The following is a 144,179-nucleotide window of genomic DNA, read 5'->3' on the forward strand; positions in this document are numbered from 1 at the left end:
AAAATAAGAGGGTAGGGGAAGACTGAACTAGGAATACCTGTTCCTGGCCCCTTCCTTGCCAAGTTTCCATGGCTCCCTCTACTGAAGGCACGGATCTTGTTTAGAGTCCAGCTCCATTCACTTCCCTCTCTAGATACCGGTAATGCTCCTTCCCCTTGCTCCTTCAGACCTAGAAGTCCCATCCCAAAGCTATCCTTCGGGTACTGCACCATGTTCCGGTGTCTCCCTAAACTTTGCCCATGTCTTGTAAATAATTCCCTTACTAAACTCTCCTTGAATTACCCAGTTTAATATGCTGTCCATTTTTTTAATTGAAGTATAGTTGCTGTACAATATAAGTTACAGGTGTACAATATAGTAATTTACAATTTTTAAAGGTTATACTCCATTTATAGTTATTATAAAATATTGTCTATATTCCTCGTGTTGTACAGTATATCCTTGTAGCTTATTTTATACCTCTATATCTGTGAATCTGCTTCTTTCTTGTTATGTTCACTAGTTTGTTGTATTTTTAAAATTCCACATATACCTAATATCATACAGTATCTGTCTTTCTGACTTATTTCACTTAGCATTATGCCCTCCAAGTCCATCCATGTTGCTTCAAATGGCAAAATTTCATTCATTTTGTGGCTGAGTAGTATTCCATTGTACATGTATACCATATCTTCTATATCCACTCATCTGTTAATAGACACTTAAGTTGCTTCCATTTCTCAGCAACTGTAAATAATGCTGCTATGAACATTGGGGTGCATGTATATTTTCAAATTAGTGTTTCTATATTTTCGGAAATATACCCAGGAGTGGAATTACTGGGTCATATGTTAGTTCTATTTTTAGTTTTTTGAAAAACCTCCATACTGTTTTCCACAGTGGATACACCAATTTACATTCCCACCAACAGTGTACAAGAGTCCCCTTTTCTCCACATCCTTGGCAACATTTGTTATTTGTGGGGTGTTTTTTTGTTTTGTTTTGTTTTTTGATGATAGCCATTCTGACCAGTGTGAGGTGATATCTCATTGTGGTTTTGATTTGCATTTCCCTAACGATTAGTGATGTTTAGTATGTTTTCATGTGCCTTTTGGCCATTTTTTCATGTCCTCTTTGGAAAAATATCTGTTCAGTTCTTCTGCACATTATATAATCAGGTTGTTTGTTTTTTTGATGTTGAGTTTATGAGCTGTTTATATACGTTGGATATTAATCACTTATCAGTCATATCATTTTCAAATATTTTCTCCCATTCAGTAGGTTGTCTTTTCATTTTGTTGATGGTTTCCTTTGCTCCGCACAAACTTTTAAGTGTAATTAGATTGCATTTATTTTTGCTTTAGGAGATGGATCCACAAAAATATTGCTGCAATTTATGTCAAGGAGTGTTCTGCCTATGTTTTCCTCTAGGAGTTTTATAGTATCCAGTCTTACAATTAGGTCTTTAATCCATTTTAAGTTTATTTTTGTATATGGTATTAGAGAAATGTTCTAATTTCATTCTTTTCCATTAGCTGTCCAGTTTGCCCAGCACCACTTATTAAAGAGAGTATCTTTTCTCCATTGTATATTCTTGTCTCCTTTGTCATAGATTAATTGAGCATAAAGGTGTGGGTTTATTTCTGGGCTCTCTATCCAGTTTCACTGACCTATATTTCTGTTTTTGTGCCTGTACCATACTGTTTACTATAGCTTTGTACTACAGTCTGAAGTCAGGGAACGTGATTCCTCCAGCTCTGTTCTTCTTTCTCAAGATTGTATTGGCTATCTGGAGTCTTCTGTATTTCCATACAAATTTTAAAATTATTTTTTCTAGTTCTGTAAAAAATGCTATTGGTATTTTGATAAGGATTGCATTGAACCTGTAGATCGCCTTGAGTAGTATGGTCATTCTAACAATATTGATTCTTCCAACCCAAGAACATGGTATATCTTTCCTGGGTTGTCTTCAGTTTCTTTCACCAGTATCTTATAGTTTTCTAAGTACACATCTTTTGCCTACTTAGGTAGGTTTATTTTAAACCTATATAAACCTAAATATAGGTTTATATTTAGATATTTTATTCTTTTTGATGCAGTGGTACATGGCACTGTTTCCTTAATTTGTCTTTCTGACAGTTCGTTTTTAGTGTATAGAAATGCAATAGATTTCTGTATATTAATTTTGTATCCTGCAACTTTACCAAATTCATTGATGAGCTCTACTAGTTTTCTGGTGGTGTCTTTAGGATTTTCTGTTTATAGTATTGTATCTGCAAACAGGAACAGTTATACTTCCTTTCCAAATTAGATTCCTTTTATTTCTTTTTCTTCTGTGATTACTATGTCTGGGATTTTCAAAACTATGTTGAGTAAAAGTGTATGCCACACATTCATAAAAGAAAAAGTGTATGCCATCCATTTTTTGCTGTTACCTTGATACTGTATCTATGATTAAGGAATCAATAAATGTCTTCACATTTTAATAATTGTGAAATCATGATATATCTTATCCATGATGTATAAGGTCCACCATGCCCCTTGGACTCATACCTAAAAGCTGTTATTACATCAATGATGTATCATAATCAATGGTATCTTAGAATGGAAGAACTGTAGTACATAGTGAAAGATATTCTCAGGAAAGGCTAAAAAGACCCACTTCAGATTCTTGTGGAAATAAGAAAATTTGAATTTTATTTTATAGGCAACTGAGAGTAATTCTTGGGCTTCTAAATAGAGTGCCATAATTAGGCTTGTGATATAAGAATAATCTTTCAACAGTGTGGAGGGTAGACTGAATATAGAGGTCTGAATACAGGAAGATCAGTTGGGCTGTTATTACAATAATTTAGGGGAGAAAAGTGATATGGTCCAAAGTAAGGCAATTAGAGTAGAAACAAAGAAAATGGGACCGATGTAACAGCCTGATAAGGCTGTTATAGTTGTAAGAAAAAGCAGTTAAATCAGAATAGCACAAGTATTTAAGACTTTCAGAAAATCTAAATAGATAGGTACAGACCCACGGATCCTCCTTTTCCTAAGTGCTAAAACAATATTCTCATTTGTGTAGAAACCAGGGAAAGGTTCATACCAAGAACTTTGAAAGCCATAAATTGATAACAGTTAAAGTTGGGTTATGGGTAAATGAGATTTGTTATTATTCTTACTACTTTTGTGTATGTTTGGAATTTTCCACATTAAAAAATTAAAATGCAAAACAATTAAAATACAGTCATCCCTCAGTATGCACAGGGGTTGGTTCCAGGACCCCACACAGATACCAAAATCCAGAGATGCTCAAGTCCTTCATATAAAAGGCATAGAATTTGTATATTCTGTATCTATGCACATCCTCTTGTATACTTTAAATCATCTCTAGATTACTTATATCTAATACAATGTAAATGTGATGTAAATAGTTTCAGGCATGCAGCAAATTCAAGTTTTGACTTCTGGAACTTTCTGGAATTTTTTCCCCAATATTTTCAATCAGTGATTGGTTGAATCTGCACGTGCAGAACCCATGAATATGAAAGGCTGACTATAATGCTTTTTTTTTAATATGAAAAATGTCTTTCAAATGCAGAAGGATTTGCACCAAATGGAAGAAAAATTAGAGAGAGGCATAAAAATTAGCGGTTAAGAACACAATCTCTGAAAAGGGATTCCTGCACTGTTGATAGGAATGTAAATTGGTACAGCAACTATGGAAAATTGTTTGAGGTTCTTCAAAAAATTAAAAATAGAGCTACCATAAGTTCCAACAATTCCATTTCTGGGTACTTTTCCTAAGGAAACAAAAACACTAATTCAAAAATATGTGTGCACCCCTGTATTCATAGCAATATTGTTTACAGTAGCCAAGATAGGAAAGCAACCTAAATATCCATCAACAGATGAATGGATAGAAAAGACGTGATATACGTAACTACAATGGAATATTACTCAGTCGTAAAAATAATGAAATCTTGGGACTTCCCTGGTGGTCCAGTGGCTAAGACTCTGCACTCCCAACACAGGGGGCCCAGGTTCGATCCCTGATCAAGGAACTACGTCTCACATGCTGCAACTAAGAGCCCACATGCTGTAACTAAAGATCCCTCATGCGGCAACAAAGATCCCACATGCCACAACTAAGACCTGGCGCAGCCAAATAAATAAATATTTTTAAAAAATGAAATATTGCCATTTGCAGCAACATGGACAGACCTAGACAGTATTATGCTAAGTGAAACAGAAAAAGACAGATACTGTATGATTTCACTTACATGTGGAATCTAAAAAATAAAACAAATGAACCAACATAAAACAGAAACAGAGTTATAGATACAGAGAAAAAACAGGTGGTTGCCAAAGGGGAGAGGGTGGGGGAATGAGTGAAATAGGTGAGAGAGAGTAAGAGGTACAAACTTTCAATTACAAAATAAATGAGTCATGGGGATAATATATACAGCATGGGGAATATAGTCAGTAATATTGTAATAACTTTGTATGGTGACAGATGGTAACTAGACTTGTGGTGGTGATCATTTTGTGTTGTATAGAAGTATTGAACCACTATGTTGTACACCTGGAACTAACGTAGTGTTTTAAGTCAATTATACTTCAACAAAAACAAAAAGAAACAAACAAACAAAAAACACAATCTCTGAACAAGACTGAGTTCACTTATGAATCAGAAGTCTAAGATCCACAAAGTCTTCAAGCTGCCCATGACTCAGTTCTCTTCCTCTTTCTCCTAAATCACAGAAGTATAATAATTACAACAGCGAACACTTACAGAGCCTTGACTATGCACCAGAAACCATTTTTTAAAATTAATTTTTATTGGAGTATAGTTGCTTTATGATGTTGTGTTAGTTTCTACTGTAGAGAAAAATGAATCAGCTCTACATAAACATATATCCCCTCTTTTTTGGATTTCCTTCCCATTTAGGTCACCACAGTGCATTAAACCACTTGGTTTTAAGTTTCTTGGTTAAAATCACAATCCCATTGTGCTTCTCTATAATTATACCTAAGTCATCTTTATTGATTTTGGTAATTTCTACTCAGTATTGTGGGGATAGGCTTTGTTTTGGCATTTCCCTCTGACTTATTAAAAAGCCTAGAAACTTACTGAGTCCAAGAAGGCCTGTTCTTTATTTTTTATTGAAGTATAGTTGATTTACAATGTTATGTTAGTTTCAGGTGTACATCACAGTGATTCCGATTTTTACATATATATATGTATATTCATATATATTCTTTTTCAGATTTTTTTCCCTTATAAGTTATTACAAAACATTGAGTACAGTTCCCTGTGCTATACAGTAGGTCCTTGTTGGTTATATGTTTTACACACTTGTTTTTGGCTGCACCATGAAGCATGCGGAACTTCCCTGACCAGGGATTGAATCCGTTCCCTATGCAGTGGAAGCTCGGAGTCTTAACCACTGGACCACCAGGGAAGTGCTGTTTATCTATTTTATATATAGTAGTGTGTATATGTTCATCCCAAACTACTAATTTATCCCTTCCCCACCCCCCTACCCTCCCAACCCCACCTCCGTCCCAAGGAGGCCTGTTCTAATTCCAAACTGCTTAGCTGCTGAAGAATTAAAGAATTGGCCTAGTTCACTAACAGCTGTAGTTCAGGGGTATGATTTTGTCTACTAACGTAACAATGGTACTCTTGCTGGTCCAAATTGGGGCCAAGTACCCTCAGTGTAGGCCCCAAAGTTATAACATTTTAACTTATATTTGGGAACACACATTCCAAGACAAGTAGGAGGTGAGGTGGTGAGGGGGAAAGCTTCCTGCTGATCCACATGCTATGCCCTATAGGGCTTGGTCCCTATCCCCAGATGTCCCCTTTCTTCGTGGCTAATTCTTGGTGTCTTTGGTGTCCTTCACTACCAGGGCATCAGTTGGGACTGGCTCAATCTATTAAATAGATTGTAATAAATTGGAATATCAAAAGAGAAGAGGTCAAGGTCTTGGTTCCTTTCTACCCAGGAGGCTCCTTGTTTTCTATGAAAATTTTCATATGAAGAGGCATTAGGAAGGGCAGGCTTTGTCAAGCCACAAAATAAAGGGTAAGGAGTGCCTGTGTTCTTACATTTACATAACTAAGAGCAGCCATTCCAGTGGCTTTTCTCAGAAAAAAGACATGCTCTAAAGGGAAATTCTGTCTCCACGTAGAGTAGCAGCTGGCCAATTTTTAAATTTGTTTTTAAAAAATGTCAAGTTCTACCTAACGAGGCAACACATTATTCTTCCTCATTCCATTCTCACTGGGGAAGCGTACACATCACGTTGTATCGTTCCTGGCCTTTAGCTCCTTGAACCACCTGAATTAACCCCCTACCCCATTTTGTTACTACATTTTAAATTATTGGTTACAGATCTATCTCAACTACCTAGGGCTTAGAAATATTTGAATTAGGCCTAAGGAACTTTCTCTTGCCTCATATTCCTCTAATTATTTATTTTTCTTTCTTACCTATCTAGACTCCAAAGCAGTTTGTGACCTCCTATTAGTATTTTATCAATTTCATCAGCTTGAATTTTATTTCTCTTGCAGTCATTCTTCTCCCAGAGAGTAAGCAGCTATTCTTTCTTCATTTCAAATCTACAGAATCAGTTTCTGTTACATTCTATAGAATCAGGTTTTATTTTTTTAATTAATTAATTTTTGGCTGCGTTGTGTCTTCATTGCTGCATGCAGAATTTCTCTGTTTGCAGCGAGCGGGCGCTACTCTTCGTTACAGTGCGCGGGCTTCTCATTGCGGTGGCTTCTCTTTCTTGCGGAGCATGGACTCTAGGTGCGCAGGCGTTAGTAGTTGTGGCATGCGGGCTCAGTAGTTGTGGCTCGTGGGCTCTAGATCACAGGCTCAGTAGTTGTGGTGCACAGGCTTAGTTGCTCTGTGTCATGTGGGATCTTCCTGGACCAGAGATCAAACCCGTGTCCCCTGCATAGGCAGGCAGATTCTTAAACACTGTTTCACCAAGGAAGTCCTGGTTTGTTTTGTTTTGGTTTTTGTGGTACATGGGCCTGTCACTGTTGTGGCCTCTCCCGTTGCGGAGCACAGGCTCCGTGGCCATGGCTCACAGGTCTAGCCGCACCGCACCATGTGGGATCTTCCCGGACCGGGACACGAACCCATGTTCCCTGCATTGGCAGGCGGGCTCTCAACAAGTGCGCCACCAGGGAAGCCCCCTGGTTTATTTTTTTAATCACACACAATACCTCTGTTATTTTCCAAGTATGTAACGTTCCCCTATTTCTGTTGCTTAAAAGACTTTAAAGGTATCTTGGGTCTTCTATCTTTGTTATTTCTTCACAAACTTTGGTACACTACACATGTAGGCATATAAAACATTTCAAACACTGTAGACATGTAGAAAGTGAAAGTCTCCCCCATTATCCCTTCCCCCTTCACATTACTCAGAGATAACCATTCTTAATATATTGATATGTGTCCCTCTGAGTATTTCCAAATCATCATTCTTTCAAAATATGCTTTAGTTTTTACCCTATTTTTAGAGATTATGCATTTTATAACATCTAGGTTGGTCAATCTGGGTAATTATTCATCTTTGTATGATATTAAGCTCTTTTCTTCATTTTTCTTCTATACTAAACACTCCCTTCTTGGTAGCACATCACTCCTTCCCCTTTGCTGTAACCTGCTCTTCCCTCTCCTCCAATTCTCTGGCTCACATGAGTCATTACATTATTACAAATGCTACCCCTTCCCCCAGGCAGAGTTGACTAGTCGAAGAGTGAATTTATAACACAAATTAGGCCAATCATAACACCCCACCATTGCTGAACTTCGTTGATTTGTCCAGGTGTGGGCACCTGACTTAGAACTCATCCTTCCCTGGGATTACATAAACATAGGATCATGGGAGTCATTACCATTACGGTGGCAAAGCCTGTATTATGTCAGTGAGGGTTAGAGTTTTTGAAAGTCATGTTTCCTAGACTCTTCAGAAAGCAAGTGTTGACAGAAAATTAATCAGTTCATCTAAGAAAAAGAATGGAAAATTTCATCCAAGCCAATTTGAGGGTTGTAACCTGGGAAGAGCATATCAGAAAGCTCTGAGAACTGTTCCACACACTGGAAGCCAAAATACAGTTATACAAGGTTTTTGAGACAAAAAAAGCTGTACATTAGATGATGTATGATTGACAGTTTACACAACCTGGATCTGCAAGTACAAAGTGATGGTCATCGTGACCCCTTACAAGATGAAGAAGAAATTTCACTTGCATTTTCTCTATTCTATTTCCAATAGAGAAAATGCAAGAAACATTAAACAAGGACCTAGAAGAACTAAAGAGGAAACAAGCAATGATGAACAACACAATGAATGAAAATAAAAATACTCTAGAAGGGATCAATAGCAGAATAACTGAGGCAGAAGAACGGATAAGTGACCTGGAAGATAAAATAGTGGAAATAACTACTGCAGAGCAGAATAAAGAAAAAACAATGAAAAGAACTGAGGACAGTCTCAGAGACCTCTGGGACAACATTAAACGCACCAACATTCGAATTATAGGGGTCCCAGAAGAAGAAGAGAAAAAGGAAAGGACTGAGAAAATATTTCAAGAGATTATAGTTGAAAACTTCCCTAATATGGAAAATGAAATAGTTAATCAAGTCCAGGAAGCACAGAGAGTCCCATACGGATAAATAAAAAGGAGAAACACGCCAAGACACATATTAATCAAATTATCAAAAATTAAATACAAAGAAAACATATTAAAAGCAGCAAGGGAAAGACAACAAATAACACACAAGGGAATCCCCATAAGGTTAACAGCTGATCTTTCAGCAGAAACTCTGCAAGCCAGAAGGGACTGGCAGGACATATTTCAAGTGATGAAGGAGAAAAACCTACAACCAAGATTACTCTACCCAGCAATGATCTCATTCAGATTTGATGGAGAAATTAAAACCTTTACAGACAAGCAAAAGCTGAGAGAGTTCAGCACCACCAAACCAGCTTTACAACAAACACTAAAGGAACTTCTCTAGGCAAGAAACACAAAAGAAGGAAAAGACCTACAATAACAAACCCAAACAATTAAGAAAATGGGAATAGGAACATACATATCGATACTTACCTTAAATGTAAATGGATTACATGCTCCAACCAAAAGACATAGACTGGCTGAATGAATACAAAAACAAGACCCGTATATATGCTGTCTACAAGAGACCCACCTCAGACCTAGGGACACATACAAACTTAAAGTGATGGAATAGAAAGAGATATTCCATGCAAATGGAAATCAAAAGAAAGTTGCAGTAGCAATTCTCATATCAGACAACATAGACTTTAAAATAAAGAAAATTACAAGAGACAAAGAAGGACACTACATAATGATCAAGGGATCAATCCAAGAAGAAGATATAACAATTGTAAATATCTATGCACACAACATAGGAGCACCTCAATACATAAGGCAAATACTAACAGCCATAAAAGGGGAAATCAACAGTAACACAATCATATTAGGAGACATTAACACCCCACTTTCACCAATGGACAGATCATCCAAAATAAAAATAAATAAGGAAACACAAGCTTTAAATGATACATTAAACAAGATGGACTTAATTGATATTTATAGGACATTCCATCCAAAAACAACAGAATACACATTTTTCTCAAGTGCTCATGGAACAGTCTCCAGGATAGATCATATCTTGGGTCACATATCTAACCTTGGTAAATTTAAGAAAATTGAAATCGTATCAAGTATCTTTTCCGACCACAACACTATAAGACTAGATATCAATTACAGGAAAAAAATCTGTAAAAAATACAAAAACGTGGAGGCTAAACAATACACCACTTAATTGCGAAGTGATCACTGAAGAAATCAAAGAGGAAATCAAAAAATACCTAGAAACAAATGACAATGGAGACACAACGACCCAAAACCTATGGGATGCAGCAAAAGCAGTTCTAAGAGGGAAGTTTATAGCAATACAATCCTACCTTAAGAAACAGGAAACAATTCAAATAAACAACCTAACCTTGCACCTAAAGCAATTAGAGAAAGAAGAACCAAAAAACCCCAAAGTTAGCAGAAGGAAAGAAATCATAAAGATTAGATCAGAAATAAATAAAAAAGTAATGAAGGAAACTATAGCAAAGATCAATAAAAGTAAAAGCTGGTTCTTTGAGAAGATAAACAAAATAGATAAACCACTAGCCAGACTCATCAAGAAAAAAAGGGAGAAGACTCAAATCAATAGAATTAGAAATGAAAAAGGAGAGGTAACAACTGACACTGCAGAAATAAAAGAGATCATGAGAGATTACTACAAGCAACTCTATGCCAATAAAATGGACAATCTGGAAGAAATGGACAAATTCTTAGAAATGCACAACCTGCCAAGACTGAATCAGGAAGAAATAGAAAATATGAACAGAGCAATCACAAGCACTGAAATTGAAACTGTGATTAAAAATCTTCCAACAAAGAAAAGCCCAGGACCAGATGGCTTCACAGGTGAATTCTATCAAACATTTAGAGAAGAGCTAACACCTTTCCTTCTCAAACTCTTCCAAAATATAGCAGAGGGAGGAACACTCCCAAACTCCTTCTACGAGGCCACCATCACCTTGATACCAAAACCAGACAAGGATGTCACAAAGAAAGAAAACTACAGGGCAATATCACTGATGAACAAAGATGCAAAAATCCTCAACAAAATACTAGCAAACAGAATCCAACAGCACATTAAAAGGATCATACACCATGATCAAGTGGGGTTTATTCCAGGAATGCAAGGATTCTTCAATATATGCAAATCTATCAATGTGATAAACCATATTAACAAATTGAAGGAGAAAAACCATATGATCATCTCAATAGATGCAGAGAAAGCTTTTGACAAAATTCAACACCCATTTATGATAAAAACCCTGCAGAAAGTAGGCATAGAGGGAACTTTCCTCAACATAATAAAGGTCATATATGACAAGCTCACAGCAAACATCATCCTCAATGGTGAAAAACTGAAAGCATTTCCACTAAGATCAGGAACAAGACAAGGTTGCCCACTCTCACCACTCTTATTCAACATAGTTTTGGAAGTTTTAGCCACAGCAATCAGAGAAGAAAAGGAAATAAAAGGAATCCAAATCGGAAAAGAAGAAGTAAAGCTGTCACTGTTTGCAGATGACATGATCCTATACATAGAGAATCCTAAAGATGCTACTAGAAAACTACTAGAGCTAATCAATGAATTTGGTAAAGTGGCAGGATACAAAATTAATGCACAGAAATCTCTGGCATTCCTATATACTAATGATGAAAAATCTGAAAGTGAAATCAAGAAAACACTCCCATTTACCATTGCAACAAAAAGAATAAAATATATAGGAATAAACCTACCTAAGGAGACAAAAGACCTGTATGCAGAAAATTATAAGACACTGAAATTATAAGACACTGAAATTATAAGACACTGAAATTATAAGACAATGAAATTATAAGACACTGATGAAAGAAATTAAAGATGATACAAATAGATGGAGAGATATACCATGTTCTTGGATTGGAAGAATCAACATTGTGAAAATGACTCTACTACCCAAAGCAATCTATAGATTCAATGCAATCCCTATCAAACTACCACTGGCATTTTTCACAGAACTAGAACAAAAAATTTTGCAATTTGTATGGAAACACAAAAGACCCCGAATAGCCAAAGCAATCTTGAGAACGAAAAAAGGAACTGGAGGAATCAGGCTCCCTGACTTCAGACTATACTACAAAGCTACAGTTATCAAGACGGTATGGTACTGGCACAAAAACAGAAAGATAGATCAGTGGAACAGGATAGAAAGCCCAGAGATAAACCCATGCACATATGGACACCTTATCTTTGATAAAGGTGGCAGGAATGTACAGTGGAGAAAGGACAGCCTCTTCAATAAGTGGTGCTGGGAAAACTGGACAGGTACATGTAAAAGTATGAGATTAGATCACTCTCTAACACCATACACAAAAATAAGCTCAAAATGGATTAAAGACCTAAATGTAAGGCCAGAAACTATCAAACTCTTAGAGGAAAACATAGGCAGAACACTCTATGACACAAATCACAGCAAGATCCTTTCTGACCCACCTCCTAGAGTAATGGAAATAAAAACAAAAATAAACAAATGGGACCTAATGAAACTTCAAAGCTTTTGCACAGCAAAGGAAACCATAAACAAGACCAAAAGACAACCCTCAGAATGGGAGAAAATATTTGCAAATGAAGCAACCGACAAAGGATTAATCTCCAAAATTTACAAGCAGCTCATGCAGCTCAATAACAAGAAAACAAACAACCCAATCCAAAAATGGGCAGAAGACGTAAATAGACATTTCTCCAAAGAAGTTATACAGACTGCCAACAAACACATGAAAGAATGCTCAACATCATTAATCATTAGAGAAATGCAAATCAAAACTACAATGAGATATCATCTCACACCAGTCAGAATGGCCATCATCAAAAAATCTAGAAACAATAAATGCTGGAGAGGGTGTGGAGAAAAGGGAACACTCTTGCACTGCTGGTGGGAATGTGAATTGGTTCAGCCACTATGGAGAACAGCATGGAGGTTCCTTAAAAAACTACAAATAGAACTACCATATGACCCAGCAATCCCACTACTGGGCATATACCCTGAGAAAACCAAAATTCAAAAAGAGTCATGTACCAAAATGTTCATTGCAGCTCTATTTACAATAGCCAGGAGATGGAAACAACCTAAGTGCCCATCATCAGATGAATGGGTAAAGAAGATGTGGCACATATATACAATGGAATATTACTCAGCCATAAAAAGAAACAAAATTGAGCTATTTGTAATGAGGTGGATAGACCTAGAGTCTGTCATACAGAGTGAAGTAAGTCAGAAAGAAAAAGACAAATACCGTATGCTAACACATATATATGGAATTTAAGAAAAAAAAATGTCATGAAGAACCTAGGGGTAAGGCAGAAATAAAGACGCAGACCTCCTAGAGAATGGACTTGAGGTTATGGGGAGGGGGAAGGGTGAGCTGTGACAGGGCGAGAGAGTCATGGACATGTACACACTAACAAACGTAGTAAGGTAGATAGCTAGTGGGAAGCAGCCGCATGGCACAGGGATATTGGCTCGGTGCTTTGTGACAGCCTGGAGGGGTGGGATAGGGAGGGTGGGAGGGAGGGAGACGCAAGAGGGAAGACATATGGGAACATATGTTTATGTATGACTGATTCACTTTGTTATAAAGCAGAAACTAACACACCATTGTAAAGCAATTATACCCCAATAAAGATGTTAAAAAAAATAATAATAAATAAATAAATTTTAATTCCTTTAAGGCCAAATGCTGATGCTTGTTGTAACCTGTTAGGTTGATACAACATTTTTGGAGAGCAATATGAATTCCAATATGTATAAAAAGTGAAAGTTGTGTTGTATTCTATAAACCATTTAATTCCATTGCTGAAAATTTATCCTGAAGTAATTATCTAAAATATGAAAATAAATTTCTCTTGAATGTATGCATTAGAGCATTATTCATAATAGGAGAAAACTGGAAATAACCTGAATATGTAGCCATGGAGAATTAGGTATTGTAATATATCTACTTAGTGAAATATTCTGAGGCCGCTAATGCTACCAATGTTGATGTGATGCTCTAGGAAGGACACAATATTACATAGAATTTCTGCCAAAAATGTACAAGTTTAAAAGTGTTGTATCAACATAACAAGTCCACAATAATCCTAACAGCATCGTAGGAAACAATCAGATAAACCAAATTAAGGGATATTCTTCAAAACAACTGTCCTTTACTTTTGAGTGTCAGTGTCTCAAAAGACAAGCTGAGGAACTGTTTCAGATTAAGCTGAAGAGACATGACAACTAATGCAATGCATGATCCTAGATTGGAAAAAAAAATTTATTAAACTAATTATTCGAACAATTGGCAAAATTTGAATATTGATTCGATGATTAAATTTTATATAAAAGTGTTGAATATTACATTTCCTGACTTAATTGTGTTATGGCTCTGTAAGAAAATATTTTCATACTTAGGAGGAACATGTTGAAGTATTTAGAGCTCATTATGTCTGCAACTTGCTCTCAAATGGCTCAGAAATAATGAAAGATTGAGAGACAAGGCAACATGTTAACGATTGTTTAGTTTAGAAGGGTTTGTGGAAGTTACTATTGCAACTATTCTGTAAGTTTGATAATTTTTCAAAATAAAATGTTTAAAAAGTATTATCTAGTCTACAAACAGTGTCCAAAATATTCTCAATAAGAGATCACGTGAAAAATACAGTTCAAAACTGTATGTGACCTATAATTGTAAGAGCATAAAATGTTGGCATATTGATGTATTAGGGTAGTAGGGAAGATTTTCCTTTTTTTAAAAAAAATTTCTTTAATGATGTTTGTTATATTGTGTTTAAAATGAAACCATTATATAAGATTAAATGCATTTAAAAAATCACCAAGGGGCTAAAAAAAAAAAAAAAAAAAAAAAAGAAGAAGAAAAGAAAAAAATCACCAAGGGGAAGAACAGTATAAAAACAATAAGAATAATAGAATAATTTTTAAATTCCAATTCTACTCCAGGGTTCCTTAAACATGTTTTGTTTGTTTGTTTGTTTGTTCTTTTTTTTTTTTTTTTTTTTTTTTGGCCACACGGCTTGCAGGATCTTAGTTCCCCAACCAGGGATCCAACCCGGGCCCCTGGCAGTGAAAGTGTGGAGTCCTAACCACTGGAACGCCAGGGAATTCCCTCCTTACATTTTGAAAAACGAAAGTTTAATTTATAGATCCAAACCAGTTTAAGCTGTTGTCCCATCCCCTAACATGAAAGGTTTTGCTAAAGTCCAGCTCCAAGTTAAAGAGCAAATAAATAACAAATTCCTCTCTTGGTATGGGTGTGATTTCTTTTTTTTTTTTTCTTTTGATGGAGCTGAACACAAGGCTTTTAAGTAATATTATCTTCTATCAGATATCTGGTTTAATCTCCCAAAATAAGAACATAGTTCCAAGTTTCTTTATGAGTACTTTAAATACTTTTACCCCCTAGGCAGTTTCAGAAAATAGCATGAATTTCCTATATTTAACATTACCTTTTTTCGGCTCTTTGAAAAAAAAGTTTTATTGTGGTACAGTTGACATGCAATGTAACATTCCTTTTTTTTTTTGGCTGTGTTGGGTCTTTGTTGCTGCACGCGGGCTTTCTCTAGTTGCAGTGAGCGGGGGCTACTTCCTTGCGTTGCGCAGTCTTTTCATTGCGGTGGCTTCTCTAGTTGCGGAGCACGGGCTCTAGGCGCACAGGCTTCTGTAGTTGTGGCTCGCGGGCTCTAGAGCGCAGGCTCAGTAGTTGTGGCGCACGGGCTTAGTTGCTCCTCAGCATGTGGGATCTTCCCGGACCAGGGCTCGAACCCGTGTCCCCTGCATTGGCAGGTGGATTCTCAACCCCTGCGCCACCAGGGAAGCCCAACATTCCTTTTTAAGACAAAAAAATAAACAAAAGTTAATAAGTTAAAATATTTAAATATTTTCACTTAAATATTTTCAGTCAAGTATCGCTCTGCTCTTCAAGTATTAATTACATTTAGCTAATCCTTTTTGTAACTAACAAAACAATAATTTCCCTTTTCTTCAAGTATTAATTACATTTAGCTAATCCTTTTTGTAACTAACAAAACAATAATTTCCCCTTAGTTTTAAAATTTCAACAATGACTGCTGACATTTTCCTATATATTGCCCAAATCTCTTTCAGAATGTAAAAATTAAGCTCTAATAAAGGGATAGGATCGTGTTTACTTATCTTGCCATCTTATTTTACTGTAAAATAAAATAGGTATTTAACTCTCATGTGAACCTATTCTCTTACCTTTCAGGGAGGAAAAGCATATAAGCCTATATGGAAAAACTTTTAAGCAAGGTCAGATTTTTTTTTTTAAGGTTCTGTTTCCATAAATTGCCTGGCAATTAAACTAACAGTTTGTTTCATAAATCTGCCCAGCATAGTAATTTTTTTTCATTTTCCAGAAGTCACTTTTTATAAGCTAAGTACATCCAGTCTGCTAATACGCATATCTAGATCAAACCCTTTTCCCCTTCTTAAAACCTGATAATCTCAGGCACTGATATGATAAAAGTATAGACCCATTTCTTAACTTTCCATTTCAGAGCTGTGAATGCTGTTGGTCAGTTTGTACTAAATGCATCCACAGACCTGACAAAAGCTCTCCCCAAATAGTAAGTCTTTAATAGTGATTTGTCATTTTTTAAAAAGATATAAATGGCTCTCTTGTGAGTATTATTATTTTATTATTTATTTTTAACAAAACAATAATCACGGTTTTCCATTAGCTACTTGAAACACATAAGGTGATATCTGAGAATTTTTAGTACATCCCATGTTTCTGAGCAATGTCCTGAATGAGGATTGGTATCTCTCAAACTCTGAACTTAAAATAAGAGTTTAAAGGCAGGTGAATCAAAAATTTCTAATTCACAGGTCTCCAACGATGCTGTTGGAGTAGAAAGGCACATGGCAAGTCCTGGGGAAGGTAGCCAACCAGACCATTCCTGTAGATTGGTGTTTCCTCCGAGAATCATCACAGTCTGAGGACACAGAGAAAATCCAGTCCACAGAGGTAGTTTTCTTTTAGCCAAGCTCATAGAGCGTAAGTAAAACAAACTAAAAATTTAGTGCCAGTTAAGATGGACTCTGAGCAATATAACTAGTCTAGACATTCATGTATCCATATCAGCCCTACATATATACAAATCAATACCAGAAGATATGTTCATCATATGGTCGCTTGGTAAACCTGGAACCAGACAAGGAGAATTAGTTCTGGTGTCCTCAAGAAACCGTTCCCAGTGAGGGCCCAATGGACCAGAGATCCATATTTTTGCACCAGGGCACTCTGTCCCCAGAACAAAACTAGGTGGTCAAATATTGTCATTCTGGATTCCTCTTTTATAGATGGTAAGCAGACCAGCTCCCACCCATTAACATATTTCTTTAGACAAGTTCAATATAAGCACTTACTCATGTATGTAACAATGAAAATCCAATCATGCTTCCCTGAAGTTCCACCCAAATCTCTGAATTTTGGGTGTTTACAATCTTGTGAGTTATTTCTAAAAGCTACTGGTCTCATCCCACTACATTTAAATTTTTTTCTAATTTCAATTTTAAAAGGTAAATTACATTTCTTTATACTATCTTATTGTTGACCCAGCATACTCCTTATATGAATTTTTCACATACTCTTTGCAGATTATTTCTCAGTATTTCAGACAATTATCTTTCTTATTAGGCAGTCCAATTACAATCTAGTCAATATTATATAGTGTTAAGAGCCCTGAAGACAGAACTGTGTTCTTGGGAAAGTTATTTAACCTCAGTTTCCTTATCTATCTCAGAATATTGTTTTGAAGATAAAATGAGGTATTATCAATGCACATAAACTGCTTAACATGATACCTGGTATATAGTAATTTTCCTATTACATTGTTAGTCCTAAGGCTAGAATTCTGTGAAGTTTTAAAAATTTTGGTTTTTCCCAAATATTTGTTGGCATTCTACCTACAAATCATCAAGGACCTAACATTTTGCTAGTGGAGGCAACCAGTGATTAATTAAATAATATTTAATATAATACTGGGTTTAGAGCTAGAGTTATAAAGTGGCCTGAAGAAAAATAAAGCAGGGTAAGGAGATAAAGAGTAATGAGCATGGTAATTTAGATAGGGTGGTCAAGGAAGCCTTCCCTCAGGAGATGGCATTGGAACAGAGATCTGAATGAAACAAGGGAAGAAACGAAGTGACCATCTCAATCGTCAGGTGAATGAGTGCTTGTTTCGGCTTGTTAGCTGCACCCTTTCTGTTCTTAGTCACACTTCTTTATATGGGTAGTGAACTATTTATATATCTATGACTTAGGATGCCAAACAGAACAGTCCAGAAAGGAAGTGCCTGGGCTTCCCATGTCCTTTAAATATCCTTCAAATATTACACATTTCCCATTACTAACTTAGTACTTCTTGAATTGTCAGTTTTGTAAATGAACTTAGTATTAGAAGTCCTTCAAAGAGATACAGGCATTTTGGAAGACCCTATCAGAGGAAAGCAGCTCTGGTATGGAAGAAAGAATCTTGGAGTCAAGAGAACTGGGTTTGAATTCCAGCTTGCCTGTGTCCCCTACTTTACTGAGTCTGTTTCTTTATCTATAAGATGGGGGTGATAATTTTTAATTCACATATTTGTTATAAAGGTCAAATGAATTAATTGATGTGAAAAATATGTGGTATGTTATAAGAAATCAATAGTTGACTCTGAAAGCTTGGAATATCCTTAAAGATAATGGGCGGGGGTCGGTTCTCTGCATAGAAGAATTCTTAAGCATATTACACTATACAAAAAGTAGAAATAATAAATTTATGTTAATATAATATTACATCATGGTAATTATAGTTACATTGAGTGCTTACTATATTCTAAGAACTATTCTAAATAAGTTACATGGATTAACTCATTTCTCACACTAACCATGCAAGATATGTACTGTTATTGTGCCTATCTAACTGATGACAAAATGAAGCACAAAGAGACTAAATAATCTGCATGTGGTCACAGTAAAGGGGAGAATTGGGATTATGAACCAAGAAAATTTGACATTGGAGCTCATGCTCTCACATACTAAACTATATAATTGTAATTTAAAGGATTATTTATCCTGTTTGAAGCCATCATTTTAGGTCTTTCCTAAAGTAACGTCACTGTAGAAAGTGACAATAACAATTTAAAAAATAGAGTATAAAGTATAACCAAGTTTAAAGAGAGTGAAAAAGGTTTTAAAAAAAGTGTTAACTAGAGGTTGGTTTAGATTATATCTAAAGTTAATACCCAAAATGAAAATATTAAGGATCATCTACTTTATTATGCGATTTCATATCTTCAGTCTCAAAACCTATTCATTTTAAGAAAAAACGATTGCTTAGTACTAATCCAAGTCTAAGAAAGGCAACTAATTTAAACAGAATGTCTAAAATTCCAAGGCCTGTTTTTTTTTTAAAACCTAGACAGTGTAGTAGTAATATTTTTATAGCAGATGTGATCAGTTTGAACCACAGTTGAACAATGCCCAGCAAAACAATGATTTTGATTATCTAGAAAACCTAAATAAAATTCCAATGACAAAATACATGATAGGGCTTCCCTGGTGGCGCAGTGGTTGAGAGTCCGCCTGCCGATGCAGGGGACACAGGTTCGTGCCCCGGTCCGGGAAGATCCCACATGTCATGGAGCGTCTAAGCCCGTGAGCCATGGCCGCTGAGCCTGCGCGTCTGGAGCCTGTGCTCCGCAACGGGAGAGGCCACAACAGTGAGAGGCCCGTGTACCGCAAAATAAATAAATAAATAAATAAATTTAAAAAAAAATACATGATAAAAATGATGTGCTGTTTTTATTATGATGTGTTCTATTAAATTATTTAAAGTCTCTTTACCATGAGTTAGATCTATAAAGACTAGTGATATACCAGCTTCAGGATTATATTAGGTAGAGAAAAGATCATGACTATTTACAGATGCTAAATGATAACCAATCATTCCAGGCATTTATTTATTTATTTATTTTCCAGGATTTTAAATAATAGTTACCATGATACTATGCTGGGCCATTAATTATGTATTAACTAGATAACTCCAACAAGTAGAATAGTGTTTCAATACCATATCCCATTTCAAATATCTTTTTTATTACTCTTTCCTTTAAGTACAAGCACAAATATGGTAGTAATGTAACAAATGTACTTTTTTGTGCATTAATAGATTAATAAAGAATAAAATATTTCGCCCATGAGCCATGGCCGCTGAGCCTGTGCGTCCAGAGCCTGTGCTCCACTACGGGAGAGGCCACAGCAGTCAGAGGCCCGCGTACCGCAAAAAAAAAAAAAAAAAAAAAGAATAAAATATTTCAGATTGGCAAAAGCAAAACAACCATATACACACATAGATAAAAACCTAATCACCAAGTCTTTGACATGGTAGAGTCTAATGGTAATATTAGGAAAAGACACATGAATGTGTCATAAAACACATGCAACAAAGCTCATAGAAAATGGAGAGTAATTAAGCTCCAAAGAGGAGTATATATATATACTTCTACTATACATGTATAGTAGAAGTACTAGGATGATTGACAAAAGTGAGGTGTGTTTTGATCAAGAGAAAAGTTAAAATAATGGAAGCTATTATTAAAAGGAAGTTTTAAGAACATCACTAGTATTCAGTCCCACTGAAATCTCTTTAAATCTCTTTTGTTCTATTATCTAGCAGCATTGGGAAAATAATACATATATACTATCTCTTCAAAGAAGATAACAGGATACTACTTTTAAACAACAGAAAGTATCACTGAGGTCGACTATAATTACTTTGGATAGGTTAACTAAGAGTAGATAGTCTAAATAGAAATTCATTTATCCATTTATTTTATGTTTTCAGAATTCTTTCTACTTTAAACCTACTAGAGCTAAGTTGGTCAAAAGCTTTTATTAATCGTGTCTGACATCCAGGTAAACCAAAGCCTATGATCAGGCAATGGTTTTGAGTTATTACAGCCTCAATTATGTGTTAGCCAACTCAAGCGACCATTATGTAGTCAGTAATAGGTATGACACAGCTCTGGACATCAGCAACACTGTAAGCAGGCAGGCACAGGCAACTTGCTTATACTGATTTTTCTGGTGTTAACATTCTTAAACAGCATGGAAAACAGTAATCGTATGTCTTCCTCATTAAAACCTTACAGTAGCACTCTACTAGATTTCTTTACCTCTGTTTTTTGTATTAATAACCATGCAGAATAACACTGTCTTGAGAAATGACAGCACAGCATCTTACAGGGAAAGGAAATATAGGATGCCACTGTAGGGATAAATTTCTAATTACCAGTGATTATTGTGAATATAACACTATTTTCCTGAACATTAAAGTCTCCATGGAGGGTAGGTACAGTTCAAAAAAAAAAATTGTCTTGAAACTTTAAAATTGCATTGGTGTACATGATAATGTAAGAAAGTGCACAAAAGAAAAAAATTAAACATTGTTTAAAAAAAAAAACAGGGAAAGCCGCTGATCCTTAGGAAGGCACGAGGTTGACTATTCTGAAGCATTTAGGGAGTCCGATTCATTTTCAAAGCTGGTTACAATCATTAGCATAGCACACCCTTGTGAGGGAAGTGTATTATCATCTGTGGTTCATAAATGAAAAAGCTAGGGCACTGAATGATTAAGTCACTCGCCCAAGGAGAATGAGTCAACGTCGAGTCATAGTTGACCCGGCCTAACGACTCCTGACGGTCAATCCAGGGCTTAGTCAGCGGGGGCCGGAGTGGCTTCCCTGGCTGGCACCCGGACTTGGGCTAGTTCCGATCACGTTAAAGCAGAACAGTGGAAGCGAGAGGACCCAACTTGCAAATGATTTTTACTTCCACGCAAGCCTTAGCCTTGAGGTCTTAATCTCAGGAGTTGGAACAGGAAACGCTGTCGGGTGCACTCCCCCTCCCCCAACCTGTGGCAAGTGGGTACTGTGGGCAGCCCCGCCACCCCTTTTGGCAGTGATGGCCATGAGTGACCACCAGCGTTAGCGGAGCCGGGGGACCGGGGAGGGTTGCCTGCTTAAACGATTCTCCATCGCCGCCTCTTTTTGAAACTAAGAGAAAATGGTGTGCAGTCAAAAGAAAATTAAATGAACACACAGGCAACTTGTTCTAGGACCTCAACTAAGCAAACGAAGCCTTATTGTGCGTGCTGAACCTACGCTTCCCAACCTTTCGGGAAAGATGGGAGGACAGGGCGACAAAGGGTACAGCAGGCATGCCTGGCAGTAAGTGCGACAGCAGCTAACCAGGCGGAAGAGCAGAGGACTGAAAACCACCCTCCAGCACGCGTGTGTCCGCCGCGCCGAGAACCGCGCACGGTACCCATCGACCACGTGACCAGTCCTTTTTTTTTAAACTTCTTTGCCTAAAAGAAAAAAAAAAACGAAAACGAGAGAGAAAGACAGGAGAAAGACTCCACTTCCCAGAAGCCTCTCGTTAAACACGCCGCCGCAGTCTTGCGCAGGCGCCGCCAGGGCCAAACGGACACGTCCGTCACGTGAACAGAAGCCGGCCAATGCGGTTTGAATCTCATTTTTTTCCTCTCACCCCCCCTTCAGGAGCGGTTGTGCGATCAGATCGATCTAAGATGGCGACTGTGGAACCGGTGAGTATTGCTTTTGGCCCCCACCCCCACAGGCCCGCACGCTCCATCTCCCTTCGGACTCGGGGACCCCGCGGGACCGCGTTCCCGGTGCGCACGCTACCCCTTGCCGCCCCCTCCCCCTCTTCGTGGGCCTGACCTCCCCGCGGACAACTGGGGGCGCCCCGGAGGTTGGCCGCGACGGCGTGTAGAGCCCACGTTCTGGTGGGGGCCCGAGAGCTCGCGGAGAGGTGTGGGGGAGGGGCGGCGCCTCAGGCGGAGCCGCGAGGGGGTTCGAGGGTGGAGGGCGACCTGGGCCCTGGGCTAGGTGTGTGGGAATTGTGTCTTCGGGATAGGAGGGCGCTGGGTCGTCTCCGAGCTGGCGCCCGGATCCGCAGGGAGGGTGGGCGGCGAACCGGCCTGGAATGAGATGGAGGGAGCCTTGGGGCAGCCTTTCCGTGTCTCCCTCCCTCGCTCTAGCCCAGGGGCTCGGGTGCGGGGCGCGCGCCGGAACTGCTTAGACTGGTGGGCCAGGGAGCCGGTGGGCGCGCGTTGCCCTAGGGTGAGTTGGGCGGGAGTGGTGCCGCGGCGTGCGCGGAGAAGCTTCGACCTCGCCTAGGGGAGCCGAGAGCGGCCAGCGCATGTTACGCCGGCGCGTCCGAGAGTCGCCGGGGTGGGCTGCAGGGGAGGCGAGAAGGGTTTGGAGTGGGAAGGAGAACCCCATGTCACAGGGTAAAGCTCTGCGAGTAGGATGAAGGGTGGTGGTGGTGGTTAGCCGGGGGATCACATTGTCCTCGCCCCTCCATGCTGGAGGCTGGGCTGTCATGGAGGAGGGAAGGGGGAGGAGCGAGGCCTACGGATAGCTGCTGCTGGTCTGGTTGCCGGCCGGACCTGCTGCATTTCACACGCGCCCGTCTCCCATTCATTCATCGTTTCCGCGCAGTGCTCACGCCTCAGAGAATGCGAGTGGGTGTAGATCCGTCTGTTCTTCCGAGTCTGTCTTTTTCGTCTGGAAGGTTCCTCAGGCACAGATTATTGGAAATAGGAACTTAACTTTTAAAGTTACTTTTCCATTTGATTTTCTCTTTATCCGTTCTACTGGTTTCTCTCCCAGTTGGGGCACCATCTTAAACTTCTTTCAAGCAAGCTGATCCCAGAGCACCAAGTTGATTGATAACCGTCCAAAGGAGGGAGTATCTTTGTCATAGTTTGGGTTTGCCGGCAGTGGCTCACTGAAACTTCTAGGTCTGTGTTGCCGTTTCAGGAATGTTGCATCTAAGTGATATTTTAGAGGCATAATACATTAACCAGAAAACCTTTGATACCCTGGAACCAGTTCTGGACCTTGGTTGCCGGATATTTTCATATATCTTTAATGGTAGTTTGTGATTTTGATCATGGCTTCCCAATTTGCTTTGACTTTTTAAAGACTTTTATAACTATTAAAAAATTAGTTATGAAAAGGTCTGTAGAATACAAAAATGCTTATTTTTTATTACATTGACTTAAACACTATCCTTACCTTGTTGCCAGAACTTAAGGCACATTTCCTGCTTGGTTACTTATTCTTTTATTGGTACCAGTGTTTATTTACATTCCTGGAAATTAGGTTGACTACAGAACTTTATTAAGTTGCTGATACAGTTAAATGATTTTTAGAACATTAATGTTAAATAGATAAAAGATAAATATGTAAAACTTGAACTTAAAACCCTTTTATGGGCTCTGATACTACTTCTGACTGGATCGACTCTCCTACCGACTGTACCAGCGTCAGTAAAAGCATTACAGCTGGTAATAAGGGCAAGGCTAAAACCTCTAAACAATAAAACAATGTAGTCTGTGAAGTTTCAGTAACATTTAGGGCCTTTGGGTTTTGCAGGCTATGCTGTTTTGTTTCAACAACATGGAACAAAACTAAAAAGTGTTGAAGGACTGTTTTGAGTCAGTAAATATTTATAGCCCCTGATACGTTTAGGACCTTGTACCAAGTGTTCTTTAGGATACAGAGTTATACAAAATGTGATTCTATACCTTGTTCAGTGTAAATTTTAGGAACTTAATTTCCAGTGATCTGGTCAATGATGCAGTATAGCATTCCTTCTAGTGCTGACCCCAGGGAGATTTCAATGCTGCATTTAAATTTGGGGAGTAGGGAACCTAAAAACTTAGTGTGTGAAAGTCAAAAGCCAGATTGAAGCTATAATAGAGTGAGGATGCATGTAAAATAATCTTGTGTTTATTTTTAGTGAAAAATGCAACTTTAAAGTACTTTTAATGCACCTTTGTCCACAGGTTAGTCATTTAGAATTCTTTTTGACAATTTTAAATAGTGGTATATATATATTTTTTAAGCAGCTGATTAGTATTTGCTGCAATTGAGGTATCCATGTAAAAGCCTACAAAAAGCATATTTGTTCATTGCTATTTCAGCTAGCTTGTGAGTTTCCTTATTTTTTGCTGAGCATAATCAGAAGCACCTAGAGTCATGGGTTTTTTCTGCTTGTCCCACCTTTGAAGGCATTCAGGGAATTTTTATTTATGGAAATTAAGTAAAATATCAGTCATTTTCAGTTTGATATTGTGAGCTTCTCAAGTGTGTGTGTATAAGATCATTTAGATTAAGAAGTGGCTTACATGGAATCTAAAAAAATTATACAAGTGAACTTATTTACAAAACAGGAATAGATTCACATAGAAAACAAATTTATGGTTACCAAAGGGGAAAGGAAGGAAGAAGGGATAAATTAGGAGTTTGGGATTAACAGATACACACTGTATAAAATAGATAAACAACAGGGACCTACTATAGAGCACAGGGAACTATATTAAGTATCTTATAATAACCTATAATGGAAAAGAATCTGAAAAAATATATATGTACATATATACACACGTGTGTGTGTGTGTGTGTATATATATAACTGAATTACTTTGCTAAGACACCTGAAACTAACACAACATTGTAAATCAACTATACTTCCAAAAAAAAACAAAAAACCCCACAACAAAATACACACAGACACATAAAAGAAGTGGCTTACAAATATTAAACTTGTTGACAAGCTTGATAGGTATATTAAAGGCAGCATTTTACCTCTTAACAGGTAATATGGCAAAGTTTTGAACATTGGGATAAACAATACTCTCCTATTCTGTTGGCATTTAAATTGTGGTTAGGTCAAAATTAGACTTTGTGGGTAGATCAAAGTTAGACTTAATACCAGTTGGCAAAGGTGGCAGGCCATCTTACCTCCAGTGGGTCGTGGGTTTTGGCAGCTTTTATCTTCATTCTTCATTCTTCATTATTGGGGTTTTTTTGACTTGTAGTTCTTTTAAAGGTAAGAGATTTTGGTTTCTTTAGTTAAACTGAAGGTATATAATTTTACTTGTTTTTACATTGTATCTCTTGAATTTTTTAAATTGTACATTAGTTTCATAAATGGAATCAACTTGGACAGTCAGCTGATCTAATGTTTCCTTTTTTTATCCTTTAGAAACACGTTTTGTATTGCAAAGAGTTTATTAAAAGTAAATAAGTCTTAAATACGTGTTGACACATATGTTATTATATAATGCCATGTATTTTTGCTAACCAAAGACTATTGATTAACAAGCAGACCTTGCAAATTAATATGCATATTTTTGCTTTAAGAAAGAACCCAGGGGCTTCCCCGGTGGCGCAGTGGTGGAGAGTCCGCCTGCCGATGCAGGGGACGCAGGTTCGTGCCCTGGTCTGGGAGGATCCCACATGCCGCGGAGCGGCTGGGCCCGTGAGCTTCCAGAGCCTGTGCTCCGCAGCGGGAGAAGCCACAAAAGTGAGAGGCCCACGTACTGCAAAAAAAAAAAAAAAAGAAAGAACCCAGTATATCAAAGTTCATTCATAAACCAAACAAATTTAGTTCCGGTGTTTATATTTTACATTTCACTTTGTTTTTTACTCTGAATTAAAATTATGCCTAATTATTTGACTTAGAGAAGTCCAGAGAATAAAATGTTTAATGAATTATGTAACCTTAATCCAATTTGGACAGAAAATTCTATGCAAAATTTTTTTTTAAGTATTCTATTTAATTTATATAAGGTTAAGAATATAGGAGAAGTACCAGCAGTCCTGGATGTCACAAGCAACCTGTGAAGTACTTGTTCTAGCAATGGTAATTTCTTCTATTACTTCTCTGCTACTATTAGAAACTTCCTTGCTCCTCTGGTACCTCTCAGTTGCTCCATTTTTGTCATAGAGAGTTTTTTGAGAAGTGGAAACGAGCCTGAATTATAGTCTAATTTTAATATCTGTGTGACCTTGAAGATGGAAATTTCTAAGTCTGGCTGAAAAATGGGAATAAGATATAGTGGTTTTGATTTTCAAATGCACTATGCACTATTCAGGGATGAAAATTTATCAGTTATGAAGAACTAGATAGGGGACTTCCCTGGTGGCGCAGTGGTTAAGAATCCGTCTGCCAATGCAGGGGACATGGGTTCGAGCCCTGGTCTGGGAAGATTCCACATGCCGCGGAGGAACTAAGCCTGTGCGCCACAATTGCTGAGCCTGCACTCTAGAGCCTGTGAGCCACAACTACTGAAGCCCACATGCCACGACTACAGAAGCCCGCGTGCCACGACTACTGAAGGCCGTGCGCCTAGAGACCATGCTCTGCAACAAGAGAAGCCGCCTCAATGAGAAGCCAGTGCACCACAATGAAGAGTAGCCCTGCTCACAGCAGTGAAGACCCAACACAGCCAAAAATAAATAAATTTATTTTTAAAAAAAGAACTAGATAAAGTTAATATTCCATAGGTGTGCTGCATGTAGGTGTATCCATGCAAAGTTGTACTCACTTTTTCCTCTCTTTGCTAGGAGATTTACATAGCCGACTTTATCATTTCTTTGCCATTATTAAGAAATACAAGGCTTATGACCCATAACCCACAGATAGTCTTCCTGCTCCTTACTGTAAAAATCACTAATATTTCTTTAAAAGTTCCTGTACATGCCTAGAGAAAAAAGAAAGGATGGCTTTTGTCTCTTAAGTACTAAGTAGTCCCTTCTAGAACCTGAGAATGTGGTCAGAAAAATAAGATTGTTTTTCCCAGTTGGAACTTTTGATACATCTTCCATAGAAACAATAGGAAGCTGTAGTTTTGGCTTACTGTGTTCAGTAAGTTTCTATGGAATTATGACAAATTATGACCCAGCATTGAATTTCCAGGGCTATAGATTTAGAGTTCTAAGCAACTGAATAAAAATGATATTTTAAACACAGTCTGTAACAGTGATTTTTAATGTAGGTGCTCTTTAAATCTTAATAATAGCTAACACAAAGCACTTACTGTATGTCAGGCACCTTACTAAGTGCTTTACATATATTTATTCATTTAATTTTTAACAGCAAATCGATGAGGTAGGTATTATTCTTATTTCACAGTTGAGGAAACCAAGGCACGGAGAGATTAAGTAACTTTGTGTGACTAACTTGCCCAAGATCACAGAGCTAATAAGTGGTGGGGTGGAGTTCAAACTAAAGCAACCATGTTCCAGAGTGTGTGTTCTTAACCATGACACTGTCTTTCCCATAGGCATTTAACGTGTGTTCCTTGTGTGACTTGGAAAGATTAATTTGATAAACTTAATAGATATTTTGCTACAGCTCTAAAAGTATGTGGACATTTATTTTTAGTTTCTGTTGTACTACAGTGTTGGCTAACTGATATCCAAAGTATAGAATCTTAAGAAAATATCACCAAGAAGAAAATATCACCTTGGTGTCTAAATTTGAGGACTAAACAAGTAGTTATACTGGCCATACTGGTCCAGAACTTTGTGTGTTGATTTCTAAAGAAAGTGAATGGTCACTCCTCTTCTCCCCCTTTTCATTTGGTTTCTGGACCTGTCAATTCATATGTTTTGCCAGTTAAAATATTTTGCTAGTGAAAACAGTGTAGTGAAATTGAAAACAAATTTGCAAACGTGGAATTTACTCTCATCTACCTTTGTACTTTTAGTAATTTTGGTGAAAGGTCTGGCAAAGAGTCAAGCAGTTTTGAAAAAGTTTCAGTTGTATGTTACTAGTCTTAAAAGCTAAATTATTTGGGGAATGTAGAAGTAATAAGACCATAAGATTTCTCTGAAACTCATGTCTTTGCAGTAATCTTTACTTTTATTTATTTTTATAAATTTATTTATTTTTGGCTGCGTTGGGTCTTTGTTGCTGCGCGCAGTTTTTCTCTAGTTGCAGCGAGTGGGGCTACTCTTCCTTGTGGTGTGCAGACTTCTTATTGCGGTGGCTTCTCTTGCAGAGCACAGGCTCTAGGTGCGCAGGCTCAGTAGTTGTGGCTCGCGGGCTCTAGAACGCAGGTTCAGTAGTTGTGGCGCATAAGCTAACTTGCTCTGCGTGTGGGATCTTCCAGGACCAGGGCTTGAACCTGTGTCCCCTGCATTGGCAGGTGGATTCTTAACCACTGCACCACCAGGGAAGCCCTGCAGTAATCTTTAAAGCTAAAATGTCTTTAGTTACATATTTTAAATGTGTTCATACAAAATGCTATACAGAAATTAGAAATTACAGAAATTTTTCTGTGCTCTGCTTATTACAGTGACAGTCAATAAGTTTTAGTATTTATGTGAACTGATATTAGTATTGCTATAAAAAATTTGGGGTTTTACATGGGTCATCTTAGGGCAACAGCTTATGTAACCACAGTCTAATAACATAAAGTATTAACTAAGGTCAATATTTTAATAGAAAGATAAAATATCGTAATTTTTTGTAAATCTTAATGTTGTGGGATAAATACTTTTTATAGGTGAGAAATTCATATTTCAAGTGATTTTTTTTAATTTTAAAGCTTTTTAAAATTAAATTAAAAAGTTTCTACCAAGGTCACATAGTTCCTAAGTGAGAGAGGTAGAACTCCAACCCAGGTCCTATCTTCAAGCTTTATTACTATACTTAAAAAAAAAACTAAAATTCAACCAAAACTAAAATGTCCAACTCTTTGCCTTCAGCAAAACTCTTACCTTATGGGTAAAATTGATGCATAGGTCATCATTATACACAAATAAACATAAAATCATATCTGAAAGGATGTATCAGATGGTTTATGGGTGGTGGCATGATGAGATTAGGAGCGATACATTTTATTTTTTCTTTTAAACTGGTGTGACGTATTTTAAAATAATATTTAGTAAAATCTCTTTTGGGTTTTGGTTTATAGATAATGGTATTTTAGCTTTTTTAAATAGCTTTTTTCTTGAAGATGAGTAATAAATGCTCATGTTCCAAAATTCACATGGATCCTTTTAGCTGTAAACAGCTGGAGCCTGTGACCTCATTTTCAGAATAATGTTTTTAAATTAAATAAAATACATAGGATTACAAAGGAAACTAATTATATTGAAGTTGAAGTACAGTAAGGATTAAGTGAGTTAACATGAAACATTAAGGGTGCTGCCTGGCACAGGCAAAGTCCTGTCTTACTGGTGTGAAAAACCTATCTCCTGTCTATTTTCTCCAGTCACCTAGTTCTCCTCTCCAGAGCATCCAGTATTAACCAGTTTTTTTGAGGATTCTTCTTAAAAAAGGCTGTCCAAGAGAACTTTCTGTGATGATGGAAGTGTTCTATATTTGTGCTGACCAATACGGTAGCCACTAGCGGCACTATTGAGCACTTGAAATAAGACTAATCCAACCCAGGAGATGAATTTTAAACTTGTATTAATTGTATTTTTTAATTAATTGAAATTTAATTCCATATGTAGCTAGGGGATACCAAATTGGACAATGTGGCTGTAGAATCTAGACATATCCTGCTGTATACAAACACGTTGTATTATAACTTTGTAAGGTACAACTGAATATGACAAAGACCAGTTTGGTTGGGCAAGTTATTTTTTAATTTTATTCTAGAAAATGTCTCTCTGTATTTTAGTTTTTAATTTTTTTCTCTCTGTATTTTAAACTTCCAAAGATAATTATTTGGTCTTGTATGGACAATTAAAATTGTCCTAAAATTACAATTGTCCTATGACCTTGTTTTGCTGTTTAAGAAAATGTGTGGGTGAGTAGCCCATTGTATACATTGTCCACAACTCAAATTTTGTACAAAAGAGTATACAGTGAAGTCTTCTCAAGCTGATCCCATCCAGGTGGATCACTTCTAGGGGCAACCACCATGGTCAGTTCATATCTTTCTGTAGAGATTTGTATTCATTTGGCCCCCCATCCATGGATTTCCGTCTGAGGATTCAACCAGCTGTGGATCAAATTTTGGAGAGCTGTCTGTACTATACCATGTTATATAAGGGACTTGAACATCTATAGATTTTGGTATCTGAGAGGATCCTAGAATCAGTCCCCCACAGATGTCGAGGGACAACTATATATACAAGCAAATATGATTTGCAGTTGACTCTTGAACAACATGGGTTTGAACTGCATAGCTCCACTTATACATACACGGATTTTTTTCACTTAATACGTACTAAAGTACTACGTGATCTGCGGTTGTTTGAATCTGCAAATGTGGGACCTTGGATGAGGAGGGCTGGCTGTAAAGTTATGTGTGGATTTAAGACTGTGTAGAGGGTCAGTGCTCCTAACCCCTACGTTGTTCATGGGTCAGCTGTATATTCTTTCAAAAAAATAAATGGTAGCCAACTCTGTACACTATTCTGGCACATTGTGTTTTTCAGTTAGTAATATATTTTTTAGAGCATTACATGTAAACACAAAGCTTTCACTTTTTTTCTGATGGTATGTATTACATGGTTTGGTCTTAGAACATTTTTATTTCTATACTGATGAACATTTGCTAGGGTTCAATTAAGGCATATAAGTATATTCGAGTTTATAATCCTGTATAGATTGTAAAAGGGAATGTGATCGTTAATTTGGGGATAAATTATAGTACCGTTTGTGTTTATTGGTGTGGCTATGTGATCCATACCAGGTGAGCCAAGGACTAGGTGATAAATTGAACAATTAGAAAGATTGGTAACTACTATTATATTTTGAGAAAGGCAATAGAAAATTTACAGGTATGGAAGATTGTTAGCTATGCCCCCTAAAGAATCATACTTCCCTGTATCCATAACTTTGAGTAGTCTACAGCCCCCCCATCCCCACTGGGCTTAGCCATGTAACTTGCTTTGGAACCATTTGCTATTCCAGTACTGTGATGAATAACCCTTTACCTTTGTCATTCTAAACATGGGGTAGTATATCTGTAAGGTGAATGTTTTGGCAACAAATTGAAAATTAAAAAACTACTGGTCAAATAAAACACTTCTGTGACTCTTGTTGTCCATCATGCTACAATTGTTTTTTGTTGTTGTTGTTAGAGATCCTCTCTTTTCTAATAGCGAGATGCTTATATGTAGAAAAAATGTGAAATACATTTGTACGTAAGTTTTTTTTTTTTTTTTTTTTTTTTGCGGTACGCGGGCCTCTCACTGTTGTGGCCTCTCCCGTTGCGGAGCACAGGCTCCGGACGCGCAGGCTCAGCGGCCATGGCTCACGGGCCCAACCGCTCCGCGGCATGTGGGATCTTCCTGGACCGGGGCACGAACCCATGTCCCCTGCATCAGCAGGCGGACTCTCAACCACTGCGCCACCAGGGAAGCCCTGTACGTAAGTTTTAGAGTAATAACCTGAAGACCCATGTACCCATCACATAAGACAACATCAGTACCTCAATTTTTTTTTCTTAATTTTTATTTATTTTTGGCTGTGTTGGGTCTTTGTTGCTGTGCACGGGCTTTCTCTAGTTGCGGGGAGCAGGGGCTACTCTTTGTTGCGGTGCATGGGCTTCTCATTGCGGTGGCTTCTCTTGTTGCGGAGCATGGGCTCTAGAGTGCAGGCTCAGTAGTTGTGGCGCGCAGGCTCAGTAGTTGTGGCTCACGGGCTTAGTTGCTCTGCGGCATGTGGGATCTTCCCGGACCAGGGCTCGAACCCGTATCCCCTGCATTGGCAGGCAGATTCTTAACCACTGCGCCACCAGGGAAGCCCCAGGACCTCAATCTTACACTCTGATCACATTTTCATTTCTTTGCCTCCTTCCCTACTCACTGTTCTGACTTTCATGTTAGTCATTCCCTTGAATTTTTTTTTTTACAGTATAATTATCTTTAGAGTTTAATCTCCAGTGTGTATATCTTTCAACTAAGTATTTTAGTTTTGAAAAACTAAAAACTTAGATGATGTGTAGGGAAAGCACGGTATTGCTACTGTTACAGGTAGGTTCCTAAGATAAGCTAAACACCATTTCTGGGTTATAGTTTGGCTTCAGCTTCCTGGAATTTTTACTAGAGCCCATCTTGGGAAAACGAGTGGGCAAGATCATGAACATGTTCTGGGAAACAAAGGACTCTACAGTTATCTGCTGGGGCTGTGGTATGGGCCAGGCAGAGCCTTCAGTTAGGAGAGTGGTCTCTTCGAGTGAGCTGCTCTGTATCTTGTTTAAGAATAGGTTAATTCTGGTGTGAAATTCTGAGCTGTTCCAGGGAGCAGGGCACAGAAGAGGAAAAAGGAGCTTTGTTAACATATATATATATATATATATATATATTTTTTTTTTTTTTTTTTTTGCGGTACTTGGGCCTCTCACTGTTGTGGCCTCTCCCGTTGCGGAGCACAGGCTCCGGACGCGCAGGCTCAGCGGCCATGGCTCACGGGCCCAGCCGCTCCGCGGCATGTGGGATCTTCCCGGACCGGGGCACGAACCCACGTCCCCTGCATCGGCAGGCGGACTCTCAACCACTGCGCCACCAGGGAAGTCCATGTTAACATATTTTTAAGCTGAGTTACGGGTACATAAATATTCAGGCCAGGGACTTCCCTGGTAGTGCAGTAGTTAAGAATCCGCCTGCCAGTGCAGGGGACACAGGTTTGAGCCCTGGTCTGGGAAGATCCCATATGCTGTGGAGCAACTAAGCCTGTGCGCCACAACTACTGAACCTGTGCTCTAGAGCCCCGCGAGCCACAGCTACTGAGGCCCGTGTGCCTAGAGCCCATGCTCCGCAACAAGAGAAGCACCGCAATGAGGAGCCCGTGCACCACAACGAAGACTCAATGCAACCATAGGTAAATAAATTTTTAAAAATAATAAATTTACAATTTAAAAAATACCAAAAAAAAAAATGTCCAGGCCAGACACATGGCAGTCATTTTTTAATAAAAGGTACAATAGTAAGCCTCTTGGTCATAACAGCACATGAATGTAGCCTGAATCACATTGCTCCAGTCTAGACCGTTGGCTCTCTATATCTGGTGCACACCTGTCTTTTTTGGATCTCTTTTGACTATGTTCCTTATTTGCTCTCATATGACTTCTGTGTTGTACTCCTCTGTTTGCTGTATCTCTTGTTTTCCTCTTATTTGGTTACTTGTTTCACTTTGGTGGATCACATCTTCCAGAACTTTTTTGAGAAAAGGTACATGAGGGTTATTAAAGATTTTTGAGACTATGCCTATTGAACAATATCATATCTGTAGTTTGACTGGGTGTAGAAATCTTTTCTTCAGAATTTTGAAGTTCCATGGTCATCTTCTCTTGTAACTGTTGATAACTCAGGAATTATTCTGATGACTCTTATTTTTTTTTTTTTAATGTGACCAGTTCCCTTCTACTCACCAGAAATTTATAGAGTCTTTCCTTGTCCCCATTTCACAATGACATGCTCTAGTATGAGTGTTGTCATCTGTTGTGCTGGGTACTTAGTGGACTTTAATATAGCAACTCCTATCCATCACTTCTGAGAGATTCATTGGTGATTTTCCTCTCCCGTTTCTCTTTGAAACAGTTATTCAGATATTGAATCTACTGCAGTGGTTCGTTAGTGTCTGCGAGCTCTGATGCACTCTCACTCTCATTTAAATTTTGCTCTCATTTTCCATCTCTTTTTGTTTGGTTTTCTGGGAAATTTATTTTCCAACCTTTTCTGCCTCATAATTTTAATTTCCAGATGTTCTCTCTCTCTGGTCTTCTGAATGTTCATTTTTATAGCTTCCTGTAATTGTGTGCATGCAAAATCTTAACATCCTTTTGAGGATATATATAGGTACATATTTTTAAAGGCATTTTCTATTCCCTGCCTGTTTGTTACCTCCAAATTGCTTCTTTTCTTTTTATTTTTGAACTCATGGCAGCAAGCCTAGGGACTTGGAGTAGGGGGAGGGGATGGAGGGATCTAGTTATTTCCTGAACAACTTTCCCTGGATTCTTTTTAATTTACTCCCTTCCTTCACTCCCAGTTCTGAAAGGTGCTGCCAGGAGACTTTAAGGTGTATATTGATTACGTAGCCCTTTCCATCTACATTCCAGTTCTTTTTTCTCTGCTCCTCCCATGGTTGTGGGCTTTTTTTTTTTTTTTTTTTTTTGGTAAATTACTATAGTTTTAGTGGGGTTTTGAGAGGGAACAGAATTAGAACCATTTATTTATTGAAACATTTGAGTGTCTATCATGTGCCATGCACTCTTGAGTGCTTAACCCACCTCTCTCTTAACCTAAGAGTTACTGGATTACTGAATATAAAAGAAATAAAGAACTAACACTTATTACCACATTTTAAAAGTAACTTTTTGTTGCATTCTAGTGGTAGTTTTTTTAGTTTTTCTTTAGGCAAAAAACGCCAGGAATAGTAAACCTAGCAAGTTCTTTGCAGCATTCATATACCCAAATGCCAGAGCCTTCAAGTGCCCAGGAATTATAAACCCTAACAGTTAGTTTGCAGGATTCATAAATAAAAGCAGTACAGCTCTGAGAACTACAGTGGAGGACTTTAATAAGTGAAGAATCACTTAATCACATAATTTGCTTTTGAAAGAGTTAATGTTGGAAAGATGTTAATTTTTCCTGAATTTTATGTGTAAATTCAGTATAAACTGAGTCAAAATGCCAAAATCTTTGCCAGTGGGGTGGGAAGCTACACTTTATTTTTATTCTTTTGAATTTTTAAATTTAATTTATTTTTTTATACAGCAGGTTCTTATTGGGAAGCTACACTTTATGCTGGGGTTCTCAAGCTGGCCTTAGGGCTGCTTTTGTGTTGCCTGCTAGCTAAGATTTTTTTTTTTTTAATTTATTTTGGTTGCACTGGGTCATGGGCTTCCTCTAGTTGCGCCAGGTGGGGGCTACTCTGCGTTGCGGTGCGCACACTTCTCATTGTGGTGGCTTCTCTTGTTTCGGAGCACAGGCTCTAGGCGCGTGGGCTTCAGTTATTGTGGCACGCGGGTTCAGTAGTTGTGGTTCGCGGGCTCTAGAGCGCAGTCTTAGTAGTTGTGGTGCACAGGCTTAGTTGCACCACGGCATTTGGGATCTTCCCGGACCAGGGATTGAACCAGTGTCCCTGCATTGGCAGGTGGATTCTTAACCACTGTGCCACCAGGGATGTCCCAAGAATGGTTTTTATTTCAAAAAGTAAAACAAAACAATGAATAAGTGATAGAAGTTTACCAGCCTAAAATATTTACTCTCTGGCCCTTTAGAGAAAAAGTTTGCAAGTTTATTTGAAAGAATAAACAAATGAGAATTAGCAGTAAATTTTTGAAAAGGAGGAGAAAAGGGGAATGGAGAATTTGCCCTACATGGAGAAAAAAACATTATTCAACAAAGGTAACTTATAAAAATGTGATATTGGTGCAAGTGGGGACTGACATCTTTGGAACAGACTGAACAGTCCAGGAGTAGAGTCTCTGTGTATTTGGGCTTCAGTATAATTTTGTTACAATAAATTTGGAACATTTAGCTCTGTATGAAGAAAAATAATCTGCAATCCCAACAACATGTTCTCTGGTTTATGTTTTGCTTTACTTGTTTGTGGATTCTTTTTTCTCACCATGTCTCTCTTTGTGTCTATTTCTTTTCCTTTGACTTTTTTAGAGCCATTTTAGGTTCACTACAAAATAGAAAGGAGGGTACATACCTCCTGCCCCAACATCCACAGTGTCCCCCACAATCAACATTCCACACCAGAGGGGTACATTTGTTACACTGGATGAACCTACATTGACATGTCATTATCACCCGAAGTCTGTACATTACATCACGACTCACTCTTGGTGTTGTATATTCTGTAGGTTTGGACACATGTGGAATAACACAGCGTTATAGGTTTCATACAGAGTACTTTCACTGCCTAAAAATCTTCTGTCTGTTCATCCCTCTTCCTCCCTAACCCCCAGCAAGCACTAATCTTTTTGCTGTCCCTGTAGTTTTGTCTTTTCCAGAAATATAGTTCTTATACAGTTATCATACAGTCTATAGTTTTTTTTAATATTTTATTTTTTATATATTTATTTTATTTTTCTATATATTTCTTTGGCTGTGTTGGGTCTTCGTTGCTGCCTGCGGGCTTTCTCTAGTTGTGGCAAGCGGGGGCTACTCTTCGTTGTGGTGCGTGGGCCTCTCATTGTGTTGGCTTCCCTTGTTGCAGAGCACGGGCTCTAGGCACGCGGGCTTCAGTAGTTGTGGCACGTGGACTCAGTAGTTGTGGTTCACAGGCTCTAGAGCGCAGGCTCAGTAGTTGTGGTGCACAGGCTTAGTTGCTCTGTGGCATGTGGGATCTTCCCGGAGCAAGGCTTAAACCTGTGTCCCCTGCATTAGCAGGTGGATTCTTAACCACTGCGCCACCAGGGAAACCCAGTAGATAGTCTCTTAAGCCTCCTTTCATTTAGTAATATGCATTTAAGATTCCTCCATGTCTTTTCACAGCTTGTTAGCTTATTTCTTAGTGCAGAATAATATTGCATTGTCTGGATGTACCACGTTTATTTGGGACTGGTTAAATTAAAAATAAAGTGCCCTCCCCCACAAAAGTAAAGTTCTCATTATTCAGTCCTGACATCTTTTTTCTACTTTTATGTTAACATTTTAAAATGATTTTCCAAACATCACTTCTAGTGCCTATATTATAAACACCATGATTTATCTGTTACCTTTTGGTCGTATTTTTTAATATATATATTGCCTCTAGTTTTCCTTCCTGATATAAAATATATAAAGCTTTTATTGTCCTGACAGTTCCTTTGAAGAAATCTCTTAAAAGTATAACTGGGTTAAAGAATATAGAAGTTTTTATATTTGGAAGTTTGGATGGTTCATTAACTTAAGTGAAAGGATATAGTCATACTCTATAAACCTGGGGACATTTGAAACAGTGACTGTAGTACCTGGTTTTCTAATTTTTAAAGAAATATTGGTGGATTTCTTTTTTTTTTTTTTTTTTTTGCGGTACGCGGGCCTCTCACTGTTGTGGTCTCTCCCATTGCGGAGCACAGGCTCCAGACGCGCGGGCTTAGCGGCCATGGCTTACGGGCCCAGCCGCTCTGCGGCATGTGGGATCTTCCCGGACCGGGGCACGAAGCCGTGTCCCCAGCATCGGCAGGCGGACTCTCAACCACTGCGCCACCAGGAAAGCCCGGTTGATTTCTTTTGAAAAATGGTTTAAATACTTGGAGAATAAAAGGATAAATCTAATTTTCTTATTAAACCATAGTTTACATTGAAATTTTAACTTTTAACATTACAGAACTTTAAAAAAACTAACACATGGAATTTAAAAAGAATTAAACTGCTTATTTGTTTAGCTGACATGTTAAAATTGACTTTAAAAAATATTTATTTTTTTAATTGATTGCTCCGGGTCTTAGTTGTGGCAGGCGGGCTCCTTAGTTGTGGCATGCGAACTCTTAGTTGCGGCATGCATGTGGGATCTAGTTCCCTGACCAGGGATTGAACCTGGGCCCCCTGCATTGGGAGCGTGGAGTCTTAACCACTTTGCCACCAGGGAAGTCCCTAAAATTGATTTTTTTAAACAAATATGTAACCAGCATCATTAAATTTTAGTTATGCTTTTCAAAGTTTTAAAAGGAATAAACTTTAAAAGAAGCAGCAGTTAAATTCTTTAAAATGTTTGCCTTTCAAATTGTAATTATAAATCTTTAAAGAATGAATGAAATAGAAATCATCATGTTACGGGAACCAATATAATTTTGTGCAATGTAAATGTTTGTCCTAACATCATTTTAATGTTATTTTGAAGCACTAATTTTTACTTTTGTATAATGTTCAACTTATATAAATTTCTCCTTAGTTATTTAAAAAATGTGAATCTCCTGGTAGCCTTTGGTTTAAGTAGTATTGACATTTAAATTTTATTGTTAATCTCATCATTCTTGATCATACATGTTTGTTATTTCTTATGTCTCTGTCACACTTCCTGAATTTGTAGTCTTGCCCTAAGCTACATTAAGATGTGCAGAGTAATTTGGTTGACAGATATTAGTGTTCCTTTAGGAATTAGTTTATTTTAAATGTAACAAGATGCCTACACGTCTTTCTAGTTTTAAAATTATATTCTAGAAGATAAGAAATTCAAATGTGACCTATAGGAATTTTTTTATTAGTAGAATGTGGTTAAGTGTAATTTGCTGACTATCCAGAAATACAAACTTTTAGCTGTAGCATAGCAAATTTAACTCTGTTCACTTAAAAGTCTAGGGCTAGTCATCAGTTTTAGTCAGATAATTACATTATTATTACTTAAATAAGTAATTGAACAGCTATTAAATTTTGTCATAATTTTTAGACACAACACAATTTGTGCAGATGGTCAAAGCTCTTCCCTCTGTACCTCAGCTTTCAATATTATTGTTTAGGTGTCATATTATATTAGTAAAAAGGAATGTTAAAAAGTACTGTCTTGAATCAGAATTGATATATGGGATCTCACAGTCCTTTACATGAAAAATAAATTCTCCATTTGAGCAGTGTTCTAAACTTAAAAGGTTTGTATTTTGCTGAATCTACATATGTTGTTTATCTACTTCGACGTTTTAGTTTATGGCACAAAGGTCACCAATTTGATCCTTTATTACAGACAAGGAAGAAGACCTGCAAAATCCACAGCTGCACTTTTCCTGATGAGTGATGCCAGATTAGCTGGTATTCCTTTACTATAGGTATATTTGAAAACTGACACTGAAAACAGTTGGTTTAATTATTTGTGATAATTTTCACTGTTTACACCAGATTTTTTTTCATTCCTTACAAGGCAGGTGGTGAGGCTTTATTTGTTTTTGTGTACTAGTTAATTAATTATACTAATTTACATATGGGAGAGTGCTGGGGGAAATGTATCTTTACTAAAAAGAGACCTGGGAACTGAATGTTTGGATACTAAAAGGAAGAGTAAAGTATCCTGAAGTCTATTTACATATGTTGTATTAAAAAATAATCTTCTTAGAGTTAATTATTTGTATCCATAAAAGGTAGCTTTTATATATGCTTACCTGTATTTCTAAGATATTTTGATCACATAGGCATTTAGTACACTGTCTTGCATAATATAAAATCAGTATAATCAATCATTGGTGTTTACTTGCTTTTTCCCCTAGTAGTGGGATTGTGTGTGTGTGTGTGTGTTTGTGTGTGTGTGTTTGAAGAGTGAAGTGTACCATTCATGCCTTTCTTCTAATTTATTGGCAGTGGCATGCACTTGGAAGATAGTGAAAGTGTTGAGCCTGAGGCTGTGGTACAAAGCATAGTACATACTGTAGGGTTATGCTGCCTGGAAAGAGTACCTTGGTAACAATATACAATTTATTATCCAATTTTGGGCACTTGTGAGAGTGAACCAGGGTTTTAGTAATAATAATTATGCTGAAACGACAAACAGGTAAAATTTGGACACATAGTATCCCTAGCTATGAATCTTGACAGTCCTGCAATAAAATGTAGAATATAGATAAGACTTGTTAACTTCCCAGGGCTTAAATTTGAAGAGTGGAGAGAGTAGTAGTTTCACAGTATTGTGAAGATTGAATATACTGAATAACGTATATAAAAATATGCAGCCCGTTGCTTGTTAGTAACTGCTTAGTAAATGTTACCTATCAAGTAAAAACTCATAGTTTGGTAGAAGTGTGAGGATTGTTGTTAACCACTTTAAAAATCATAAAACACTACCATCTTTTCCTGTTCTTACTTTGCTCACCCTTCTGTTCATTATTTCATATCTTTATTTAATGCCTTCAGTTTACTGAAATGTTGGGTTAGTAACTGGTAGAGATAATTGTAGCTGCCTTGGCCATAATAGCATTTACATTTTTATTAAAGCCACAAATGGTCTTTGCCATTCAGCTAAAAAATAGTGAAGCAAGGAAGGGGAAATATAAGGAAGTGCTACTGGAGATGGGTTACCAATAATATTGTTATCTGTTATTTGGTACTATGGTGTTTTGCCCCACCAAACCATATATCTGTGAATGGCAGAGTTGGGATTACAACCTGGGTAACATGGCTCCAGAGTGTGTAATCTAAACCAGTGTCTCTCATACTTTGGTAGAAAACTAGTTTGTTTTGTTTTTAAACAATTTCCAATCTAATGTTTTGTAAAATGATAACAATAGGATAAAGAGATGAAAAAAGGCATACAAAATGTAAGCCTGAATTTTATATTATTAGTTTGAACAGACATAAATATACTGTCAATAACCATAAAATTTCTAAATGTTTACTTTCCATTTCTATACTTAACTTGGTTGTAGACTAGAACCTGCAGAAGGTCTGATTTTGAGTGCTTTAAACCATTTTTAGTGCCAGGGAACTATTGATATTTGTGTACTTTTTTTTTTGGCTGTGCCGTGCAGCTTGCCAGATCTCAGTTCCCCAACCAGGGACTGAACCCGGGTCAAGGAAGTGAAAGCCCAGAATCTTAACCACTAGGCCACCAGGGAGCTCCCAGTATTTGTGCATTTCAAATGAAGCCTTAGGTGATTGGTTGTCATGAGGGGAAGGCTCCTTATAGTTCTACAAGAGATAGTTTGTGTGTTAGGGCCAAGGGTTGCTAAGAAATGTTGAATGTTCATAGCCATGGAAAAAGTGCACCTTGGTTTTGGATTTTAAGCAGTGTAGATTTGAACATGGCTAGAAGGAATCTAAATTTTGTAGTCAGATTAGAGAAAACCCCACAGAACTGATGCTAGGTCCGGGAAATATCTAGCTTTATACTCTTAAGATTGTACCACATGGTTAATAATTGTGACTGATACATTTGCTGATTTTTGCAGAATGCAGTAAAACTGCTTGAAATTTTTTGCAGCTAATTGTTAGACTTGTCCCACCCTTGCTCGACTTTATTTCTTCCCCTTCAACTTTACTTTCTTCTATTGGTGTGACAGCTACTTAGCCCTGGGACCACGAAATTATACTGTACATTAAAAATTTTTTTTAAATTGAGATTCAGTTTATTTACAGCATTGTGTTAGATTCTGGTGTACAGCACAGTGATTCAGTTTAATATATGTATGTATGTACTTCTCCATACTCTTTTCCATTATAGATTATTATAAGATATTAAATATAGTTCCCTGTGCTATACAGTAGGACCTTGTTGTTTATCTGTTTTATGTCTAGTAGTGTGTATTTGCTAATCGCAAGCTCTTAATTTATTCTCCCCCTCCATACAATTTTATTTGAATCTCATAAACTCAGCAAATCCAAAACCAGGTTTAATAACTTGTACTTAAACTGGTTGTCTCTTCTATTCCCTTACTTGTTATTTGTATTTAATCACTTTGACCTGTTAATTAGTGGCTTCCATTGCTTACATGTGGAAAGGTACAGTTTTAGCCTGACCTTTGAGGCCTTTTACAGTCTTGCTCCAGCCTACCATTCTAGCTCTATCTTTGGTTTCATTGACCCTCACTTTTAGACTCCCTGGTTCATTACTGTCTTCTAGGTAAACACTGTACCATTTCATGGCTTTACTCGCCATTCTACCCCCTTGAAAAACAGTGGTTTTTCACTTGCAGATTGTTTCTTAGGTTAAAATTGTATTTGATTACTTTGAAAGTAGTCATAGTCTTTTTTTTTCAATTAATCTTTTTCTCAATTCACTTCTTCAAAAAATATATTTATTTGTTTATTTTTGGCTGCGTTGGGTCTTCATTGCTGTGCGCAGGCTTTCTCTAGTTGTGGCAAGCGGGGGCCTATTCTTTGTTGCAGTGTGCGGGCTTCTCCTTGTGGTGGCTTGAGAGTAGCCATAGTCTTTTAAAGTAGCATTTCCTGGTTTGGGTAATTTTCAAACCTAGAAGTATTGATAAAACATGGATATTTAAAAAGTAATTTCCAAAGAAAATTGCTTATGGGGGAGACCACCAAGCTGAGAGAGTAGGTAGAGGGATGTTGTGGGACTTTCCAGTAGAGAATTTTGTTTTTAAACTGGATGTAGGGAATTCCCTGGCTGTCCAGTGGTTAGGACTCTGCGATTTCACTGTGGAGGGCAGTGGTTCAATCCCTGGTCGGGGACTGAAATCCCGCAAGTCGCCTGGTGTGGCCAAAAGAAAAAACAAAAAACTGAGTGTAAATTTAAAACTCTTTTACTGTCTGCTCTGTAGGAAGCAACCATAAAAATGACAAGTTTGTAAAAAGTTCCCATGTAATGTGATAACCTTGTTTATTGCTTCTTTGATGATCTCATATAATTAAAAAATATCTAATTAAATCCATTTTAAACATATCCCGTGAAAACACCTGTTACGGGTTTTTAGGGAGAATTTTGTGAAGTTGGTGCTACAAGTATCCCATAGTACTCCTCTTCCGACCTGTTTTTTGGTGATCCTAAGTCTTAGATACCTAACTAGTTAATAGCCTTACAAAGAATTTTAAGAGGAGATATAATTTCAAAATACTTTAATTTTATTTTTAAAGTCAATTTATATTAAAAGTACTTAGCAGGGCTTCCCTCGTGACACAGTGGTTAAGAATCCTGTCAGTGCAGGGGACACTGGTTCGAGCCTGGTCTGGGAAGATCCCACGTGCTGCGGAGCAACTAAGCCCATGTGTCACAACTGCTGAGCCTGTGCTCTAGAGCCCACAAGCCACAACTACTGAGCCTGTTTGCTACAACTACTGAAGCCCGCACACCTAGAGCCCGTGTTCCGCAACAAGAGAAGCCCACTTGCGGCAACAAAGAGTAGCCACCGCTTGCCGCAACTAGAGAAAGCCTGCGTGCAGCAACGAAGACTCGATGCAGCCAAAAATAAATATTTAGCAAATTAAGACAAATAATGAATAATTTGAACATCTATTATAGTTAAGTGATGTTTATGCTTAACTCGGGATTGACCTGAAAGTTTTGTTTTTTTGCCACACCGAGCGGTTTGCGGGACTTTAGCTCCCGGACCAGGGATTGAACCCAGGCCATAGCAATAAACGTGCCAAGTCCTAACCACTAGACTGTCAGAGAATTCCCCTTTCTAGGGTTCTTTTAAAAATGTATTTCATCATTCTTATTTGGCATATGTCCATAATTATAAGTCATTTTTGATCAAAGAATTTTATTTGTTTGTTTGGCTAAACCAGGTCTTAGTTGTGGCACACAGGATCTTTGATGTGGCGTGAGGGATCTTTCGTTGTGGCATGCGAGATCTAGTTCCTTGACTAGGGATTGAACCCAGGCCCCCTGCATTGGGAGCACGGAGTCTTATCCACTGGACCACCAGGGAAGTCCCTGATCGAATAATTTAATATAGCACGGCCATCATTCTGGATATTACTTCTCATTGTATATACTACCATGGATTCAAAAGGTATAGGGGGACTTCCCTGGTGGTGCAGTGGTTGAGACTCCGCCTGCCGATGCAGGGGACGCGGGTTCATGCCCCGGTCCGGGAAGATCCCACATGCCATGGAGCGGCTGGGCCCGTGAGCCATCACCGCTGAGCCTGCGCGTCTGGAGCCTGTGCTCCGCAACGGGAGAGGCCACAACAGCGAGAGGCCCACGTACCGCAAAAAAAAAAAAAAAGGTATAGGGGATTGGAATTTCCCCATAGAATAGACCACCCCCATAGAATTAATCTGAAAGTTTAAAATAACATCCTACATGGCTATTACTTTTGTTTTGCTTTATCTAAGTTGAAAATAAGAAAAAAAGCATCCTGATTATTTCAAAGTTAAGAGATTTTAAACAAAAAAATAAAGTTGAAAGAAATGACAGGAAATGATTTTATAATAAGGCATGTCTGAGTAGTCTCAAACAAAAATAATGTTTTCCTTTGCAGTAATTTGCAACATAATTGCAGACTCAAGAAGTTTACAGAGTGGCAGACTTCTCAGGTTGTGCAGTGGTTAAGAATCCAGTGGTTAAGAATCTGCCTGTCAATGCAGGGAACATGGGTTCGAGCCCTGGTTTGGGAAGATCCCACATGCCGCGGAGCAACTAGGTCCGTGCACCACAACTACTGAGCCTGTGCTCTAGAGCCCACAAGCCACAACTGCTGAGCCCATGTGCCACAACTACTGAAGCCCATGTGCCTAGAGCTTGTGCTCTGCAACAAGAGAAGCCACTGCAATGAGAAGCCTGCGAACCGCAATGAAGAGTAGCGCCCCGCTCACGGCAACTAGAGAAAAGTCCATGTGCAGCAGCGAAGACCCAACACAGCCAAAAATAAAATATAAATAATTTTTTAAAAAAAGTTTACAGGGTGGGGACTTCTCTAGCAGTCCAGTGGTTAAGACTTCGCCTCCCAATGCAGGGGGTGCGGGTTCGATCCCTGGTTGGGGAGCTAAAATCCCACATGCCCCAGGGCAACTAAGCCCACATGCCACAGCTAGAGAGAAGCCCGCACAGTGCAACGAAAGATCCTGCGTGCTGCAACTAAGACTCAATGCAGCCAAAAAATAAATATTAAAAAGTACATGCATTAAAAAAATTTCTATTGATTATGAATGGATTGTTGTGATAAGTATATGACCATAGCAAAGTACGACCTGAGAAAATTTGTATTGAGAAAATATGCCCTTTTAAATACATGATTTTTAATATTAATGTTTTCATAAGTAATTTCCATCATGAAAATGATTCTGAATCTTACTAGATTTGGTCTGTGCCATGTGTATGAGTATTTTTGTAGAGTATTTGAGTATTTTTTATTCTGTCATGGAAACAATTGGCTATTAATCACTTTTGCTTTAAGAGGAATTAAATTCAAATAAGTTTAAAAATTTAAACATCTATTAAACTGTAGATAATAATTTAAAAGGCCAAAAAAGATGGGAATTCCTGGCAGTCCAATGGTTAGGACTCTGCGCATGCCACTGCAGGGGGCACAGGTTCAATTCCTGGTTAGGGAACTAAGATCCCGCATGCCTCACGGTGTGGCCAAGGGAAAAAAAAAATCTAAAAAAGAAACATCAATACTACACTTATATTAAAAAAGGGTTTCAAATACTGAAAAGATTGTTTATGGTTAATAAACATTTTTTTCAGTGTTTTAGAGCATTTGTCTTAATCTAGCACGTTTATATAATATTAAAAGCAAAGACTAAGTTTTTAAACTAGTATACTTACTCATACATCTACACAATCATTTAAAGATGAGTAGCTATATTTATTTTAGTTACAGGAAAACCCCTAGATTATATATTATTAATATAAAGGCTAATATTTCAGCTAATGTAGAATGTAAAATTCAAAGGAACACTTTCTAAGGAAGTGAACATAGTTTTTTCTGAGTTATTACCTGCTTTTAGTTCTTACATATCTAGAGACTTCTGATACCATCTAAGCTTTCCACCATTCTCCTAATGGTGAAAAGAGTAGAATAAGAGAAAAGAAAGGAAAGTACTAAAGGAGTTAGGAAGTGACATTTTGTACCCTATGAAACTTGTAATTACTCATACTGTGATTGTCTTTTACATGCTGCTGAGGTAAAAGGTGTAAATAAGTGCTGTGAAAGTATGGTTTGTAATGAGGATTGTGAACTTATGAATATGTTTGACTTATCATTTGTCTTTTTTTTTAAAGATGGTAGCCAATTCTTTTAAATTTTATTTATTTACTTTTTGGCTGCGTTGGGTTTTTGTTGCTGTGCGCGGGCTTTTTCTGGTTGTGGTGAGCAGGGACTACTCTTCGTTGCAGTGCACGGGCTTCTCACTGCAGTGGCTTCTCTTGTTGCAGAGCATGGGCTCTAGGTGGGCAGGCTTCAGTAGTTGTGGCTCGCAGGCTCTAGAGCTCAGGCTCAGCAGTTGTGGCACACGGGCCTAGTTGCTTCGCGGCATGTGGGATCTTCCCGGACCAGGACTCGAACCTGTGTGGCCTGCATTGGCAGACAGATTCTTAACCACTGTGCCACCAGGGAAGCCCTGTCTTTTAATTTAGGTAAATAAGAGAATTTGCATTATTTCTTAAGTTTGGGAGGAAGAGTATCTTTTTTCTTTTTTGAGCACCTCACGAGGCATGTGGGATCCCAGTTCCCCGACCAGGGATCAAACCCGTGTCCTCTGCAGTGGAAGCTCGGAGTCCCAACCACTGAACCGCCAGGGATGTCCCAGGAAGAGTATCTTTTATTCACACATCCAACCTCACAAATCCATATATACCCAGTCCTTTGGTAGGACGGTCGTTATTATGTTAAACTACACAAGGCATCATTATTATTATTCCTTTAAACTGTTAATAGTTTTTCATATGTTTACCCACACATTTACCTTTTCCAGTGCTTTTCATTCTTTTTTGCACTTCCATTCTCTTGTCTGGGAACTTTTCCCTCTAGCCTGAAACTTTCCTTTGGCGTTCCTCTTACTTTGGACCTTGGGTGTGAGAGTGTGTTTGTGTAGTGTCTGTGTGAGTCTGACTTGACTTCTCTATTTCTGAAGGATATTTTTCCTAGGCACTGAATTCTTTTTTAAAATATTTATTTATTTATTTGGCTGTGCCAGGTCTTAGTTGTGGCATGTGGGATCTTTGTTGTGGCAGGTGGGATCCTTAGTTGCAGCATTCGAACTCTTTTTTTTCTTTTTTTTTTAGAGACAGTGAACAGTGAACAGTTTTATTTATTTCTTTTTTTTTTAGAGACAGTGAACAGTGAACAGTTTTATTTACGACACTATTTATAGTCACCTTTCAGCATCTCAATATTCTAAGATAGTATATAATGATTTACATAATTTCTCTCTATGACATCATAATTTGCTTCAAAAATCTTGCTTCCAGAAGAAAATTCTTATTACTTAACATGAATCCCTATAATATTTATTGTAAAAATGCCAATTCTACTATTAATAATAGAGTAATAAAGTCAGTAATATGTCTGTGTAATAATATGCAGTGAATAACAGTTTATCTTGTCATCAACTTAATAAAGTCCAAACATTCCCAAAGCAACAGGATTTTGAGAATTAGAGTCTGGACATCAATGCTTCCAATTACCCAGTTGTCTGCTAGAAAGCTGGTACAAACTGGCACTAACATTTTTAAGTGACTTTTACATATAAAAAATTCAATTAAAATATCAAAGAAAAAATATATGGTATTCCAAGCATTGTTCTTTATAATATTTCAACTTTTTGCATTGATTAAAATACAGTTTGAGACAGAGTAAAACTGTGTGCAACAATTTCCAGAAGTACATATAGTATCCATACATATGAAAAGATCCACCTCAATAAAACAACATAATATTTAATATTTTCAAACATTCAGAAGCATATGAATGCATTAGAAAAGGTCTTTAAAAGCTACATAATAAAGCAGTAGTTAAATCAGGAGAGGGATCCTAGGTTTCAGTAAGGCCAAAGGTGAGTTTTTAATTTCTGTTGATTTTTATTTTTTTTTCAAAAATCAAATATATATTTTTAAACAGTAAACATGATCTATTTTTGCTTCTTTCCAAGGATACACATTTGATCACTTTTTTTTTAAAGAGCAGGTTCTTATTAGTTATCAATTTTATACACATCAGTGTATACATGTCAATCCCAATCCCCCAATTCATCACACCACCCCCACCACCCCCCGCAGCTTTCCCCCCTTGCTGTCCATACATTTGTTCTCTACATCTGGTCTCAGTTTCTGCCCTGAAAACTGGTTCATCTGTACGATTTTTCTAGGTTCCACATATATGTGTTAATATATGATATTTGTTTTTCTCTTTCTGACTTACTTTGCTTTGTATGAAAGTCTCTAGATTCATCCACATCTCAACAAATGACCCAGTTTCGTTCCTTTTTACGACTGAATAATATTCCATTGTATATATACCACATTTCCTTTATCCATTTGTCTGTCGATGGGCATTTAAGTTGCTTCCATGACCTGGCTATTGTAAATAGTGCTGCAGTGAACATTGGGGTGCATGTGTGTTTTTGAATTGTGGTTTTCTTTGAGTATATGCCCAGTAATGGGATTGCTGGATCTTATGGTAATTCTATTTTTAGTTTTTTAAGGAACCTCCATACTGTTGTCCATAGTGGCTGTATCAGTTTATATTCCCACCAACAGTGCAAGAGGGTTCCCTTTTGTCCACACCCTCTCTAGCATTTGTTGTTTGTAGATTTTCTGATGATGCCCATTCTAACTGGTGTGAGGTGATACCTCATTATAGTTTTGATTTTACATTTCTCTAATAATTAGTGATGTTGAGCAGCTTTTCATGTGCTTCTTGGCCTCTGTATGTCTTCTTTGGAGAAATGTCTATTTAGGTCTTCTGCCCATTTTTGGATTGGGTTGTTTGTTTTTTTAATATTGAGCTGCATGAGCTGTTTCTATATTTTGGAGATTAATCCTTTGTCCGTTGATTCGTTTGCAAATATTTTCTCCCATTCTGAGGGTTGTCTTTTCATTTTGTTTATGGTTTCCTTTGCTGTGCAAAAGCTTTGAAGTTTCATTAGGTCCCATTTGTTTATTTTTGTTTTTATTTCCATTACTCTAGGAGGTGGGTCAAAAAAGATCTTGCTGTGATTTATGTCAAAGAGTGTTCTTCCTATGTTTTCCTCTAAGAGTTTTATAATGTCCGGTCTTCCATTTAAGTCTCGAATCCATTTTGAGTTTATTCTTGTGCATGGTGTTAGGGAGTGTTCTAATTTCATTCTTTTACATGTAGCTGTCCCGTTTTCCCAGCATCACTTATTGAAGAGACTGTTTCTTCTCCATTGTATATCCTTGCCTCCTTTGTCATAGGTTAGTTGACCATAGGTGCGTGGGCTTACCTCTGGGCTTTCTATCTTGTTCCACTGATCTGTGTTTCTGCTTTTGTGCCAGTACCATATTGTCTTGATTACTGTAGCTTTTTAGTATAGTCTGAAGTTAGGGAGTCTGATTCCTCCAGCTCTGTTTTTTTCCCTCAAGACTGCTTTGGCTATTCAGGGTCTGTTGTGTCTCCATACAAATTTTAAGATTTTTTGTTCTAGTTCTGTAAAAAATGCCATTGGTAATTTGATAGGGATTGCGTTGAATCTGTAGGTTGCTTTGGGTAGTATAGTCATTTTCACAATATTGATTCTTGCAATCCAAGAACATGCTATATCTCCCTGTCTCTTCATATCAACTTTAATTTCTTTCATCAGTGTCTTATAGTTATATGCATACAGGTCTTTCGTCTCCCTAGGTAGGATTATTCCTAGGTATTTTATTCTTTTTGTTGCAATAGTAAATGGGAGTGTTTCCTTAATTTCTCTTTCAGATTTTTCATCATTAGTATATAGGAATGCAAGAGATTTCTGTGCATTAATTTTGTATCCTGCAACTTTACCAAATGCATTGATTAGCTCTAGTAGTTTTCTGGTGGCATCTTTAGGGTTCTCTATGTATAGTATCACGTCATCTGCAAACAGTGACAGTTTTACTTCTTCTTTTCCAATTTGTATTCCTTTTATTTCTTTTTCTTCTCTGTTTGCCGAGGCTAGGACTTCCAAAACTGTTGAATAATAGTGGTGAGAGTGGACATCCTTGTCTCGTTCCTGATCTTAGAGGAAATGCTTTCAGTTTTTCACCATAGAGAATGATGTTTGCTATGGGTTTGTTGTATATGGCCTTTATGATGTTGAGATAGGTTCCCTCTATGCCCACTTTCTGGAGAGATTTTATCATAAATGGGTGTTGAAAGAAAGGTTTTTCTGCATCTATTGAGATGATATGGGTTTCATTCTTCAGTTTATTAATGGTGTATCACATTGTTGATTTGCGTATATTGAAGAATCCTTGCATCCCTGGGATAAATCCCACTTGATCATGGTGTATGATCCTTTTAATGTGGTGTTGGATTCTGTTTGCTAGTATTTTGTTGAGGATTTTTACGTCTGTATTCATCAGTGATATTGGTCTGTAATTTTCTTCTTTTATAGTGTCTTTGTCTGGTTTTGGTATCAGGGTGATGGTGGCCGCATAGAATGAGTTTGGGAGTGTTCCTTCCTCTGCAATTTTTTGGAAGAGTTTGAGAAGGATGGGTGTTAGGTCTTCTCTAAATATTTGATAGAATTCACCTGTGAAGCCATCTGGTCCTGGACTATTGTTTGTTGGAGGATTTTGAATCACAGTTTCAATTTCAGTACTTGTGATTGGTCTGTTCATATTTTCTGTTTCTTCCTGGTTCAGTCTTGGAAGGTTATACCTTTCTAAGCATTTGTCCATTTCTTCCAGGTTGTCCATTTTATTGGCATAGAGTTGCTTGTACTAGTCTCTTAGGATGCTTTGTATTTCCGCGGTGTCTGTTGTCACTTCTCCTTTTTCATTTCTAATTTTATTGATTTGAGTCATCTCCCTCTTTTTCTTGATGAGTCTGGCTAATGGTTTATCAATTTTGTGTATCTTCTCAAAGAACCAGCTTTTAGTTTTATTGATCTTTGCTATTGTTTTCTTTGTTTCTATTTCATTTATTTCTTCTCTGATCTTCATGATGTCTTTCCTTCTGCTGACTTTGGGTTTTGATTGTTCTTCTTTTTCTAATTCCTTTAGGTGTAAGTTTAGATTATTTATTTGAGATTTTTCTTATTTCTTGAGGTAGGCTTGTATAGCTATAAACTTCCCACTTAGAACTGCTTTTGCTGCATCCAATAGGTTTTGGATAGTCGTGTTTTCGTTGCAATTTGTCTCTAGGTATTTTTTTATTTCCTCTTTGATTTTTCAGTGATCTCTTGGTTATTTAGTAATGTATTGTTTAGTCTCCATGTGTTTATGTTTTTTATGGTTTTTTCCGTGTCATTCATTTCTAACCTCTTAGCTGTGTCATGTGGGATCTAGTTCCCTGACCCCAGATTGAACCCGGGACCCTTGCATTGGGAGTGCAGAGTCTTAGCCACTGGACCACCAGGGAAGTCCCCTCCTAGGCACTGAATTCAGTCAGTGTTGACAGTTTTTTCCCTTCAGCACAAGGATGTTATTCTGTTGTCTGATGGTTTCCATAATTTCTTTTGAGAAGTTAGCAGTTATTCTTATTGTTCCTTTGAAAGTAATGTGTATGTGTCTTTTTAAAATTTTTCTTCCTAACTGCTTTTAATATTGCCTCCTTTAGTTTTCAGTAGTTAGAGTCTAATGTGCCCAGGTGTAGTTTTTGTTTTTGTTTGTTTTGGGTTTTTTTGCAGTGGACCATTTTTCAAGTCTTTATTGAATTTGTTACAATACTGCTTCTTTTTTTTTGTTTTGGTTTCTTGGCTGTGAGGCATGTGGGATCTTAGCTCCCTGACCAGGGATTGAACCCGCACCCCCTACATTGGAAGGCGAAGTCCTAACCACTGGACCGCCAGGGAAATCCCCCAGGTGTAGTTTTGTTTGTATTTATACTGCTTGGAGTTGCCTCAGTTTTTTAATCTGACTTGAGTCCCTCATGTAATTTGGTAAATTTTGGTTATTCTTTCTTTCTGTATTCCTTCTGTCCCATTCTCTCTTATCTTGTCCTTGAACTTTTTAACCATCTTGACATTTCTTACTATCTGTTTTCCCCTCCTCTGTGATTATTTGAATATTTTCTATTGACCTGTCTTTGAAGTTCACCAGTCCTACATTCTGCTGAGTCGAGTTTCTTGTTATTCAATAAGCTCTCAATTTCAGACATTGTAGTTGGCAGTTCATTAGTGTCTATTTGATTCTTTTTAAAAATTGATTTCAGTTCCCTTTTCAAATACTCCTGTTTCTTCTATCCTTTTTCCACATCTTCTATTTTATTTATTTATTTGTTTATTTGTTCATTTGTTTATATTTTTGGCCATACCATGCGGCTTGTGGGATCTTAGTTCCCTGACCAGGGAATGGACCCAGCCCTGGCAGTGAAAGCACCAAGTCTTAACCACTGGACCATCAGGGAATTCCCTCCATCTTCTATTTTACCATAGTAGTCATAGTTATTAAGACTTCGTCTGCTAACTCAGTTATCTGGATCATGTATCTGTTATCTGGATGTCTTTCTATGGACAGTTTAATATCTTGATCATTAGTTGCTATAAAAAATTTTCTTTGCATGTCTGATAATGTTTGATGGTTTGCTAGGTATCGTAGGTAATATTCATAGAGGCTCACACTTCTGTTATTTTCCTCCAGAGTATAGAGTCTGGTTCTTGGGGGCAGTTAATTTATTTATCAGTAGATTACCTTGATCCTGTCACGGATTAGTTTTAGGATTTGTTAGGCATATGTATTTCACTTGATACCTAGGACATGACCTTTCTAGGATTTCATCTGAAAGTTGAGGATTTTCAACCATCCACTCTGGCTGGGTCTGAATTAGTCTTCCTGATGCTGTTCAGGCTCTGAAGTCTTGGCTCAGCTGTTCCCTGCTAGACTTACCCGGAGCTGCATTCCGAACATCTCAGTTTAGGAGTCACAGCCAAGGACTTCAGGGATTTTTACATAGATTTTTGAGGCTCACTCCTCTGCAGCTCACTTTTCTCTGGTACCCTGTTCCCCAAACCCCCTGCCTTATCAGTCCCTAACTGTTGGCTGTTTTCTCTGTTCACTCAGACTACCCCTGTCTGGAGACCATCATTAATTTTAAGCTAGTAGAGTAAGGAATGGCATTTGGTAATGATCATCTATTTGAAGATGTAAATTGATTGTGATGAGGAAATGCTGGTAAAAATGATAGGTGCTCTGGCGCTATTAAGGCATTGGCTACTCTGTGTAAATTTTATGGCCTTAACTACTCTGTGTAAACATTTAAATTTATTCAGTTAAGTAATCAAGCCAGTAAGTTCTTATTGGTGTAGCATTGTGATCATTGGCATTACAGTTATGAGCAAAGTCAAGATAAAGCCCTTGCTATGAGTGACTTCATAGGCTAGTAAAAATTACTTACTAGAGGTGTCTTGTTGATAAGAAAAATGTATTTTATTTTGTAAAATGTGTATCACCTGTCCCTGAAGTCTTTTTTTTAGATCATACATCTCTGATTGACAGAATGTTGTTAATGTGAACATATATCTGTATTGGTTTGCTAGTTGGATTTAAATCTGATATCCAAACCCTTGTTTCAGTGCCCTCCTTTTTTGTATCAGCTTTTGTTTCAGCGTCTGGTCCCTTTTCTTAGCTATCTGTTGATACCAATTTACAGTAGGGTGAAGAGTTAGATGGATTAATGTGGAGAACACTTATTATTCCCAGCCTCCCTTTTTCCCTGACATTTTTAGATGACAATTATGTCTAGCCTAGAAGAATTTAAGTTCAAGCCAATGTCCAGCTTTTTTGCTTAGGGCCAATTGAAAATGACAGAAGTTGCTGAACTTTGTCACCATATATAATAACAGTGTAACATGAAAGCAAGGACCTGTGTAGTATTGCCTTGATCACTTTATAAAGATTTTTGTGTTTGTGTCATTGTGATATAGTTAATATACTCTCCAAACTTTAATTGTATCTCCCCCACTCCCACTATGCACCGTGTTTAGTATGTTAAGAAAGGTACTTGATTTTCCCAACTTTTTTCCATGGTCTCTAACAATCTTATATTAAAATGTGTAAGTGGAAGGTAACAATATACAAAATTATTATTATTATGTTTTTAAATTTGAGAAACCTTTTGCTCATAATGAAGAGATGCTAGAATGAAGAGTCTGGTGCTTAGAGTTTGATCTTTGGTCTATTTTATCCAGTGCTTCTGCTGTTAATTCATTCTCCTTAAAAAAAATATGGACAATATTGGTTCAGATTTATTTAGAGTATTGCTGTCGTAGGAATTAATTTTTCACAGCATTGTGAATTAACTATATTTCAATAAAAATTTAAAAATAAAGAAATTTCTTAATGTTATTTCTTCATGTTAAGAAGTTCATAATGTTTAATTATTTTCCACTAGGAAACCACCCCTACTCCTAATCCCCCACCTACAGAAGAAGAGAAAACAGAATCTAATCAGGAGGTTGCTAACCCAGAGCACTATATTAAACATCCTTTACAGAACAGGTAAGCTTTCTGACACATAGGTGTTCTGACTTAGGCCGCAAGGTAAATGGTGAATGGGACAGGTTTGGAGGGAAAAGTTAGATGAGACTAGTTTTAGATAGGTGAAGGATTCCATTTTCATTTGGATGACCCATGTCTAGCAAGCATTTTATGTGTGAATCTTGAACTCAGATAGTAGAACTTTGAAAGGGTGGTTTGAAATTCATTGGTAATTGATGGTAATTGAAAGCACAGTAGTAAATGAGTTCTCACAACAGAGGCTTGGAATATTAGCACATAGGTGATTTTTTTTTTTCTTTTTTTGCGTACGCGGGCCTCTCACTGCTGTGGCCTCTCCCGCTGCGGAGCGCAGTCTCCGGACGCGCAGGCTCAGCGGCCATGGCTCACGGGCCCAGCCGCTCCGTGGCATGTGGGATCTTCCCGGACCGGGGTACGAACCCGCGTCCCCTGCATCGGCAGGCGGACTCTCAACCACTGCGCCACCAGGGAAGCCCATAGGTGATATTTTTGAGTACGAATGCCTATGAAGAGAACAGTCTTGTGGTTGCAAAGTGGGAGGGGTGTGGGGGAGGGATGGGCTGGGAGTTTGGGATTAGCAGATGCAAACTGGTGCATCTAGAATGGATAAACAGCAAGGTCCTACTGTATAGCACAGGGAACTACGTTCAGTATCCTGTGATAAACCATAATGGAAAAGAATATGAAAAAGAATATATGTATATGTATAACTGAGTCACTTTGCTGTATAGCTGACATTAACATAACATTGTAAATCAACTGTACTTCAGTAAAATTTTTAAAAAAAGAATGCCTTTGAAGGGTATAGACATATAAACTGTATAAACTAGGAAAGAGTGCTTGGTCATGGAAACCAAGCAGATGGTTTATTTTAGGACAAGATAAGCATATTTGCCACAGAAAGGCCAAATGTTCATTGGATTGAACAATAAGTCCTTGCTAACATTGGAGAAAGTTTAGTAGAGCAGGTGATGGAAGAAGATTGGCATAGTTTGAAGAGTGAATAGAAAGTATACAATGTATAGAGCAGGAATAGGCAATTTGAAGTTGGTCTGTGAAGGAGAAAAGAGAGCTAGGGGATGTGGAGGCTGGAGATTGGTTGGTTGTATTTAAGAGAAGTTAGGTGAGGAAAAGAGGAGAGTTTAGGATGAGTTAAGTTTTCATAGTTACTGTGTAGTAGTTTAATAGTTCAGTATATGGTTTTTCCTATCTCTGCCCTACCACTTCCCAGTATGTTTATGTTGTTTACTTGATTGTCTTTCTGGCTTACATGACGAAAATTAACACATTCCCTGAGAGCTGATGGTGGGAAGAAAATGGCAACTCAGAAACATTGTAAGAATCTGGAGGAAAGTAAATTGGAGTTAACTTTTGAGGATCTTTAATTCCTTTCATTAAAGGAATTAACTTACGAGGATCTTCAGTTCCTTTCATTCCCCCCACTCCCAGGCCTTTTACTCTCTTTACAAAGATCCCATGAGACTGTCTATAATTTAGTTTCATTTATCTGAAAAATGTGTTGTCCCTTTATGTCCCTTTATTTTTTATCATTTCTTCGTTATCATGGTAGACCTATTGAAATAATAGTCCAAACACATTCAGTAGTTTTTTCATAGGAGACCTGTGGTTCAGCAGTTCTCTAGACAATGGGAATTGTCAGCCCGTGAGTGAGATGTCAAAGGTCAAATAGTCCATAAAGGGTAAAAATTCTTCCTCAGGAAAGCATTGTGCCAAAGGTAATAGTTGAATGTTGATTAGTGGCAATTTCATTTAGCTGACCTAGCAGCAGTACCCAAACTTTTAAAGTATGTTTTTTCATCTTTTCAGTCGTATATAAAAAGCTAGCTCTGTCTTCTGACTGTGAACACAGTTCTTAGTGTTGCTGTTCTGTGGGGAGAAGTAATCAAGGCATGTATCCCTCATAGCTTAAGTGAAATCTGAGAAGAGATTCCTGTCCTATCAGTGAACAAACTGATTAAATCCTAAAATGAAGTTTGTGAGGATTTCAATTTCTCTTATCAATTCTGTTTCTTGTGTAAAATAGTATCATATGGAAAACTATTTTAAGACATTTTTGGTTCCAATTTTGGTAGTTTCTTCATTATTTACTTCTTGTAAATATTGCAGAATTATGTTTTCTTTTAAAAAAACCACTATATTATTATAAGAAAGATTAAATTATTGGGGTACAAAGTATATAAAGTAAAAGTTCTCCGCTTTTTTCTGATACCTTCTTCCCCATTTTGCTTTTCTCCATTCCCCAGAGTAGTCAGTGTTAAAAATTTGGTTTGTATTTTTCCAAAACCTTTCAATATGCATATATATACTTTTTTTACATAGATGGTCATACTGTTGAGTTTTTTTGTTTGTATATGCAGGTTTTGACTCATTATTTTAAACCACTGCCTTGTATTAAATGAATATATAGTCACGTATTTTATCAGGCTTACATTAATGTGTATATAGAATTTTTTTCTATTTACAAACAGTGCTATAAAGTATACGTCCTTATATATTTTTTTGCAGTTGTGTGAATATATCTAGGGTAAAATTTCAGAGTTCTTAGGTTAAAGACTACCTTTTAACTACCTTTGTAGAGATTGCCAAATTATCCTCCTTTATCAGCTTATTAGACTCTTAACAGTTTAAGAGTTACTGGTTTCAACACCATCAATCTTAAATTTAATTGCCTGTCAGATTGGTTCTAGATTGATTTGTGAAAACAGTGTCTTATTGTTTTAAATTTGCATTTCTTTTATTGAAATTTCAAGACATTTTTGTTGAAAACAATCGCTTATTTGTTTTTTTACCTGTGAGCAGTCTGTTCAGTTCTTTTGTCTATTATTTTCTTTTGGGTTATCTTCCCAAGTTTATTTCCAAGCATTGTGTATTAGGGATGTTCACCCATTCAAGGGGGGGAATTAGGTTGAAAATGCATTTCCAAATCATTTGTCTTTCAACATTGTCTAAGGAGTTATGTTATTTTAGAGGTTTTTGAATTTCATGTAATCAAATACCAGCTTGCTTCCATGGTTTCTGGGTTTCATGTCAGTCTTAGGAGAATTTTACTCACACAATTATCCTATTTAATAGCTGCCTAGCAGTCTCTTGCATGTATTATATTATTTATATTTTATTTAAATCTTAACTTCTTTGGGCTCATGACCCCTTTACATTCTTAAAAATTATTGAGGATTCCACAGTGCTTTGGTTATGTAGATTTTTATCTATTTTCATTTGCTATATTAGAAAATAAATGTTTAAAAATGTAAAATTATATATGTACTTAACCCATTGCATGTTAATGTAAATAATTTTTATGAAAAAAATTTATTCAAAATAAAAAATACGTAGTGGAAGAATACATAAAAAATACATAGTGGGAAGTATTTCTGTAAATCTTTTTAAGTGCCTGACTTAATAGAAGTCAGCTGGATTTTCATAGTTGCTTCATAGTTGCATTGTCTTTGGAGATAAGTTGTTTCAGAGAAAGTATGAGGATAAAATACGGCCTCAGACAGGTACATGGTTGGAAAAGGGAGGAGAAATTTTAATAGCCTTTATAATAATTATGACTATCTCCTTCCTTTGATGCTAGGTTTCTTATATGTTACTTGAATTGTAGAATCTGAAACCATATCCAAGAACTTTTTCTACTCTGTTACATTAAAATCCATTGGTCTATCTTGCATTTGGAATGTATCCTTCACCCATGCACACCTCTGGTCATTTGGATAATATTGGTTCAGTGAGTTTGCAGATCTTCCAAATATTGGCACTTTTCATTATATGATATCAAAACAATAACATTAATTATTATCACTACCTAAACTCATCAGAAATATCGTCAGGTGTCATTAAATTGTTAAGTGCACAGTGACACACGCTTTCCAAAATTCTGATTTTCTCCTGAAAGCTCAAATTTTAGCAGCTGGCTCAGTCTGTTCATTTTTCAAGAAATAATCATGGTTGATCAGCCAATCTTCTTCCAAGTAAAAGTGGTGTTCTTTGAAAAAAGTAACTAGTTCACCTCACAACTCAATTGCCTAAGCATCGTATTGATATTTGATATGCAGAAATATTTTTTGTGCAGAAAAAGACATGTACACAGATTGAAATTTAATGAAACCAGTAATTTTTACTGCTGGTTTCCATTCAGTGGCATTCTTAACTGAAACTGACATTATTACTGTGAGAGTTGGTGATAATAAAGGATACAGTGACTACTAGTACAAATTGGTGCCACTGTATAATTCTTGCTGTGTATGGCACCAGTAGGTTTACCAACCGTTGCTTTTGCATCATCAGTGCAGATATCAACACAGTGAAAAATAAAATGTCTTAGCATTTTTATGAAATAGCTTTTACTCATCAGCACTCCTTGAAAGGGCCTTAGGATCCCCTAGGGGCCTGTAAACCACATTTTGAGAACTGTTGGTAGGCACTTAAGATGTTTCCAAAATTAAGAACATTCCTGTACAAACATTTTTGCTTAGTTATCCAGTGATTTTCTTAGGATATATCTTTATATGTTTAATGGCTGAATGCAATTTTTTTTTTAAGATGGAATTAAATTTTATTATTTATTTTATTATTTTTAATTGAGGTGTAACAGTTTCAGATGTACAACATGATTCAATATTTGTATGTATTGTGAAATGATTACAGTAAGTCAACATCTGTCACAATACATATTTATAAATTTTTTTTCTTGTGTTGAGAACTTTTAAGATTTAGTCCCTTAGCAACTTTCAAATTTGCAATGCAGTATTATCACCATGTTGTACTTTACATCCCCATGACTTATTTATTTTACAACTGGAAGTGTGTATCATTTGACCCCCTTCATGCATTCCCCCACCCTTGTGCCTCTGGGAACCACCAATCTGTTCTCTGTATCAGTGAGCTTTGGGTGTTTTTTTGGGGGGTTAGTTTGTTTTTTTTAAGTTTTTTTTTAAGATTGCACATATCAGCGAGATCATACAGTATTTGTTTTTCCTGTCTAGGGTCTGATTTATTTAACTTAGCACAAAGTCCTCAGGGTCCATCCATGTTGCAAACAGCAAGATTTCCTTCATTTTTATGATGGAATAATCCATTGAAAATGTGTATATATATATATATATACACCATATTTTCCTTATTCATGCCTTGATGGACACTTAAGTTGCTTCCATGTCTTTGCTTATCATGGGGGGGGGGGGGCACATATCTTTTTCAAGTTAGTGTTTTCATTTTCATTTTCTTCTGATAAATGCCCAGAATTGGAATTGCTGGATCCAGTGGTAGTTCTATTTTTAAATTTTTGAGGAAAGACTGAATTAATTTTAGAAATCCAGAGTATAATACTTGACACTGTGTGTGTATGTTTAATAGTTTTTCTGCCTTTGCTTTTTCAAAAAAATTTTTTTCCTTGAGAGTGGGTTGGCAAATACACATTATCAAGTAGGTGCTGAAATGCATCTCATTTTTATGTCTGAGATTATCAAGCATTAACCATAAAGTTATGAAATATATGTCCACTTGGAAACTTGTCTTCAGACAACATTTTTATCAATGAGTAAGTGAAATTTCCTTAGAGGTGGTATAGTAATTCAGAAAATACAGTTTTACTAAAGAGGAATCATATTGGGATGATAATATTTAAGCATAACTTTTATGTGACATGAGTTTGTCTTCAAAGTATTAGAATAAAACTTTTTTAGACAAAGTATATACAGATATATAGAAACTACTATGCATTATTTCAGAATATATCTGTGGTAACATTATTCAATGAATCCCTGTATTATATTCCCGTTTGTATGAGTCCCCCCCCCGCCCCCATTCCTAGTGCTCTCATTTCTCTCCTCTTGTTTCTCTGTAAATTCAGCTTCCCTATTCCCCACTTAACCTTTCCAGTTAAGTGCTCCTAGTCTGTTTTTCTTAAATAACTGTGCTTAATTATCTCTATCATAGCACTTAGGACATTGTAATTGTCTCTGTACAACATTTCTGTGAATTCCCTGTGGGATGAGCCTCAGTGGATCTCTAAGTATAGCAGAGAATCTGTTACATAGTAGGTACAAAACACATACTTTTCATTTTATTTATCTATTTATTTATTTTTTAGCCACACCACATGGCTTGCAGGATCTCAGTTCCCCAAATCCTAACCACTAGGCCACCAGGGAACTCCCAAAATATATACTTTTTAAATGAAAGAAATAGAGAAAACTACTCATTTGCTATTATAAATAAAATTTTTATTTATTTATTTTTAATTGTGGTAAAACACATATATAAAATTTACTATCAACCATTTTAAAATGTACAGTTCAATAGTGTTAAATACACCCCCATTGTTGTGCAACCAGTCCCCCGAACTCTCTTTATCTTGCAGAAAAACTTAAACTCTCTACCCATTAAACAACAACTCTCCATTCCCCTTCCCTTTTAGCCCCTGGCAACCACCATTCTACTTTATTACTCTAGGTGCCTCATACAAGTGGATCATACAGTATTTGTCTTCTTTGATGGACTCTTTTCACTTTCCTTCCTTTTTAAGGCTGTTTAATATTCCACACTACATTTTGTTCATTCATCTGACAATAGACACTTCCCCCTTTTGGTTGTTGTGAATAATGCTGCTTTGAACATGGATGTAAAGCTACGTCTTTTTTTTTTTTTTTTTTGACACTGACTTTCTGTTTTTAGATGGGCACTCTGGTTTTTTAAAAATGATAAAAGCAAAACTTGGCAAGCAAACCTTCGGCTGATCTCTAAGTTTGATACTGTTGAAGACTTTTGGGCGTAAGTAACCATTCATTTTAGGATGTTTGTTGTGTAATTTTTCATTTTAAGTTGCATTCACAAAATGAAGGGTAAGTTGTGAACAGTTAATATTCACCTTTTTGTATGTCCATCTCCTCACAACTGTTTGAATTGGTGATTATTCCTCATCAGTTTTAGAAAGCTTCCGTCTTGTCGTCTTTTAGCTCTGCCTATTCTCTATTCTTTGTCCTGAGATCTCTTTCGTTGAGAATCCTTTATTGTTGCTAGAATTTCCAACAACTTTTAGGAGCTTGTCCCCTTTCTTGGTTGCCTAGATACATTTGCCCTATTCTTAGGCATTCCAGAGCTTTCTTAGGCCGTTATTTCTGCAGATTCTTTCCAGTATAATATCTGGATTTCCTGTGATAGAGATTCCAAGATTTCAAAGGCTGAACTGCTCATAATTCAGGGTTTGTCAAAGAATGACAATATCTCTGATGATAGTTTATTAATCTCATTATACTTCGTGGTCAACATCAAGAAGAATAGTTGAAATATTTTTGAGATTTTGTTTCAATTTAGCAAATAGTTAAGATTTCGGGGTCTTAAATCTTTGCATGACTTCAAAATATGATTTAAAATGACAAAGTTCTTTTCAGGAAGTTTTGGAATATTGATTCTTTAAAAACAAAGTTGATTTAGTATGTCTATTTGCTTGAAAAATGTATGGGGAGAAACTACTTGAGAACATGAAAGATACAACTTGTTGAAAACATTTTTAAGAGCTGTAAATTACCTAGCAGTTATCTAAGTATTCTAATTTGTTCAGCTGGTGTATTTTGGATCATATCAGTGATGTGATTCTTATGTTTAATGTTAACTCCCTGAGTGTAGCATACAGACTAACAGATTGTGATTAGAAAATTTATGCATGTAATGTATACTTCCTCCAGGGCAGAAACAATTTTCTGTATATTTCTAGTGCTTTGCCCATATTAGGCATTTAGTATGCATTTGAATCACTGAAAACAAAGCATAGAATAATTAGAGAAAACTGTATATTGAGACCACTTTGAGTGGTCACTTTTAATTGAAAACATTTTTTTTTTTTTTTTTCTTTTTTAGCGGTACACGGGCCTCTCACTGTTGTGGCCTCTCCCGTTGCGGAGCACAGGCTCCGGATGCGCAGGCTCAGCGGCCATGGCTCACAGGCCCAGCCGCTCCGGGGCACGAACCCGCGTCCCCTGCATCGGCAGGCAGACTCTCAACCACTGCGCCACCAGGGAAGCCCTGAAAACATTTTTTAAGAAATTTTAAAAATTTTAATTTAGATATTTCACTAGCCTGAAGGTAGAAGCCTAGGTCATTTGATCTCCTGAAGTCTATCACAGTAAAATTGTTACAAAACGGGCAACAGAGTAAGAATGCTTTGCCTGTCTCCAATATTTTATACAGAAGTGATGATCTTAGCTATATGACTAGTGACCATGGATGGTGTTATTATCCTTAGTTAGATATTACTATTTGGGAAGTAGTTTAAAAGTACAGATTCTATGGTTCCATCCTATACTTAAGGAATTAAAATCTCAAGAAGTAGGGTAAGGAACTGTTTTTTTATTTTTATTTTTTTTGGTTGCTATTTTAATAAATTTATTTTTGGCTGCGTTGGGTCTTGCTGTGCGTGGGCTTTCTCTAATTGCGGTGAGCGGGGCCTACTCTTAGTTGCGGTACGTGGGCTTCTCATTGCAGAGGCTTCTCTTGTTGTGGAGCACGGGCTCTAGACAGGCGGGCTTCAGTAATTGTGGCACACGGGCTCAGTAGTTGTGGCGCACAGGCTTAATTGCTCCGTGACATGTGGGATCTTGCCAGACCAGGGCTCGAACCTGTGTCCCCTGCATTGGCAGGTGGATTCTTAACCACTGCGCCACCAGGGAAGTCCTGTTTTGTTTTTAAAAGCTCCCCAAAAGATTATTATGCTGACTTAAACTAGTAATGGTGTGTGGTGTTTGGGAACCATTGATCTGTCCCGCTCTTGGATACTTTCAAGGATAATGATGTTGACTTACTTTAGTCATGCAATCCTGATGGTCAGGGAGTTTGTCTTGCTTTCTCTTGATTTGTCTTTTTGTGTGTTTAAAACTGCTCATTAGCCTCACGGATTCTTTCATCTACTTAAAGCCACCTCATACCTCTCTTTTCAGTTTCTTGTATATACATATGTATGTATTAAGTTAACTAATACATCAAACTTGTCAGAATAAAATTATTAAAAATATTTTCTTGAAAATCATCAGATGTTGATTCTTGAAGCTGACTGTTACTGAGATCTGTTTGGTCCATTTCAGAAATTGACTTCATGGGGGCGGGAAGTAAACATGAGTTTTTATCTTATTTTTCTCATATTCTCTGAATGTATATGTACGCACCTAAACTTTGCATTACATATGCTATGTTTATAATTGTTCTTTTCTTTTATCTAGTCTGTACAACCATATCCAGTTGTCTAGTAATTTAATGCCTGGCTGTGACTACTCACTTTTTAAGGTATGTTTAATTGGTGACTTCATATATTTATTATAAGACTGGACCATTCAGGTATTCATTAAAAAATCTTGCCATAAACTTAGGAATAGTTAATGTTGTGGTGCTTGGAGAATAATTAAATTAGCTTTACCAGGTTTTAGCATAAATATATTTTGCCCTATTTTAGTATAAACATTGGATTGGCCAAAAAGTGCCTTTTTGGTAGAAATAAAAGACACATTTTTTTAAGTAAAAATAAAATACACATTTAATTTAGTTAAACCATGTTTTAAAGTAATAGAACTACATTTGAAGCCCCATAATTCATAGGTCTAGTTGTCTAGTTAAATTAACATTGTTCTGTTTTGCCCTTCCTCAAAACGTCTAGTGTTTTTCTTCTCTAATTGTTTTTGTTTTTCTTCTCTAATTGTATTTATTCAAGGCATATTTTTCATTTTCTCCAAGAACTTTATTGAACAACGTATTCAGCCTTTGGTGTGGTTGGTGGTGGTTCATTTAGCTTGCCCAGGATCTCTCCCGTTCTACATTATTGTACAGTATCCACTTTTCATCACCTGTCACAATTTGTTTTAAAAACGGAACGTTCTCATTGTGTTTAAGTAGAGAATTGCATGCTTGAATACGTTCAAGAAGGTTTTTTTCACTTATGTGGAACCTAAACATCAAAGCGATTCACATAACCAAGCTGGTGCAAATGATTGTCAGCACTTAATTTTGAGTATGTTGGCTCTCTCCTGTGTGGTATTACGTTGATTGTTCTCAGTTAATGTCTCGATTTGATTGCTATCGACTTCAACTGGTCTGCCTGACCATGGAGCATCGTCCAGCGAGAAATCTCCAGCACAAAACTTTGCAAACCACTTTAGACACATTCAGTCAGTCACAGCACCTTCTCCATATACTGCACAATTCTTTTTTTTGCATTTCAGTTGTATTTTTACCTTTCTTGAAATAATAAAGCCGAAAATGTTGCTTTTTTTCTTCCATCTTCAATATTAAAATGGCTACATGAAAATTCACCAATTCTGATAAGTCTTTTTTTAAATGCACGCTGATATGACAGCTGTCACATACAATCTAACGATATTGTTTTGAATGAAGTTAAAGACAACTGAGCGCTACTAGATGCACCTTAGGGAAAAAACCAAATGAACCTTTTGGCGAACCCAGTTATTGAAATTAAGTGAGTCAGACTGTATGGGCACATACTGTGATTGATTTTGAGGAGAGCTTTGATAATCCAAATGGATCATCCAATCCGTTTCTTCTTTATATATTTGAGTAGACTGAAGTCCAGAGTTTGTCAGGAATTCTTAACCTGGAGTGTGTGGGTCCTTGAGATATTTATGAGTTTTGTCAGCTGGTAGTGGGTGGGACAGTCATTAGCTCTCTGAAATTGTGTAAGTTTTTAATATATTTTCTAGGTATAGAAATGTATATAGCTTCTCAAAGGTATCTGTTACTCAGAATGTTTTAGAGCCTCCAAATTAAGTGAAACCCAAGGTTTGATAGTTAATAAGTGCCCAAGTCAGTACTCTAATTTTGCTTTAAGTCTTGTGTGCTTTTTTCCCCACTACATCAATTAACAGTTTTTATGGATATAAAGTAAATAGTTAATAGGGTTGTTGCTTGCTGTTTCTAGTGGTGATCTCAAGTTAAAGTAACAATATTGTCTCATATTGTTGTCTCCCTAACCTTGTAGGATGGTATTGAGCCTATGTGGGAAGATGAGAAAAACAAACGAGGAGGACGATGGCTCATTACATTGAACAAACAGCAGAGACGAAGTGACCTCGATCGCTTTTGGCTAGAGACAGTAAGGTTTTAAAATTATAAAGCTGTTTTGGAATACTAAAACTTCACTTATGTTACATTTTATATTGGTTACTTAATTCAAGATGAGATAAGGATTCCCACTCTAGCTAAGCCAGCACTTAATTTTGTTCTGTCCTGTGAATCTTGTATACTTCTTACATACTAATACAGTGAAACTCCCTACCACATATTACACATTCAGAAAGTGATCGGCAGTTGACTCACCTTCCAGAATAAGGTCATCCTGGTCATCTCATTAAGTTCAAAATTATGTAACCTCTCACATTTTGTATGATGTAAGTTTTTTTACAATCCTCTTAGAGTATTGCTCTGTATACCAAACTTTTTAGATCAGTGAAGGAAACAGTGAAATTGTAGCTTGATATCATTCACCTTATATGTTGTGATGTAACTTGGAACTTTTGGCTTCATATGACATTTATTAAATATGAGATAATAGGCATTTTCTCTAGTGAAAGTTTTCAAACCCCAAGCTTTTAAGGAGCAGGGATTATAGTCTCTTTTGTATCCCTATCACTTGACAGTGTCTGGTTTATAGTTAGCCCTTACTAAGTTGAGCAATAATAAATATTTCAGTGAATGGCTTTTTAAAGAAGAAACTTAATTTTGCGGGAATTCCCTGGCAGTGCAGTGGTTAAGACTCCCGGCTCCCAATGCAGGGGGCCCGGATTCGATACCTGGTCAGGGAACTAGTTCCCACATGCATGCTGCAACTAAGAGTTCGCATGTCGCAACTAAGGACCTGGCAAGCTGCAAAGAGGGAGCCCAAGAACTGCAACTAAGGAGCCCACTGGCCGCAACTAAGACCCGGTGCAACCAAATAAATAAATAAGTTAAAAAAAAAAAAACTTAATTTTGCTTTTGGGAGAGATTATCAGTAATTACCATTTTAGAATTCTGCATTAAAAAGTCATTTCAGTTTTGCAAGATGACAAAAGTTCTGGAGATTGTTGGTGGTACGGTGTGAATATACTTAATGCCACTGAACCGTACACTTAAAAATGGTTAATATGGTAAATTTTATGTCATGTATTTACTACAATTTTTTAAAAGTTAGAAAATGTTCATGAAAAATAAGAACAAGAGGCAATTAAGCAGCTTTTTCAGTTATTCCATTAATGTTTGCTGGCAAGTATAAGCAGCAGCAGAGCAAAGTGAATATTAATAAAATAATTCACCTTTTATGTGCCCTGACATCAGTTGCCCAATTTGCTAAAAGAGTTAACAAAACTGATCATGTTCTTGGTATTAAAGAATCAAATTAACAAATTTTTTAAAGACCAGGACAAAAAACTATATATAAATATAATGTACGCATTCAGAAAGTCGACTCTTGATTTAAAAACTGTTTTTCAGTTTTGTATATATACAAATATTTGAGACATTTGCAGCTTAATAAGCTGTTTATCATCTATTGAATGTAACTTGAGATTTGGGTTTTTTCTTTTAAGCTGCTGTGCCTTATTGGAGAGTCTTTTGATGACTACAGTGATGATGTATGTGGAGCTGTGGTTAATGTTAGAGCTAAAGGTGATAAAATAGCAATATGGACTACTGAATGTGAAAACAGAGAAGCAGTTACACATATAGGGTAAGTTTTGCTTTTTGTGTGCTTCTTTTAAAATAGATAACTAAAAGCAGAAGTACTTTTTAAATTAAAAGTATTTATGTAGATCATTATTTTCCTTGTTTTCATGAGCACTTTTATAATCTTGAACTGCTGTGTATTGGTATTCAGTGTCTTATTCGTATTTTTTTCACTTCTGTAAAATTTCTTTTTCCTAGCAGTGGGGTATATAATCACTATTTTAGCATGTAGCATTTTATTATTTAGCATATGAGAATATGTCTTTTTTGCCCTACTTTAAAACCATAATGCTAATGTATAATACTCAATAATTTGGTGAATATTGGCATTTGCCATTGAAGTTTAAGTGACAGTAGCTTGGTTTTGTCCATATTTAAAACCCACATGTATAAATTTTAAAACTTTTTTTTGGCAAATATTACTATTTGCAAAAGTTACCTGTCGTCCCCGCTCCCCCCCCGCCCCGCAAATGTCAGTCAATGTTAACTAGGATTTTCTCTTTACTATGTTTAAATTAGTAAAATTGGACTTTAAATTTTGTGTTAAAATTAAGTACCAGTCATAAGTCACAATATGTTTAGTTTGCCTCTTTGCATGTTGATTTTTCAAACATTATGAATTCTCCTGTGAACATAATTCCTTTCTGGATTAAAAGATGTGGGCATTTTCCAGGTTTCATTCTCCACGGGGTTTCTTATAAGAGAAGGTTGATTGTTGATTCGTCACCATATTCCTGATCTTTCTGTCAGCCTTAAAACTTACTGACAGTGGGGGTCTCCTATTTCTTTGAAAATGTGTTAAAGAAACTAAGTATGAACTTCTTTCCTCGGAAAGTTTTTTATTTGTGTCAATATTAAACATTTTTGAAATCTCTATAAAACTTTTGGCCTCACTTTTTCAAGGAAAAATTTTTTTTCACCCTTTTAAGTTGCATGGCTCAGTGCTCATTCTGGCATTTTTAGTGATTAAGTATAATTGAAGGTAATACATTATATCCTAATGTAAATCTGATAATAGTTATAATTTTAGTTATAAAATTATTTTTAAATACCCTATTCGAAGGAAGGTAGTAAAGTCTTCTGAAGGGTAGAGTATGAATAAAATTTCCTGGTATCATACTGCTAGAGTTTTTAGCTCCATGAAAATCTCTTTTTTTTGTTTATCTTTTTTTGTTTGTTTACCATGTATTTTTTGGTTACCGTAAAGTTTACCATGAGTAAAATTTCCTGGTATCATACTGCTAGAGTATTTAGCTCCATGAAAATCTCTTTTTTTGTTGTTTGCCATATATATCTCTTTATTTTTGTTTCATTTTGGTGCCTGTTTTTAAAATTTTGCTATTTTTTCTCAGATACCAGATTCCTAACTTTACCTATGATGTTCTCATAAGATCATATGATGATCTGTCCCCAGTTTTACCTTGTCAGCCTTATCTCTCATATTTACCTTTCTTGTGAGCTGTAGCCACACAGCCTTATTTTTGTTCTTGGCCTTCAGATGTGCTTCATTCTCTTAGCATTATACTTTGACCTCATGAGTTTTTAAAAGGAGAGAGTTCTCTGATTTCAAAGAGGAGATTAGATCCTCCTTGTTAATATCACAACCCCTGTGCTTACCCTCATTGATACTCAGTCACATCTTATTTGAAAATTAGGTTGTAGGGTTAATATATAAGGCAGAAATCATGTTATGTTCTAAATTATCCTTAAAATATCATAAATCGCCTTCACAGTGTTTGATTTTTGTGTGTGCATTCTTGTCGGTAATAGGTAAGGTAAATGTAACTGCAGTAACATACAATATTTACTAAGGTTTATATGTAAAATATAATTGAAGCATTTTAGATCAGAAAATTAAAATGTGCATGTAATTGATTTTGCATACATTAATTATGTATGTGATACAGCTCTACCGTATGTATTTGTGATTATTTGTTTGCAAATAATCAAATACTCTAAACTATAAACACCATGAGCCTAGAGAGTGTCCTTGCTTTGCTTATTATTAATTTACTGATAATTATCACAGTACCTGATACATAGTAGACTCTCAAATATTGGTTAAGTGATTATGAAGAGTAAATTTTGCTAAAAGGAAAAAGGTGTGCAATTTCCCATTTCACTCTCTAGGTATTATTTTTTAATGTAAAGAGTAATAATACTGGATTTGGGGTGTATGTTTGAATAAAAATTAATGGCTACTTTTCTTCTTTTTCATCTTCTAGGAGGGTATACAAGGAAAGGTTAGGACTTCCTCCAAAGATAGTGATTGGTTATCAGTCCCATGCAGACACAGCTACTAAGAGCGGCTCCACCACTAAAAATAGGTTTGTTGTTTAAGAAGACACCTTCTGAGTATTCTCATAGGAGACTGCGTCAAGCAATCGAGATTTGGGAGCTGAACCAAAGCCTCTTCAAAAGCAGAGTGGACTGCATTTAAATTTGATTTCCATCTAAATGTTGCTAAGATATAAGAGAAGTCTCATTCGCCTTTGTCTTGTACTTCTGTGTTCATATATTTTTTTTTCTTAATTTTGGCTAGAGTGTCCACTATCCCAATCAAAGAATTACAGTACACATCGTCCCCAGAATCCATAAATGTGTTCCTGGCCCACTCTGTAATAGCTTAAAAGAATTAACGATTACAAACACATTTGACCCATCTACAATATTAAAGAAAAGAATTTGCATTTCTGTACCTTACAAGAGAACGATTCTGTTTATGTTCCATTGTATGCAGGAGCATATTTTGCTGGTTTGAAAGAGTATGATGCATACAGTTTTCTAACAATTTTCTTTGTTTCTTTTTACAGCATTGTCTGTGCTGTACTCTTGCTGATGGCTGCTAGATTTTAATTTATTTGTTTCCCTACTTGATAACATTAGTGATTCTGATTTCAGTTTTTCATTTGTTTTGCTTTTGTTTTTTGCCTCATGTAACATTGGTGAAGGATCCAGGAATATGACACAAAGGTGGAATAAACATTAATTTTGTGCATTCTTTGGTAATTTTTTTGTTTTTTTGTAACTACAAAGCTTTGCTACAAATTTATGCATTTCATTCAAATCAGTGATCTATGTTTGTGTGATTTCCTAAACATAATTGTGGATTATAAAAAATGTAACATCATAATTACATTCCTAATTAGAATTAGTATGTCTGTTTTTGTATCTTTATGCTGTATTTTAACACTTTGTTATACTTAGGTTATTTTGCTTTGGTTAAAAAATGGCTCAAGTAGAAAAGCGGTCCCATTCATATTAAGACAGTGTACAAAACTGTAAATAAAATGTGTACAGTGAATTGTCTTTTAGACAACTAGATTTGTCCTTCCTTTTATTTCTCCATCTCTATAGAAGGAATTTGTACTTCTTATTGCAAGGCAGTCTCTATGGTGTCTTCTCTTGTAGTGTCTTCCACGTGAATAGCGTAAGTTTGGAGCATCAGTTTGATGATCAGTTTATTTTAATTTTTAATAAATTGAATAGGTAGCATCATATGGAATTAAATTGATGTGGCTATCTTTTTTTTTTTTTAAATAAAGTAAGAGACACAGTCCTTCAGTCTTAGGTAAATAATGTACTCTTAATATGTTAAAACTCATGAGAATTGCGACCTTGGTGCATCACCATTTGATTGGTAGGAATAGCAGTTGTAAAACTTGGTTGCTGAATTGAGACGTTATTTTTCAAGTGTCCAAATGACACCATAGGGAAAGAGTTACAGGTGGTGGGGGGCGTATGCATTAAGAATTTTGTTAGTGTTGCTGTCTAAATAGAATTAGAATAAACAGGTTATGAATGCTTGTATTTATAATGATGAATTGGTGTAGTATAGATTTATGTAAACTTGAAAACTTGATCTACTCTTTATAGGCATCATTTGAAAGCAAATTTGAAAACAGTTTGTTTATAATTATTGTATATTTCAGATCCCGTAAAATGAAATATGGTTATATTGTAGACAAAAGGGTAAGTTGAACTGTAGGTAGAATGAGAACCATTAATTGAGAGGAAATTTCATCTTTAGATGGTGATTATGAATGAATCATTTTAAAGCTGCTAAGTTTGACAAAAATCCTATATAAAATAAACATGAAATTAATAGTATTGATTTTATTGAGGAATTTAAAACAGTTTAAAGTGTACCACAAGCTACCATCTGAGTACTCGCAATACCACAAACACCCCTTGTTCAGTAGTCTAGAAATAACTGAGTCTTCTGTGTTTATAATCTGAATATACTGTACCTAGTAATATCTGTTGTTTAAGGTTGGGTGATTGTTTAAGGTGATTTATTGTCTTTGTTGATATACGTAGTTGTGAGCACTTCAAGAGCTTGCTTAAAAGTGATCGTGGAGGTGGTAGTGTGTGGGCAATGGGTGGCATGGGAGGAATGTATCTATTAGAAATTAATGCTTAATTTCCTTAATTCTAGGATGCAGTCCATTTTAAGAAGTACCAGCTTTGGCGGGTAGAGGAGGAATAATGCATTAAATGTACAGAGTTATAAATTTTTAAAAATCCTAATTTATAGCATTTGATTGTCCTCATTATTACCATCTGAGAATCACATTCGGTTTTAAGTCTTTTTCCCAGTATGGGTGGGGAGGAATGATTCTGAGTCACTTTTGGCAAATGCCACTTAAGTACCACAATGACTTGCAAATTTCCTAACTTTATTAGCATCTTTTCTAAATATAAGATTAGATTGTACATGATTTTCTAAGTTACTTTTCCCTCTCTAACAGGATATTATAAATAAATATATTTTCATAGTAGATTATTAAAATAATCTTTAATGGGTAAATAGTAGTTCATTGTAGGGATGTGCCATATTTCATTTAACCAATTTTGTTAATAATTCCAGTTCTACAGAAGGATTTGAGGCATACTGTGTAAGAATCAAAAAGTCAAAATCCTTACTTAGTACTTATGTGCCAGGCAGTGTGCTAAGCACTTCACACGCACTTTAACCTGCACAATAATCCTTTGATGTAGGTGCTGTTATCCCCCTTTTACAGATGAAGAAACAAGCAGTGAGGATTTAAGTCGCTTAGTATGGATTTGAATCCTGGAAATTTGGTTTTGGAGATCCTGTAAAGCACATTATACAGTCTCAGTGATACAGAGCCTACCTGATGGGCTATAGTAAATTGCACCAGATTGTAGTAAGTTTATAGGTCAGGACATTTTAAATTTTACTTCCTTTGGTAATGAAACGTATAATAGATGGAGCGTCCCCCGAGGCCACTCTGTTTGCAGTCAGCTAAACTAATCATTTGGGGTTTTTTGAGAACATGGAGACAAAGGTACAGGAGTTTAGAGGTGCATAGATTAAGTGAATATTTTCGTATACAGTTTTAAGTGTCTATATCCTGTATCTTCTAAGCTAAATGGCAAAATAAAGCAGAGTTTTCAAGTTGAGCTGAGATTCTTAAATGCTGAAGTTTGCATTCAAAAATATAATTTTAATTTACTAAGGCAGTGTGATAATGTGATGTTTTACATTTTAAAATTAAAACAAGTTAATGACAAGTCTCTGTGCTACTTTTTATCTCTTAATTGTTATGGATTGTCTTCATTATTGAGTAGAGGAAAAAAAGAGCTGAATTTTCTCACTCAGAGTTAGACCTTCTGGGCAAATGCAAAATTTCAGGTCAGATTGACATTAAAAAACAAAACCCTAGGTCAGTGCTATCCGGTGTCTCTCTGGACCAGTATAGAAATTAAAGAATGTCTAGAAACTTCTACGGAAATTTGATATTGCTGTGACATTAAAGTATATGATCATTTCTCTACTAATGGATTTTTTAAAATATATTTTGACAAGAGTGCAGTTTGGGATTTAAAAGTGGTCCTTCATCACATATAATTTGAGAGACACTACTCTTAGGTTTTCCTCAGTAGCCAAGACCAGCTCATTTGCCCATCAGTCTCTAAAAACATACAGCTTACTATCTCTTCACTCCTCATCTCACAACTAATGGACTTGGTGTCAAAGTTTCAGCCCTAGTCTGTAGTGTCTTTCAATAATACTTTCTGGTATCTTGCTTATTGTGAATTTCAAAGTAGAAATTCCTAATACCTTGGATAGTTTTAGACTTCAATAGTCTTGTGATTATTTCTTCCACTGCTAGAAACAAAAGAAAAATGAAATTGTGGGCATGAGATCACATGTGCTATGTCTTTCCCAATTCAGAGGAACCAGTTTCCACATTTTAATCTTGCCCCTTTTTCTTTTACTTCAGAACTTACAAATTCCTCATAGTTTTGCACAGAAGTTATATACCTACGTTTCCTCCAAAAAATACATATTGAGTACCTACCACCGTTTACTGTGCTGTAGGTGCTGGAAAATACAGCAGAAAACAAAAGACTGGTCCCTGCTCTAAAATTTTAAAAGCAGACATCTATTCAGAATAAATAAATCTTTCCACAGGGTTCTGCAAATAGTTTATGTTATTGAAATAGAAACTCCTAGGGTTTCTGTTACTGGGTATTAGTAGTCTAGAGGTAAATATAAAATGAAGTTTGCTCTGAACACCCTTCCAGCTGTAACATTGAGTCTAAACAGATCACACTATATAGGAGGACTCGACCAAACCCTCACATGTAAATTACAGCTTTTGCAAGACTTAATTTCTACTTTATATTACTGAAACCTGTGTGATTGTCCAAGTAAAATTTTGTGGGTGTGGCTCTTTTTTGGTTATGAGATTGTACTTAACATACTTTTGAATTTGTTGAAGCATTTTAAATGATTGTGTCTGTATTGGTGTGGTTTTATACATAGCAGTTCTCCCTTTATTCACCTTCTAAAATACTGATTTTTTTTTCTTTAATGTTTGACATAAAACACAAACATAACACATGCCTATTTTGTTTTGACTGTAGAAGGGTAGAAGGTGACAATTTCCTGCCTCCTTCAATCCTACTCTTCTTTTTCAAGGTACCACTCAAATTTCTTGTATATGTCTGAATTTTCTGTGCATACACCAGATGTATGTGTGGGCACATGTGTGTAACTTTTTTCTTGGGACACAAATCATTTTATTGAGAATATCAATAGCATTGTTTTCTCATTTAATAATCTTGGACAGTTTTACACATCATAACGCATATAAGACATTTTTAATTGCCTAGTGATCCATTATATGAATGTATGCCGTATTGGAGGACTGCCTGTCTTCCTTCTTTCCTTGTAATTTTTGCCTTTACAGTCTCCCAATGTAAGTTATAGTCTTATCTTTGTATAGTGTAGTTTTTTGATATGTGTAAGTTTGCTTTTCTTTAGCAGTACTGTATGGCCCTATTCTCTACCCATTCCACACCCAGACCGTTCTAATCCACATGCAAGGATCATCATCAATTTTGTAATTGTGTTCTACAGAATGCTGCTTTGCAAGTTTTGCAGTTTTGGTCCTCATGATATTTTTCTGATTGACTTTTAATTGTTCTATTTTCTTCTAGTGAGCCAACATTGTTTTAAAATACAAATAAAATAGTTTATTTGCTAGATAGTACTTCCTCCAGAAAACAAGCATTAAGCTAACAATTCTATTTTAGACCTGTAAATATTAAAAAAGCTTGAATCAGGTAACACTGATATAGGACCTAGTTTTGTTTTCAAGCCTTGTAATGAATTTAACTTCACAATTTTTGAACTGAGAGCATTTCCCAAACACATCTTTATATTGTCATAACAAGTTTCTTTTGACATTTGTTTTTAAGGGTTTTTTGTTTGGGGCTTTTTTTTGTTTAGTTTTGTCTTCAACCTTTAACTCAATTTTGGGTAAGTGGTTTGTGCATGATGCTTGACACTTTGTTTCTGGTGTAAGATAATTTATAAGGTATGTGAGGCAGAAGATTTTGTCCCAACTTGACCCTGCTTTGCATTGTCTTGTTATGTCAAAGTGTTAATTAGGTGTATTCCGTATACATTTGGGGCTTTTTCTGTGTTCTAGCAGTGCCTTCTAGATAATAACCATAGTTAATTATTGCAGTGTTCTGTGCTTCTCCAAGCATACGGAATTTGTATTGAGCCAGAATGATATTTAAGGGAATCATAAGTTCCTATTTCATGCAACGTTTCTCCTTTCATTAATTATTAATTATTTACCATCAATTATTTACCTCCTCTTCATGTTTTTTTTAAGTGTTGCTATTTTATAAGGGTTCTATCTTTAAATGTTCATATCTTCCATCTCTACTATTCTTAGGTTATCCATACTGTCAGTGGCTTTCAAATCTCTGTCCTTGTCCATGACCTTCCTCTTGTGCATCAGATCATGCTTCTCCCTGCCTATTGGACTTCTCTGTCAGGGGTCAGCAAACTATAGCTCATAGGTCATATTTGGCCTGCATTCTGTTTTGTAAATAAAGTTTTATTAAAACATGGACTTACATGTTTGTTCACATGTCTGTAATTTTTGTGTGTGTGTGTCCTATAATGGCAGAGTTGACTAGTTGTGACTGAGACAGCCCTGTAAAGCATAAGATACTTATTACTCTGGGCCTTTGTATTACGAAGTTTGCTGATCCTTACTCTAAATGTTTTGTAGTGACAGTGTCAGCAAAACCAAATGTTTTTAGTGACAGTGTCAGCAAAGCCAAATGTCTTATCCTATTTTCTTTTCCTTTTCACTTCCAGCAAGCCCCTAACCCCATTCCTACCTGATGGCTTTACCATTAATCCAGTCAAAAGAGTGTGATTTACATCATTATTTTCTTCTCTCCCCTCTACTTAGACAATGTCCTTGAGTCCACTGCAGTTTCTCCTGATTGTCCCTGGTACTATCTGGGTTCTTAGGCTAAAAGACATCCCAGCTGACCTCCCTACTTTTTTGCCCATGTCCTCAAATGCTCATTGTTTGCATGTTAAGATTTCTTTTACTATTTAGAAAGCAGCCAAGGTAATCAAGTTTTCTAACTGGGAAATACTGGAGCTTATGTACTTATTCTCAAAGTGATAGTTGGTGTTTTTAACTACAAAAATGATTGCATGGTGGTTTATAAATCATCAAAGCTTGTACTCTACAAGACAGTCTTAATATATTTTTTCTATTACCTAAAGCAGCATGTGGTATGCCTCTGTTTCTTGCTTTATTATAGGAAGTAAAAAAAAAAGCGGAGGGATGTGAGAAAAGATTAAGCCAGAAGTGAAGTTAGCATGCAAAATCCATTCCATAAAGCCCATTCTAGTAACCAAATAAAATGGAGAAGCAAGTTATTCAAAGATGCTAATGTCATGCTTGGGCGACTGCCATTTGTGGGACACAATTTTTGTTTTAAGTATACAGCTGGCTATGTCAAAGGAAGATGGGATTCAGTACATGCTCCACAGTAGAATTAAAGAATAAATAGCAACCTGCTCCAGAAAAGCACACACGTGCTTTGGTGTCAGAGAGCCTCAGTTCAAATTCTAGTTCTGCCATCTATTCAATGTATGAACCTAGTCAAGTTAGTTGAGCTCTCTAAGCCAGTTTTCTCATCTGTGAAACAATGATACTTATATCAGAGGGCAATGGTGAGACTTAAACGACATCGTTTGTATAGTGCAGTACCAGGTGCAGAGCAAATGTGTAATGAATTTTAGCCTTCTTCCATGGGTCTTCATTAAAAAAAACCTGTAGTGTATGTAATGCAGTGGCTGACATTCTGTAGTAATTCTAGCTTTTATGGGATTGGGCTTTTTTTTTTTAACATCTTTATTGGAGTATAATTGCTTTAAAATGGTGTTTCTGCTGTAAAAGTGAATCAGCTACACATATACATATATCCCCATATCTCCTCCCTCTTGCGTCTCTCTCCCACCCTCCCTATCCCACCCCTTTAGGTGGTCACAAAGCACCCAGCTGATCTCCCTGTGCTATGCAGCCGTTTCCCACTAGCTATCTGTTTTACATTTGGTAGTGTATATATGTCAATTCCACTCTCTCGCCTCTTCCCAGCTTACCCTTCCCCCTCCCCGTGTCCTCAAGTCCATTCTCTACGTATGTATCTTTATTCCTGCCCTGCCCCTAGGTTCTTCGTAACCTTTTTTTTTTTTTAGATTCCATATATATGTGTTAGCATACAGTATTCATTTCTTTATGGCTGAGTAATATTCCATTGTATATATGTGCCACATCTTCTTTATCCATTCATCTGTCGATGGACACTTCGGTTGCTTTCACGTCCTGGCTATTGTAAATAGAGCTGCAGTGGACATTGTGGTACGTGACTCTTTGAATTATGGTTTTCTCAGGGTATATGCCCAGTAGTGAGATTGCTGGTTCATATTTTTAGTATTTTAGTTCTATTTTAGTTCTATTTTTAGTTTTTCAAGGAACCTCCATACTGTTCTCCACAGTGTCTATCAATTTACATTCCCACCAACAGTGCAAGAGGGTTCCCTTTTCTCCACACCTTCTCCAGCATTTACTGTTTGTAGACTTTTTGATGATGGCCATTCTGACTGGTGTGAGGTGATACCTCATTGTAGTTTTGACTTGCATTTCTCTAATGATTAGTGATGTTGAGCATTCTTTCATGTGTTTGTTGGCTATCTGTATATCTTCTTTGGAGAAATGTCTGTTTAGGTCTTCTGCCCATTTTTGGATTGGGTTGTTTGTTATTTTGATATTGAGCTGCATGAGCTGCTTGTAAACTTTGGAGGTTAATCCTTTGTCAGGATTAATAGTCTAGTGTAGGCTGATGAAGTGATGAAATTGCAGTTCCATAAATGTAATTGGGTGTGGGGCTTGACCACATTTTGTGATCCAAGTTTATAATCCAGCCCAGCATATATAGTCTCAGGGTGTAATGTAATGGTACTTAAGCTAACAGTTTGGGATGGAACAAAGTTATATTGTTAACCCCCCAAGGTTGCTGTACATATGTATCAAATTGTATGTATTATTTAGGATTTCTATTGTTCTGAAGCCACTCCGTGGATTCCTTAGGCTGAGTGTCCTTGTATTCCCAAATTAAGGGCCTCTGATCTAGGGGGATGGTAATGGCTGCATAAATCCTTAAACCAGTGATTCTTAAGGATCACTCTCAGACAAGACACAGCACCCCATATGTCAGACAAAGCACCCCATATGTATAAGCAAATGTATCACTGCATGCTCTTATTATCCTGAAGTGAAATTGCTTACCGCTTGTTAAAATATAAATTCCCTGTCTAGAGAATAATAGATAATAAGAGAATAATCAGAGGGGAAATTAGAGGGAGGTAGTTTTAAGTACAGCTATTTTAGCCCAAATGTAACTATATAATGAAAGTAGTCTAGTAATTGAACACATATCTAGTGTCAGTGTGAATGTGACAACTCTAAATGCAAGTTGTTAAGTTACTCTGAAGTGAACAATGCTTAGTACTAAGTTCTGGACAAAACTATACATTTTTTTAACTTAAGGTATTTCTGGAAAATTCAGAGTATATTAAAATTGTGCAAAAACTGCTTGGTGTTAGATGTTAGGTAATACAGTTAGATTCAAAATTTCAGTATTAAAAGTAGATTTTTTAAAAATTTACATGAATGCCTGGCAGGATAGTTGAATGTCATTTGGGATACCAGCTCTTAGGTGTGTACATCTGTGTATTGCTCATCCCTAATAATGCCAGATGCGCCTCACCTATAATTGTTATAATCAAAGTGTCACATAAATTTCTACTGGTTATGGTAATAGTCAGTGGTACTGTGTCCCTTGAGAACCAGTCCTTTTCAGATTTCATTGTGCCTGATCCTAAGTGATTCCTGTGATTTTGTGATGATTATTGTGACCCAGGGACCATACTTTAAGGCATAATGATCTAGATCTGCAGTGTCCAGAACAGTAGCTCAGATATCGGACATTCCGTCATTGCAGAAAGTTCTAGTAGACAGCTGTGCTGTATAAATAGTTTCTCAAATGAGCTTTTTAATTAGTTTCAAGTAGCAGTGAGTTTTACTTTTGGACTGGTGTCGGAAGAACTAGTTATGTGTGCAGTCATATGCTTTAGAAGCAGTTTCACATTCTTTTTGTGAAAGTTGAGCTTGATAAAGACATGTGCCAGAATGGAATGTCACCATGTGACATGTGTTTTGTGTCTTTTACGTTTTTTTCCCTGTAATTCATTTCTAATCTCATAGTGAGTGGTCAGAAAAATGCTTGATATGATTTCAATTTTCTTAAATTTACTGAGGCTTGATTTGTGACCCAAGATGTGATCTATCCTGGAGAATGTTCTGTGCGCACTTGAGAAGAAAGTGTAACCTGCTGTTTTTGGATGGAATGTCCTATAAAGATCAATTAAATCTATCTGGTCTGTTGTGTCATTTAAAGCTTGTCCTTCCTTATTCATTTTCTGTTTGGATGATCTGTCCTTTGGTGTAAGTGAGGTGTTAAAGCCCCCCACTATTATTGTGTTACTGTCGATTTCCTCTTTTATAGCTGTTAGCCGTTGCCTTATGTATTGAGGTGTTCCTATGTTGGGTGCATATATATTTATAATTGTTATATCTTCTTCTTGGATTGATCCCTTGATCATTATGTAGTGTCCTTCCTTGTCTCTTGTAATATTCTTTATTTTAAAGTCTTTTATCTGATATGAGTATAGCTATTCCAGCTTTCTTTTGATTTCCATTTGCATGGAATATCTTTTTCCATCCCTTCACTTTCAGTCTGTACGTGTCCCAAGGTCTGAAGTGGGTCTCTTGTAGACAGCATATATATGGGTCTTGTTTTTATATCCATTCAGCAACCCTGTGTCTTTTGGTTGGAGTATTCAATCCATTCACATTTAAGGTAAGTATTGATATGTATGTTCCTGTGACTATTTTCTTAATTGTTTTGGGTTTGTTTTTGTAGGTCCTTTTCTTCTCTTGTGTTTCCCACTTAGAGAAGTTCCTTTAGCATTTATTGTAGAGCTGGTTTGGTGGTGCTGAATTCTCTTAGCTTTTGCTTGTCTATAAAATTTTTGATTTCTCCATTGAATCTGAATGAGATCCTTGTAGGGTATAGTAATCTTGGTTGTAGGTTCTTTCCTTTCATCACTTTAAATACATCGTGCCACTCCCTTCTGGCTTGTAGAGTTTCTGCTGAGAAATCAGCTGTTCACCTTATGGGAGTTCCCTTGTATGTTATTTTTCTTTTTTCCCTTGCTGCTTTCAATAATTTTTCTTTGTCTTAAATTTTTGCCTATTTGATTACTATGTGTCTCAGCGTGTTTCTCCTTGGGTTTATCCCGTATGGACTCTCTGCGCTTCCTGGACTTGTGTGGCTGTTTCCTTTCTCAACGTTAGGGAAGTGTTTGACTATAATCGCTTCACATATTTTCTCTGGTCCTTTCTCTCTCTCTCTTCTCCTTCTGGGACCCCTATAATGCGAATGTTGTTGCGTTTAATGTTGTCCCAGAGGTCTCTTAGGCTGTGTTCATTTCTTTTCATTCTTTTTTCTTTATGCTGTTCCTTAGCAGTGAATTCCAGCATTCTGTCTTCCAGGTCACTTATCTGTTCTTCTGCCTCAGTTATTCTCCTGTTGATTCCTTCTAGTGTAGTTTTCATTTCAGTTATTGTATTGTTCACCTCTGTTTGTTTGTTCTTTAATTCTTCTAGGTCTTTGTTAAACATTTCTTGCATCTTCTCGATCTTTGCCTCCATTCTTTTCCCGAGATCCTGGATCATCTTCACTATCATTATTATGAATTCTTTTTCTGGAAGGTTGCCTATCTCCACTTCATTTAGTTGTTTTTCTGGGGTTTTACCTTGTTCCTTCATCTGGTACATAGCCGTCTGCCTTTTCATCTTGTCTGTCTTTCTGTGAATGTGGTTTTTGTTCCACAGGCTGCAGGACTGTAGTTCTTGCTCCTGCTGTCTGCCCTCTGGTGGATGAGGCTATCTTAAGAGGCTTGATGCAAGGGACTGGTGGTGGGTAGAGCTGACTGTTGCTCTGGTGGGCAGAGCTCAGTAAAACTTTATTCCCCTTGACTGCTGATGGCAGCAGCTGGGTTCCCTCCCTGTTGGTTGGTTGGCCTGAGGCAGCCCAACACTGGAGCCTACCTGGGCTCTTTGATGGTGCTAATGACAGACTCTGGGAGGGCTCCCTCCAAGGAGTATTTCCCAGAACTTCTGCTGCCAGTGTCCTTGTCCCCACGGTGAGACACAGCACCCCCCCCCCCACCTCTGCAGGAGACCTTCCAACACTAGCAGGTAGGTCTGGTTCAGTCTCCCCTGGGATCACTGCCCCTTCCCCTGCGTCCTGATGCACACACTACTTTGTGTGTGCTCTCCAAGAGTGGAGTCTCTGTTTCCCCCAGTCCTCTTGAAGTCCTGCAATCAAATCCCGCTAGCCTTCAAAGTCTGATTCTCTAGGAATTCCTCCTCCCGTTGCCAGACCCCCAGGTTGGGATGCCTGACGTGGGGCTCAGAACCTTCACTCCAGTGGGTGGGCTTCTGTGGTCTAAGTGTTCTCCCGTCTGTGAGTCACCCACCCAGCAGCTATGGGATTTGATTTTACTGTGATTGGGCCCCTCCTACCGTCTCATTGTGGCTTCTCCTTTGTCTTTGGATGTGGGGTATCTTTTTTTGTGAGTTCCACTATCTTCCTGTCGATGATTGTCCTGCAGTTAGTTGTGATCTGTAATTCTAATCTATTAAAGATGTTTCTTATTACTCAATCTCCCACAAATATTAAAGTGCAGATTCAGTTATTAGTCGTTAAACAAATATTCATTGAGTACCTATTATGTGCCAGCCATTGCTAAGTGTTGAATAGAGCGAGGAGAACAAAATAGACATGATTCCACACTAATCATGTTTATAATCTGTGAGTTTATGTAATGTAAGTGTGTGAAAATACACTTATTAAATGGTTCCTATGTGCCAGGCTAGTTTACACTAATAAAGCAGAACAGAAAATCACCTAATGAAGCTTTTGCTCCCATTGATTTGTAGATATGTTCGTTTTCTCCATGTATTTCTAACAGCTTTTGCTGTGTACAATTCAATGTTATTTGATGCTAGAAGATGACAGTTTACACTGTTAATTGAATGCTTTATCACATAGAGAAATGGCTAATTTTCCTTTGCAGTAGACATCACTGGTGTTACCTGCCCTGAACACTTTGCTTCTAGGAACTATTGCCTCTTTCTACTCCCTGAGGTCCATGTGGCTTTGGGTCTGACTCTTAAATGAATAGGTTTCATTTCAGACCAGTAGGAGTTATCTATGTGTGAACTCCAGATAGGCATTTTAAAACTTTTAATTTTGACATAATTTCAAAGTTACAGAAAATTTGTAAGAATAATACAAAGAATTTCCATATACCCTTCACCCAGATTCATCATATGTTAACATTTTACCCATTGTATTTTTATTTTGTTTTTTTGGCCGCACTGTACGACATGTGGTATCTTAGTTCCCCAACCAGGGAGCAAACCCGTGCCCCCTGCAGTGGAAGTGTGCAGTGTTAACTGCCATGGAATTCCTGCCATTTGTTTTAAAGTACCTGAGAATAGGCCAACGTTCCCCCTCTGACCTAAACACTTCAGTGTGTTTCCTGAAATTTTTGGTGTATATTTTCTAAAAGCAAGGGCATACAATGATCAAATCAGGAAATTAGCATTACTACAGTAATATAATCAATAAATTTTATTCAGATTTTACCATCATTATTTTACTGGACAGTTTCCTTGATAGTAAATGAAAGCCTACATTTATAACTTGCTTTCAGCTGTCTTATCCCTTTAGTCTCTAATTTGGAAAAAGTCCTCAGTCTTCTGTGTTTATGGACATAAATTTTTTTTTTTTTTTTCAGTACACGAGCCTCTCACTGTTGTGGCCTCTCCCGTTGTGGAGCACAGGCTCCAGATGCGCAGGCTCAGTGACCATGGCTCACGGGCCCAGCCGCTCCGCAGCATGTGGGATCTTCCCGGACCTGGGCACAAACCCGTGTCCCCTGCATCGGCAGGCGGACTCTCAACCACTGCGCCACCAGGGAAGCCCTGGACATAACATTTTTGAAGAGTACATGCCAGTTATCTTGTAGAATATTTCTCAATTTGGGTTTGAATAATGTTTCCACATGATTAGAATCAGGTTATGAACTTACAACAAGTATACAACAGAAGTCAAGTGTGTTTCTCAGGGCATTTTACCAGGGAATACATGATACAAATTTCTTCCATTACTGGTGATGTTAACTTTGATCGCTTGATTCAGGTGATCTCTGTGGGTGTCTCCATTATAAACTTGCTGATTTTTACTTTGTAGTAGTAAAGTATCATATAGCACAACTTCCTGTTTCTCCATAACTATTACCCGCAGAGTTTTAGTACCTATTGATGGTCTCACTTTCAGTTATGATCAGCAAATGGTGATTTTTCTACTTCCAGTTGGCTTCCTATTGTAAGAAATAGCTTTCCCTTGTTTAATTAATTTCAGTGTAGACTGAGGTTTCTGTTTTATTCAGTTGATAATCCTTTACTGTCATTATTTTGATGTTCATATTGTCCCAGATTCGGCCAGTGGGAACCCCTTCAAGCTGCCTCTTTATGCTTTGACATGCTCACATCATTGTTTTGGGTGCAAAAGGATGTCTCAGGCTTATCTTGACTCATCTTGTACTTTCTCTACTTCAGCCCTGAAATTGATGATGTCTCCATGGAGCCCTGATTCTTTTAGTAGAGAATGGAATTTAGTAACCAAGATCTGGGCAGTTGGTATACTCATTACTACCAGGGTGACATTGCTTGTAAGTTCTCACAGCAGGGCTAGGAAATAGAAATTTGTTTGTATACATACCCACAAATACCTTTTTTTTCTATAATCATGTTAATACACACACACACACACACCCCTTAAATCCATGAGTTCACACCGATATCTCATTCCAACCCAATATCACAGGAGTCTTTTATTCTCTCTTTCCATATATGTTATTATTTTCTGTGTACAATGAGGAAGCAGGATATCATCCCCAATATATTTACTTATTTGTGTAGCGCTAGAAACAACAGAAAAGAATTTCATAATTGCTAGCCTATTCCTTTGCAAAAAGGAAACCTAAGAATTCAAGATATGTTTAGAGTTCATTTTTATCTTTAGATTTAGGGCATTTAGTTCAAATACTGTTCAGATCTTCCGTTTTCCCTCCCACCCGTCCCTTCCTTTGGTGTAGCTATGTTACCTTTCAAAATATTTCATTCATTCATTTCTGTTTGTATTCCATTTTAGGACCCCCTGTCCCCATCATTTCTTATTTCTCTCTTCTCCTCCCTTCTCCCTTCTTTCTTTTTCATTTCCTTTTTTCTTCTCTTTTTCCTTACTTCCTTTCCTTTTCCCTTTCCCTTTTTTCCTCCCTCCCTTTACTCCTCCTTCTTTGTCTCTTCCCCCCTCCCCCTTCTTCCCTTTCTTCTTCCTTGCGTGTATAAAACAGTAACATGGTTCCAAAAGTCAGAATAGTTTATAAAGTTAAACTCACAAAAATTACATCCTTCCCTCCCCCCTAATTCCTTCTGTCCTTTCTACCCCATTCCACCCTTCCTCCTGTAAACCAAATTCATGCATCTCTGGGGTATCTTTATTTCTTTGGCACAAAGGAGTAGATGCATGTATATTTTCTTATTTCTCCTTTCTTATACAATGAGTAACATATTGAAGATATCTTTTGCACTTTGCTTATTTCACCTGACAGTGTGTGCTGGAAATTGTTCTACATCAATCCACAGAGATCATATTTACAGCTACAGTGTACTACTCCATTGTCTGTCCCATAGTTTATTCAACCACTCTCCTATATATGACCATATGTTTTTCAGTATATGTAATTACAAACAATGCTGCAATGAATAATCTTGTAGTTAAATTTTCATGTATCTTCAGATTAAACTCCTAGAAATGGGATTGTTTGGTTAAAAGCTAAGTGTTTATGTAGTTATACTAGTCCCTTCCTTAAGGTTTTCATCAATGTGCCTTGATACCTGCAGCGTATGAGGGTGCCTGTTTCTCCACGGCCTCACCAACAGACTATGTTATTAATACTTTAGTGTTTGGGACTTCCCTGGTGGTCCAGTGGGTAAGACTCCATGCTCCCAGTGCAGGGGGACTGGGTTCGATCCTTGGTCTGGGAACTAGACCCCGCATGCATGCCGCAACTGAGAGTCTGCATGCTGCAACTAAGTGTCTGAATGCCACAACTAAGGAGTCCCCATGCTGTAACAAAGAGCCCATGAGCTGCAACTAAGACCTGGTGCAGCCAAAATAAATAAATTTTTAAAAATACTTTAATATTTGTCAGTGGTAACAGGAGAAATGGTATAGTTTTAATGTTATTTTGAGTGATGTTGAATATATTTTACAGGCTGTGTGTATGTTTAAAGTTGTTCATATCTTCTACCCCTTTTATTACCAAGTTTTTCCATTCTGGCATTTTTGATAGGTCCTCAGGTAGTCACCAGGTAATTAAGTGTGCAGCCAGGATTGAAAATTGCTGCTCTGTTCTTATAAAACTTCTCTACTTTGGCCACATTTGTAGTTCTTTCCCAAGATGTGTGTGTGTGTGTGTGTGTGTGCGCGCACGTGCACATGTGCATGCCCCAGAATCAATATGGAGAGTCTTGAGAACTGGTTTTTTTGGGTTTCTGATTCCAGTTGTTCCTGAAACCCATCTATTTCTCTACTCTTTCTACTTTTTATTTGATAATTTCTGCATTGTGTGAGCAAATAAATCTGCCACCCCTTTTTAAGTTAGTCAGATTTAACTTGCTATCAGAATAGCCTAAAGAAAATAACCATTTAATTCTTTTTTACTATAATTTTTCATATTCTCTGGAGGAGTATTCTTCATCTGATGGTTAGTTTTGCTGTTTTTTCACTTTAGTTCTGACAGTATTTTTGATGTGATCATTTAAAAATGTTAGTGAATTGCAATTTAAGAGTACTTTTCTGGCATTTCTTATATTTTCTGTTGCTGGGCCTTCTTGATAGCATCTAAGCTTTCCATTCCCCTTTGCCTGTGACAACCCTCACTTCTTGCACTGGTTGTTCTAAAGAAGGAAATGCATCTTATGACACAAGTGTATATTTCCTGTTGCTCTCTGAGATCTGCCGTCACTGTGCCATCTCTATTCACTTCTGCACAACTGTATGTGCTTTTGGCAGTACTTATCTATGTTTTGGTGTCTGTGGATTACACTTTTCCTATGTTTCATTGAGGAAAGTCACAGTTTCCCTCCTCCTATATTCTTGTTGTTTTTGTTGAGTATCCAGGAGGAGAAAGGGAAAGATGTTGATTTTGATTCGATCAGCTATTTCACATCAGAAGTCATTATTCCTCTTCATTGTTATTTCATTATGATTTGGGGAAGGAAGGGAGATAAATTTACCCTCAGTCTGTTATCTTCAATTTGAAACCAGATTTTGGTCATTTTTAACCCTTTCTGAGATCATCTGTCTACAGAAGATTAATTTACTGTTATAATTGATAGCTTTGGTGATAATCATCTTTTTATTTGTTTTTAAATGCTTGATTGCTACTTCTTTTTTCAGTGTTTTGCTTTAAACTATTTTCTTTGCTTTTGTCTTTCTAAAATGTGTATTTTATTTTTGATTCTTGTAGTGGTTAAAGTTTTCAAAGAATTCTTTAACTTGTGTTCTTTGTCAGTGTTAACTATTACATCACAGGTAATATCTTTAGCCCTTTTTTAAGAAAATGCTTAAACTTTTACAGTTTTAAGTCTTTTTCAGAGGATAGATTATTTTTATTACTTTTTTTACACTGTCAGTTTTCTCAGTGAGTAGTAATTTTGACAATTTACACTGTTTTATAATCACATTTTCAGTATTTAATATTTATCTCTGATCCTGAGGTCGTCACTTTTAAAATTAATGAAATCAGTTTCATTATTTTTTTGTTTGTTTTTTATTTTGTTTGTTTGTTTTTTGATGTTTTTTGCGGTACGTGGGCCTCTCACTGTTGTGGCCTCTCCCATTGTGGAGCACAGGCTCCGGACGCAGCCATGGCTCACGGGCCCAGCCGCTCCGCGGCATGTGGGATCTTCCCGGACCAGGGCACGAACCCGTGTCCCCTACATCGGCAGGCGGACTCTCAACCACTGCGCCACCAGGGAAACCCAGCTTCATTATTTTGATCTGACTATATAAATGACAGTTGTTCAGTAAAAATTCAAACAATTTAAACAATTTATAAAAGTATGAGAACTATTGTTAATATTTTGTTGGTCACATTTTAATACATTCATAATACCCACATAAACACAGGGCTGTTTAAGATATTGGGCTATAGTTGACCCAGATATATTGCTAAAAATAATATCAACAATAGAGATTTATTAATTAAATATATAACATATAATACTAAAGCTAGAGGTTGACAGTTACAGAATTTATAGCGGTTTACCAAAGTCAGGACTTTGGATTGGCTTCTTTTGATTTTCTTGGCTTTCCTCTCATAGTCACAAGATGGCTCTCACAGCTCTAGCCATAACTTCCTCAGATAACTGTGTTCAAAAATAGGAAATAAGCTGCTTCTCCTTGTGTCTGTCTTTTCAAGGAACAAAGAAATCTTTCCTAGGAGACCCTAGCAGATTTTTACTTTCCGTTGGTCAGATGACATGGCCATGCCTCAACTGTGAGGGAGGCTGGGAAAGAGTGCTTCTGGCATTTTCTGTTTCTATTGGATTGGCCATAAAGTTTGTTCAGGTTTTTCCATAAGCTGGCAAAACCAAAACGAACTTTTTGGCCAACCCAATATATTGAGAGGTAGACTTTGAAAGCACGAAAGAATGGTGGGGAATAGCTGTTGGATAGATAGCCAACAGTATCTGTCACATGTATCATTGTAAGTAAGGTGGCCATGTCTTGTGTTTATTTTGGTGTGGACATTTTTTCAAAAGAATTCTTGTTTTCCTTACCATACTCACACCCCACATCATCATTATTAAAAATCTAGGACTTCCTTATGGCGCAGTGGTTAAGAACCCACCTGCCAATGCAGGGGATGCAGGTTCGAGCCCTGGTCCGGGAAGATCCCACAAGCTGTGGAGCAACTAAGCCCGTGAGCCACAACTACTGAGCCCGGGTGCTACAACTACTGAAGCCCACACGCCTAGAGCCCGTGCTCCACAATAACAGAAGCCACTGCAATGAGAAGCCCGCGCACCGCAACAAAAAGTAGCCCCCACTCGCAGCAGCTAGAGAAAGCCCGCACGCAGCAACGAAGACCCAACGCAGCCAAAAATAAAATATAAATAAATTTTTTAAAAAATCTGTTACCTCACGCTTTATCGTGCTTATATATGCACACACATACAGAGTGAAAGGTTAGTCATTGTTTTATAAAATGGGCTCACATTATATACATTTATCTGAATCTTGCTTTTCTTGCTTACTGGTTAGTACAAATCCTCCTGATAGGCACAGATCTAGTTTCAGTTATTTTAAAGCTTACATAATCTGTGCTGTGTATGTACCGTGTTTTATCCAAACATATGCTTCTTGATAAGCATTCATTCTTATTTATTTATTATTTATTTATTTATTTTTGGCTGAGTTGGGTCTTCGTTGCTGTGTGGGCTCTCTCTAGTTGCGGCGAGCGAGGGCTACTCTTTGTTGTGGTGCACTAGCTTCTCATTGCAGTGGCTTCTCTTGTTGTGGAGCACGGGCTCTAAGCACGCAGGCTTCAGTAGTTGTGGCACACGGGCTTAGTTGCTCCACAGCATGTGGGATCTTCCCAGACCAGGGCTCGAACCAGTGTCCCCTGCATTGGCAGGCAGATTCTTAACCATTGTGCCACCAGGGAAGTCCCGAGCATTCATTCTTGTTTTTTTCCTCTACAAGTAGTACCATTACAGACATTCTTCTTAAGCATACGTCCTTATATTTTGGAGCTTTATTTAGATTATGGGGATGGTAACCCATTGCTGGGTTAAAAGGGATGTTGTCATAGATGTGCATAATTATACATAAATTCAAAAATGCTATTGTAAATCCACATATCCCCATTTAGAAGAGTTCCATTTTCTTAGCACCTTTACTAGTGGTAGTTGTTTGCTCATTGTATGCTTGTTCATTCCATCAACAAATTTTGAGTCTCCCTGCCATGTGTCTGGCACTATTCCAGACATTAGAGTCAAAAAAGTTTCTGCTCTCTTGGACTTTCGAGTCTACTGAGGGAGATAAGTAATAAGCAAATGCAGTACAACCACTAATACGATCTAATAAATATTGCACCAGTACAATAAAACAATCAGTTATACTAGGTAACTGGTAAGTGTTATAAGGAAGAATAGAGTAGGATAAGATGAGAGGGAGTATTGTGGGAGAAGGATTCTGTATTGGGTGATCAGGGCAAATTTCTGAGCATTGACTTTTGGGCAAAGACCTGATGTAAGAAGGAGTAAGCCATGATGTAAGAAGGAGTAAGCCATGATAATACCTAAGGATAATACCTAAGGATAGGATAATACCTAAGGATAATACCTAAGGATAGGTTTTTATCTGGCCTGAAAGGGAAAGTCCGGAGTTTAATCTCTTCTGAAGAGATCTAAGCAGACTTGAAGTTTAGCTTATACACTCTACCTGCTTGCTTGGGGGAAGTAGTTGGTATTTGGGCTGGAGTTGAAAGAGTTGAGCAGTAGGAACTAATTCACACGGCTGTTTTCCCTGAAATCTCCCAATCTTGAGCTCTTAACTTTGGGTCATTTGTTAGACATCTTTATGTAACTTTTTCAAGGACTCATGCATGCTTTATTTTCTCAGCTCATCTGAAATCATCTGTTTCTTTTTACATGTTGAAGGAAACTTGAATAGACATAAGTGGTTTACCATTCTAGGGTTGCAGTTTTCTCTTTGAGAACTTTATAGATATTGCTTAATTACTTTGGTATTTGAAATTGCAGTCAGGCCCACCCCTAATGTTTACAGGATCCAAGGCAAGAGTTCAAATGGAGATCCATGTACAATATGTCTAAATATTTTAAATGTTTGAATCATGATAACAAACTTAAAATATATTCCATCCTCTTACCTTGGCAAATAAATTTTTATTACAATAAAATTGAAAAAGATGGGTAGCACTATGGTTTTTATATGACAAAGTACAAAATATCAAAGTGGACTGAATTTAATTATTGCACATATCTGGGTGTTCAACAGCAGTGTCTGGGTGAGTAATAAAGTCATATGCCTTTGAATAATGTTTCTGTTTCTTTTGTTCAGGTCTCTCCTTCAGGAATGCTGCTTATTTTGATTCTATTCTCTATATATTTGGATATTCTTCCGTTGCTTTTATCTTTTCTTGTCTTTTCAAATCTTTATTCTGAAGAAACTTTTTCATTTGTTTTGTTTTCATTCTAACAAAATCATTAATTATATTCTTATAAGAATTTTCTCACAATATCTGTTGGTACTAACATAAAGTATAAAAAATGTATTCCAAGTGTATAATATTTAAATATATTTCATTAAAATGGAAATTAAAATAAATATTAAAATTATTTTTGTTTTAAAAAGTTGTCTTAAAATATTCAAAGTTATTAAAGCTAAAAGATAAAATATGAATACAGCTAGTGTTCATATTTTGTCTTTTAGCTTTAATAACTTTGAATATTTTAAGACCACTTTTTTTTTTTTTTCCTGTACGCGGCCCTCTCACTGTTGTGGCCTCTCCCGTTGCGGAGCACAGGCTCCGGACGCGCAGGCTCAGCGGCCATGGCTCACGGGCCCAGCCGCTCCGCGGCATGTGGGATCTTCCCGGACCGGGGCACGAACCCGTGTCCCCTGCATTGGCAGGCGGACTCTCAACCACTGCACCACCAGGGAAGCCCAGTGTCTCAATTTTAAATAAAATTTAAATAGTTTTTGAAACTTTAATGAAATGTTATTAAATGGTTTTATAAATAAAACTCCTTGCAATTTTAATGTTCAACGTCCATCTTGTTGATAAGGTAAAGAATCAGTAACAATTCACACGTTACTTGTTATTTCTACAACTATTTATACAAAACTGTAAGAGTAATAATAAGTTACTTAATATTGCAAAGTGTTGAACTTTATGTACCTGGTGTGAATACCTTACTATTTGTGAATCATTATGTCATTTTAAAATTTAGTCTTATTTAGTCTCTTTAGAACAGCTCTGCCACCTTTCCTCCTTGACATTGCCATTGGAAGAAACCAGATCACTTGTCTAGTAAGATGTCCCACATTCTTGATTTGTCTGATTGTTTAACTTGTTCTTTTAACCCCCATATTCCTATTAACTGGAGGTTTAGCCCAAAGGTTTGGCTGGAAACATGGTAAACATATCTTGGCAAGAATGCTTCATGGTTAATGCTGTATATTTAATATTGCATCCCATCAGTGAGCACAAAGTGTCAAGTTTGTCACTTGGCTAAGATGATAATGCCAGCTCAATCAGTTGTAAGATATGTTTTTCCTTTACAATAAGCAAGTAATCTGTGGGGTGATATTTGGTTCTGTGACAATATCATCTTCAAAAACCTTTACCCAATGGTTTTAACATCCTGTCTGAATTAATTATTTCAATAAGAACTGCAAAAAGATTTTTCCAATTAAGTAATTCCTCCTACATTTATTAGCTGGCATTTTTCTCTAAAGAAGAAGTTTCCCTCATCAACAGGAGATAAATAATAGTTTTTCCCCAAAGGCAGGATAAATGTTTAATTCTTTACAGAGTGAAGAAATGTTTACCTATAAGGGATGAAGAGGCCATGGGAACAGGAGAAGGATGGGAGCAAGACTTCTCTGAGTTTAATTTTTTTTCTTTTTTTTAACCATTTAAAAAAATTAAAGTATAGTACAATGTTGTGTTAGTTTCAGGTGTATAGCAAAGTGATTGAATTATACATATGTATATATGAGTGTAATTCTTATAGTTTTGATTTTCTCTTACTAATGTGTTTTATATATTCAAAATTAAGTTTAGAAGGAATATAAAATGTAAATATCCAAATTTAACTCCAACAATCAAAAGGCCTATTTTTATTTCATTTTGGTAGGATCTATACAGAGAATATAATTATTCCAATGAATGTTGAATATAATACTCCATTTGTACTTCCTTAATAGGATACATTCTAAGGACAAAAAGAACTGCAAAGAAATCTTGAAACTTCACTGGTAATTTTATTGCTGATATGAATAGAATTATGAGGACCCAAGACTTTCACTGCCAGAGAAAAGATACACAAATATAAACCCAGAAGTTCATAAAAATCCCTGTAATATCAAATATGATTATAAATATTAATATGAACTCATTTAAAAATATTTAAGAACATTTCCTAGTTTTGTCCATGGAAAGAACATAGAATTAATGATGCCCCAACTGGTAAAAATAAGATTCCCAGGTATATATGATCTCACTCACAAAACTGGCACTCTATGGCAAAACTGCAAAGCGGGTTAAATCCAGTGCTGTACCCCTCAGGTGCCTGCACCTATGAAGATGGACTTACCTGGAGAAAAACACACCACACTAACTGAATTCATCACCCTAACCTGAAGTGGGCCTCAATGATACCTCACGGTTGAAGTATAGATTCTTGGTCCATTCACTGTGCTACTCTTTTGATTATTTCACACTTCTTTTTTCCCCTATTTCCAAGTCACTTCCTCTATCCTCACTCTGCCAGTTTTGCTTCCTAATTCTCTGAGAAGATGGAAACAATCAGAAAAGAACTTCCTAGGCTCTCATCACATCTACACTATAGAATCCAAACCATCACTCACATGTAGTCTAGCATCTTTCCTGCTGTTATAGAACCTCCCTTTCCTCCACATAGGGAGAACATCTCATCCTCTCCCACCTTGCATAGGGACATTACGCCAGCATTCTCCCTCCATCACCATTGTCCCTCACTACTTAATTATTCCTATGAGCATATACATATGTTATTTCCCCATCCTTTAGGAAACTTCTCCTAACCCCACTTTCTCTGCCAGCTACTGCCTTGATTCTCTGCTTGGCAGAAAAACTCCTCAAAAGAGTTATCTGTATGTTCCATAGGGCCCATGAAACCACCGTCCATATAAATTTATGGAATATTTTATCTCTCCAGAAGGTTTCCTCATGCCCCTCCCTAGTCAACACACCCTCAAAAGGTAATCACTATTCTGACTTCCATCATTATTTGTTTTGCCTAAACTACAAATAAATGCATCATCAGTATGTACTGTTTGTTGTGACTACTTTCACTTAATATAATGTCTGTAATATTCATCTGTTTTGTTGCAAGTATCAGTAGTTTTTTTTAATTAAATTACTATGTAGTATTCCATTGAATAGCCTCTTTTGTGACAGACCTCTTCAGGAATTTCGCTCATTTTAAAAAGTTGGATTATTGTCATTTTCTTACTGATTTAGAGATGTTGGACGTACGTGTCATGAAGATCTCTCAGTCTGTGATTTGCCTTTTTACCTGCTTAATTGTGTCTTTTGATGGGTATGGTTCTTAATTTTAATGAAGTCAGTCTTTTATGGTTAGTATTTTTTGTCTTCTATTTAGGACTGTCTCGAGGAAATTTTCCTGTTTTACTCTAAAAGCTTTATTGTTTTACACATTTAGAACTGTGATATATCTCAAATTAAATTTTGTATACCCTGTTTGGTAGGGGTCAAGTTCCATTTTGTTCCATAAAATATCCACGTGTTCCAATACCCCTTATTGCAAGGCTATTCATTCCCTTATAGACTTGCATTGATATCTGTCATAAACTGGGCCTTTTTCTGACTATTCTCTTCCATTGGTCTATTTGTATATCCTGTGCCAATCCTACACTGTCTTAACTTCTGTAACTTTGTACTATGTCTTGAATTCAAATACGTTCTTCTCAAGCTTGACTGGGTTCTTCTGGTCCTGATGTTTTTTGATACTACAAAGTAATACATATTGATGCACCCAATGCAGATAAGGCCAATTTTATGTTATCAGCAATCAGTTGATAGGAAAAAAAATATCTATATGGTGCTTGAAAAAATATTTTGAAAAGCCTCACATGGCAAAATCTCACCAATAGTATTTTAAGTGTCCATAGTTCACCTATTCTCATTCCTTCATTCTCCCCAGTCCAATCATGTGTGGAAATGTACCAGTTTTTAAAGTGAGCGTGAAGTTATTTCTTTATACCAGGTCCATAATGTTCATTTTGAGAATAGTGGTAAGAAGTGGAGGGTTAACAATGATTATCTATGACAAAAGCACAGAATAAAGGTATAGGTAACAAACCCCCGGCTTTATCCCATGTTTTATCATTGACAGCACCAGGATCTATTAATAATGTATTGAGAAACTTTACATCTATATCAGTGGTTCTCAACTGGGTGGGGGGTGATTTTTACTTCCTGGGGGACATTTGACAACATCTGGAACATTCTTTTGGTCACAACTGGGGCAGGAAGTGGGACAGAGAGGAAGGTGCTTCTGACTTCTAGTGGGTCCAGACCTAGAATGTTGCTCAACACCCTACACTGCACCAGACAGCAACGGATTATCCAGCCGAAGATGTCAGTCTGCAGAGATTAAGAAACCCTGATCTAGATGGTCACATCTTTCTCCAACAAAAAGATATTCAGGTAAGTAACTCTCCCATTTAATTCTGCTATGGTGTGTGCAAATCAAGAGAGCAAGCAGACAGCAGATGCCTTGATGAGTCAATACGCTACAGTGGGGTGAGAGGTAGGATTTAAATGTTAAGATAAATCACACCAGTTTACCAGAGAAGAAAATCAAGAACTGAAGGAGAGGGTAATGTGAACTAAGGGGTCACAGTACCCCCCCACATACCATGGAGATTAAAGTTGACAAACTCTCTCTCACTTCTGTGGGAAACTATTCTCTCCTGACACATACTTGTTATGTGGAAGGGGATGGAGATATGCTGCCCTACTCTCAGATGCTCAGAGGGAAATGGGTTTTTGGTAGCTACAATCTGCAGCTAGAGTCTACATGTCTACATATTGTTCTTTAATAGCCCCTTATATTTTTCCTGCTCTTCTGCTCTCTCTGTCAATTGTTCCTTGTCTCTCCTAGAGTTTAGAATCCCAGGTTTTGGAACCACCCATGTTTTTTTCTATTGGGTCATTTCCGTTAGCATACAAATATGACACTATTATGTCTACCACCTTTGCTTGAATCATTTCTCTGTTCCCCTTTTCAGCAAACCTCAAAAAGGCTCTGTTTACTCATTGTATCCAATTTCTTTCTTCCAATTTTTCCTGAAGTCACTTAAATAAGGCTCAGCCTACCTTCTGCCTTGTCTCCCTAATTCCATCTGTGCTCGACGTTCTATTCTCAACACAAACAGCCAGAATGAGCTTTTAAATATGCAATGGCTTTCTTCAGAACACTGCAATAGCTCTTCATTTCTTAAAATAAGAGCCAACGTTCTTTCATATCTATAAGGCCATGTGTGATCTGGCCCCATTTACTCCTTTGATTTTCTGTCTCCCAGTCCTCTCCTTACTCATTTCACTTCAGCCACTCTGGTCTTTTTGATGTTTCTGGGACTATCCCAGACTCAAGATCTTTGTACTGCTTTTTCGTTTGCCTGGAACCCTCTTCCTCCAGATGTTCATATGGTACACTCTGTTATATCCTCAAGTCATTTCTCAATGAAGTCTATCCTACTATAACCCTTTAAATTATAAATACTCCATGTTGCATTCCCAGATCTGTTTCTTCCCATACTGCTCATCAACTTTTACAATTGTTTATTCAACATTTATTGATTACCTACCGTGTGCCAGGCATAGTACTAGTTGCTGGGGATACATCAGTGAACAAAATAGACAAAAATATCTTCCTTCATAGAGCTTATATTTCAGAGGGAGGAGACAGATAAACACAATAAGGAAATCATGTGGTTTTAGTAAAAAGACAAATTAACAGTGGATAATCATCAGAATAATTTCGCAATTAAAAAAACCCACTGATTCCTGGGTCTCACTTCAGACGTACTGAATCAGAGCCATTAGAGTGAGGCCTAGGCGTGGGGCCTGTATTTTATAAAACTCTAGGTTATTCAGAAAGATTGAGATAAATGCTTTAGAGTATAATTATGTCTCAGAACCAAGGATAATGGCACATTTGCTCCTTTCTCTAACAATTTATTCACATTATACTTATATCTTGACAGAGAGGAAAAAAGAGATAACCACGGGGAAATAAGTATTCTAAGATTTACGTTTCTGGATGATTTTTTTCTGGGCCAAGATTTTCCCACTGTATGGGCATTATTTGGGAAAATAGTCATTAGGGAAATGGTGAGGGCAGACCATCATTCAGGAAGAGGAACTCTCACTTTCACAGCCTGGGTGAGAGGCAATTATCTTTTTTTTAAAAAAAAATATTTATTTATTTATTTATTTGGCTACACTGGGTCTTAGTTGCGGCATGCGGGATCTTTGTTGTGGCATGCGGACTCTTAGTTGCGGCATGTGGGATCTAGTTCCCTGACCAGGGATTGAACCCGGGCCCCCTGCATTAGGAGCGTGGAGTCTTAGCCACTGGACACCAGGTTAAAGTAATGAAAAAGATCCATTATGAGGAAAGAAAGGTTTTGGAGAGGTAGGTACCTTTCAGCAATTCTGTTGGGAGGAAATTATATGAAACTTGGTATTAGTTATCTATTGAGTAAAAAAAATGACCCTAAAACTCAGTGACTTAAAAAAACAAACATTTATTATTGTATAGTTTCTGTGGGTCAGAAATAAAGGAGTGGCTTAATTGGATGGTTTAGCTTGGGATGTCTCATGAGGTCGCAGGCAAAACATTGGCTGTGGTTGTGGTCATCTGGAATCTCACTGGTATTTAAGGATCCATCGCCGAGATGGTTCATTCACATGGCCGTTGGTAGGAGACTTTAGCTCTTCATTATGTAAGCCTCTCCGTAGGGCTGCTTGCATGACCTTACGACATGGCACCTGCCTTCCCCCAGAGCAAGTGATTCGAGAGAGAACAATACAGAAGCTGCAACTGCAACATCTTTTATGACTTAGGCTTAGAAATCACGACCTATTATTTTTTGCAATATCCTATGGCTACCTAATATGGGAGGAGGCTACCCAAGGTCATGTATACCAGGAGGCAGTGATCATTGGGGGCCAGTTTGGAGGCTGGCTATTATACTTGGGGTATTGTCATTATGGATGGCCCCTGCTTGTTGATTACTTTACTTTTCCACATCTGTAATGAACACAGTATTATAACTTATTCTACAGTAGAAAAACAGAAAAAGTGATAAAATAACCTCAGCAGCTGCCTATGCCTTAAGAGATTTCCTATAGGAGACCGAAGTGAAATTAACCTTCTCTTCTCCTTAAGATTACCCAGGTTGTCCCATAAAGGACAGTTAGAATCCAGTAGCAAATTAATGCAGTAACAGTCTATGCCCTCATTGGATTCATACCAGGAATATAAGGAAAATTACTAAGGCAACAATAATAACTAACTAGATTAATAGATAAAGGAGAGAAATGATAGGAGTATCTTTGCAGATGTGTACAGGCATTTTGCAAAATTTGACATTCTTGACTTTAAAAAAAATCTTAATATCACAAGAATTGATAGACATTTCCTTAACATATTTTTTTAAGAATTCATGTATAGGCTGGACTGGGCTCTTATCTTAGAGGTTCTGGAGAAGAATCCTCTTCCAGCCTTTTCAGGTTGTTGGCAGCATTCTGTTCCTTGTGGTTGTAGGACTGTCATTCCCATTTCCTTGCTGGCTGTCAGCTGGGGGCTGCTCTCAGCTCCCAGAAGCTGTTCATATTCTTTACCACATGGCCGACTCCATCTTCAAAGGCAGAAATGGCATGTCAAATCCTTCACATATTTGGAATCTCTCTGACTTCTACTACCAGCTGGAGAAAACTCTATGCTTTTATAGGGCTCATGTGATTAGGTTAAGCCCTCCTAGGTCCTCTCTCTGGCTTAAGGTCTACAGATTAATACACTTAACTGCACCTGTCAAATCCTTTTGCTATGTAACTTATATAATGATGGGGAAACCATTAGAGGACAGAGACCATGGAGGACATTAGAATTCTGCCTGCAACAGAAGTTTAGAAGAACAAGGACAGGATTCTGAAGGTGGAGTGTACAATAAACAGAGAAGTGACATGAGACTATACAGAAATTTTAACATGTTCTTCCTCTGTAATTTAAATATAGTCTCAGGATTTCCCTGGTGGTCCAGTGGCTGAGGCTCCATGCTCCCAATTCGGGGGGACCCGGGTTTGATCCCTGGTCAGGGAACTAGATCCCACATGCATGCTGCAACTAAGAAGTCTACATGCCATGGTGAGGATCCCGTGTGCCACAAATAAGACCCAGCGCAGAAAAAAAAAAAAAATTAATAAGTATAGTCTCAGTGGGGAAAAAAATTGTTCTCATATACAAAATTAAAAGAAAACAAAAGGAGGGCTGTAAGTTACGAATATTAAATTGCACATTTTTGAAACTGTCACAATATTAAATTGCACATTTTTGAAAGTGTCACTAACCACTTCTGTCATTAATTATATGAATTATATGAAGACTATTCTGAAGTTCTATTCTCTGACCATTACAAGATTTTTATGTGGGTTAATTTGGAGATGTGTTTCTTAAAAACATTTACAACTGGTGAGAACCTACTGTATAGTACAGGGAACTCTACTCAGTGCTCTGTGGTGACCTAAATGGGAAGGAAATCTAAATAGAGGGGATATAGGTGTATGTATAACTGACTCACTTTGCTGTACAGCAGAAACTAACACAATATTATAAAGCAACTATATTCTAATAAAAATTAATTAGAAAAAACATTTACAAATCTTTTTTTGAGTATTTTCTTTTTGAAGTATAGTTGATGTACAATATTATGTAAGTTACAAGTGTACGAGGTAGTGATTCATAATTTTTAAAGGTTATACTCCATTTATAGTTATTATAGAATATTGGCTATATTCCCTGTGTTGTATACTATATCTTTGTACCTTATTTTATTTTATTTTTTTATTGAAGTATTGTTGATTTATAGTGTTTCAAGTGTACAGCAAAGTGATTCAGTTTTATATGTGTGTGTGTGTGTATATATATATACATATATATATATATATATATTCTTTTTCAGATTCTTTTCCATTATAGGTATTACAAGATACTGAATACAGTTCCCTGTGCTATACAGTAGGTCCTTGTTCCTTGTAGCTTATTTTATACATAATAGTTTTTATCTCCTAATCCCCTACCCCTATACTGCCCCTACCCCCTTACAAATCTTTCTTAATGACTATCTCTTTTAAAAAGTGGTTTTTACACAGAAAAAAAGAACTATGAAATTAGAAGTATGTTTATTTTGCTTTTCTTAACCCATTGGTACAAAATGGATCACTGAGGCCTTTTTCAAGGGACTACTGGAAATCATTCAGGTACACTATAATTAACCATCTCACAATATTCCAAAGTAATAGAAAGTATGTGACTAATTCTATTCTGATAGGAGACAGTAATGCCACATGACAATTATTCAAACATTTTAAAAGTATTTTTTTAAATGGAGGTTGATTAAATTAAAGTTTAGAAATTTCTAAATGAAAAAAGGTATTAGGGATTACTAAATAAACATGAACAGGTTTTGTGGAGTGCTTACACTGTATAGGAGGGGTCCTCAACGCCCAGGCCGCGGAAGGGTGCCTTGTCTGTTAGGAACCGGGCTGCACAGCAGGAGGTGAGCAGCCAGTGAGCAGGCGAAGCTTCATCTGCCGCTCCCCATCGCTCGCATTACCTCCTGGACCATCCCCCCGCCAACCCCGCGCCAACTCCCGTCCGTGAAAAAATTGTCTTCCACGAAACCGATCTCTGATGCCAAAAAGGTTGGGGACTGCTGTTGTATAGTGTATTATTTTATGTTCTAAGGATCAGTTGTTAGATAAATTGTCCAAAATACATAATCTATGACACAGAGTATCCAAGTTCATACTATCTCAACCCGTTATATCTTGATCCTTAGATACAGAGGGCTTCAGTGTGTTACTCAGAAGCGAACATCTTTGTCCTAAATTTTCATACATTCAAACATAATCTGAATAACAGTAGCCTGAAGAAAAAGAAATTTCACTACACCATTCACCAATTACAAGCCTCCCATTATGCACACACCACCAAGTTTTAAAAAATGTTCTGATAACATCAACTGGAAAGGAATGGAAATGGATAAGAACGCACTTTGTATCCACCTGGGTTTTCTCTGTTTCACTTTCATAACAGGTTTTCCATAATAATTTCCAAAGTTTTTATGAGGCCGAACAAAGGCAGCATGTCAGAATAGAGTACTGGGGGAACCTGGGTTTCTGGTCCTGATGGCTATTACTTTCTTGGGCAATCTTGAACAAAGTCTCTTAACCTTTCTCTGGTCCTAGTTTTACAACCAATAGAATACCCTGAATTAGATCATTGTTTCTCCTAGTGTGTTCCATTCATGAATGTTAAATGCTAAAGAAAGTTTGGGAAAACTGTATTAAATCAAGCTGAAGAGGTTTCTTTAGTGCAGGGCTTCTTAGAACCTTTAATGTGCCAGTGTGTATTGTGAATTTCCAAGGGAGAAATACATTATTCAGGATCTTCTAAACTTGCATGACTATACAACTCTTTTATTGAAAGCACTTAATAGAAACACTGTTGAGAAATGCTGAACCAAGAAATTTATGAAAAATACCATGATTCTATAATGATATCCAGGCCATTGTTCTAATCCTTTAGGGACCATATTCACATCTCAGTATCAGACTTTAAGTCTACTGTCACAGAAATTTGTCCAGGGAGTAAGAGATGCAGGTAAATGGGCTTACAAATTTTTAGTAATGTAGACTTGAATCCTAAAATATGTCAGAAGAGACACATGGAGACTTATACCATTACTGACATTATTACCATTTATGGGTAAAATATAATTTTTCTGACCACAGGAATGAACAATTTTAGACTTTACATTAATATTTTGCTCTGACTTTACTGAAGTTGTTAAAATAAAAGTAAATTGTTTGGCAAACTTATGGTTACCAGGGGGTGAGGGAGGGATAGATAAATTGGGATTGACATATATACACTACTATATATAAACTACATAAGTGATAAGGACCCACTATACAACACAGAGAACTCAACTCAGTACTCTATAATGGCCTATATGAAAAAAGAATCTAAAAAAGAGTGGATATATGTATATATATAACTGATTCACTTTGCTGTACACAACACTGTAAATCAACTATACACCAATAAACATTTTTTTAAGTAAATTGTTTTTTTAAAAGGATGATTGTTAAAACTATTAAAGCAAGAAAAAGATTTATGAGACCAGCAGTCTTTAATAACAAATAGTCTTTTTTTTTTTTGGCTGCACCGCGGCATGTGGGATCTTAGTTCCCCCATCAGGGATCAAACCCGTGTCCCCTTCATTGGAAGCATGGAGTCTTAACCACTGGACCGCAGGGAAGTCCCCAGATAATAAACAGATTTTCCATTAACTCTTCCTGCCAAGGTTTTTGAGGAGTGACATGTTTGCACATCATTTGCAGTTTTAAAGGATTATTTTTATACCTGCTAAGCTGCTCCACTGTTACTTTTTGGTATTCATTTGAAGTACATTGTAACCATAATGATATCTGTTTTGAACACATTTTATTGACACTGGATTCAACTTCCTGTGGTGCTCCTTTGAAAGACATTTTTGATCACTGTTTCTCAGATTATTGTATTTAATGGGTCAGTAAGATATATATTTCTAAAATTGCGGAGGGGAGTTTCCCAACCATTTAATTTTGCCAAATGGGGCAAAATGAAAGCAACTAACAAAGATAGTTAATAGAAAAATAGAAAAAAATAGTAAATGGAAAAATAGTTTCTATTAAGTGCTTTTCAGTGAAAGAGTTGTATAATCAGGCAAGTGTAGAAGATCCTGAATAATGTATTTCCCCCTTGGAAATTTAAAAGTGACTAGCAAACCCCCCCCCCCAAACAAGCAAACAAAAAAAGAACCAGCATCTACTGTCTCCATAAGGTGAAAAAAAGAACATTTTAACATCACAAATTTAAAAAGGGCATAACATCAGAATAAAAGAGTTATTTCAATTTTAGCTTCATAAAAAGTTAAGTGCGTTGCTCCCATTTCCCTCAGTTTCACATGGACAAGGAACAATTTTATTACAAAACTCGTTTGGTCCAGGGAACAGCCACTGTTTCTGATAGAGTGTGAGGGACTTCCTTGCCTGGGAGGCTGGGGTCCTGGCAGGTACATGTGCATGGCTGAGGGAGTGCTTCAGAAGCCGCTTCTAGGCTGCAGCGTCTGAGAGAAGAGGTGGGTTTAGTTTGTTTGGTTTTGTTTTGTTTTGTTTTTTCTTAACGTTTTTATTGGAGTATAATTGCTTTACAATGGTGTGTTAGTTTCTGCTTTATAACAAAGTGAATCAGTTATACATATACATATGTTCCCATATCTCTGCCCTCTTGCGTCTCCCTCCCTCCCACCCTCCCTATCCCACCCCTCTAGGTGGTCACAAAGCACCGCGCTGATCTCCCTGTTCTATGCGGCTGCTTCCCACTAGCTATCTATTTTACGTTTGGTAGTGTATATATGTCCATGCCACTCTCTCACTTTGTCCCAGCTTACCCTTCCCCCTCCCCATATCCTCAAGTCCATTCTCTAGTAGGTCTTTGTCTTTATTCCTGTCTTACCCCTAGGTTCTTCATGACATTGTTTTTTTCTTAGATTCCATATATATGTGTTAGCATACGGTATTTGTCTTTCTCGTTCTGACTTACTTCACTCTGTATGACAGACTCTAGGTCCATCTACCTCACTACAAATAACTCAATTTCATTTCTTTTTATGGTTGAGTAATATTCCATTGTATATATGTGCCACATCTTCTTTAGCTATTCATCCGATTATGGACACTTAGGTTGCTTCATCTCCTGGCTATTGTAAATAGAGCTGCAATGAACATTTTGGTACATGGCTCTTTTTGAATTATGGTTTTCTCAGGGTATATGCCCAGTAGTGGGATTGCTGGGTCATATGGTAGTTCTATTTGTAGTTTTGTAACGAACCTCCATGCTGTTCTCCATAGTGGCTGTACCAATTCACATTCCCACCAGCAGTGCAAGAGTTTCCTTTTCTTCACACCCTCTCCAGCATTTATTGTTTCTAGATTTTTTCATGATGGCCATTCTGACTAGTGTGAGATGATATCTCATTGTAGTTTTGATTTGCATTTCTCTAATGATTAATAATGTTGAGCATTCTTTGATGTGTTTGTGGGCAATCTGTATATCTTCTTTGGAGAAATGTCTGTTTAGGTCTTCTGCCCATTTTTGGATTGGGTTGTTTGTTTTTTCGTTATTGAGCTGCTTGTAAATTTTGGAGATTAATCCTTTGTCAGTTGCTTCATTTGCAAATATTTTCTCCCATTCTGAGGGTTGTCTTTTGGTCTTGTTTATGGTTTCCTTTGCTGTGCAAAATATTTTAAGTTTCATTAGGTCCCATTTGTTTATTTTTGTTTTTATTTCAGTTTCTCAAGGAGGTGGGTCAAAAACGATCTTGCTGTGATTTATGTCATAGAATGTTCTGCCTATGTTTTCCTCTAAGAGTTTGATAGTGTCTGGCCTTACATTTAGGTCTTTAATCGATTTTGCGTTTATTTTTGTGTATGGTGTTAGGGAGGGTTCTAATTTCATTCTTTTACATGTAGCTGTCCAGTTTTCTGAGCATCACTTATTGAAGAGGATCTCTTTTCTCCAATGTATATTCTTGCCTCCTTTATCAAAGATAAGGTGGCCATATGTGTGTGGGTTTATCTCTGGGCTTTCTATCCTGTTCCATTGATCTATATTTCTGTTTTTGTGCCACTACCATATTCTCTGAAGTCAGGGAGCCTGATTTCTCCAGCTCTGCTTTTCTTTCTAAAGATCGCTTTGGCTATTCAGGGTCTTTTGTGTTTCCATACAAATTGTGAACTTTTTTCTTCTAGTTCTGTTTAAAAATGCCAGTGGTAGTTTGATAGGGGTTGCATTGACTCTGTAGATTGCTTTGGGTAATACAGTCATTTTCACAATGTTGATTCTTCCAAACCAAGAACGTGGTATATCTCTCCATCTATTTGTATCATTTTTAATTTCTTTTATCAGTGTCTTATAGTTTTCTGCATACAGGTCTTATGTCTCCTTAGGTAGGTTTGTTCCTAGGTATTTTATTCTTTTTGTTGCAATGGTAAATGGGAGTGTTTTCTTAATTTCACTTTCAGATTTTTCATCATTAGTGTATAGGAATGAAAGAGATTTCTGTGCATGAATTTTGTATCCTGCTACTTTACCAAATTCATTGATTAGCTCTTGTAGTTTTCTGGTAGCATCTTTAGGATTCTCTATGTATAGTATCACGTCATCTGCAAACAGTGACAGTTTTACTTCTTCGTTTCTGATTTGGATTACTTTTATTTCTTTTTGTTCTCTGATTGCTGTGGCTAAAACTTCAAAAACTATGTTGAATAACAGTGGTGAGAGTGGGCAACCTTGTTTTGTTCCTGATCTTAATGGAAATGCTTTCAGTTTTTCGCCATTGAGGATGATGTTGGCTATGGGTTTGTCACATATGGCCTTTATTATGTTGAAGAAAGTTCCCTCTATACCTACTTTCTGCAGGGTTTTTATCATAATGGTGTTGAATTTTGTCAAAAGCTTTCTCTGCATCTATTGAGATGATCATATGTTTTTTCTCCTTCAATTTGTTAATATGGTGTATCACATTGATTGATCTGTGTATACTGAAGAATCCTTGCATTCCTGGGATAAACCCCACTTAATCATAACGTATGATCCTTTTAATGTGCTGTTGGATTCTGTTTGCTAGTATTTTGTTGAGGATTTTTGCATCTTTGTTCATCAGTGATATTGGCCTGTAGTTTTCTTTCTTTGACATCGTTGTGTGGTTTTGGTATCAAGGTGATGGTGGCCTCGTAGAATGAGTTTGGGAGTGTTCCTCCTTCTGCTATATTTCGGAAGAGTTTGAGAAGGATAGGTGTTAGGTCTTCTCTAAATGTTTGATAGAATTCGCCTGTGAAGTCATCTGGTCCTGGGCTTTTGTTTGTTGGAAGATTTTTAATCACAGTTTCAATTTCAGTGCTTGTGATTCGTCCGTTTATATTTTCTATTTCTTCCTGGTTCAGTCTCGGAAGGTTGTGCATTTCTAAGCATTTGTCCATTTCTTCCAGGTTGTCCATTTTATTGGCATAGAGTTGCTTGTAGTAATCTCTCATGATCCTTTGTATTTCTGCAGTGTCAGTTGTTACTTCTCCTTTTTCATTTCTAATTCTATTGATTTGAGTCTTCTCCCTTTTTTCTTGATGAGTCTGCCTAATGGTTTATCAATTTTGTTTATCTTCTTAAAGAACCAGCTTTTAGTTTATTGATCTTTGCTATCGTTTCCTTCATTTCTTTTTCATTCATTTCTGATCTGATCTTTATGATTTCTTTCCTTCTGCGAACTTTGGGGTTTTTTGTTCTTCTTTCTCTAATTGCTTTAGGTGTAAGGTTAGGTTGTTTATTTGAGATGTTTCTTGTTTCTTAAGGTAGGATTTTATTGTTATAAACTTCCCTCTTAGAACTGCTTTTGCTTCATCCCATAGGTTTTGGGTCATCGTGTTTTCATTGTCATTTGTTTATAGGTATTTTTTGATTTCCTCTTTGATTTCTTCAGTGATCTCTTGGTTATTAAGTACTGCATTGTTTAGCCTCCATGTGTTTGTATTTTTTACAGAGTTTTTCCTGTAATTGATATCTAGTCTCCTAGCGTTGTGGTCAGAAAAGATACTTGATAGGATTTCAATTTTCTTAAATTTACTAAGGCTTGATTTGTGACCCAAGATATGATCTATCATGGAGAATGTTCCATGAGCACTTGAGAAGAAAGTGTATTCACTTGTTTTTGGATGGAATGTCCTATAAATATCAATGAAGCCCATCTTGTTTAATGTATCATTTAAAGCTTGTGTTTCCTTATTTATTTTCATTGTGGATGATTTGTCCATTGGTGAAAATGGGGTGTTAAAGTCCCCTAATATGATTGTGTTACTATCGATTCCCCCTTTTATGGCTGTTAGTGTTTGCCTTATGTATTGAGGTGCTCCTATGTTGGGTGCATAAATATTTACAATTGTTACATCTTCTTCTTGGATTGATCCCTAGATCATTATGTAGTGTCCTTCTTTGTCTGTTGTAATAGTCTTTGTTTTAAAGTCTATTTTGTCTGATATGAGAATTGCTACTCCAGGTTTCTTTTGATTTCCATTTGCATGGAATATCTTTTTCTATTCCATCACTTTAGGTTTGTATGTGTCCCTAGGTCTGAGGTGGGTCTCTTGTAGACAGCATATATACGGGTCTTGTTTTTGTATCCATTCAGCCAGTCTGTCTTTTGGTTGGAGCATGTCATCCATTTACATTTAAGGTAGGTATTAATATGTATGTTCCTATTACCATTTTCTTAATTGTTTTGGGTTTGTTATTGTAGGTCTTCCTTCTCTTGTGTTTCTTGCCTAGAGAAGTTCCTTTAGCATTTGTTGTAAAGCTGGCTTGGTGGTGCTGAATTTTCTTAGCTTTTGCTTCTCTGTAGAGGTTTTAATTTCTCCATCGAATCTGAATGAGAACCTTGCTGGGTAGAGTAATCTTGGTTGTAGGTTTTTCTCCTTCATACTTTAAATATGTCCTGCCACTCCCTTCTGGCTTGCAGAGTTTCTGCTGAAAGATCAGCTGTTAACCTTGTGGGGATTCCCTTGTGTGTTATTTGTTGTTTTTCCCTTGCTGCTTTTAATGTTTTTTCTTTGTATTTAAATTTTGTTTAATACGTGTCTTGGCGTGTTTCTCCTTTTTATTTATCCTGTATGGGACTCTCTGTGCTTCCTGGACTTGATTAACTATTTCCTTTCCCATATTAGGTAAGTTTTCAACTATAATCTCTTCAAATATTCTCTCAGTCCCTTTCTTTTTCTCTTCTTCTTCTGGGACCCCTATAATTCAAATGTTGGTGCATTTAATGCTGTCCCAGAGGTCTCTGAGACTGTCCTCAATTCTTTTTTTTTCTTTTTTCTGCTTTGCAGTAGTTATTTCCACTATTTTATCTTCCAGGTCACTTATCCGTTCTTCTGCCTCAGTTATTCTGCTACTGATCCCTTCTAGAGAATTTTAAATTTCATTTATTGTATTTTTCATCACTGTTTGTTTGCTCTTTAGTTCTTCTAGGTCCTTGTTAAACGTTTATTTTATTTTCCCCATTCTATTTCCAAGATTTTGGATCATCTTTACTATAATTATTCTGAATTCTTTTTCAGATAGACTGCCTATTTCCTCTTCATTTGTTAGGTCTGGTGGGTTTTTGCCTTGCTCCTTCACCTGCTGTGTGTTTCTCTGTCTTCTCATTTTGCTTAACTTACTGTGTTTGGGGTCTCCTTTTCGCTGGCTGCAGGTTTGTAGTTCCCGTTGTTTTTGGTGTCTGCTCCCAGTGGCTCAGTTTGGTTCAGTGGGTTGTGTAGGCTTCTTGGTAGAGGAGACTCGTGCCTGTGTTCTGGTGGATGAGGCTGGATCTTGTGTTTCTGGTGGGCAGGTCCACATCTGGTGGTGTGTTTTGTGGTGTCTGTGGCCTTATTATGATTTTAGGCAGCCTCTCTGCTAATGGATGGGGTTGTGTTCCTGCCTTGCTAGTTGTTTGGCATAGGGTGTCCAGCACTGTAGCTTGCTGGTTGCTGCGTGGAGCTGGGTCTTGGCGTTGAGCTGGAGTTTGGGAGTTTTTCGCCGTTTGATATTACGTGGAGCTGGGAGGTCTCTTGTGGACCCGTGTCCTGAACTTGGCTCTCCCACCTCAGAGGCACAGCCCTGTCGCCTGGCTGGAGCACCAAGAGCCTGTCATCCACACGGCTCAGAATAAATGGGAGAAAAAAAAGAAAGAAAGAAAGAAAGAAGATAAAATAGAATTTAAAAAATAAAGTTATTAAACTAAAAAATAATTATTAAAAAATTTTTAAGTAATAAAAAATTTTTTTAATTAAAAAAAGAAGAGAACAACCAAACCAAAAAAAAAAAAAGAAATCCACCAGTGATAACAAATGCTAAAAACTATACTAGAAAAACAAACAACAACAACAAAAAGACCGGACAGACATAACCCTAGGACAAATGGTAAAAGCAAAGCTATACAGACAAAATCACACACAGAAGCACACACATACACACTCACAAAAAGAGAAAAAGGGGAAAAAATATATATACCCTTGCTCCCAAAGTCCACCTCCTCAATTTAGGATGATTCGTTGTCTATTCATATATTCCACAGCTGCAGGGTACATCAAGTTGATTGTGGAGCTTTAATCCGCTGCTTCTGAGGCTGCTGGGAGAGATTTCCCTTTCTCTTCTTTGTTCTCACAGCTCCCAGGGTCTCAGCTTTGCATTTGGCCCTGCCTCTGCGTGTAGGTCGCCGGAGGGCATCTGTTCTTCGCTCAGACAGGTCGGGGTTAAAGGAGCCGCTGATTCGTGGGCTCTGGCTCACTCAGGGGCGGGGGGGGGGGGGGGGGGGGGCGCCTGCGTCGGCAGAGGCCGGCGTGACGTTACACCAGCCTGAGGCGTGCCGTGCGTTCTCCCGGATGTTGTCCCTGGATGCTGGGACCGTGGCAGTGGCGGGCTGCACAGGCTTCCCGGAAGCGGGGTGTGGAGGGTGACCTGTGCTCGCACACAGGCCCCTTGGTGGCGGCAGCAGCAGCCTTAGCATCTCATGCCCGTCTCTGGAGCTCCTTTAAGCTGCGCTCTTAATCCCCTCTCCTCGAGCACCAGGAAAGGAAGAGGGAAGAAAAGTCTCTTGCCTCTTCGGCAGGTCCAGACTTTTCCCCGGACTCCCTCCCGGCTAGTCGTGGCGCACTAACCCCCTGCAGGCTGTGTTCACGCCGCCAACCCCAGTCCTCTCCCTGCGGTCTGACCGAAGCCCGAGCCTCCACTCCCAGCCCCGCCCGCCCCGGCGGGTGAGCAGACAAGCCTCTCGGCCTGGTGAGTGCTGGTCGGCCCCATCCTCTGTGCGGGAATCTCCGCTTTGCACTCCGCACACTGTTGCTGTGCCCTCCTCCGTGATTCCGAAGCTTCCCCCCTCCGCCACCTGCAGTCACCACCCGCGAAGGGGCTTCCTAGTGTGTGGAAAACTTTCCTCCTTCCCCACTCCCTCCAACTGGTGCAGGTCCCGACCCTATTCTTTTGTCTCTGTTTATTCTTTTTTCTTTTGCCCTACCCAGGTACGTGGGGAGTTTCTTGCCTTTGGGGAGGTCTGAGGTCTTCTGCCAGCGTTCAGTAGGTGTTCTGTAGGGGTTGTTCTACATGTAGCTGTATTTCTTATGTATTTGTGGGGAGGAAGGTGATCTCCGCATCTTACTCTTCCGCCATCTTGAAGCTCCCCTTGAGTTAATTTTTGTATTTTGCAAGGTAATGATCCAACTTCATTCTTCTGCATTTGGATATCCAGTTGTCCTTGCACCATTTGTTGAAAAGATTATTCTTTCCCCACTGAATTGTCTTGACATCCTTGTCAAAAATGTAAGGATTTGTTTCTGGCTTCTCAATTCTTTCCCATCGATCTATATGTCTATCTTTTTAAAAAATTTTATTTTATTTATTTTGTTTTTGGCTGTGTTGGGTCTTCGTTGTTGTGCGGGGGTTTTCTGTAGTTGTGGCTAGTGGGGGTACTATTCATTGCAGTGAGCAGGCTTCTCATTGCGGTGGCTTCTCTTGTTGTGGAGCACGGGTTCTAGGTGTGCAGGCTTCAGTAGTTGCAGCACACGGGCTCAGTAGTTGTGGCTCACGGGCTCTAGAGTACAGGATCAGTTCTTGTGGCACACAGACTTAGTTGCTCCGCAGCATGTGGGATCTTCCTGGACCAGCGATCAAACCATTGTTCCCTGCATTGGCAGGCGGGTTATTAATCACTGCGCCCCCAGGGAAGTCCCTATATGTCTATCTTTAAGCCAGTACTTCATTGTTTCGATTACTATAGTTTTGTTGTGGCTTGAATCTTTCAGTAATATAATTAACACAGTGCATTTAGTAGTCCTAGTGGTGAGCTGCAAGAGGCTGTCCTGGTGACCTCACGCAGCGTGGTCCAGATTTTTATTTGCTCCAAACTGGACTGGAACCTTTATTCACTTGGCACAGCAGGAATGTAGGAGGTGTACACAGGGACTGTGAAATTCCTTTAGGGCATAATAACATGGTGTGACGTTGACCAGACCTGTAAACTGAGCAGCTCTGAATACATACAGACAAAGCCACTAGCAGGATAAAGGGTGGGGGGGTGCTTTGGGTATCAGATATAAAATTCACACTTAGTTTGCTGTTTCTGAGAAGCTTTTAGAGATGCTCTCCCCAGACGCGCAGCCCAAGGGGCTGCAGTAAAGGCTACCCTTGCTTAGCCACTCTGCCTTCCAAGTCACTCCTCCTTGGCTCTCTGCTCCCAAGACTTGGCTCTGTGAGATCTTCTGTAGGTCTACAGTGGTAACATGCTCTTGGTGTCCATATAAACTAAGCCATTTTAAAAGGATACTTCATAGACACTTTTTAGACAATATGCTTATGCCATGGTTGTGTATCTTTAAAGAAATGGTTTTCTAGATGTGCTAAATCTTTATCTCCTTGGTCCAGATTTTCAGTGACGTTGGTCAGTTAAGCATTGTACACTTGAGGAACTGGCAGTGAAGAATACAATGAATATTAGCACAGTTTGGTACCACTGGCTTCATGCTAATGTGCTGTCTGTTTTACCTATCATGACTTCTGCACCATGAGTTCTAACGACAATAAATTTTGTAATTCCTTTCTGTCATAATTTCATAGATTATGATTTAATTTTTAGAGAAAACAGGTAGCATTTACACACAAGTCAAGAAACATTAGAAGAACCAGGGATGTAATATACAACATGATAAATATAACACTGCTTGCTGTATGTTATATAGAAAGTTAAGAGACTGAATCCTGAGAGTTCTCATCACAAGAAAAAAACTTTTCTATTTCTTTAATTTTGTACCTATAGGAGATGATGGATGTTCACTAAACTTATTGTGAGCATCACTCCTCAGTGTATGTAAATCAAATCTTTATGCTACACACCTTAAACTTATGCAGTGCTGTCAATTATATCATATAAATTATAGCATATAACTGGAAGAAAAAAAAGAATTGTATACTTGAATGGTAATTTTGAGTGAAATTCCAGAGGCTGAATATGGACTGTTACGAGTGAGAAACTCCTGGGACCACAGTGTTTGGGGAAAGTCCCCACAGTTTTGTGGTTCTTACCTCCAGGAATGCTACCAGATTTTCATGGTGGAGTTATGTATGTGAATGGTCTAGATACACCAGTTAAAGACAGAGATTGTTAACATGGAATTAAGAAAAACAAGACCTAACTATAAGAAACCCATTTTATATATAAAGACTGAGATTATAAATAAAGGGATGGAGAAAGATATACCATGATAACATTAACTAAAGAAACTTGGAGTGTCTATATTAATTTCAGACAAAGCTGACTTCTGAACAAGAAAGATTATCAGGAATAAAATGAGGCAGTTGGGCTTCCCTGGTGGCGCAGTGGTTGAGAGTCCGCCTGCCGATGCGGGGGACGTGGGTTCATACCCTGGTGCGGGAGAATCCCACATGCCGCGGAGCGGCTGGGCCCGTGGGCCATGGCCGCTGGGCCTGCGCGTCCGGAGCCTGTGCTCCGCAACTGGAGAGGCCACGGCAGTGAAAGGCCCGCGTACCGAAAGAAAAAAAAAAAGAGGCAGTACATCATGATGAAGGGTGTAATTCTCCAAGAAGACATAACAACCCTAAACAAGAATGCACCTAAATATGTACCAAAATACTTGAGTTAAAAACTGAGAGAACTGAAAGGAGTTATAGACAAATCCACTATTTTAAATAGAGGCTTCAACATCCCTCTATTAATAGCTGATGGATCAAGCGGGCAGTAAATCAGTAAGGATATGGATAACCTGAGTAGCGCTATCAATCAACTGGATCTTGTTTATTTTGTTAACATCTTTATTGGAGTATAATTGCTTTACGATGGTGTGTTAGTTTCTGCCTTATAACAAAGTGAATCAGCTATACATATACATATATCCCCATATCTCCTTCCTCTTGCATCTCCCTCCCACCCTCCCTATCCCACCCCTCTAGGTGGTCACAAAGCACCGAGCTCATCTCCCTGTGCTATGCGGCTGCTTCCCACTAGCTATTTATTTTACATTTCATAGTGTGTATATGTCAATGCCAATCTCTCACTTTGTCCCAGCATACCCTTCCCCCTCCCCGTGTCCTCAAGTCCATTCTCTAGTAGGTCTGCGTCTTTATTCCCATCCTGCCCCTAGGTTCTTCATGACCATTTTTTTTTTGCGGTACGCGGGCCTCTCACTCTTGTGGCCCAGCCACTCCGCGGCATGTGGGATCTTCCCGGACCGGGGCACGAACCCGTGTCCCCTGCATTGGCAGGCGGACTCTCAACCACTGCGCCACCAAGGAAGCCCCGTTTTTTTTTTTTTTTTTTTTTAGATTCCATATATATGTGTTAGCATACGGTATTTGTTTTTCTCTTTCTGACTTACTTCACTCTGTATGACAGACAAAAATATGGAACGCTTCACAAATTTGCGTGTCATCCTTGCGCAGGGGCCATGCTCATCTTCTCTGTATGGTTCCAATTTTAGTATATGTGCTCCCGAAGCGAGCACAATCAACTGGATCTTATTGACACCTGCAGACCACTCTATCCAACAACAGCAGAACATACATTCTTCTTAAGCTCATGCAACATTCGCCAAGATAGGCCACAAAACACACCTTAACAAACTTAGAAATCATACAAAGAATGTTCTCACCACAATGGAATTAAACTAGATATCAGTAGCAGAAATATAGCTGGATCATCCTCCAAATTATTTGGAAATTAAACAACACACTTCTGAATAACCCATGAGTCAAAGAAGAAGTCTCAAAAAAATCTAGAAATATTTTGAATTCTACTTGAAAGACATCTCAAAAGAAAAGACAGAAAAACTTGACAACACAAACAATAAAATGTTTGATTGTCAGAAAACATCACAAAGAAAATGGAAAGAAACAACAATCTGGGAAAAATATTTACAGCAAATATGACAAATACAACATACATATTTTTTAAAAGAAACAAAAATTTTTCCTATTACATTACCAAATAGGTAAAAAGTGATACTATTCCAGTAGCTATACATTTGAGATTAGTGCACTTTACTGAATGCATGCTAAAATCTATTTTTAAAAATTATATGCAAAGTTGATAGTTTAGTAAGAAAGGCACTTTCCAACTTTGTTAGTGATAATTTGTTGCAACTGTCCTAGAAAACAATATGGCTAGTAATCAAGAGCATTAATAATGTTCAAATACTTTAACCTAGGGTTTCCACTTCTAAAATATGACAAAAGTTTACACACAAAGACATGCCTTATATGAATGAAAACCTGGAGCACAGAAATCCACAGTAAACTAGTGCTTTTACAAATATCGTGATAAATCTGCTTGGTGAGATTTCAAGAAGCTATCAAATATTAGTTTACCAAGTTTTTAAATGATAGAACATGTTTTGAGAGTAAACAATATACAAAGTTATAGCTATAGAATAAATACAATTTTATGTTAAAATGAATAGAAAAAGAAAATAAGGAATTATGGCAGAGTAATTATTGCTGCTGTATTGCATCTATATATTAAAGTTATGGGTCATTTTGGTTTTTATTTTACTTCTTTATAATTTTTTGGTATATTCCATATTTTCTAAGTGAATCTTCAGTACTTTAATAATCAGTAATAAAACCAGTAAGTAAATAAACAAAAAGTTAACTCCCAGTTTCTGGAATCCTCTGTTTCCTGTTATTCCTCCTGCTAGACTCTTAAGCATCTTCCAAGGTACAGGTCAAAGGTCACCTCCTCTGTGATGTCTTCCTAGACCCTCAGAGTTAGTCACTCCCTCCTTTGTTTCTGTCAACTCTTTGCCTGCAGCTCTCTCCCTCATGCATCACAGTGACTCATTTATTTGTTGCTCCCACTAGACAGAGGATCAAGGGCCATGTTTTGTTGTCATCTTGTCTCCGTGGTAACCAGGACAGCATCTGGTACAAAATAGACATTTAATTCATCATTATTATGTTATTGACAGGTCACTTCACAATCCCCCTGATTCTCTTGGTTGCGATACATATCCTTCCCCAGCTGATATTCCTAAGAAAGCAAAGAACTAGGAAGGCGTGAGGGAAGAGACATTTCTCAGATCCATCGAGGATTGACTTCTGTTTTCCTGCTCATGGCCACATGATCCAAGGTGAGTGTCATTTCTCTCCCTGGGAGAAGAAATTACATCATCTTCTGAAACAGAATGAGTAATTTGTAGTTGATTCCTGCCACAGCTGAACTCTGATCTTTTGTTTTCTATAGTGAATGTGTTAGACTGTTCTAAATAAAATCAGTCAAAAACTTTTAGGTGAAAACATCCTTATGTCTTAGATCTCTTCTCTAGCACCCTTAAGACCGGGTCCTGAGAGTAGCGTTTCTTGATTCAGGTCTGTAAAGCAGATAGGCCTAGATTTTCTCACTCCATGAATAGCTAGTAAGAAACTTTCCCACATGTTTTATGCTAGTGAGATGGTTACAAAATGTATTTGCCAGGTGGCAAAATGAGTCCCAAACTTTGATGATACTCAAGGCTGCTTTTCATGCTGAAAATGAAAACCAGGTAAAAAAAATGAGATAAAGGTGTACACGTTACTGAATGACACGAGATGAAAGTAAATGATCTTGAATTCAAAAAGGTGAGCTCTTATTCTATGCATATGTCCAACCCAATGACAGTGGGTTCTTTTTTCCTTGTGTGAAGTTTAATATTCTGGGTCAACTTAGCTAGGTTACAGTATCCAGATACTTGGTCAAACGTTATTCTAGATGTTTCTGTGAAGGTATTTTTTTAGTGAGATTAACATTTGAATGTTTATGTGATACACACACACACACACACACACACACACACACACACACACACACACACAATGGAATACTACTCAGCCATAAAGAGAATGAAATTTTGCCATTTGCAGCAACATGGATAGACTTGGAGGGCATTATGCTAAGTGAAATAAGTCAGAAAGAGAAAGACAAATACTATATGATATCACTTATATGTGGAACCAAAAAAATAAAACAGACTAGTGAACATAACAAAAAAGAAGCAGACTCACAGATTTAGAGAACAAACTAGTGGTTACCAGTGGGGAGAGGCAGTACAGGGGTAAGGGATTAAGAGGTACAAACTATTAGGTATAAAATAAGCTACAAGGATATATTGTACAAAACAGGGAATATAGCAAACATTTTATAATGACTATAAATGAAATGTAACCTTTAAAAAATATGAATCACTATATTGTACACCTGTAACATATAATATTGTATATCAATGATACTTCAGTTAAAAAATTAAAGTATTAAAAAAACTTAAATCTTTAACTTAAGCAGATTACCCTCCATAGTGTAGGTGGATCTTATCAAATCATATAAAGGCATTAATAGAAAAAGACTGACTTCCCCAAGCAAGAAGGAATTCTGCCTGCAGCCGGCTTTTGGACTCAAACTGCAGTTCCTCCCCGAGTCTCCAGCCTGCCAGCCTACCCTGCAGATTTTGGACTTGCTAAGCCTCCACATCATGTGAGCTTATTTCTTAAAATAAATCTCTCTCTCTATATATATACACATCCTGTAGCTTCTGTTTCTCTGGATAACCCTGACTAATACACCCTGCTACAGCTGAATTGTTAGATCAAGTGATACCCCTGTGGCATTCTACTACCGGGAAATAAATTTAATAAAGTTGTGTAAAACCATTTCAAGCTGTGGAGGAAAGGAGAGTACAATCCTTAGTTATTAACAAGGACATCTACCTCTTCAGGAATATTAACTATTTTACTGTTAGCCTTCTTTTTAAAGATAAACCCACTTTAACAGTGTACTAGATCTGTGATTTTCCTTGGATCTTCAAGCATGATGATACGGGAAATGTTGAATATCCCCAATCTTGCTTCAATTCATTGGTAACGGAGAGTAGCCAGATACAGCAACATCTACTTCTTGATCAGCCATCATCTCTACCGTGGTGACTTTAAGTGTTAGGGAATGATTCCGAATTCGTTTCATTGGTTGTTGTAACAAATAACCATAAACTGAAACAGAAATACTTTCTTCCACAGAAATCCAAAACAAGCTTCAAGGTGTCAGCAGGTCCATGCTCCCTCCAGAGGCTGTAGGGAACAATTCATTCCTTGCCTCTTCCAGCTTCTGATGGCTGCCAGCATTCCTTGACGTGTGGCTGCATCCCTCCAAATCTCTGCCTTCCCAGCCACATTAGTTGTCATTTCTCTTTCATCACCTTTAATCTGGAATAGTTTTGAAGTCCTCCCTTGACTCTCATGACCTTGAGAATTTTGGAGATCGGAGGCCAATCATTTTTTATAATATCCCTCAGTTTGGGTCTGTCTGATGCCTCCTCATGAGTAGATTCTGGTTATGTTTCTTTGGCAGGGATATCACAGAAGTGGTCCTGTGTGGCTCACTGCAGCCTGTTAGGGCACACATTTTATAATACTTTGTTCCATTACTGGTGATACTAACCATGATCACTTGGTTAGGATGGTGGTTGCCAGGCTTCTCCAATGTAAGTTTACTACGTCTTTCTTAATAATTGAGTATTTTGAGGGGTGGTACTTTGAGGTTATGTAAATGCCCTGTTCCTCATCAAACTTTCAATTTCCCCATTTATCTATCTAGATATTTGTATAATGAATTCCTATGTTGTTTCCTGGGTTTTAATTCATTACTCTCATTATTTATTTTGATGCTCTGACTCAGATATAGCCAGTAGCAGCCTCTTCAGACTGGATTCTGTTTCCTTTTGACATCATTTTTCTTTTTTTTTTGAGCACTTCCTTAGTTATGGCAGAATAGGATATTCCAGGCTCATTTCTTACTTTCCCTGTCTCAGCTTTGGAATCAGCTCTTTTCCCAAGGATTCCTGATTCCTTTAGTGTAGAATAGTATTTAGAAGCCAAGACCTGGTGCTGGGTGTGGTCATTTCCATTGGGAAGTTGCTACTCCCAAGCCCTTTCAAGAACGAGGCAATTTATATATATACACATGTTTACAATTATATTTATCTATCTACATATATTGAAAACCGTGTGTTCACATTAATATCTCCAATTCCAGTCCAACTAAACAGGGTCTATTCTAATCTTCTCCCTTTCCATATTTGTGACTCCCTTCTCTGATAGTGAGAAACTTGACTCCCACTATCCATAATATAGTTACTGATTTGACCAAGCCTCCTGGTCTTGCTCAGCCTCTGACACCCTGCTTTTTTTTTTTTTTGCGGTACGCAGGCCTCTCACTGTTGTGGCCTCTCCCGTTGCTGAGCACAGGCTCCGGACGCGCAGGCTCAGTAGTTGTGGCTCGCGGGCCCAGCCGCTCCGTGGCATGTGGGATCTTCCGGACCGGGGCACGAACCCGTGTCCCCTGCCTCGGCAGGCGGACTCTCAACCTGTGCCACCAGGGAAGCCCTGACACCCTGCTTTGTGTCATGACAGCTCCTCTTCACACCTTTGCCAAACACCTACCTTCCTCTGCCCCTTATAATGGCTTTCGGACTGAATTGTTTAGAAAAGAAAGGGAAGGGAAATGAAAGAGTAAGAGAAAAATAATATTCAGCCAATTTTTGTTAAATGTGCACTATGGGCAAAGGATTATGCTAGGTGCTCTTTGGGATACAAATAATAATAATAATAAAATGCATCAGAGCTTATAGATTTAGCAGTCAGCTGGGCTAGATTATACTGCGATAGCAAACGGCTCCTACCTCTCAGGGGCTTAATACCACAAAGGTCTATTTCTCACTCACATTTTGTGTCCTTCGTGTCTCTGCTCTGTCTCGTCTTTATTCCAGGACCAGGCTAAAGGAACAAACCATTCCTGAGATGTGCTAATCTGGGGATGGTCTTGCGGTAGAGGAAATAACAGGATGGTTGGAACCACATGATAAGTCCTAAAGCTTCTGACTGGAAGTTGCCTCTGTCATTTCTGCTCACATTTCACTGACCAGTGCAAGTTCTAAGACCAAACTTGACATTATCGGGGCAAAGAGGTACAATCTTTCTGCAGAGGGAGGAAGCGAATATTTGAAAAACAGTCATGCAATAAACCACGTAGATCTGTGGACCTGTACAGTTAACTACCAGGCACAATATAATAGAGGAAAATGCACACTCCATTTAATCCCACTTTACACTAAGATGGATAGGAAATATATAGCAAACTGAAGGGTATGGCCCTTATGCTATCAAGACATTTTGTGGTCTTGAAGGAAAAAAAGATTTCAGGTAAAAGTGAGAAATAGATAAAAATGGCAATAAGGACACTTGCCTGGGTAGGATAAGCAGAGGAAATAAGGAAAGCAGTACGTTCTTTAAGACCTGGAGAAGGAACATAAAGTAACATGTAACATTCCTGAGGAGGTCGATGTGCAAGTTAATAATCTAGGTTTGCGCCCTCCTCTCACCAACAGCCCTAGAGGGTTTTGTAGAGCTTTATCAGATTCATTTCCCAGCAGTGGGATCCCAGAGGGGTGTTTCTTGGACTAACAATTTATTTGTAACAGGGGAAGAAAAAACCCACTATCACTGGACTGGATATATAGGTAGGATAAAAAACGATATTTCAGATTTTTCCCAATTTAATGATTGAAAAATGGTATCTCAGTGTAGTTTTAATTCAGATTTCACTTATTATGAGTGAGGATGAGCATCTCTTATGTTTCTATGCCTCCATTTCCATCTCAGCGGGCTGTTTTTATTCATCCCCTACACCTATTTTTCTGTTGGGTTTTGAGTCTTTTTCTAATTGATTTCTAAGAAAGGTTGAGAAGGATTTTGTTGGTCTGGGCTGTGATGAGGAATTCTGCCAGAACTGTGCCAGGTGCTAGGGATGGATGGGACACAGCAAACGGGAAGACTCACCTGTTTCGAGTATTTGGGAAATAGCAACCAGCTCAAGGGTGGGACTTAGGGCTCATGGAGGCCCTGGAAGGAGCACAGTCCCATCCAGGGTAAAGAGAAGTTCTTAGCGTCAGGCTTTCTAGGAGCAGACGCTGAGATGGAGGTTCTTTTTCAAGCGATTAATTTCCAGAGTCCTCTCAGGAGAAGATGAGTGAGAGAACCAGGACAGGTCAAAGGAGGAAAACTAAGCTGGAATGTGGTCTCCGTGGGAGACTAGCTTCAGCTGGGCCCGATGGGAAGCTCCAGAGCATGAACTGCCCCCCAGAGCCGGCTGTCCCTCCCTTGAGAGAAGCAACTTGCTCTTTGTACTTTGTACTCCATTTCGGTAAGTCCTTGGTGGAAAAATGTAATATGGTACCATGAGATGCACAGTAATATATATATTTAGCAAAACCAAAACATTACACATTATTGGAAATCAAGTACCACCTGGTTGCCCTGAAATAGTAATTTATGAATGCATGTAAAAGCAAACTCAGATTTCATATCCACCTGGTAGGCGGTTCTGGCTGATACGTTTTATGAGCGGCACAAGAAGTATATACTGTTAACTTTGTTTAAGATTTCACTTTGAAGGATACATTCTAACAAATATAGCTCTATATACATGAGCCCTGCTTCTGGCTCCATTGTGCACTTAACAGAAAAACACACATGTTCATTTCCATATCTAAGTTGAAACTATTACCACGGTTTGTACAAATCTTACTACCCGACCTTCATTACAAGATGTGGAGGTGAAATAAATTCAGAATTTAGTTGTTTTTTTTTTAAAGTGGGGAGGACGCGGCTTCCAGGTCAAGACGGTTTGGGTTTGTTGGAGAGCAGGCCTCCAGAGAAGAGGGCAGCTGTGAGTCATTGGCAACCTCTAGTCACAGCAGCTGAGGGATAGGTGCGCCGGCCCCTAAAGGGCATCTGGGAGGGGCACCGGACAGCTTCCATTACATGTAGTAGGGTCTGGAGTTCCCCCCCGCCCACCAAATCCTGCAGTATCTGCCGATGTACAAGGCCAACTGTGTACTTGAATGTCCCCTAAAAATGTTCCCAAATAGCAAGTGAAATGGCTTTCAAAACAGCTAATGGATACAGCCCAGAAACATAATTGGGAAACTCATGAATCAGAGACTTGTAGTTCCATTGTCTAGGATAATCATTTGTCATCTCAAGCAAGATACTCTGCTGGGACCCAAGTGTTAGTTGATGAACGTTTTGATTATTGAGTCCCAGGTGCAAAACGCTGGAAGCTTGACTCTTCAAATGTATCACGTGGTTACAGGTGGTAATGGCTCCTATGATGATGGCAGAGTTTAGCCCAAGCAAATATTTATAATTGACAGTGAATGCGTGAGCAGGTTGCTAATGAATGGATGTGCTGATTACTTTCCCCTGTAACAATCATTAGCTCTTGCTGGGTTTAACTGTCAATCTGACGCTATAGATTAGAAATGACAGGATGCTGGCAAAGATCCACTGTGGGGAAGAATATTAAGAAAATTTGTATATTGTATAAGTTTTGATACTTTTATTTCCAAATATGAATTGTTTATGTGTGTTAGCAGGGGGTTATGGCTTAATTATAGATCTAAATGAAAAGCATTTAGATTTATAAGTATGTCTGGATTTCTGAAGTCTTTCATTTTAGAACAGGAAGCCAAGCTGAGAAAATGATGACATTTTCTTGGCTTCAGGTGGATATCTTGAACTAAACAGTGGACTTTGAGGTGAGATGTATTCATAAGACAAACGTTTTGTTCTCTCCTGTTACAAATGTTAGTATTCAGTTTTTGGTTATAACGTTTGATGTGCCTTTGTGTATACTTGCATATGTTTGTTGGGTTGTTGATAACATTGTTCTCCGTATTCATGGTGTGGTGTTATCATCCATGACGGTGACCACTCTTTCCAGCAGAGTTTGTGCTGGTGGCTTTAGGTTGTGATGATTTTTGTGTCTGAACATAGCAGCTGCTGAGTCTGTCTTGCCTCCAGTGTCACGTGTTAGCTCTTAGTGACAGGACCCTGAATGCCCAGGCATGGGGTATGCCATCTGGGCAGGAGTATACCTCGCAGCTATGACATGACACACAGACCCCGAGCTTAGCCTATGCCTTGTGGGTGCCTTGGTGGGCCTTTTGTCCTGCAGTGACCCTCCTGACCTGCTTATTCGGTGGGTTGTCTCTTTGTACATCAGTGAGTCACAAAGTGGCCAGTGAATGTCAGGGGCAGATGTGGTGACACAGTGTGCATAGGGCTGCTTGAAAAGAGTGACACTCTCCATGAATCCGCCCTGTCCCCATTTGGGCCTTCTTCATTTCGGCAGCAGGACGTGCCTTTAAGGCGTGTTAAAAGCTCGCTTATCAAGAGTGAGAAGAGGGCAGAGGGAACCAGCAGCTGTGTTCATTGATGGGGTAAAGTGGGCTTTTGATCAAGATTTTCCTAGAATAGCTATACAGGGAGGTGTGTACCTTCCTGTTTTTAATGTCAGACATAGCAGTACAGCTTTGCTTTAAGATAAAGGGCACTGCCACCTCCTTCAGTCACTCTGTGTGTTCCTCCAGGGACTTAGAACAGCAGCAGCAGGTGACAATTCACATCGTGGCAGCTCAATGCTTATTTACCGAGAACTTACTATGTGCCAGGCACTGTGCTAAGAAAAATACATACTCTATCTTATCCAATCCTTCCAACCATTCATTGTTGTACTAAAGGTACTAGGGGTAAGTGCCATTAGTATCCTTATTTTGCAGTCAAGAAAGCAGAAGCTTGTAGGAATTTAAATGTTTGCTGAGGTCACACGGCAAGAGAGGAGCTGGAATTCCACCTCAGCCTTCCTCACATCAAAACCCATGGTCTTTTTTTTTTTTAATAGATATGAAGCTTTTTTAAAAAACTTTTTATTTTATTACTTATTTTTGGCTGCGTTGGGTCTTCGTTGCTGCGCGCAGGCTTTCTCTAGTTGTGGCGAGCGGGGGCTACTCTTTGTTGCGGTGTGCGGGCTTCAGTAGTTGTGGCACGTGGGCTCAGTAGTTGTGGCTCATGGGCTCTAGAGCGCAGGCTCAGTAGTTGTGGTGCACGGGCTTAGCTGCTTCTCGGCATGTGGGATCGCCCCAGACCAGGGATCGAACCCCTGTCCCCTGCATTGGTAGGCGGATGCTTAACCACTGCACCACCAGGGAAGCCCCAAGACCCATAGTCTTAACCATTAGGATAACTGCCTCCAGGGCCAATGTCTGCATGGCTGGTAACAGCCTGCCTCTTTGTCCTGGAGGTGCAGGACCTGGTGATCTGCCCTGATAGAGGAGCACTTAAGAATATGGCTTTTGGGCTTCCCTGGTGGCGCAGTGGTTGAGAGTCCGCCTGCCGACGCAGGGGACACGGGTTCGTGCCCCGGTCCGGGAAGATCCCACATGCCGCGGAGTGTCTGGGCCCATGAGCCGTGGCCGCTGAGCCTGCACGTCTGGAGCCTGTGCTCCGCAACGGGAGAGGCCACAACAGTGAGAGGCCCACGTACCGCAAAAAAAAAAAAAGAATATGGCTTTTTACAATTTTTAATCATAGGACTTGGACTGACATATTTATTCAGGTGAGTTTCTCTGATTACTTCAACCAAACAGAGGTGTTCTGGACCCGTTGCAATCATCTTTGGTTTGTAAGTTCAGACTGATGCCAGATCCTGTCCCTTTCCCTTCCCCAGCTCCTGGAATCAGCTTCTCAGTCCTGCTACAGGGTGCTAGACAAGGCTCAGGTCAGGCCATGTCCTCAGACTTCTTGTCCCCATGCCTTCCCACAGGAGCCAAAATCCTTCCGGAGTTATTCTCTCTGTCATGCCAACATGCAGCTCCACTGTGGGACTTGCTGGTTATTCTCCACTGAGTGGAAATCAGGGCCATAGTTTTTCACTTTCTTTCTCCAGGTCACAGAGAGCACGTTGTTGCTTTTCTTATCTCCTTTGTCCTGCCCAGGCCCACTTCTCACCACTTCTACCATTACTACCCTATTCTAAGTTGTCTCTTGATTACAGCAATGGCCTTTAATTGGTCTTTCTGCTTCTACTCTTATTTCCCCTGTATGAGTTATCAATTGCTGTGTAACAAATTATCCCAAACATAATGGCAGAACCAATAATCATACATTGTTACACCGTTTCTGTGAAACGGAATTGCCACTGAGCTGGGTGCCTCTGGCTCAAAGTCTCTCGTGAAGTTGCAGCCCACCTGTGGGTCAGGGCTGCCATTACGGCAACATGAGACTGGGGCAGAAGAATCTAATTCCAAGATCACTCACATGTCTGTCACAGGCTTCAGCTCCTCATGGGCTTTGGACTGTGGGCCTCTGTTCCTTGTCACCTCGTGTGGACCCCTCCATAAGGTGGCTCATTAGTATGGCAGCTGGCTTCCTCCAGGATGAGTGATCTAAGAGATGGAGAGGGAGAGAGGAAGCAAGAGAGAATGCTCAAGATGGAAGCCACAGTCTTTTTGTAGCCTAGTCTCAGAAGTGTCATGCCATTACTTCTGTCATTCTATTCATTACACATGAGTCCATGATAGCAGACTGTCCTCAAGGGGAGGCATTATAGAAGGGCAGGAACACTGAAGGTGGGGGTCATTGGGGGCCATCTAAGAGTCTGCCTACATCCCCTGTGGTCTGTTCTCCCCCCAACAGCCAGTGATAGCATTTTCTAAACTGTTTATTTTGAGATAATGATAGATTCCAAAAATCTCTTTATTGTGTGTGTCATAACAGATCAATTTTAATTTTAGCAGCTGAAGCTATACAAAGGTACACTTATAAACTTCATGGGAGTGTTGTACACATTCAATAAAGTGACAACTGTGCAATATCACTTAGTATCTCAAAATCAGGAACATACTTTTGAATTGTTTAAACACAATCTACAGAATTAAAAACAAAATCAGAATCCACCCACAGTTATACTAATTGTCAATTAAAAGTTTTACCACTTACTACTTGATATAACAATCAATATCTAGTAGGGAATATCAGAAATGATTTCAGATTCTCATCCTGTTGTACTCTGTTGGGAAGATTTCTTGAATAGCTATGGGATTGGCCAAAGACGGGTACAACCAGGACCAGAACAGCAAGTAAGGTTCTACCACAGTTTCTGTCATTTTCACTTTTTTTCTTTGTCAGTTAAAAGTGAACACTGAGAATTAAATACTTATCTTTACACATATACAAGGTATGCTGTGAAAGCATATTTGCTTACAAACATATAAAAATGTTTATATGTGAACTAGTTTAAGAAAATAATGTATAAAAGTAAAAACATTAATCATGTCTGACCCTGGAAAGATCAATTCCATATTTTATGTTATAAACAAAAACAGTTTTAGTTTTTTGAATCCCTTATCCAGAAATACTTGAAATGGAAGACAGACAGAAATTATTTATTTTTACTCTCAACATGGCTGTGAAAAGAGTTAAATTAAAAAACCAAGAACATTGAAATGCCTAAGTCCAGAATGAGTCCAAATATTTGGTCACATAGAATATTTTTTTACAACTTATTAAAATTTTATTCAAATGTACTTTTGTTTATATTAAAGAAAAATAGCCTTGGTCTAGTGGATTATAACTAAATGAAGGAGAAGGAGGTCCACTTCTAGAATTACACGTGGGTACATACAGTGGTTCTTTGTTACCCAGTGATAATTATTTCACCTGTGCTGTTCAGAAAAAGTAACCACCAAGGTGAACTCTGTTGTTTCAAAGGAAGATTTCTCTGGTCACATAGAATATCATCTTTAAGAGTAGGATTAACAGAAAAGGCTTTACACGCAGTTTTTAGTCTGTAAATACAATAGGCATTTTGGTATTTTGGCCACCAAAGGTGTCGTTTTAAAATGTAAATCAGATCATGGAGCTCACCTGCTCAAAACTTGTCAATGGCTTCCCAGTGTCCAAAGTCCTTAAGACCCACGAGGCCCTTCAAGGATCTCCGCAATTTTTCTGACCCCTTTTTCTTCTACTCTCCCCTTTGCTTCCTTCCTTTCTTGTACAGGCCTCCACTATTCCTGTGAAACCCACTTCCATCTCAGGGCCTTGGCCTTGCTGTTCCCTCTGTACTGGACCCTTCTCCTGGGGGAGCCTGTTCTCTTCATGCAGTTGTCTTCGGAAGTGGCCACTCCTCAGACTCCATCCCTTGCCACCCTAATGAAAACATACCCCTTGTTGGTTTCCACTTCCTTATTCAGTTGTTTTTTTTCTTTGTCATATCATACATCAATTACCTGACTTGTGTATTTTTTGTATCCTCCAGTAGAATATCAAACTCCTAGAGGGCAGGTCTTGGTTTTGTATTTGCCTGTGTCCTCAGTGCCTAGGATAATTCCTTGCCATAAATAGGGGACAAATATAATAGGTCCCACTGTATTGAATCATGTGGAAGCAATAAACAAAGTCCGTATCCACCAGAAGCCAAAGGAGAGATAAAATGATTTTCATGATGTCCTTATCCTGTGCCCACATGCCATCTTCTACCCTTGGAGTAACAGTTCATTCACTCCAGCTCACCAAGATCAACAAGGAGATTTTATCATCAAGAAGTCGGAATTCAGGTGCTGTCCTCACAGTGCAATGAAAACCCACTAAGAGCCCAAATGGCAACTTTATGGGAACACTGCTTTCCGCCTCCTTCATTTTGGAACGAGAAACAGTGCCCCTTCTCTTGGGAGCTCCTTAGTGAGCTGTGACTCCCTTCATGGCTGAGAGAGAGGGGGCTGGAGAACACAGGCTGATTAGGATGTCAGCTGGGGCAAAGGGAATCAAAGGTCCTTCTTGTAAGCGTTTTTTGTAAGCACCATAACATCAGTTCAAGCCTCCTACACGGTGACAGGGGAAAAGCCCAAGGCTGAATGGTTTATTTTGTTGTCTTTACTTCAATAATAAAATATCAAGTATATTTTAGTGGAGAGTTTCTGATATACCTTTTAGTATGTGAGGCTTTTATCCTGGACTCTATCCTAACTTGTGAGAAGATGCTTGAGGCTAGTGCCAAGGGCTGGTGAAGGGAGAGACTATGTGATTTTTATCATTGTCTGGTGAGGAAAAAAAAAAAATTGGTTCTCTTGTGTCAAAACAGAGCGTTTGCTTCGTACGCACTGCAGCTGAGAAATGGAAAGGAATGGAAAGAGGAGGTACCATCGCTATACAGGAATTTTCTTCCTTTAAAATATTAGAATCTCTTATATAACACATGGGCTATTTTTTTCTGAATAGCACCTGAATGTGAGAAGTGTCTCTGTGGAGTAAATAGAGTAATCTCTGTGCAATAAATTGTGTGTCAGCATCTTCGTTTTCTGGGTGGCATGATGGACTTTCAAAGGCCTTTTCTTTTTTTAAATTTCTCTTCTCAAAGCCATACACATTAGAAAACAGTTGCTCCATAGTATCTAGAAATCAATTAAAATAGAAAATACTAATTTGTCTAAGTTTCTATTTTCTCACCTTTAAAATGGGGTTCAGGCTTCCCTGGTGGCACTGTGGTTAAGAATCCGCCTGCTAATGCAGGTGACACAGGTTCAAGCCCTGGTCCAGGAAGATCCCACGTGCCGCAGAGCAACTAAGCCCATGCGCCACAACTACTGAGCCTGCGCTCTAGAGCCCGCGAGCCACAACTACTGAAGCCTGCACGCCTAGAGCCCGTGCTCCACAACAAGAGAAGCCACCGCAATGAGAAGCCCGTGCACCGCAACTTAGAGTAGCCCCCGCTCGCCGCAACTAGAGAAAGCCCGTGAGCAGCAACGAAGACCCAATGCAGCCAAAAATTAAATAAATTTATTTATTTATTTTAAAAATGGGGTTGGATGCCTGAAACTAACATAATATTGTGAATCAACTATAGTTCAGTTTTTTTAAATGAGGTTGATAGTCCCACTGTATAAGATTATCAGGAAGATTAAACAATACAACCACAGCTCTAAACTCAAGAGTTTTACAAATAGCAGTCCTTCCATAAATTGTTCTCATTGTTATATTATTGTTATAAGGAGAAGGAAGACAACTAAAGGGTTTAAGTCATAGGCTTAAACAACAATTTAAGGAAGAAGTAATTCTAACAACAGGAATGGCCAAAGAGAAAGCAAGCTGGTGGTGATTTTGTTTCAGTTTGTACAACTTTCAGGTTTAACCCAGTAAAGTATCATTGCCCTCTTCTATTATGCAGTAGTTAAATATGAAAGGCAATTAATTGGTGTGCTTTTTACTTAAAATATACTTAAAAAAATAAGTTTTACTTAAAAAAATAGGTTTTGTATTAACATGGTTCAAAATTCAAATGACACAAAGGCTGTATAGCAATAATTCTCCTGTCCTCCCCAGTCTCACCCACCCCATGCCTGTCTGGAGGCCACCAGTGCTACTAATTTCTTAATAGTCTAGTTATATACCAAAACTTGTATATATTTCCCCCTTCACACAAATTGAAGCACATAGCACTTGCTGTTCTTCTCATCTTCCTTTTTTCACTTAGCAAATTATATCCACAATAATTCTCTCTTTTTTTTTTTTGCGGTACGTGGGCCTCTCACTGTTGTGGCCTCTCCTATTGTGGAGCACAGGCTCCGGATGCACAGGCTCAGCGGCCATGGCCCACGGGCCCAGCCGCTCTGCGGCATGTGGGATCTTCCCGGACCGGGGCACGAACCCGTGTCCCCTGCATCGGCAGGCGGACTCTCAACCACTGCGCCACCAGGGAAGCCCCCTCATTTTTATGGTTGTAAATAATTCTTTGTATGGATGAACATAATTTATGTCTCCCATTAATGAACATCAGGTTGTTTCAATCTGTTGCTATTATAGACAATGTTGCAGTGAATAATCTTGTGAATATCTCATTTCTTGCAAATGCAAGTATACCTGAGGAAGAAGTCACAGAAGAGGAATTTGATAGGAATTTTACCCAAGTGCCCTTCAGAGCAGTTATGTCAGTCTTTACTCTCACCAGCAATATAAGGGCAAGCTGTTTCCCCCATACTCACCACTACAGTGTGATACCAGGTGTTCTTTAGCTTTGCTATGGTGGTGGGTGAAGCTGTAATTTGCATTCCTCTTATTACGAGTATAATCGAACATCTAAAAAAATATATGTTTAAGGCCCTTTTCTGCAAACTGTTGGTCCTCTCCTTTGCCCATTTCTCTATTGGGCTGTTGGTAAATTGGGATATTAAAGATTAGAGTGGAGACTTCCCTGTCAGTCCAGTGGTTAAGACTTCGCCTTCCAATGCAGGGGGTGTGGGTTTGATCCCTGGTTGGGGAGCTAAGATCCCACATGCCTCGTGGCTGAAAAACCAAAACATAAAAAAGAAGCCGTATCGTTACAAATTCAGTAAAGACTTTTGAATGGTCCACATCAAAAAAATCTTAAAAAAAAAGGTTAGCGTGAACTGGACAATAGAAAGAAATAGGTCTTAACGTTGGTGGACCGTATTCAAATTCTGGTTCAATCTTTTATTAGTTATGTAAATACTTCCGTACTTCAGTGTCCTCGTCTCTAAACTGATGATAACAATGCCTTCTTCACAGGGCTCTAGGGAGGATTAAAAGAGACAACTTATGAAACACTTAGTACAATATCTAGCCCTTAGCAGGGGCTCAATAAATTAAAATGTTTTCTTTTGCCTCCCATGACTTTATGAAGATGACTATAAACATTTTTCATATTCCGAAGGAGTCACATATAATTCCTCCAAAAAAAAAAAAAAAAAAGGAAAGAAAGGAAGGAAGGAAGGAAGAAAGAAAGAAAGGCATGGAGAGGAAGGAGTAGAGAGCGGGACAGAGGAGCCACGTTTCTTGGCTTGGGTGCCTTCAGTCCTCTTTTAGCTTGTTGCCCAGCGTGCTTATAAAGCACTTCTTCCTCTGAAGATGATCAGGGAATGCAGGCTCATTTTAATATTAGCACAAACAAAACATAATGAGGGAAATAAATCTACCCAGATGAACATTCCGTGTTACAGAGTCAATATGTACTGTGGCTTTAAAAAGCCACTTGTGGCCTGGCATTATTTGGGGGTTTCTTGGGGCCTCGCACAGGACCTTACAGTCAGCTCTCTAAAATGTTTGCTGCACTAACTTGGTACATTATTTCTTCTGGAGAGCAAAATAGCAAGAATGTCAACTTCTCGACTCTTTTGGGCAGATGTGTGTGATTCTCCTCTGTCTCACTAGCGCGTAGCTCAGTGCCAAGCACGTAGGAGAAGGTAAATCAAACTGGATCGTGAACTGAGACTGTGCTTTTGAAATTTAATATGAATCGAGGTTAAAACCCCAAACGAAGAATTACAAACATCTATGATGTTCAAAAAGGACAGTGATGCACTGTTCTGCTCTGTGTCCATTTAATATGCCAGTTTTGTCTGGAGAGCTATGAGTTGCACTATTTTTTAGATCACCACATTCTATTTTTATTTTATTTCAGATTTCCTCTCTGACTCACCAAATGCGATCTGCTATATATTCATTTGAAATAAAATTAATTGTAAATCTGTTTTGTGAATTCTTTAATATCTCATGGGGTAAATAAAGAGGCCGAAAGGTGTGGTGAAACCTGATGGAAACTCACACTCTGGAGACTCCAGGATGTGACTATTTTAATGGCTTCCTAGATGCGGGAATGCTGAGGATGACTTTCGTATATTTTCTCTCTTCCTATGCGTTTAGAAATCAATTGCTCTGTTCTCTATAGGCCTAGTTTGCAGTTTCATGTGAGTGAATACAGCATGCGCTTCAGCCATGCAAGTTCTCCAAGCTGTGAATGAGAGATTCTCAGAAGCCCCGCCTTCACTTGCTGAAACTAGAGGGTAGGACCTCTGTGGTTCACTTTGGGAAGAGAGCACGCATTGCTGCAAGAGGCTCATCTGGGTTTCTGGCAACTTGCCTCCTGGCCTGTGGAGAGCGGCTTCTCTCTGTGGGTGCTGAAAAGCCACGTACAGACCCCTCCTCTTTGCTCGTGCCCGAACCCCATCCTGCAGGGCAGGGGACAGGGAAGGGGAGATCTGGAGTCTCCTCATAGCGCCTGGTGCACTCAGCTCTCTGAGGTCTTTCTGCAGGAATGAACCCACGATCTCTTCCTGTGTTTTAACACACTTTAGCCTTAGGAATATTTGTCAGACTTGGCAGGAAGGCCACATGCGTATAAAACATTCCTGCCAGAGCTCTGAGCCTGCGGGTGGAGCGTAAAGTGCCAAGTGAGATCTCGTTCAGTCCTCATGGTCCAGAGATTTGCCGTTCACGCGATGGGCCCTTTCTCCCTCCTTATTCCCTTCCTCATTTTTATCCAAAAAAGATAATCCTTGCTGTCTTCTTCAGGGAACGTGTGATAGAGTGAGCGGAGGCAACAACATCCTGATTAACTCTGGCCCTTGCTAGTTGATCTGGTAAAGAAGGGTGAATCGTAAGGGCAGAATCTAGCTTGTGGTTCAGCATCAAGATCCCCCTGTTCCTGAGGCCTGTAGCCAGGGCGAGTTGACAGCTAGCAGCATCAGTCTGGTTAGGCTTCTGGGCTTGAACATACCCTTCAGGATAGGAGCTTAGCAGAAACTCTCACAGGGAAGAGCTTGCCAGGAGTGGGAGAGTGACTAAGCCGTGACTCAGGAAGCGAGATGCTAAATGCCGAAGACCTGGTCTGTCAGTCTCAGAGAAGATTGATGGAGTAGGAGAAACTTCAGGGATTGAGGTAAGGAATGAGGTAATTCAGGTTGAACCTCTTCAGTCACCATGTGCTCCCTTATTTCCCTCTTGCTAGTTGTAGTTTCAAAATCAGCAACAATTCCCCCTCCCGATAATTAGGGATTATAAGTGCACCGTGTGCACATTTGAGAGGTGTACATGTGATACTCAAGTGTTATACAGCTGACATTACTGTATGTATTTGCGTAACTTGTTTGTTGAATGAGATGAATTCAGTAGGATACAGTCAAGAGGCAGCTCTTTTTCCTCCTACCTCTGCCAGTAAACACAATTGGTCAGACCTCTGTTCAAAGCGTCTTGAATGCATCTAGGGTAGCGATGAAGTTCTTTGGTCTCTTGTTACCTTATTGGGTTCTCCTATCATTTATAATAGGTTTTCAATAGTTTCTCTTGTGTTTTCCAGATACTCATCAAATGAAAATAGTGGAGGTTTAAGTTTTTCGTCTCTAACTTTTATGCTTTTAATTTCATTTTCTTTCCTATGTGTGTTTATTCCAGTACAGTGTTAAATAATAATACTGATAATGGATATCCTTGTCCTGTGGTTTTTAAAAGCATAACCAGAGGCTGCAGTAAAACAAATACTCTTGTATAATGCAGCTGTAAACCTACATTGTTCATATCTAGTAATTTCACTTCCAAGGATTTAGTCTAGAGTCACACTTAGAGATTCAGACAATTTACTATTTATCAGGTTTTTCATGTAGCATTGTTCTGTAATGATGAAAAATTAGAAGAAATCTAAATGTTCAACACTGAATTATGGTATATCCACATGATAAGATAAGACTGAATTATTTATCTACTAGTAATAACAAATTACCCCAAAACTTAGTGGTTTAAAACAATAAATATTTATTATCTCACACAATTTCTGTGGAGAAGGAACCCAGGAACATCTTAGCTGGATGGTTCTGCCCCAAGACATATCATGAGGTTTCAGTCAAGTTGTTGGCCAGGGCTGTGGTCATCTGAAAGCTTGACTGGGGCTGGAGGTTCTGCTTCACAGGTGGCTCACACACGTGCTTGCTGAGGCAGTGCTGGTTGTTGGCTGGAGGTCTCAGTCCCTCCCCACGTGGACCTCTGCGTAGGACTGGAGTTGTTCTCTCGTGACATGGCAGCTGGCTTCTCCTCCAGCGAGTGATCCAAGAGAGAGCAAAGTAGAAACTGCAATGTCTCTTTTTGGACGTCACACTCTGTTATTTTCTAACATACTGTTGCATTTCACAGATCGGTTCTATTCAGTGTGTTAGGGACCTCAATAGGGACATGAAAACCAGGAGGCAAGAATTACTGGGGATCATTGGAGAGGGTGGTTACCACAGTCAGAGTCTGTGCTCTGGCCTCCAATGATTCGTATCCTTTACTCTTGCAAAATACAATCACCCTTTCACAAGTTCCTCAGAAGTTTCATTCTGTTTCAGCATCAGTTCCAAGTCCAGAGCCTCACCAGCTAAATCAGGTCCAGGGGCAGATGAAGCTCTTTGGGTACAGTTTCTTCAGTATGTGGTTCCAAGTACAGTTCAAATGGACTTCCTGTCGCCCTGAAGACCCATGAATTACAGAGACAAGTTATCCGCCCCCCTCCCACACCTGATATATACTGGTGGGACAGCCTTACAGTACTGCTGTAGATATTCCCATTCAAAACGGGGAGAACAGGAGGCACGCAGAGGGTACTGCTTCACAGAAATCCTAACATTCACCCAGGCACATATTGAAAGTTCCTTAATGAGGACTCAGGTCTGCTCTTTCCTGGGAATGATTCTCCATGGCTCCTGGTTCTGCCCTCTGAGCCCTTGGTTCCACCCTCTGATTCTTCCTTCCTGTTCCATTAAAGGTAACCCATGATTTGCAGCTAAGAGATAGTCTCAGCCTGCTTCCTGCCTCTCAAAGTTTGGGAGTCTGAAGGTCTCTTTTCACTTTGTATGGTTTCTGTCCATTCAGTCCAACCTGATAATGTTTCTGCCAATATTAATTTAAAAAAAACACACAACTTTGTAGGTCATCTGCAATAGGGTAGTAGGTAGCATTTATTCCATTAGACAAAAACCACACCATAAATCTCTTCAAGACAAGCCCTTTTCTGCCTTGGGCTTTTGTTGAAACTGCTGGGGAACATTGCCTGTAAGCTTCTCAGAAGCCTTAGAATTCTCTGAAGCACTCCCTTAGATTTTCCTTAATCATTAAATGGGATTTTACAGTCACAACCTCAACTTCATCTTTAGACCATGTTTTCTTGGAAGAGCCCCGGATTTATCTTTGCCTGGAAGCTATTTTACAATTTTAGCATCTTCTGTCATCTGGAAAATTTCAGAAGCAGAGAGTCTTGACTCCTTTTTATTCAATTCAATAGTTCTTCCTTCAGCTTATCTCTCCTCTCACATTTTGCTAAAAGAAGAAACCAAGCAGCACTTTCAACACTCTGCCTGGAAATCTCCTTAGCTAGATCACTTAGTTCATTAAACATATTTTCTTTTTTCCCCCCATATTTTTGCATGTGACAGTGTTGTTTAATTTTCTATCGTATCCAACAAGGATCCATCTTTAAAATTTTTTTTCTTGGCTGCGTTGCGCGGCACGCGTGGTCTTAGTTCCCTGACTAGGGATTGAACCTGTGCCCCTGCAATGGAAGCACGGAGTCTTAACCACTGTACCACCAGGGAAGTCCCTAACAAGGATCTCTTATCTTCTAGTTCCCAATAATATTTTCCAGATTTTTCTCCAAGTCCTTACCAATAGCATCCTTGAAGGTCACCAGGCTTCTGCTAAGTTTCTTCCATGTACCTTATGCTTTTACTTCTCAGTCTTTCCTGTCACAAAGTCACCTCCACATTTTAGGTTTTTGTTATGGTAGTGCCCCACTTCCGGTCCCCAAATCATTATTTATCTATGTGCAACAAGTCATTCCAACATTTAAATATTTAAAACAATAAATATCTATTAACTCACACAGTTCTATGGGTGAGGAACCCAGGAGCAGATTAGCTTGGTGATTCTGTCTCAGAGTCTCTCATGAGGTCGCGGTCAAGGTGTCAGCTAGGGCTGCAGTCATCTGAGAACCTGAGTGGGAGGATCTACTTCCATGGTGGTGAACTCAAATACCTGGCAAATTGGTGATGGTTATTGGTAGGAGACCTCAATTCCTCACCACCTGGACCTCTCTACAGGGATGCTGGACTCCTCATGACACGTCAGCCTGCTTCTCCTATACTGAGTAAACCAAAAAGGATGAAAACTGCAATATATATATATATTTTTTTTGCGGTACGCGGGCCTCTCACTGTTGTGGCCTCTCCCGCTGAGGAGCACAGGCTCTGGACGCGCAGGCTCAGCGGCCATGGCTCACGGGCCCAGCCTCTCCATGGTATGTGGGATCCTCCCGGACCGGGGCACGAACCCGTGTCCCCTGCATCGGCAGACGGACTCTCAACCACTGCGCCACCAGGGAAGCCCTGCAATATTTTTTATGACAGAGTTTTGGAAGTCAAACTATTACTTCTGAGTTGGTTACACAGGTCACCTCTATTCAGTGTGGGGCAGTACCACACAAGGTCATGAATACCAGGAGGCCATAATCATTGGGGGTCATCTTGGAGGCTGGCTACCACAATGATTGACAAATAATTATGGCAGATATCTAAAATAAGGTGTTTGAAAGACCTTTAATAATAGGTTAACTGAAAGAAAGGATTCAAAACTTTTAATTCAATATAATCTAAAATTTATTAAAAATAACTTTTCATGATATTGTCTGGGCATGCCTCTTCATGCAGAAAAGATAGACCAGAAGGAAAGCGAAAACATTAGCCTTGTTTATTTCTAAGTGACTGGACTGTGAATTTGAAAGTTTTCTTTTTTATGTCTTTGAAACACAACACTATAGTGTACATAAACAATTTTATAATTAACAAACTTGTGAATTTTGAGGGCACAATTAGAATAAAGGTTTACAGGGAATTCCCTGGCAGCCCAGTGGTTAGGACTTGGCACTTTCACAGCTGTGGGCCCAGGTTCAATCTCTGGTCTGGGAACTAAGATCCCACAAGCCACCCAGTGAGGCCAAAAACAAAGATTAAAAAAAAAAGAATAAGGATTTACAATTTTTATTTACTTTCTTTAAGATAACAAACAATATCATTTCCCCATAGCTTAAAAATTAAAATTTCTACACTCTTTTAAAAAAAACTAATGACAATTTTAAATGACAGGAGCTGTTAACTCCCAATTTGGCAATCGATGACTTACTATGAGAAAAATCATACTGCCAAATTTTAATATTTGTACTAGCACAGATGGACTATGTGTATATGCATACATGAGTGTGTTCAATAGGAAAGGTGGGAAAAAGACTCCTTTAAAGATCACTCCTGGGACTTCCCTGGTGGTCCAGTGGTTAAGAATCTGCCTTCCAATGCAGGGGACTCGGGTTCAATCCCTGGTCAGGAAAATAAGATCCCACATGCTGCGGGGCAACTAAGCCCGAGCACCGCAACTACTGAGCCCGCACACCTCAACTAGAGAGACTGCGTGCTGCAAACTACAGAGCCCACGTACCCTGGAGCCCCTACGCCACAACTACAGAGCCCATGTGCTCTGGAGCCTGCATGCCACAACTACAGAGCCCATGCATCAAAACTACAGAGCCCAAGCCCACGTGCTCTGGAGCCCACGTGCCACAACTAGAGAGAAGCCCGGGCGCCGCGATGAAGAGCCTGCATGCCGCAACTAAGACCTGATGCAGTTAAAAAATTAAATAAATAAATATTATTTTTTAAAAAAAGATCATTCCTGAGAGTCACTGCTTAGCAAAATATTCTTTGGGCTACTTAAATTCAATACAAATTAACAAGTACAAACTTTTATATTTTCTCTGTCATTTGAACACTTGTCTTCACAATTTCTCCTAAAACAAAGAAGTTTAAAGGTGAAATGTAAGACATTTCCATAAGATTGTTAGAAACAGAAAGACAGAGCAAAGTTTAATCAAGCTGGATGTGAACTTCCAAAAATATACCAGGCTTGAGATCCTTTGAAGCTCTTTCTGAAAATTAATGTGGAAGTTATTTTCTTTCCTTTGGAGATGAGGACAGTCCATATTCATGAAGCAGAGCTCAGGACCCTGGAAGTCTTTCCTAATTATTTCTGTATCTGCTGAGATCAGAGCCACTGTGGTTGCTTGTGCAGTTTCATTGCCCACTGAGGGCTGGTGGGGCTGAAATTCAAGCTCACACATCCTTGTCCAGCGATGAGGAGAAACGTGGTTTCCCCCTCCTATTTCACAAAACTTCTCCAGATGGGCTAGGAGTGAGTTCTATCACTCCTTTGTGTCAGGAACCCTAGGAAAACTTAGGCATTTTGTCTGTTCTTGTGTCTTCCAGTCACTGCTTTGTAATTATTGCTAAGGTATTTCACTGTTGCATATTTTGCTTTCTCAACTCCTTGTATGATCCTTGATGTCAAAGACCATGTCTCCTATTTCTGTTGTTCCTCTGGTTGGCTACTGAGATAGCAAGTAGCAAACTTTAGGCATGATAAGAAGGAATTTAGGGCTTGCCTGGTGGCGCAGTGGTTGAGAATCCGCCTGCCGATGCAGAGGACGCGGGTTCGTGCCCGGGTCCGGGAGGATCCCGCATGCTGCGGAGCGGCTGGGCCCGTGAGCCATGGCCGCTGAGCCTGCGCGTCCGGAGCCTGTGCTCCGCAACGGGAGAGACCACAGCAGTGAGAGGCCTGCGTATGGCAAAAAAAAAAAAAAAAAAAGGAGGCATTTAATTAAAGTAAATATTAGACACCAGAAATTGAGGCTTCTGAAATGTTTATACCCTTGTACTTTGTGTTATTGTTGTCATATACAATATTTTATATCTCCACAAATTGTAAATGGTAAAAATAATCTTTTTGAAGAGTCATTTATCTTTTAACATAATTAATAAAAGGGAAAATGATAGCCTTTCATATATACCAACATATTTACATTTCTGGTGCTCCTCATTACTTCCTGCAGATCTGAGTTTTCATCTGTTATCATTTCTGTTCAGCCTGAAGAATTCCCTCTGTCTAGCATTTCTTGTAGAGGTTTGCTGGTGATGACTTCTTTTAGTTTTCATATACTTGACAATGGGTATTTCCCCTTCATTTTTAGAGTGTATTTTAACTGTGTATATATTTCAAGATTGATTTTTTTCCCCCTTTTAGAGCTAAAGATGTCTTTTTCGTTTTGACTTTCATTTTCTAATATTTGAAATATCTTCTCACTTCTTTTTTGATGTGCTTCATACATCAAAATATGTTTTTTTAATTGAGATATACCTGACATATAAAATTATATTAGTTTCAGGTGTACAACATAATGATTTGGTATATGTACATATTGTGAAATGATCACCACAATAAGTTTAGCTAATATCCATCACCACATATATCAATAGTTACAAATTTTTTCTCTTGTGATGAGAACTTTTAAGATCTACTGTCTTAGCAACTTTCAAATATAAAATATAGTGTTGTTAACTATAGTCATCATGTTGTATATTACATCTCCAGGACTTATTTGATCTTATTTGTGGAAGTTTATACCTTTTGACTGCTTTCACCCATTTTGCCCACCCCCGTCCCCTTAAAAATTTTTTTATTGAGGTATAGTTGATGTACAATATTATATAAGTTTTAGGTGTATAACATAGTGATTCACCATGTGTAAAGATTGCACTCCATTTATAGTTATAATATTGGCTATATTCCTGTGCTGTACAATATATCCTTGTAGCTTATTTATTTTATACATAGTAGTTTGTGTCTCTTAATCCCCTACTCCTATTTGCCCCCCTTTCCCTCTCCCCACTTGTAACTACTAGCTTGTTCTCTATATCTCTGAGTCTGTTTCTTTTTCATTATACTCATTAGTTTGTTGTATTTTTTAGAGTCCACATATAAGCGATATCATACAGTATTTGTCTTTCTCTGTCTGACTTATTTCACTTAGCGTAATACCCTCCAAGTCCATCCATGTTGTTGCAAATGGCAAAATTTCATTCTTTTTTATGGATGAGTAATATTCTATTGTGTGTGTGTATGTATATACCACATCCATTCATCTGTTGATGGACACTTAGGTTGATTCCATTTCTTGGCTGTAAATAATGCCTCTGTGAACATTGGGGTACATGTATCTTTTCAAATTAGTGTTTAGTTTTCTTTGGATGTATACCCAGGAGTGGAATTGCAGGATCATATGGTAGTTCTATTATATTTTTAGCTTTTTGGGGAATCTCCATACTGTTTTCTACAGTGGCTGCACCAATTTACATTCCCACCAACAGTGTACAAGGATTCCCTTTTCTTAAAGATGTCATTCTGTTGTATTTTGGCCTCCATTGTTTTTGATGAGAAGTCAGATATCATTCTTATAGTTCCTCTGTAACATCATTTAAGAATTTTTTCTAGCTGACTTGAAGATATTATCTTTAATTTTCAACGAGTTTAACTATAGTGTGCTTAAATGTGTGTGTTTTGGTTTTTTTTTTTTGTATTTATTCAACTAATGGTCTTCTGAGTTTCTTTGATCTGTAGGTTGGTATTTTTTTTACAAAATGTGGGAAATGTTTGGCCATTAGTTCTTCTAATATTTTCTACTGTATCCTTTCTCCTCTTCATTTGAGACTTGAATCACATGTATGTTGGACTACCTGATGTGTCTGAGTTGTTCTTCATTATTTAAAATTTTCTTCCTCTCTGTTATTCAGGTGGGACAATTTCTATTGATTTGTCTTCAAGGTTATTGGCCTTTTCTTCTGTAACATCTTCTGTCAAACACATCCTTTGAATTTTCATTTCAGATGTTTTATTTTTAAGTTCTGGAATTTTCATTTGTTACCTTTTTTGTAGTTGCAATTCTCTGCTGAGACTCCCATCTATTTACTTATTATGTATATCTCTTCACTTATTCTTAAATATATTAATCATAGTTTTAAAATACTCCTCTGATAAGTCCAACATCTGGGTCTTCTTGAGATTCCTTTCTTTTGATTGTGGATCATATTTTCTTGCTTTTGTGCATGTCTAAAATTTTTATATTGTATGCTGAACATTGTGAATGTTATTCTGTAGGGAGTTTAAATTATGATTTCTTGTTGTAAGGATGGAGTTTTGTTCTGGTAGGTAGGTGATTTACTGGAAGATTGTTTCTAAATCCTTTCAAGCTTGATTTTAGGCTTTGTTAGGATCTATTTTGATATTTTTCTTATTCCTAAGGTGTGATCCTTTTCCTAGTGCATGGTCATTATTCCTAAAGTGTGACCTTCCTGGGGTCTCACTGAAATGCCCAAGGTGCTAGTGTGGGTGTCTTCATTCTGGCTGAAACAGAACTCCAATGTCTTCCAGGACTATACAACCCCTGGTAACCCTGTTCAGCTCTTAAGCCCACTCTCTGCTGGGCCTCAAGATGTCTCTCACTGCCCATGTACAATTAAGAACCTAGGTGAATGCCCATGTAGACTTCCATGGACCCCCTTTTGGGCAGCTCTCTCCTCTTTGGTACCTTGCCTGGCAGAGTCCAGCCACGTTGGCAGCCCTGCACTCTCATCTCTGCCTCCTAAGCTCAGCAATGTCACGTCTCTTCTCTTGGTCTTCATCATTTTGCAGTTTGGTTTGGAAAGTATCTCTAGGCAGAAAGCAGGAGTGAACACAGTGCTCACTTTTAATGTGTCCGTTTGTCTCACAGATCTCAGTGGAGAAAATAGTATCTTCCTTATCTGTGGCACAGGATATCTGTGATGCTTAAAGGTATGTGAAAAATTATTTTGAAGATTTATATTTCAGACTCAATATGCTGAACTAAAAAATTGAGCTTGTAATAGTACTATTATGTTATAAGGATCAAATGATTTTTGAAAGAAGCATGAAAGAGTCCCTGGCATATTGTGAATACTCAAAAAATTATTATTGTTATCTGTATCAGTTAGCTATTGCTATGTAACAAATCACCCTACACACCTATCGTGGCTTAAAACAACAGTTGTTTCTCACAAGTCTATGGGTTGTCTGGTATCTCTTTTGATCAGGGCTGGGCTCATCTGGGCTCACTCACATGTATGGGGATCATCTGCCTGTCATCTAATCTATGATGGCCTCAGCTATCATGATAGACCATGGTTGGGTTTACCACATGAGTTTCATCCACCAGCAGACTAGTTCTCATGATGATGACAGAGAACAAGAGAGGAGGTGGAAACATGAGAGGATTTTTTCAAAGCCCTTACTTGAATCAACATTGCTACAACCCAACTGACCAAAGCAAGTTATGTGACAGAAAGTCAGTGTGTATAGGGCACTACCAAGAGCATGGATATAAGAAGGCATGAAGGATTGGCTCATTAGTGCAATCAATATACAACATTACCCTTAATTATTGCTATTATCTTCATTTAATTCTTCAAATAATTCACCAGTAAGTTACACTAATCATCTTCTTCCACATCTACTTACTTTTAGGGCATGTCAGTCATCTTAGAGCAAAATAATCTAGGAATGGCAGAGAGCAGACTCTCCACTCTGTATTTTCCTTGAAAGAATTGGGTCTCATAATAAGTGACACACATAGTAGCTGAGCAAAGGGTGAAGAAAGTGTGTTTTGCTTTCTCTCTACCACCTTCCATTTCCACCCGACTGTCATTAGCAAGAGACAACTGCAGATAAGAATTTAGTATTGCTGGGGTATTTTTGGACCATCTTTTTCCCTCATTGTCTGTCCATACCATTCCTTTCATCACTGTGCTATATATTTCTTTTTTTGTAGGTAAAAGGGTATTGAGAAAATCTCAAGGGCAAGAGCATGGTAGGAGAATTCACAAAATAGTACTAAAATATAGGGAGTGAGAAGAGATTGAAAGGAGATAAAAATGTTAAGGATTTGATTGACAATTATAACAGATTTGTGAACTCATATGGAGTATGAAAAAAAATAACATTCAGAATTTTCAGTATCATTTTATTTGGTTTCATTTTTCCCCATTGCCCATCTTTTGAATAGAATGTACTGGAAGAGTAGGAGGGGACAATTTCTTTTTCTTTCAGGTGCAACTTGTCTTTCCATTTTCATGCTACCAAAGCAGAGTGCAGCACAGCAGAAACAGATGGAAGGAAAGTTTCAGAAGAGATGGGATTTTAAAATCACCAATCTGTTAGGAAGCAGCCTTGTTTCCTCATTCCCATGGAAACAAGAATTTGTTGGGATTTGTAGACACGACAGAAATCTATGACTCCGCTGCTATTGCTGCCCTCTGTCTGTGTCCAAAGAAGTGGATTTCAGATCCTTCTTCCATTTGATAAAGGAGACATTCCTGGCCACTTCTTTTCCATGCCTTTCTGCCTGCCATTTCTTTACTGACTTTGATACTTACTATACCATACCATCTTATTTTATTTTATTAACTTTTTGGTCACGGTTCTCCTTAGAGTCGGAGAACACTGTAACTGGAAGGTCCACAGACATCATCTAGCCCAAGCCAAATACATGGCACGTGAGGAAAAGGAATCCTGGAGAAATGACACCGAGGCAAAGATAGATTAGAGGCCAGGTTTGCAGCCCAGAATGTTTCATATACACTTTGCTTTCTCCTTGTAGTATGTCCATTTCACTAAATGGTGTCTTCTGAGTCTCATGTCTGACCAGCTGTTTGGGGCACTGACATCAGGCACGTGTGCCCCAGCCCCTCTTCACTCCTTCAGCCACAGACAGTTCTTCTTATGTAAATTTTTTAAACATCTTTATCGGAGTATAATTGCTTTACAGTGGTGTGTTCGTTTCTGCTTTATAACAAAATGAATCAGCTGTATATATACATATATCCCCATATCTCCTCCCTCTTGCGTATCCTCCCACCCTCCCTATCCCACCCCTCTAGGTGGTCACAAAGCACCGAGCTGGTCTCCCTGTGCTATGCAGCTGCTTCCCACTAGCTATCTATTTTACATTTGGTAGTGTGTATATGTCAGTGCCACTGTCTCACTTCATCCCAGCTTACCCTTCCTCCCTCCCTGTGTCTTCAAGTCCATTCTCTACGTCTGCGTCTTTATTCCTGTCCTGTCCCTAGGTTCTTCAGAACCTTTTTTTTTTTTCTTAGATTCCATATATATGTGTTAGCATATGGTATTTGTTTTTCTCTTTCTGACTTACTTCACTCTGTATGACAGACTCTCGGTCTTCTTACGTAAATTATTAACTCTAAGGACTGCCTACTACTCAACAGTTACATTAGATGTGTTTGAATCCCATTTGGGTCCTACGTCAGACATCAGCTATAGTATCCTGTAATAGGACATAGTATTTTATCTGTTTGGAAATCTCATTACAGGCGGACCTCATTTTATTGTGCTTTGTTTTACTGTGCTTCGCAGATATTGTGTTTTTTACAAACTGAAGGTTTATGGCAACCGTATATCGAGTAAGTCTATTGGTGCCATTTCTCCAATAGCGTTTGCTCACTTCGTGTCTCTGTCACATTTTGGCAACATTTCAAACTTTTTAATTATTATTATATTTGTTATGGTGATCTGTGATCAGTGATCTTTGATGTTACTACTACAACTCACTGAATATTCAGATGATTGACATTTTTTTTAGCAATGAAGTATTTTTAAATTAAGGAATATACATTGTTTTTTTAGATGTATGCTATTGCACACTTAATAGACTGAAGTATAGTGTGAACATAACTTTTGTATGCACTGGGAAGCCCCCAAATTTGTGTGACTCACTTTATTGCAATATTTGCTTTATCGTGCTGGTCTGGAACTGAAGCTGCAATGTCTTCGAGGTCTGCCTGTACAAGAATATTTGGCCTTCTTGTCAACAACCTTTCCCTTCACTTTCATTAAACTTTATTGTGCTTCTATTTATGTGACAGTCTTCCCAGTATTAGTCTGCAAAGGCATTTTCTCCCCCTGTTAAAAGTGTGACATAAATTCTTATAATTCAGTTGATACTTTTGTAGTTATTCAAAGGTTGTGATTAGTTTTTAGGGTGGTCGTAAAAAACTTAAACTCCTGTTTTAGGGTGTTTCTTGTTATTCTTAGGAGAAAACACACCAAACATCTGGTTTGATAAGGGACTGTACCAAGTAGCTTGGAATTTCTCTAGATTTTAGGGATTTAGGACGTTGGCAGGTTCCAGACCCTATTTTGTTTGGGAAGAAACAGGTTTCATTAATAAAATGAACTCAGGAAACTCAGGGGATAGAGTAAAAGTGAAATTTTGATTTAGACTCTATAAGCTCATATTCCAATGTTTGGGAAGTATAGGACTCTGAACATGGTTGGATCTAGGATGATTTGGGGTCTTACAGCGCCTGAGCTATGTCATTACTGGAACCAATGCTTTTCATGGAGTCTGTTGGATATTAATGGAGACAGGGCTGAATGTTTATTGATCCCAAGATGTAGCTGGTGGGTTGTTTTGTCTTTAAATATAAATCCTTGATGTTAGATCATTTTTCTTACTTATCTTGTCGTCCTAAACCTTCAGGCTCAAGCAAGCGTGTTTTGGATAGAGCTGCCAGCCTATAATTCTGATGGCTACCAGGGTCTCCCAGCACATGCAGGAGCCCTGGGTGGGTTCTGAAGTGACAGGAGGGCTGTGTGTTCTGCTGTCATTGCTCCACCTTAAATAAGGACTGTATCAAAAGGGTTGGGGCAAAGCCATAGCAGGACTGTCCTGCAAGCCTGAAAAAGCAGATTCTACCTAGACCACCCTCTACACCAGCAGTCCAACAGAATTTATTCCTTTTAATTTCCAAGACTTCTAGAAATCATGAAACTTGGTACCACCCTTCATCAAGATCAGATTCTAGGCAATACAATTGCTTTCACGTGACCTGCAAATGCCATTTGATGATTAAGACAACTGAAAGGGGCTTCCCTGGTGGCGCAGTGGTTGAGAGTCCGCCTGCCGGTGCAGGGGACACGGGTTCGTGCCCCGGTCCGGGAAGATCCCACATGCCGCGGAGCGGCTAGGCCCGTGAGCCATGGCCGCTGAGCCTGTGCGTCCGGAGCCTGTGCTCCGCAACGGGAGAGGCCACAACAGTGAG

At 38.1% G+C, this 144,179-nt stretch overlaps 1 protein-coding gene across 1 annotated transcript; it reads left to right on the forward strand.

Moving 5' to 3' along the window:
- Positions 1–26,275: 26,275 nt before the first annotated feature.
- On the forward strand, positions 26,276–69,893 carry EIF4E (eukaryotic translation initiation factor 4E). The gene is made up of 7 exons (XM_082837848.1): positions 26,276–26,434; positions 54,342–54,448; positions 61,163–61,258; positions 63,700–63,763; positions 65,466–65,579; positions 67,051–67,190; positions 69,412–69,893. Exons 1-7 carry the CDS (start codon positions 26,396–26,398, stop codon positions 69,524–69,526), a joined length of 675 nt encoding a protein of 224 aa, XP_082693974.1. The 5' UTR covers positions 26,276–26,395; the 3' UTR covers positions 69,527–69,893.
- Positions 69,894–144,179: the final 74,286 nt, after the last annotated feature.

This window comes from Leucopleurus acutus (assembly GCF_964270905.1).
Source record: "Leucopleurus acutus genome assembly, chromosome: 4".
NCBI classification, from domain to species: domain Eukaryota; kingdom Metazoa; phylum Chordata; class Mammalia; order Artiodactyla; family Delphinidae; genus Leucopleurus; species Leucopleurus acutus.

What these genes read in the sequence shown, in the direction of transcription:
- EIF4E (XM_082837848.1), top strand. Translation starts at nt 26,396, where the DNA reads ATGTCACAAGCAACCTGTGAAGTACTTGTTCTAGCAATG. An exon ending in ACTGTTGAAGACTTTTGGGC is followed by an intron (nt 61,259 to 63,699) that starts GTAAGTAACCAT and finishes TCTTTTATCTAG; the next exon opens with TCTGTACAACCATATCCAGT. An exon ending in GTGACTACTCACTTTTTAAG is followed by an intron (nt 63,764 to 65,465) that starts GTATGTTTAATT and finishes CTAACCTTGTAG; the next exon opens with GATGGTATTGAGCCTATGTG.